The sequence below is a fragment of the Ambystoma mexicanum genome, chromosome 1p, assembly GCF_040938575.1.
Source record: "Ambystoma mexicanum isolate Mex_15411 chromosome 1p, UKY_AmexF1_1, whole genome shotgun sequence".
Lineage (NCBI taxonomy): Eukaryota > Metazoa > Chordata > Amphibia > Caudata > Ambystomatidae > Ambystoma > Ambystoma mexicanum.
This window is the reverse complement of record NC_090921.1, coordinates 198316976-198461154: the sequence shown is the minus strand read 5'-3', so window position 1 is coordinate 198461154 and position 144179 is coordinate 198316976. Positions and strand designations below refer to the sequence as shown.

General features: G+C 44.3%; 1 protein-coding gene across 1 annotated transcript; it reads left to right on the top strand.

The window, feature by feature from the left end:
• The first annotated feature begins 37266 nt into the window (after positions 1-37266).
• Positions 37267-103429, top strand: LOC138467231 (extracellular calcium-sensing receptor-like). Its single transcript, XM_069607269.1, has 6 exons — positions 37267-37418; positions 51436-51733; positions 60737-61567; positions 91650-91874; positions 102284-102407; positions 102498-103429. The coding sequence occupies exons 1-6, from the start codon at positions 37267-37269 to the stop codon at positions 103427-103429; spliced, it is 2562 nt and encodes an 853-aa protein (XP_069463370.1).
• The last annotated feature ends 40750 nt before the right edge of the window (positions 103430-144179 follow it).

The window sequence follows — 144179 nt, the reverse complement described above, 5'->3', positions numbered from 1 at the left end:
TTAAAAAAAAATGTGATCCTTTTGTTTTCGGTCCTTTGGTGTCGATCCTTTGACCATCGACCCTTTGTAGTCGACCCTTTGACCGCACACCATCTATAGATACAACTAAAGATGTGGTGAAGATACCTGACAGCACATGGGCCTGTAGGGCATCAATAAATTACATTCATAAAATCATTGTTGGCTTGAATAACTCTCGAGCAGCAGAACCTGATGGGGTGTGCAATAACCAAATAAAATCTTCACCTGGTAGTTGGACTCAAGCATTACATATTCCTTTCAATAAAATTGGTGTGAGTGGTGAAATACCTCCCACATGGAATATGAGTAACATTTTACCGGTCTACAAGAAAGGAGCATGGGGTAATCCTGTAAATTATCATTTATTAGTCATGTTTAATATACCGGTCAACATTTTTGCAAGAGTCCTTTTAGTTGAACTCAGTAATTGGATTCGCTCACATAAAATCTTGCCTCCCAATCAGAATGGATTTAGGGAAAAATGTAACACTGAACACAATATAATCATTCTAACAACTGCAGTAGAACATTCTTGAAATCAGCGCAACTCTAATACGTATTGTGCATATATTGATTTTAGTGTAGATTTTGACTCAGTGCATAGGAACAAACTATGGGCTAAACTAGTTAAATGGAATATCCCTATGGTTCTGCTTAAAATGATGATGTCTTTGTACTAAGAAGCCTAGATGGCATAGGGAAACATTTGAAATCATTCCCTACATATCAAGGTGTTAAGCAAGGATGTATAGTTGCGGCCACACTCTTTATTCTTTATCTGACAGATATCCAGCACAAAATAACAAGCCCCCACATATGCCCGGCAAAAATAGGATCCATGTCCTTAAATTGGTTAACATACGCAGATGATCTGTTATTACTCGATCACACCCCGAATGGCGTTCAGACTATGCTTAATGCTTTAAGTGATTATGCCACAAGTAATCATCTAGAGAATTATGGTGTTTGTAAAAAATCGAGCTAGCCAAACAAAATATACATGGACAATGGAAGGTGCTCCCCTGGAACAAGTGGAGACATATAAATATCTTGGCCTATATGTCGATGAGAAGCTCCACTGGAAGTTCCATTGGCTAGAACTGAAATGTAAATGTTTAAACGTTGCAAATACTATAAGCTGCTTCATTGGGTTTCTCTGTTAAGACCGTTATTCTCATCTATACAGCAAGAGTTAAACCTATGTTACTATACGGTGTCAAGATCTGTGGACATAACTTTACATGAGAGCTACAAAAGTTTGAAGCTTTTATCCTGCGTAAATTGTTGTGCCTTCCTCATTGTGTTTCCGTTGAGTATATCTTGCTAGAGTTTGATCTGAATAGTATTGCCACTGATGTTAACTACAGAAGCACGATGTGCTATGAAAAATTGACACTATTAGATAATGACATGATAGCTGTCCAATTCATTTGCGCTTTAAGAATATTGAAAATTGTATGAAGATGGGATCTTTTGGCAAAATCATGTCTGGACATAAGAATTGGGAATATATATATGAGCGCATCAATGCTCCCCAGAGTATGCGAAGGTTTAAATCATGGTTGAAAATGAAATGCAAGGAATGCAGTACTGAAGTAAATAATGTGCAATTGGCTAACCTTAGCAATAGTGGAAAATACCTGCAGTTTCGTTTGTATCGTAATTCTACTCCAGTTTACATCCAGGCATATTCTTACCGAAAGATAGTACACCAATATATGTTAATGAAATTGAATTGTTTCGAGACCTTGGAGATCAGAGGTGCAATATTATGTATACCACATGCAGTATAGTGGTGTTTTTTATGTGGCAATTTGAAATTGGAAACTCTAAAACATCTGTTAGTTTGTGAAAACAAAATCAAAATATCGAGGCTGAGTACCCCAAAAGGAAACACACCGAACAAGGGTTACAAAGGAACATACAAAGTACTTTATTTTATACTGAATCCAGTCACTAAGAACAGAGCAAAAATCAGATAGCTATCGTCCCTCAGTACTACACAACGAACTCCAGCGTGGTTCAATGTATTCAGTGAGAGACGCTGTACATTAGAATGCATTGCCTTTTTATACTTTTTGTGAGCACAATGTCCAGCCCCACTTCGGGTTAATATTCCACTAAGACATCACCGATCTAGAGTCTCGCACATCCGCATATAACTGGTTTGCTTTCAATACATATATCAACAAGCCTATACAGCAGCTTTGTATTCTGGGTTTTTCCATGTAGGTCTTCTTAAACATTAATACAATGTAGTTAAATAAGTGTTCTACTTTCACTATTTGAATACAATGTCTTTATCGTATACTCGTGGATTAGTTTCATTGCATGAGTAATCCTTTACACACAGGTCAACGAAGGATAAGGTCTCAGTTCACGACCTCAACGAGTGGCCTGCAGGCAAGTTACATATTAGCTACGTACAGAGGTCAAGACGGCCATGTTGTATTTTGGAATGACATTGTCCACCATTTTAACTCACAGGGTGACTTTACAACGCAAACCTAAAATGGCGGATGGACCTAAAATGGCGGTTTACATTGATTTTAAGGTCAGGACCTTGCACCACGGATTCCTTCGCAAGCGAGTTACGAGCAGCTTGCCGTAGGCCAATATACATATATTTATTGTTTTAAGAGGCATGATATAATTTCTCTTTTGACAAGTTGACGGTGAAATCTTAAATGATATTAGAGAAAGTTATCTGAAATCGTACGATAACCAGTATAATTGCAATTATTTATTGATGTTTTGGAGCCTTCTTAGGGAAGGAAATTATATGATTTTTATATATTTTATTGTCAGGTATTATTTGAAGTGTATTGACATTTTAAATCAGCTTTCAGAAAGTGTTTTTTAATTGCTAAACCCACCAATAAGATTAACAAGACATGCTGCAAGCTCAAATGGAAAATGTAGATTGTTTGAATCAGGTTTTATTTTTATTTTTTAAATGTATAATTGTTGATGTGTTGTATTCACTGTTTTTACTCACTCTTGTTATGTTTTACATTGTATATACAAAACCATGTGCTTATATGTATATTACTTCAAATAATTAAGGGCATACCGTGTCTGGTATATGCCCTTGTCTTTTTCTCGAAAATTGAGTGCTTCTTTATTAGTGGCTACATTGCTCCTTTCTTGTAACTTGATGTGTTCTGCCCCTGTCCCTATAAGTATTCAAACAACATGGGGTCCTGCTGTCCACAAGCTTTTGGGCACCTTTTCCAAACCTTCCTGCAAATATTGTGCTTTCTTTTTTATTATCTGAGACATTTGGGGCCCTGCGCTTTATTTAATGTGTACTGGACAAGGTATGCCCAGCTCAAACAAAACCTCCCCTTCTTCATTGTCTTTAGTTGCAAACAACTCTGTGTCACTTACCGCTGTGAATAACAGCGTGGGATCAAAACATAATATTGAACACCATTCCATGTTGTTCTTATCAGTATCAACCAGTATAATCATGTCTTTCCGTACCACTACTTTCTCCAGGTATACTAGAGTGTATGTGCCTGTACTAACAGAGGAGGAACACTGGGGCCTGAACAAAAATGTGTTGACCAGCTGGAACACCTTCCTGTCAATCCCTGTCAACGATCCCAACAATACGTGTATCCCATAGAGAACCTCTTCTATGTGTGTGGGTATCCCTCTCATTGTGCTGTGAGCATAATATGCCTGAATCAGTACTTTCACCCTGGCTGGATACATTCCGGGTGTGGTGCACACCATTCCTTTCTCTGAAAATAAAATTGTAGCGTTCAAATTACGGAGTTGGTCCCTCCCCACAATATTGATGGGCGTGTCTTTTGAATACATCAATGTTACTACAATATGCTGTGTCCCTATTGTGAGGGGTAAATCTTTTGTCAGAGGAACTTTCAAAATTGTCCCTGAAAAGCCTTGTGTGTCCAAACTTTTGCCCGAAGACATCATGGTGCTAGGGGAGCAAGAGGGATGGCGGCAACCTACAGCTTAAAACAATCGTATTTTCAGAGAGCGGCGGAACAGAAAATGATCGTTCATGGCTCGCAGGGCCAGTGGCAGGTAGTTCCATGCCGTGTGCGAAGTTTGAAGTGACCAGATTTACAAACAGCTGCAACTTGGTCAGCCATAGATAAAGAGGCAGATATTTTTTACCCCCAGATTTTTTACTGAGGTGGACGATAGAGGACAGGGGCCCAGGGAAGAAGGCCAAAACTCGAGTCCAACAGGAAAGAGGGCTAGAAGTTCCAACAATAAGCACCTCTGTCTTACTGTCATTGAGCTTTAGCCAGTTGGCCACCATCCAGGAACCAAGGTCCTCCAGACATAATGGTAACCTTTCTTCCTTGATGCACTATCTGGTTGCTCCAGTATTTATAAAAAAGGAAAATCCCCTCTGTCCTGTCTGAACTGCTTGCTCTGGTTCCTCCTCAGGGTATTTAGTTACTGCTAGAACAGGACACACTTGCACTCCCTGTGGGCAACCCTAGTGAGAAATATGTTTATGGAAGACACAAATGGGTTACCGCCCACACTATCACTAGTGTTTATTAGGGCACGGCATTCTGTCCCAGTATTGTTACCCCTTCTGCCATTAGTGTTTGCACTGGCTCCTGAAGAATGCTCACTGTACCTTGAGTTCCTGACATTTCCCCACCTTGTGCGTGCACTTGTTCCTTGTGTTTGTGTGGGCTGTATCTGTAATTGCTCTTGCTGCAGCGTTACCTGCACCTGTTGATTTGTCTGCTGCATGTATGTCTGCTGTGCAATAAGTGGGCATGTTTGTGCAAAATGTCCACTATTCCCACATATGAAACACTGTACTGCAACATTTGGCATCATTCCCTTGTATCCCATTCCCCTTTGACGTACATAATATCCTCTCCCAGTCTGATACTTTCCCATGTACCCATTTCCTAATCATAGTCTACATTTGTCCAACAATAGCTCATTGGACAGCATGTGCTAATGTTTCACAATACTCTGCTTTTTTGAGGTGATTAGCACAACTAGTCTGAATATTAGCAGATAGATTGTCTGTTTATAGAGCTTGGTAACATTAGAGTTGTTGTAAAAGAAGTCATGTTCAATTAACTGATGCTTCAAATTCCTTCAACTATGGTGCCCTGACCAAAAATACTATAATACTGGGTCTTCACTTGCCCAGGTAAATGAGTTGTTAACAATGCACATAAATCTTTGTTTCCTCTTTTTACCTTATTGTTTCTCAAATAATTTCAAAGTTGTCCTATAAGGAATAACCATAATAATGGTTCTTCACTTGCTCAGTAAAATAAGTTGGTAGTGATGCACAGAAATCTTAGTTTCCTATTTTCCTTATTGGTTCTCAAACAATTTCAAAGTTATCTTATAAGGAACAGCTTTTGGTCACGTTTTTGTATCTGATTACTTATATATGAAAGTTCAGTGCCGCAAGTATATTTCAATATACTCCTGTCTTATACATCTGTTTAGGTGGCTAGCTCTTTGAGTCCATCTTTCAGAACGTCCTAGGTACTGTACCTGCAATATATTGCTGCATTGAACTTTCATATCTAAGCAATCAGATGTAAAAACATTACCAAAAGCCATTCCTTATAGGATAACTTTGAAATTGTTTGAGAACCAATAGGGAAAAGAGGATACACAGATTTCTGTTTATCACTACCAACTCATTTAACTGTGCAAGTGAAGACCCAGGACTATAGTATTTTTGGTTAGAACACCAGAGTTCAAGGAATTTGAAGCATCAGTTAATTGAACGCGACTTCTTTTACAACAACTCTACTGTTATCAAGCCCTAAACACAAATAATTCATTTGCCAATATTCTAAATAGTTGTGCTAGTCACCATGAAAAAGCAGAGTAGGGTGAAACATTGGCAAGTGCTATCGAATGAGTTATTGTTGGACAAATGTAGATTATGATTTAGTTATTATTTTCATTTAGGTATAGGGATAACTGTATTTTACGATTTGTCACTTAATTTTCTTTCTTGGTTTGTAAAACTAATGCAGATTATAATTTGTCTGTCACTCAGGTCTTTCATAAATGTACATTCATATTGACTTTTTTATGAGTTTGCCTATAAACTAAATTTACACAGGATCAACCGTTGTCCTTTTTTCTTTATTCAATTAATCCATAGCGCAATAGTATCTGGTATATTTTGAATACTATAACCACTTTCCACAACACTAAAAAACAAGCTGCTGCTACTCACAAAACATGTGTCCTAAAAATGGCGCAACTATACCAATTGCCTGTACTAGGTGCAACTCTTGTCTAGCAAGGTCTCTAACTTACTACTCAACCCTCTGCACTAGCGCAGATATTCCACTGTCTACGTGCTCCCTATAAGAACGGCAGACCTAACATCTAAGACTACTATGGTAAATCGCCCTCCACCACTATGAGGGTGCATTCTATACACCATAAAAAATTATCCCTCCCGCCCCTTTCACTTTCGTGCATGGGTAAACTGATGTATCCTTTGAGGAGATGCTACATATTCCTCAACCTCTGAGTCTTCCTTTAAAGGCCCGCACTCTGTCAGAGGGAAGACAGCGCCGGACCAGTTGGACCTTCGGGAACTCAGCATAAATGGACTTCCTCGTACTAGAGCTCTTTGTACTGGCCAGCGGACACTGGGCCGCACTCCACCAGATCACGGCTGGAATTCCCATGCCTGGTAGACAGGCTGAGGTATCTCACTGGAGCCTCCAAAAATGTGTCCGGTGTCACCTCTAAACTCACCAAATAATTACAAAAGTAGTCAAAAAGGAGTGTAAGCTGGTGCAAGAAGTAACACAGTTATATTGGGGGCCCAAGATGCAGCCTGGACAGCAAGTTCAAACAGATCACGGAACAGAACTGCATGAAAAGGCGCTGTAAAAGAAACGACCCTAAATCTAAGTCTTTTGTAAAATCAAGCTTAATGACATTAGTAAGTTTGAAACACGAAAAATTCTCCCCACACTGAGTGGATTGGTGGTTGCACATCAGCCCCTTATAAAAAAATATACATTATATTCTGTAATTGGGTCCACAATCCTCCCCACACCGCCCGCAATTACAACATGTGATGTCACAATCCACCCCCAATTCCCACAGCACAAAGTTAATTCATCGAAACATTTCAGACAACCGCTTACCACCATGTCACCGTCAGAGCCTTGAACCACGGACGTACTGCTACACAAATGTTGCATATTGGGGACACTATAACCTTTTTCCCAGAGAAAATACATAACGTGGCAATTTGAAACCACTTTGATTCTTTTTGGGTCCATTATAAAATCATATTTTACAAGTTATTTTTTAATTATAAAATGGTCACACATTCATTACTTGTTTGCGGAACCTGCAAGCTCTAATCTGTGACCTCAAAAAATAACATCCATTGTATATTTCTTTCAGTACTGGCCTGGTATCGCAGACTGTGCACTAAGTCACCAGTCGCAAAAGCTTTTTCCACACATAAAAGGCTAACACACATTTTCTGAAAAAGCAAGCGTTTAAGGCCTAAGGCCTGTTTTTTCCTACCACAAAGTTTGATTATACTTACCTGTGCCCTTGTATTCATGAATTTGTTTTATTATGGATTTTATTTCACAAACATCAGAATGGGCCGCCTTCCCTTTAACTGTGCTACTCTTGTAGCTGATAAGTGCGTTCATTTGTACCACGCTGAACTTGCATCATTATTACACACTTGATAAAGAATTTCATTTCCTCCATTAAGATTCATGGATTTGTCACAGGGCACAGCTGACAACTAACGTGCTCAAGCTCTCCCACTAGTTGTAGCAACCTTATAAGGATTGCAGCTTCTCCCACAATGTGCCACCAGCACCTAAGGTTCTCAGTTGTTTTCTAGGGTGTAGCCAACCACTAAAGACTTCAGGTTTCCTCATAGGGTTCAGCCACCAATTAAGGTTGTTGGGTTCTCCTACAAGGTGAAGCACTTCTTAAGGTTCGGAGGTTTTCTCACATGGTGCAGACACCTACTAAAGTTCTCAGATTTTACCTCAGGGTTCATCCAGCCACTAAAGTTCTAAATCTGTCCAACAGAGCATTCCCTCAATTACTGCAGGTCTCCCACAGACTGCTGCCACTTTTGCAGATGGGGGACTGCCTCATTCCTTATGGTCTGCACAATGCCCTACAGGAGGGAAAGGTGGGAAAGGAAGGAAGCAGTGGCATTGCTTCCCGCCACCACTACATAGTTCAGCTCCCCATCTATAACCAACAGTAAGCAATAAAGGCAGAAGTTCCAGCCCTTAGTGCATGATAGCAAACAGGGGTCCTTTAAAAGATGCATGCTTTCAGTGGTGACCCACCACACCCATCTGCTTTAGGGGTTGCACAAGCAAAAGGGTCCTGCTATTGGCTACAAATGGCAATGCCACTGGTGCCGATTGGCAATGCTTGACATGTTCTGGGGTTTAGCCACAGCATGCTCAATGTTGCTTCCATACAGTACCCTGGCAGTGAGATGGGCCCTCCTACTCGCCACTACTGCAGTGGGTGATGTTGGAATCCTGGACACCAGTCCATTGAGGACACATTTCCCTGGTACACCCTTGTATGCAACTGGCACATGTGGTTCCTAATCAGCATAGTCCAGAGGTGGTTTTCCTGCTAATGCGCAGTGCCCCTGCTTAACCTATTTTCCACAGCCCTACACCATGCAGAACACCTCAGGATCTTCTCCCCAGATGGCTCATCCTGGTTGGCGAGCAAAATAGTCCCACACCCAGGACTTGTGGGACAATTCTGGGGGGTTTTGAGGTGACTCTTCACTGGCGGTCCTTGTAGCTTTTCCTTTTAAAATGGCAGGAATAAACTCTTATTATGCAACAACTTACTGTACTTGCCCCTCCTCCCTGTCCTCAGGAAGGTCCACCACCGACTGCGGTAACTTCTCTCCCTGGCCCTATGCTGACAGTCCACCCCTTACAACTTCAGAAACACTTTCATGTTGCAGTGTGGAGACAACTTCCTTTTCAGTTTCCACCACAGTCAGGACCTAAACAAAACGCCTCCTCCACAGTGCTTGCAGATTTCATCCCCTGCTCTTACATCAGGGACATGCCTGCTTGCCCCACCAATAATTCTGCAGGGACATGCACTGAGGCCCTCCTTCCTTTGCTTATCTAATGATGGTCCCATATCCTTTCCTGATCCTGAGGCCTTCTCCAGTGTCTCCATCTCCAACACAAACTCAGAGGACTGGCAGTGCTCTGTGGGCCAATCCTGTAAACCGGAACCCAAAAAGAGCATGATGTTCACCCCTCCCAAACAATCATAGGCAAATCCTCTTCGACCTATAAGGAGAAATGTAGTTCCTCCTCCTCTGTTTTAGGTCTTTTTCCCTTCTTCCTATTCACCTTCCCATTCCTTTCCAATGTAGCAGGCACGTCATCACTTCCACAAACATCTAGAAATGTCTGCAACACTCAGAACCGAAAGGTGTGTGCAAACTAGCACAACCCAAGTGAACAAAAAGTATACAAAGAAGTGGACACAAAAGAGAACACGCATGCCTCTAAGAATGCAACTGAACTGCAACTGTATCTACAACTACAACTATGATAAACGGCTTGGAATGTATATTTTTTAGTTTTTTATCTTTTTTATGATGATAACAGCATGTGTCAGAAGGTGTTTTTCAATATTTTTCTTTGGGGTATAAAAGGGGAAGTGTACCAGAGGTAAAGAGACACCTTTTGGTGAGACAAACACTATTACACACTGAACAAATACCTAGGCAAAGGGGAGCAGAAAGGTGACTTCAAGGTCACAATAAACAACAATAAACAACAAGAAACCACACAAAAGACCAACAACAATGAGAAAACAATAATTCACACATAAACCATTCACACTTCCTCAAAACTCCTAAACCACTGTGTAAGTGTGAGTCTGCCCTATGTATCGCACCCCTTGAGCCTATCACATCAAGGAACGAAGCAGGAAAGGCAACTTGCCATTATATATTGGGCAAACTTCCTTTAGGACATGTGTGGCCTCTGATTGGCTGCTGGAGCTTGGACAAAGTCGAGGAATTACCCGAGACGGCACTGATTGGCAAGACAAACTGGATGGATAAAGCTAGAAATCATGATAAGATCTTCCACTCCTTTTTGGACAACAAATCATCCTACAAAACGCACAAGCATACTGCGACTTTGTCTGGGATTTGTCATTGTGTCAAAACACATTAAGTATGTGAAAGAGACACATATTCTCCAGTTCATCCACTAGCATTGGTTCATTTTAAGAGAATTTACCCAGACTTACCATTGAGCTTCTTGTGATGTGACCAAAGGAAATGGACAAAAACAATACAATACCTTCATATTTATTCTGATCAACAATGGCGTACAGATAAGGAATGAGCGAGACAGGTTTTCTCAACATTTCACTCAGAGCTCTGCCTCGGCTCAAAATAGGACCTATTGTCACCACAGTTATAAAAAGGACATAAAAAATGTTGATTCAAAACAAGTGCAACCTTTATTTGTATTAGGTGTCTGGGTTCCATATCCTATACTGATGGGCTTGGCATGGCATTGGCTTGGCATGTGTCTGAGTATTTGGGCCACCAAGGTGGACACTACGAGGAACCGTTCCATGAAGTGGAGATAGACAACATACACCTTAAACCAGAGTGTCACACATACACACATTTACAAATACTTCATGCACATACTATAGGGCTCATTATGAGAATCCTTGTAACCCGCTGGTAGTTCTGGCAGTATACTGGGAAACTTCCGTACCGTCTCCGCCACCCGATATCCTGGTATTACCAGGATATTACAGGTGGTGGCGCGCTTGTAATGCCACGTTCCCAAAGGACGCCATTGGATGGGGTCGGCCGAATCACTGGCACTGTTAGTTATGGTGCTGGTAATACAGGCATGTATCTGTCGGTAAGGGCCTGACCTACCAGTAGGTCAGGCCTACCAGTAGATCAGAGCCCCTAGCAGCAGACTTGGAGTTGGTAGGTCCGGAAAGGTGGTGATGTACGTTGTTACTGAACCAGTCATCTCGTAATGAGGCCGAATAGGTCAAGAAGTAATGCAGGATCATTTTCAATACTAATAAAACACTTCAGAATTTAATGACTAGTGATACACTCAAAGTGCTTATCTTAGATAGTTGGCATGCTACATTACGTTATGTTATTAGGAGTTATACCATGCTCCATGCTCATTTGTATGGGCTCCATGTGTTCTGGCTGATCTGAAAGAGAGAGGGTAGAGAGGGGAACATTCAAGATACCTTTCCCGTTGTTTGCCGTTGAGCTCTACACGTGGGTCAGTTTCTAGGTGTTCTGTGTTGAGAGCATAGATGCATTTGTGTTCTTCGATGCATTGGCTAGGGTATGGTATGAAGGTTGGTTGTAGAAATGTAATGGGCTAATGGTTAACGTCTTTTGGGAGGGGTCTTCAACTTCCAGGTGTTGGTAGCTTCGTCACTATGAATATTGTGTATTTGAATGTAGTATTTGAGTGTGTTCAGACACATCTATGGGCAATTAGAGCTGAAACGATATACAGCATATCATAACTGAGCATAGCACAGCTTGTGAAAAGGCATGACCAGTCGTCAGAAAGCATTAGTAGTTGTAGAAACACCTATTTAAATGCCTTATAACCTAGTGTCCTCCTCACGCTCCTACTACTTGCTTCTCACATTGCCACTACCCTGCCCACTTCCTCTCTCCGTCTCTCTTTCTTTCTATCACACTTTTTCTGTTTCTCTCTTTCTCGTTCTTTCTCTCTCTCTCACTCTCTCTCTCCCTTTCTCATAGGTACATTTTACCCTATGTGCTATGATGATCTGGGAATAGGCAGAAGTAAAAAGAGGCAGTCAGAAGAATCCACTCATTACCTTTAGCTGGGTGCTAGAGGCTATGGGACACAAAACTTTAGGTTCAGAGAAACAGCTGCTTAAGAAAGGAAAACCCCGCCAAAATCCTTACTATACAAAATAGCAGACTGAACACTGCCTCAAACCTCACTGTAACTTGGACAAGGGCTGTGCTCACTGACCAGCTGTGGCTTTGCCAATCTTGGAATTAAATAGCATTATTCCTTTTTTTGTCAGATAATTGTAATAAAGATGAAGGTGTTTCAATCACAGGGCAAATGGACAATCGTTTATTTTACACTGGAATATCAACATGACTAGGAAGTCCCACATCTGCCCAGTTTATCAACATCCAGGGTTGCAGGTACTGATAATAAATGTATAGAGTAGTTAGGAAACATATGTTATTATGGGGTGGGGGGTCGAGGAGGGAGTGCTCCACACCATCTTGGATGATCCAATGACTTTAGCTTGCAGATGGGAATGCCCCGATATTTAATTATTTGTATGGCCGTAGGTAATCACCATCATCCACCAGTAATGTCAGAGTTCCCAACATATATCTAATTTATCTGCCGCCACCTCTTTCAGGACACTCCCTTCCATAGTCCATCATACAGTGACGTCTCAAAGACCATTGACATGGCTGCCGTGTCAGGCATGTTAGTACCCGTGCATTGTATTGAGCACCAGACTAGAAGACAGTGACCAAGACGGTGGTGAAGCTTGCCCTCCCCCCATATAAGGAAGGTTAGGATGGTGTTATCATAAGAAGTTTCACATGTTTATTCAGTACAAGCACGAGACAGATCAAGTAATGCTTCACACTTCCAGGGCCTCCAAAAAGGTTGTGGTTTCATATGTCAGGCAAGAAGACATCATTTTGCACTTGGATTTGCATCCATATGAGTCGCAGCCACTTTGCCTAAGTCAGTATGCTAGAGATGTGAGGTGCACTGTTAGATAGCTATTGGAGTATGTGGATTAGAGGGTTTCTTGGACAATTGCACCCACTGGGACTCAGGATTTGGTGAAGATTCCTAGGAAAGCCTCATCTTCCTTCCATACACAAACCTATTTGGAGGCTACTCTGTGTGCATCGTGGGTCAGCCATAATTCTAGGAGGCTTCATTAAGAAATTGTAAAGTAACATGTTAAAAGACCATTCTTGTTAACGACAAACAGGCAAAGCAAAATCATTGTTGATGTCAGTGTAATTAGAACACAAGATTTGGTCTAAGGGGAGACAAGCCATTATCCTCCTATCGTGACTGACCTGGGAACAAGGAGTTGCTGAGCAATACTTCGGTGAAAAACATCTACTTCAATTATGCTAAATTGTTGCAATTATCTCAAAATATCTTCCCTGTGTGACTATTCTGAAGTGTATAAGAGCTTACAAGTTCATTGCTGATCATCAAAGACATGCCAGGTTCAAACAACCGGAAGAGCGAGTGTGGTCGAGTGGAGGAAAGGCAAGTGGCAGGCGGGACAAACGTAGGAAAGCACAAGGGTGTGGCACAACAGCATAGGGTGCCTCGCCCATTGCAACCAAAGACTTTTTCTACAACAATATTCCATGGGCTACTCTGCGGTTATTGTAAAGACCTCAAGTATGCTTGACAAGGGTTTCTCATTATTAAGCAAGATCCAAACTCCACTCCGATGGCACATGTTCTGGTGCCTATTTGTTCCCAGCCTGGTGCCGGGATGTGTTGGATACTTTGTTCAATCTGCATGCCAACTTCCCACCCTCCCGGTGAATGGGCTCTCAAGTGCTGGTGACATCCTGATTGGAGGGGTCTTTCCGCTCCATGTGGAAAGAGTCAGCTCCAAGACCTCCTTCGAAGCAGAACCAGTTTCAGTCACTTGTCAAACGTGAGAATCCTTTTTTGAAATTCTACTGGTTGTTTTCTTTATGTCCCTCTTGTTTGTAAGATATTTGTCATATCCTTAGGGTTGGGTGGTAAGACATTCTTCTTTAGGGATGCCAAGATTTACAGTGCAGTGTCTTCAAGCTCAGGCCCAGCTACCAATGGCCAAACGTTAAATACGGATTTGATGCAAAGAACACTGTGCCTAGAATTAATATAAGAAACCAGAGCAAAGTAAATGTGTGCTAATGCCTGACCAGAGATGGAAACACAGGAGACATAGCATATCTGCTAAACAAGGATGGATATTCTAATTCACCAATGCTGCAAATTGAAATGCAGTACAGTGTTTAGAAGCGTCTCGTGATTTCTGTTTGTTTTTTTCATTTAATAAAATGCCTGTTGACTGCATATGACAAAAGATCAAAATGTAGTAACTAGATTTAGTAGAAACCATTTTGACCAACGGACCAGATGACATTTCCACAGGTGAATGCTTTTGCAAATTAATTTAAACACGACGAATATGTGTCTATTTCAAATTATGAGTTTGCAAAAGTGTATATGGGCGCATGTACCACAAATCTACTTGAAATGGAGGTGTTTAAGAATATAAACTCACCTTGATTTATAGTAGAGTTGGGGTGCATGCACCTCTTGCAGGAGCTGAAGGTGTTTTGGTTCAATTTCAAGGCAAATGTGGTGCAATTATTGAATGATTTGAGGAAGACATCTTTTTGAGGCTCTACAAATTGCGTGAAATAATGTACACCATTATTTTACTGTTGTAAACTTACCTTGCAGTTAACACATTAAGGAGCTCATGTTTAACAAAATCGTAATTTGACGATGGAGCAGTTACATGTTGGCATACATGTGAGCATGACAGGCAGAGTTTAATTGCAATTTTTCATGTTGCCTGGCAGTGGCGTCACTAGGGGAGGGACTGGGGGGGCCGGGCCCCTCCCGGGCGGGCCCCTCCCTGTGAAACCATGTACCACGCCCCCTGTGCCTCCCCTGACTAAGACGAGCAGTGACCATGTTCTCCCCTTACATTTGTCTGTGCTCCCCTAGTTTTGTCTTTTGCCCCCTCTGTGCCCCTCTAAATTTGATTCCTGGCGACGCCACTGTGTGTTCAATGGATCCCTATGGGGTCCGCCTGCTTTATGCTGGTGCATAACGCAGGTGGACTGCATAGGGTTCTCCAGCACTTGCACAAGCCTGAAAATCCACGCCGGCCAAATGCTGGAGCTTTCGTATGGCGGAGAGGAAGCCATATGGCGGTTCCGCCCCTCCTCTCTGTAATACAAATGATTGAAAATGAGTTGGGCCATGAGTGGAAGTTGTTAACACCTTACTTGAGGCCTTTACATTTTCCATTTACGTTACGACTCTTAGGAACATGAGTTCCTATGTGTGCTCTGTCGGTGGAAGTGATATGGGAAATTGCCCCCCACAGAATGTTTACACCACAGCCAACAAATCTTATCAATAAGTACAAAAATGTATCAGAAATACAGTATATGAGATCTTTGGGGGAAGCACTGATTTTTTTTTTTTTTTAAAGACAGAGATCACATGTCACCATCCCTTAGGCTGTTACGGAAAAAACTCCAGGCATGGGCCAAAGGGTGTCAGTCAGGTTTCAAAAAAGGGATGGGGGCTTCTCTGAACAGTTTAGTGTTTGCTATTCTGGTGAAGCAGGAAAAGAATACCGGAACGCTAATCTTTGAGGCTTTCTTGGACATTTCGAAGGCCTTTGACTGGGAACGAAGCTTGCTGTGACCTCCTAATAGGGCGGTTTGTAGCAAAAGATTAACTAAGACGGGTGACCACAACCACTTATTAACATGTTGGAATCTTTACATCTGGGGTCGAAAATAAAAATTAGAATAGACTGTTAGGGAGAATTCTCATTTCTGTGCTAATTCCCTTCAACCATAGAGACCCACAGCTCTTTTGCTGGATTTAGGACTTTTTAATTTTAACCCTGGAGTGAGTGAGAGCTTTTCTCTCACTCATTTTTTTTACTTGATTTGGGTGTCTGTGTTTTCACTGTTTTTGGAGTCTGGCAAACTCCATAGACATCTGTTTTTTATATGGTGACACTCAGCATCTTTACTGCAGTGTAACAGAGAAATCCTTTTAGATTTCTCATACGGTTTAACTAACTTTTCGTGTGTGAACTACAGTTCCCAAGAATAGTAAAGTAAAATTGGCTTTACTTACCTTTTCTATTTGTAGGTCCAGCACACAACATCTTATGTTGGGGGTTACCTAGTGGCCCCTTATCCTACATTCTCATGTAAAAATGGTATGTTACCATCACTACTTTAAATGGCTTCTGTCAGTGGTTTATTGTTTCCTACCATTGTGCTTTTCTACCACAAGCGGAACCCTCAGCTGCAGTACATTACCCATGGGTGACCATTTTGTCAAAATGGCCCCTGTGTTCCTTTTTCACCATTTTATGTTTGTGAAGTCCTTCTTGGGGTTTACTTTGTGCATTAAGACAGGTTTGAGCCCTTTGTTTGTCTTGCCTCTGGCAGGCTTCATCCCCGAAGCCCACCTCTGGCTCCGATGTGTCTGGAAGGACAGGATGTGAGGGAATGTCCCAAAACGCCCTTGTCCTTTGTCTCTAGGAATACCTGAATGCAAATAGTTCAGGACAGCCACCCTGTTGTGTGATTGGCAGGCTAGGCTCTGCATGAATGGTAGAAACCTGTGAGGGTTTTGGGACTAGAGACAGAGTTGACCACTGGGAGAAACACCCGATGAAGAAACTGTGAACAGAGCTTGTTGCAACCTCCTGGACCTTTGAATTACCTGGTTAAGCCCTGCTGCGGTGCTGAACTCCTTTTTCACCTCGAGAGAGAAGCTCTGGACAAAATGTCTTCACTGCTTTGGTTAGTGGGACCAACTAACCCCGAGACGAACACCATCCCCGATTGGCTGTGCTTCTTTGTTGCTGTAATAACCCAATGCCAGGGGTCGAGTGTCCGTAGACAAGTGCAATGTATGCTGGGGAACAAATCCGGCTAGAAGCTCCATGAGACTCCTCAGGACCATCCTGAATCAGGACCTCCAGATCCAGAGTCCCCTCACCAGAGTGCAGGACTGATGGAGCAAAGAGAGTCCAATGGTTATCCAAGATCCACCACAGTGCTGCTTGCTAAGCGCTGAAATTGTGAAGTGCCACTGAACCAAAAAGAGCTCGGAGCTGCTGATGACCTCCCAAGTACCGCCGCAGGAGCGCTCCAGAAGCCTTCACTCTTGTCTCCACAACTGAGGCTCAGGAACAAGGGTCTGCACCGCTCTAGCAACACAGAATCCAGCTGAACCAGTCTTCTTCAAACCAGAGGTACTGTTTAGGCTTGTGGTACTTACCTTATTGCTGTGTTTTGTTGTGCTCTTCTCATTTGGGAAATGCATTGGCTTACATTGTAGAGTTGATCTCAACTCTCTTCTCACAGGCTTAACAGCTTGTGACCATATACGTGATTTTCTAAAAACTCTTTAACTTTGTGCAAGACCTTGATCTAAGAAGTTCAACAGATTCATAGACTGTGTCCCAATTGACTTTGGCTATCCTGGCTCTCTGAAGACTCTTCTAATCCATGGGCTTTGCAACTGTTTGTCCATCATCGGTGGTAGCTTAGTGTAGACTGTTACTGTTGGGAAAGGCTTATCTAGAGTTCATTGGGAGATTTAGTTGTCGTCACATATACTGATAAACTGTCTAACCTTTTTCCTTCCCTAACCTTTCCTTCTGCAACCTCAGAATCTGCAAATTATAACCAGTGTGATATATGAATGCCATTACTGTTCTCAGGGTGTAGGAATTGTGTATGAAGCATATCCAAAGATTACCCACTAACTTGTTTTTATTCTAGAAAGTAATTTTAAAGTATATTTACATTGTTACACCAATTGCCTATTTAAAGAATGTGTATTTAAAAATGTATGTTAATTAAATAAATAAATATTTCTAACAGAAACCTTGAGTGTAAGTGTTACTTGGCTACTTGTATTTAGGGATTTCATGTGTACAGCTCTACAGCTCACATTGTACCCCTCTTGAGATAGGCCTGGCTGCTCAGTCACACTACCAACCTGTGTAGTACAGACCTACATCAAAAGGTGGGTTACCTAATAGCAAGCAGTTACGTGTTGTGTAGTCTCAAACAGTGTGACTGCACCGATTCTTACCTAACATAGACTTGCATGGGGCATCCTCTGTATGGATAGCTACCAATAGAGGTCTTCACCAGGGATGCCTCCTTTCCCCTTTCCATTTAATTTATTACATAATAGAGATATGACGCAATGCTGGAAAAAGGCAAGGACCATTCTGTCTATACTGGGTGGAGTTAAACTTTAATACTTAAACTATGTGGATGACATGTTCATCCTGGATATTACCCTGATAGGCCTTCAGAGGGAAATGCAGAGTATTCTGGCTTTTCTGAGGAACCTTGACCGGTCAATTAATGCAGCCAAATCTAATGTTTTGATATTTAATGAATGCAGCTCTATGATCTGTGCCTCCAATGAGAAGCTGGGCCCCTGTAACGATATGAAAGCAACATTCTTTGCAGCAATGGCACAGCTAAGGCAGTTTGATCATAAGTTTCAGGAGGTTTTCCAAACTCCTCTTGATGAAACTCTATAAGCAAAAAAAAATCATACCTTGCTTGATTTATGGCACAGAAGTACAGGAAAATGGAATCCCCTTGTCTAAATTAGAGGCCCTAATGCTGAGGAAGAGTTATGACCTCCCTAATTCCGTGTCTTTGGTTGGAATATTGCATGAATTGGGACAACTCGCGATCCAAACCTTTATTGAGTGGGGGAAGTTACAACTGTTCGCAAAAACGCTGGTTTCCCCTGCTTCCTCCTTCTTTGTGTACCTGAATGGATGTGGTCTAAAGGCACTTGCAGAGTTTTGGATCAATGTGTTTCACAGTGTTACGAAATGTTTTTAAAAATGTACTCATCATCTGAGGAGTTGATGGGCAATCCAAACAGAACTAAAATGAAATAGTACAGAGAGTCTGGATTGAACTAAGGTCTGAGGTAATGGTGCATCATTGTTTTAATGACCATTTTTGGTAGCCAATCAAACGTTTTGAGTTAGTGTCTGCATTTCTGAAGAGGCATCCATCTAGAGAGTCCTGGGGAAAAATCCTGAGATTAAAACTAAACCTCCTTCCAACAATGGGGGTTTTGGGTAGGAGGAGGAATGTCCCAAGGTGCTCTCGTTTATGGTGATTTTGCCTAAACGAGGGAGAATCTCTAAAACATCTCTGCTTACTGGGCCTAGCCCTTGCTCAATTGTGAAGGAACAAGAAGATTATCATTTATGATCCAGGTTGTGAACAGGAGCTCTGGAGTAGGATTTTAAACACAAATTACATTTCCTTACTGCTAAAGGTTTTAGATTTTTTGAAAACTGCAGGATTTTAAAAAGTGTCAGAACCAGTCTGTGTTTACTGAGACATTTTTTAAGTGTGTTTCATTGATGTAATAATGCTTTTAATCGTGTGTTACTGTGTTGTAATGTGTGAAAGTTGCACATGTTGAACTAAACCACACAATAAATAAATAAATAAATAAATAAATAAATAAATAAATAAATAAATAAATAAATAAATAAAACAGTATAGAAGATATTCTTTCTTCTCAGGTCGATTGCATAGCTTATGAGGAGACCAACTCAAAACCTAACTATCTCAATTTTTACTAATGTTTAATTTGGTGTTTTTTTTGTAGATAGTACTGATGAAAATCAGGGTGTCATGGTCTTGGGGAGATGTGCATATTTCTATCACTGTGAAGAATCAAAAAAATGCTTCACCTTTAACATTATGTTCACACACACACACACACATTCAGTCTCCACACTATTTAGACAAAATTGATATCTGCATATCTTGTCTCCATAAGTAGAAAGAGTCAGCAGCTCCTTTAATTCAACAGGCCCCAGTGGACCCTCAATCGAAAACCCGTCTAAAATGAAAGAGTACATCTTGGGGAATATTATGTTCAATATACATCGGCTTGGCTCAATTCCATGGTGTTGTCCTTTATTGTTGCTCTTTTTGTTTTTCTCTTTGTCAGCTTAGGATCTGAGTTACATACTCAAGCATGTCTGTGTCTGTGTCTGTGTTTGTTACTTTGTGTTAGTAAAATAGTAAGTTAAGCACCCGCTACTGATATGTTTTTCAATCACCTATAGGTGACATATTTGAGACCCAGTAGGGCCAAATGATCCTTTATTTTTTCAGAAGAGCAGCACAATGTTAATTGGGTTTGTAAAGTATCTATTAATTAGAATCCAACCATCAATTCATTTTGTAGGGCGTGCTGTACATTTAAAGCGTCAGTGCCATGGTGCATGCAATTCAAACATATAGGACTAGGTTGAAATACTCTTCTAAATATCCTCTAAGCATTATAACCCCCCCTTCAGAATATTTAACTTTACCAAACTAATGAGGGTGGATGCCGACATTAGATTAACCATCCAGATGACCATGTCATGCTCTAACTGGCTCCCAGTCTCCTACAGAGGCTGCCAATTTTCCATCCTCTCACTGGTCCCTTTTAACCTTTAAATTGAGCATCTGGGCACACTCCTCAAATATCCTGATATTGCCATCGACCAATAAACGGAGACTACTCAGTTGTACATGAGAATTACACGTCGACAGGACAATCGGCAGTTTCTGTAATTACCCAGCTATCATCCAGTCCTGGATATCATTTGCATACTTCAAACCACTAATCCATGGTCAAATTCGTCCACACACATCATTTCCCCACGAAGCAGCAACTTTTCCAAAAATCGCTCAATGATATGAACATGATATGAACAAAGCCAAGAAGGCCAAAAGGCACCCGGTTCTAAATCTGCACCTTTGCAAAATCACACCGTTAATCCCGCTGCGGGACTTCCTGACTGTAGTACTGGCCCTTGTTATCTCCCACATTGATGGAGGAAATACTCTGCTTCTGGATTCTAAGATGGTTGCTAGGCAAACCACAACCAATTAGATCCACTGCTTCGAAGGAATGTGCTTGGTTCTACTACTGCCATTTGGCAACCTATCTATCCTGTGGCTTTTTGTTTTTGTAGTCTATCTGGGTCACTTTTTAATTATTCTTCTACCTGTAACATAATTACTGTTTTGATGTGATATGATTGGTTATTTATAACGTGCTGAATACCCAGAGGTTTCTAAGTGCAGACCCAGGGACCGAACCCGTGTTGCTCCGTGTTGTCTTGCTTCCAAGGCCAGCACGTTGCCCCTGCGCTATCCTCCCGAGAGAGGGGACATATTTATTTGCATTTGCCTAACGGTTCATCCATAAAATATGTATAATTATTGAAGTTTGAACAGACATATTAGATATGCTGTATCAGGTAACGACATAAAGAATCAGGCAGCAGGAGCCAAAACCTGCTCCCAGGCACATGTATGTATTTATTTTTACATTTATAAAGCGTACAAAGCAGCCCTTGGGCATTGTGGTACAATGTGGCAAGCATGAGCCAGTCCCAAGGATCAGGCAGCTAGCACACAGCATGCAGCAATTCCCACTCCCATTGAGGCCCAAACCACAACTCCTCGCCTATTGCACGGCACAACATGCTTCAAATGTCCTTAACAGGTTTATACACACGTATACCCATCTTCATGTACATCTAAATGGCACCTGTTTAAAGAATTAGTGAATTTTCTTCAATTTAACCTTGGTTCTCAATATTTCTGATTAATAGTCATTTTGCACCACACTTTTCTCATAAATAACTGCACATTTGTAGTCATTTTTAGCCAGCTTGAATATTAATATTATTAATATTATTGTTATTATATTATGTTATGTCAATATGACTGTTTTCACGAATTACATTTTTCAATCACCTTAATTATTATTACATGTGATCAATTATATGTTTTTCTCACATGTATTCTTAAAACTATGTAGTCTCAGCCTTGAACCCTCCACCCTGTGGTGCACCCAGGTGATGTCCGACAACAAATCCATCATGAGAGTGCATGAAAAAAGCTGGGGCAATTACAGGAACTCCTCACCCGTGAGACAACATGTGCTGAATGCCAGGCCCACATTACATACTGCTCGACAATAATTGCAGAAGCATCTAACGGGAGCAAATCCCTCTTTGCTGCTGCCAAACACTGGAACCAAACACCTGCCAGGACAATAAATACCAGAGTGCTTGAGAAGTGCAACTAAAGTCAATTTCATACAGTGCTGTCATCTCACTGTATGCCATATTAAAAAAAGATCACAGGACTCACCCTCAATGCTGCCCCTAAAATAGTTTACACCTCGTTCAGTCAGTTCTCCTTCACAAGAGCATAAAACAGGACTCATCTTCCCGCTTCTTTAAATCCCCACACTGAACTCAACGGACCTTGCTAACTACTGGGTAATCACCAGTCTTCCATGTATCGATAATATCGTCAAGAAGGCAGAAGTCAATCAAGCCCCTGAGCAGATGAGCAACCATAGCCTGCTAAGTGATTGCCAATCTGGGTTCAGTGGTATAGCATTGAATGTGGTGGCCCCATGCGAGCCATGCTGAGTGCCCCCCCACCACCCCTGGCTCAGAAACAAATCACGGGTCGCGCCCCACTCTGTGCCAGCCTAGATTACTACATATAGCAGAAATATGCACAAACGTTCTTCTACAAGGGGTACGCCACACATTGCACTGGGAGAAAGATATAAATATGTTTTTAATGCATTATATGAGAAAGAAACAACTAAAAAGCCAGAGCATTTGCAATTTCTTTTTAGGGTAACACCAATCCAAAAATCCAATACATGCAAGTTACCAACAGTGCACAGAAGCATTAATGCTTTCATTAATGTAATGCGTTGCTATTAAAAATCCCATGCCACAATGAAAACATGTCCAACTGGCTGCACAATGTAGACCATGCCACATTTAGACATACCTAGACTGGTTGCGCCAAAATGCCAGTCAAAGAAATAACACTTATCATGGTTATTTTATCACAGATGCCCACAAAAATATACAATGCCACAGTAAGAAATGGCCAGACTGGCAGCACCAACATGCCAGTCTAGCCCGCTAATTACACTTAGCACAACTGCTTTATCAGAGAGGCTCAGTTAAAAATAAAAGTTGAGCCAAACAAAGAAATGACTAGACTGGCTGCACCAAAATGCCTTTCTAGCCACTAATACCACATATCATGCCTGCTTAAGCTGGACATGGATGACAATTACAATTTATCGTGCAATCCCCACCCCATCCCCCTACACATCCCCTCTCTGTCCCACCCCCTTCCCCAACTCCCAAAACCAGCTTCTCTGCCCTGAATTACCTCCCTGTGCCTCTTCCTTGCCCCAGTGCTTATGTATGAGGTACCTTGTCTCCTAGGTAAGTACTGGGATATGGAAGGGTGGGGCAAGGAGTAATGAAGATTGCATGTAACTAAGTCGGGCATTACCTCCATGTCCCTCTACTTCATCCCAGTACTTGTGTTTAAGGCAAAGTGCCTCATACAAAAGTACAGGGACAAGGAAGAAAAGCACTAGGAATAGTGATGACTACCAATAAGTAATCAAGGCATTAAACACAAGCAGTGGTGTAACATAATTGAGCTGACTAAGCTGCAGCTCCCCTCCTCCAGAAAAGTTTGCTATGTTTACTCGACCTGGCTGGACTACAGAGCCGTTGCGGACAGAACAAGACACAGATTCTAAAAGGCATCTGGGTTTCTCTGTTAACAAATGGCCGGCAATTACTAATGTAAAGCATTTCACTATTAGTACCTACATTCAAATGCAATGTGTTTCAAGGAATTGAAATAGAGATGTGGGTTCAGTACTTGCACGCCAGGAGAGTGATTGGAAAGGTAGAGAGGGGACAGGAGACTGCTCATTCTCACAGCAGCTCCTAAATTGGTTATTTTAGACTTAAATAAGAGAGTTAACTGCTTGTAACATTGAAGCTGAACTAGAACAGTATCATTAGAATGCATAAAGAAGTTAGATGCCGCCACTGCCACTGAAATTAGGGCCTCACTCAACATTTGAAGGGTTAGCACCTCCCCAAAATGTAGGTTTTGTTGCGCCGCTGAGCACAAGCACACACACCATTCACCATACACACACACAGACACACACACACACACACGCACACCCAGACACCCATATTTTTTAGTGTGTGCCCTTTCACCAAACACTCACACAGGCACACCCAGGCAGTCACCCATCCTTTTAAGTGTGCACCCGTTCACCATTCACTAACACAAGCAAATCCAGGAAGCCACCCATACATCATGCACTCACTCATTAATGCACATTACATTATATACATATACACATACACTTACATACATGCATGCACACACATTTAAAGAAAATACCTGTTCTTACCTCTTATTGATTGGTGCAGGGAACAAGGACTTCAGCTCCTTGCAGCAGCCAGGAATTCCTGTTCCCGTCTTCTGCAGAGGATCTGGAGGCCTCCATGTCATGGGGTGGAGGAGTGCCCTTTTACTTCAAAAAGAAATGGTTTCTTTTTTAAGTCACTCTGATTTCGGGCGCGGCAGAAACCGGAGAAAATCAAGGCCAACGCTCAAAAGGTAAACAACCAGGTAAACTATGGACCAAACTGATTGAATCAAGAAACCTACACAACCTGCACAAAGCTTTCCCAGATCCAAACCATCCTCCATCATGGGAAAGAAACTAATCTATGGCAACAATAGAATATATCTTTGTCACTCAACCTATCCCGGCAATAACCAAATCCTTCGAAATAACACTAGTAAGAGCTAGTGATCAATGTAACTACAAACACACAGGGAAACCGATTGAAACTGTCAAAAGAGTCCATTGTTGACAAAGAAAATAGATTCAACACTGTCAAAGAAAATGGGTGCAAACAAAACGGATTACATCCCCCTTTTGACGAAGTACAAAAAGACGTCAACTTCAAAAAAGAAAGGTGGAAATCCTCCAAGACATGTGTTTGATAAAACATTGGCGGAGAAACGCTGTGATCTTCGAAAAACCCAGCGCAGAGCGAAACTTACAGGAACACTAGTAGCAGTAAAAGAAGCGGAAGTGGCAACAAGACTCTATAAGTCATGGGTAAAAGGATATAGATTGATTCTTTACCAGCAAGACACCAAAAATATTCTAAAAACCATTAGCGGAAGAAATACAAAAGAATTTTGGAGCACATTGAGATCCACCTACGACGTGCAAGAAAAATCCATAATAAGCGAGATTGGAGAGGCAACATGGACAAAACACTTTACAACCATGTACCTGTCGCCAACAACGCAAACTGGGGCATCAATAGAGCATAACCTGGAGCCATGGGTAAGAGTGGATGACCCAGAGGAAATTTGATTAAAGATATCAGGCTTAAAAAACTCATGGGCCCCAGGACCCGACGGGATTACGAACGTGGATTTAAAAACAAACGTAAAGGAGTGGGCCAGCCTACTGAGTAAAATCTTTGAAAGATGTTCGAACCTGAAAATGATACCGGCCTGTTGGAAATCAGCTACAGTGGTACCTATTTTCAAGAAAGAAGACAAAAAGGACCCAGTAAATTATAGACCAATTGCTCTTCTCGATGTAATGGGGAAAGTGTTTTGTTCAATGCTCCTCGACCGCTTTAAGATCTGGGTGAAAAATTCACCTTGCAACGACCCTTTGCAAATGGGATTCACGAAAAACATGGGCACGGCGGCAAATATCTTGATGTTAAACGTGCTGAAAAACAGAGTATTGGAAGGGGGTACAAGAATCTTTGTCGCTTTCATTGACCTTACTCAGGCATTTGATCGCATAGACAGGTCGAGCCTTTGGTCAAAACTGGAAGCCTGGGACTGTCCATCCGCCTTACTGAATCTGATCAAGGCCCTGTACACCGACACCAACATGCACATCCGACTGGATCAAAGTGGTTTGTTGTCATCACCAATTCCAACAGCACGAGGTGTGAAACAGGGCTGCCCGCTGGCTCCAGCTTTATTCCTGGCATTTATTGGTGACATAAACGAGGAAGACACTGAAACACGATCATTCCCTCAAAAAATGTGTAAAACTCCCATAACGAGACTTCTTTACGCAGACGACCTGGTCTTACTGGACCAGACGCCAATAGGACTTCAGCGTCAACTAACAAAGCTACAAAAATACATGCAAAAAAACAAATTGCAAATAAACATAAAAAAACTGAAATTCCTGATATTAGAAACATCTATCAGGAAAAAAGAAAAACCGAGACTAAATCTGGAAGGAACACCAATTGAAAGAGTATCTGATTTCAAATATCTAGGAGTGATCTTGGACTCTTCAAAACAGGGTAAAGCGCTGTAACTAGCTCTAATGACCAAAGTCAACAAAATGGCAGCCCAAGCCAGGGCCATAGACAAAAAGTTTGGCAGATACTCGCTAATCCCAGTACTAGAATGTTATAAGAAAAAGGTGATGCCAACGCTTACATATAGCCGAGATGCAATGATCAACCTGCCACCAAACATCTGGGCAAAAATGGAGGCAAAATTTTGGAGGAAAGTTCTAACGCTACCAAACTCCACCCCGATCGCATCGATCCGTCAAGAGCTCAGCTTACCGTCCCTCAAAAGTACAGTGACACAATCAACACTAATGTTGTACAGGAAATGCCGGATGGCAGAGCCTTTGTCAATATACAACCTTGTCAATCAGGAAATAGAATGAAACACAAGTAAACGGCTTGTAAATTGGAAAGAAGAAAACTTTAGAGTGTTGGAACAGATACAGGCCGATGAAGATTTACTAATAAAGAACCCTAAGAAAATACTTACAAAAATTAGAGAGCTCGACTGGATATAAACCTTGGAAACAGCAGGAAAGAACAAACTAACTACACACCTGCCACCTAATACAAAGAAAATAAACGAGCTCCAAGAATACATTAAGATTTTTCCATCTAGGAAGGGGAGAGACATGCTGTTACGTGCCCGCTTAAACCTACTGCCGACCAATGAGATCTTGGCCATCAGAGGTAAGTCGGAAACCAACTTTTGCCGTTTCTGCAAAACACAAGAAAAGGAAACAATCTGTCACTTACTCCTAAAATGTGCCGCAAACCAACATATAAGAGAACGATACATAAGGTCAATCTTCTCGGACTTCATCATCTCAGACAAAGAAATGTGTTGGTTGCGTTTGATTGGAGGACAGAAAACGCAATAGCAAATAGCTACATATTGTCAAGGGTTTTGACCCATGTTGAATCAATAGACTGGGTGGATGTGGGGATGAGCTATCGCTGCCCACATTCACGCCAGAATAGGAGAATTGCGGAGTTGGCACACGACCACTCTAAAGATACAACCTTCTTGTGGGGGGTTCCACATCACCACTCTACTGTAAGGATGCCATAAAAACAATGTTAAGCAAGGGTCCTATACTGTCAAGCAAAAGACCATTCTATTGAAATGCAGTAATTCAAGACAACTCAAAAATGGATGCAGTACCGACAAGTTCCCTAAGGTGGCGCTAGCGGTCTAAACTCTGACAGGGAAACTGTATTTAGGAGTTGCAAGAGGGGCAGGGACTTCAAAGCTTGTTGGTTAATTGGAAATCTTAGCCACCTGCTGTTCCCAGAGGCCAAGAGGCTGGGAAACCTTAACACCTCAGAGATTCCACACCAGGAGGCAGGATATCACATGACCCTGTTGATTGATTGAGGAGAGACTTCCAGGCAGCCTGCTGGAGCCCACACAAAAGGCTCTTTCTGTTGAATGGGGTATGTTAATTTTGAGTGTTTCCTGTCAACAGCCCTCTGCCAGCAAAGAGAGACATGTGATCACTGACCCACCCAGACTCCTGGAGGCGGACCCAAACACTGTGGGGAGTTGAATTGCAACAAATATATATTTTATAGAAACAGTGATAATTTATTGTAACCAAATGATAGGAATGTACAACTTTGAGAGTCTTAGTATGGAAAATGCCCTCACGATTTGAGTCCAAACTCCAATTTGAACCATGTTCTGGGGCAAAACCCCGCTAATTATGATTATTGTAGACAATGTGTTTAAGCTAGAGACATGGAAAGTTATTGGGATATATGTGGAAGGGAAATGTACCTTTGTATAATTTTTGATAAAAAACCAATGTTGCAAAACCCACTAAAATCGAAAATAAGTTGCCATTTTTGAATGCAATCTCCTAGAAACGCCTGAGTGGGGACAGGGACTATCTTTAGTAATATATGATGTGTGTATGTGATGTCAAACAACTGTGTACCTGGGAAATATGTATTTGGATCAGGAATAGATTTGTGTGCACATTGACCAGGGGAGTGTCATTTCTGCAGGTCATAAAAATGACATCACTCCGACACAGTATCCCTTCCCAAATCAGGGACCAAAGAATCAATTGACCTATCAAATCAAGAGAGGGGCAGGCTTAGGGATGCTAGCCTCTCCACCCACTTTTTAAAACACATAAAAAGAGACTGCTGGGACAGGTAGGGACATGCAATTCCATTTTCTGTGGGACGCTCTGCCGGGAGACTCCAGACTTCACATCCATCAATCTTCAGAGACCAGAACTTTACTTCAGAACTTAAAGCAAGTGCATAAACCCACAAACCGAGAACTCTTCTCAGCAGGCCTCAGCATCCTTAATATCATTTGCAAACTATTCCACAGCCGGGCGAGCTGTTTGAATTCTTTGCCAAGAACAATTGCCAGAGACCAGACCAGCAGAGCAGAGCTGACCCAGACGCTGTGAGCAGAACCGCCCAGTCCAGTCCAGTTTACCAGATCTGTGACGAGGCCCATTCATTTCAAAATTAGGAGTGAGTATCCGCCAGAACTGTGCAGAAACCAATCTCTTAGTTAAAATAATCTAATCCAAACTATTTTAACTTAATTAGAACAGCCTCCTAGAAATCGTGTCATCTGTCATTTTTAAAGCTGCACAACTGTCACCTGTCAATTTCTGCAGCTGCAAGCTGTCACCTGTCATTTTGAGTTGTACTTTAAATCCGAAAATCTACCTTTATTACATCATCCGTATCTCCGGATCTTTGTGCTAGGAACGAGATTTAACTTTCATCTGAAAGCTTAGAATCTAGGCTTTCCAACGAACCTAGAACCGACTTCCTACACCCTATACTTTTCCCGTAATTGCGAGACACGCACTCACGAAATTTACAGCGATTTGCGATTTGGCCCGATTTCTTCATCTGTAGAAATCAGCAGCTTTTTGCTTCTCTTTGCTAAAATTCGTTTGCAATCTGCTAATCATTCATAGAGTATTGTTAAAGTGAGCCTGAACTAATATAAAGTAGCCATCACCTACCCTGAACCTCTAGAGGGAATAAAAACAATTGTAGCACCTTTTCACTTCCTTGCAAACCACATTAAAGTAATTTGCCTGTGTTTAAAACTCATCTCTGTTTTCCCTAAGCTTGCTGGGAGAGCTGGAACTGTGTATTGCATTATGAAGTGTTATTTGTTGGGATTCTTGAAGACTGTGTGCTCTCCTTCCATTTCTTGTATTGCATAGGGGGGGAGTGAATTGTCAAAAGAAAAAGTGATCATATTACCTTTTGCTAAAATCATAACAAGTTATTTCTGTACTGCATTTTATTCCACCTTGCGTTTCCTTGAACCATATAAAGCATTCTTTCCCACCTTATCCTTCTGTTCCTATTCATAAGTTACCTCTTGCTGACTACTGCTCATATTCACAAGTGTAATATCCATTATCAATTTATTTATAGAAGTGTGATATATGTATATATATATTCTTTACATTTTCAAATAAACCTTTTAATTTGCAAAACAAACCTACTTCTTGGCTCAGTTGGGTCACAGGGATTGTAAGAGGGGGTGTTATACAAGGGTTGTCATCCAGAGTACTGAACTGGATATAAAAATACATCAATAAGGGTTTTCCTTTGCATCCCAGACTAGGCATTGACCTAGCTGTAGTGTTGATTGAATATCGCTTACAAAAGTGGGGGCTCGTCCGGGATATTCTGGGTTAGATTTACCACTTGTGCAGATTAATACAGTGTGCCAACTGACCAGATACACATTTCAGGTTAGACCACCACGCTGTTTTACACTGTGAAAGCATCCCTCAAAGGAACGCTCTAAGGAAACGGTCTGTTTTGCAAAATAAAATACAAACTTCTGTAAGTCAGGAAGGAACTCAAATTCCAGAATGACGACCTTGGTAGATTTGAAAATAGCCAGAGAGCACTTCTTACATAAGCTATTTGTGAGAGGTGAGTGGACTCATCAGGACCAAACGGTCTGGTTGCAGGCAATCGCGCAACAGATCACTGAAACAGGGTCAGATAAATGGAGAGATCAGGGTCCATTACATGTGGCCCTGAGTGAATTATATATGGCTTCTAAGGCCAAAGATGAAAACAATAAGATTGCCAGGATAGCGGCATATTTGTATCTATATATGGGAGCCATGCAGGACAAATGTGCTGAAGGCCAAGACCTGACAAATAGGCAACAGATGGCGTTAGAAAAGGCCCAATCCGACCTGGTCTCTTCTGAGCAGAGGCTGCAGAGGAGCCAGGAGTCAGAAAATTATAGTAGGCAGTATATCATTAAAATAAAAGAGGACAGCATATACTGCAACAGGAAAAGACAGACCAGGATACCAGAATTCTGGCTTTGCAGAAGGAGCACCAAGACAGTTTGGACTCCTTACTGCAGAGCCAGAAAAAGCTGGAGCAACAGATCAATTTCAACAGGGCATGCACAGAGCAGGTAGCCACCCTGCAAATCCAACTAGACAGATAGAAAGAGGAAAGCAATAAATTGATTTTGAAAGACCTGGATAACCAGGCAGAGTTTGATGAAGAACGCCAGAAAGCTGGTGCCTTTCAAAGGCAGAGGGACGACCTGGCGTCACAAATGCAGGCTCTTGGTCAGGAAAGGGATACATTAGGCCAGGAAGTCTGCCATTTAAAAAGAAAAATTGAAACAAATCACGTGGCCCTCCAGGGGCTGGGTGACCTCCAAAAAGAGCATCAGGGCTTGCTAGATCACACCAGGAGGGTGGAGGAGGCTCTGGCAAGAAAGGAGCAGGCCAGTAGGCATGGGACTGAGGAGGTAACCCTCCTGCAGCAGAGACTGGCCCAGTATCCCAGGACCAATCAGGAGGCACAGAGAGAGAATGGAGCTCTCTACAAGCACAATGATAGGCTCCAGCAACAGGTAGCCATGCAAGAGAGACTGATAGAGTCTAGTAAGGCCTTAACTGAGGAACTGAAAGCGCAGGCTCTTGCTTTGCAACAGGAAGCAGGGGCGGATAGAGATGAGGTTCGCTGGGAAAGAGAAACTCCTGAGCATAACCTCAGGAGCCCTAGTCCCAGAGGCCTTCATCTCTCCCAGTCCCTGGACTCTGCCACCCCCATGTCCCCTCACGCACATGAGCCCAGGGCCACGGGGATGGCAGATTACTATCCAGCTAGAAGTATAGGGCTCATAGGCCAGTACCTCCCAGGAATGGATGGGCGGGCATCCGGGTATGGGCACCCAAGCACAGTGCAATTTAGTGGGGAACACCAGGAGAGTAGGCCCATTAAGGGCATCCTGAAAACCTCTGCCCAGTTAGGTCAGTGGGGGGGTACCCATCAAATCCTGGCAGCAAGGAGGGGTCTGAAGACTCCTCTGAGCATTACAGGACACAGGAGACCAGGTCCCTACATTCTGCCAGCCATTCCCAGGCTCGCAGAATCCGGGAAAACCTGGAAGATCAGACGGGCACCTCTGGGAGCAGTGCTTCTGAGTCAGAGGATGAATGGACCAGGGTTACCCAAACCAAAAAGGCCATAAGGCAAAAAGGGCCTTGCTTAAAGACCCATTGAAACAAATAAAGGCAATAAGGAGTGTCATCACGCCTTATCATAAGAACGCCAAGTAATCTGTTTTGGAACACTTGGAGCTCTATGAGTGTTAAAGATTGCGTCTCTTGGATGCTGAGTACCTGGGCTTCCGGTAGTTGTTCTTGGTGAGGTCGCCAGGCTGTCCGACAGGTGATTGAAGAATATGAGACGCGAGAAACCAGCACACCCCTTCCCCTAGAGTCAACAGGGTTAGAGGTGGACCAGCTCCCAACGCCACTAAAGTGCACCTTCCTGGTTCTTGCAGTGTTGGAGCAGTGTAGCAAGATAGAATTGCGGACGGAATGCCGTGGTGTTCCCAGAGGATGCAAATAACTGGAGGAGGCAGGCAAGTCTTGGAAGGCGAGGCAGTAGAGCAAGACTGTAGCGGGCACAACAGTAGAACAAGGCTGGAGCAGGCTGTAGCAGGCAAGGAATGGAGGGCAGGCTGGAGCAGGTGAGGACTGAAGGGCTGGCTGGAGCAGGCAAGGTCTGAAGGGCAGGCTGTAGCAGGTGAGGACTGAAGGGCAGGCTGGAGCAGGCAAGGACAGGAGAGCAGGCTGGAGCTGGCAAGGACTGGAGCTGAAGCAGCGAGGCTTCAGGAGCGAAGACACGATCCGTGAAACAAACCGCATTGAGACGCGGTGAGTTTCAGGATCATGCGCCTTAAATAAGACCGGCAGCACTCGGGAGGCTTGGAACGCAAGCCGTGTTATCCCCGAGTGCTGCCGCGTCCGAAACGAGGCTTGGGAAGCAAGCTTGTGGCTTCCCAAGCGTCTCGAGGACTGCGCATGCGCGAAGACCAAGACGCGGTCTTCCGCGCATGCGCAGGCCCCGGGACACAGAAACCCCGGAAGCGCCGGGTGTCGCGGACAACCGCGAACCCCCCAACCGGTATCGGGGATAACAGCGCCATGATGGGGCGCGTCGGAATCCATAACCGCGCCCCCTCCGACAGGTAAGTGAGGTGGAGGTGGTGACACTATGCCCCCTCCCAGAAGGCCCAGGAGCCCCAGATTTCCACGGAAAGCGGCGATAGAAATCACGGATCAGGCGGGGGGCATGCACATAAATGCGTGGTTCCCAAGTTCTATCACAGGCTGGGTAACCCTTCCAGTCCACCAAATACTGGAGCACTCCTCGCCTGAAGCGAGAATCGCAAATTTCCTGTACCTCGAATTCGGAGACCCCTGGACAACAACAGGTGCGGGACGAGGGGCAGAACGGCCAAACGTGTCCACCACATATGGCTTCAACAGGGAGACGTGAAAAACCGGATGCACCCGCCAAGTTTGAGGCAATTGCAAACGGAAAGCCACAGAAGACAGGCGTTTAGTGATCCTGAAAGGGCCAAAGTATCGGGGAGCCAATTTGGTGGGTAAATTACGAATGGGGAGATGTTTGGAGGACAACCAAACTAGATCCCCAACCTGGAAAGCAGGTTCAGGTGTCCTTCCCTTATCATCCTGTCGCTTCATCCGTGCCTGTACTTCCGCCAAAGTACTGTGAGCCAAGGAGTGTTGATCCTGAATGGAAGTGACGAGCCAATCAGCGGAGGGAACCGTACTAGAAGGTACAGGACAAAAGGGTACCAATTTAGGATGTAAGCCAGACAAACAGAAAAACGGACTCAGGCCCGTAGCTGAATGAACGGTATTGTTATAGGAGACCTCGGCAAAAACCAGATTGGACTTCCAGTTAGATTGAGTGGCATTGGCAAAACAGCGAAGATATTGTTCCAGAGTCTGGTTAGTCCTCTCAGTCTGGCCGTTGGTATGAGGATGATAACCAGAACTGAGTGCACGATGGATGCCGAGATGACTGCACAATTGACTCCAAAAAGATGACAGGAATTGAGACCCTCGGTCGGATATAATCTTTTGCGGCAGTCCGTGTAACCTGTATATCTCCAGAAGAAATGCCGATGCCATCTGAGTAGCGGTTGGTATTTTAAGGAACGGAACAAAATGTGCTGCTTTGGAAAAGCAGTCCACCACAACCATAATGCAGGTATATTCTTCAGACGGAGGGAGTTCTACGATGAAATCAACTGCTATGGTGTGCCAAGGAGGAATCTCGGTGGGATGAAGCAACCCTAGGGGCCTCTTCCTAGGAATCTTCACCTGGGCACACACAGGACAACTCTTTACGTAACGTTCAATATCATGGGCCCAACCTGGCCACCAGAACTGTCTGGATATTAATTCTCGAGTTGCTCCGATACCACGATGGCCACCAACTCGGGAGTCGTGAAACCCCTGAAGCACAAGAGCTCAAAGAGAGGTTGTGGGAACATATAGCCTGTTCCGGAAGAAAAGTAGTCCATTCTCTTCGGTAACCTGAGGATTCCTCATGAGGCCTTCCCGATCAGGATCGGTACTAGTGTCTTGTAGAATCTTCTGGAGATAAGGTGATAAGGTGTATAAGAAATGCTTTGGGGATATAATTGGCTCCTCCCTGTACTGCTTTCTAGCTTCTACCTCCAAGGATCGGGACAAGGCATCGGCCTTTACATTGCGAGCACTGGGGATGTATGTGATATGGAAGTCATAGTGGGAGAAAAAAAAGGCCCATCGGGCTTGGCGAGAGGTGCGGCACTGAAGAGACTTTAAGTACTGTAAATTTCCGTGGTCTGTACGTACTTCCACAGAATGCCGGCCTCCAAGGAGATGATGTCTCCACTCTTCGAATGCAGTTTTTATTGCCAATAGTTCTTTCTCGATTACTGCATAATTATGTTCGCTAGGCGTGAGCTTGCGGGAAAAGTATGCCACAGGGTGTTCCACACCGGTTTCTGGTTCCATTTGCAAAAGGACAGCACCCACGGCAAGATCGGAAGCGTCGGCTTCTACTATGTAAGGCACTTCGTCATTAGGATGACGCAAAATGGGAGCAGTACTGAAGGCTTGTTTCAAGACGTTGAAAGCCTTGGTTGCTTGTGTATTCCAGACAAAAAGCGTCTTACTGCTAGTTAGTCGAGTTAAGGGAGCCGTGAGTTGAGAAAAATGGGGTATAAATTGCCGATAAAAATTAGCAAACCCCAAAAATCGTTGTAGGGACTTTATAGCAGAAGGTTGAGTCCAAACTTGAATGGCTTGTACCTTGGCCGGATCCATGAATATTCCGGTGCCACTGATCACATAGCCCAGGAATTCCATCTTTTTCTGGTGAAAAGAGCACTTCTCAAGCTTAACGTACAGGTGGTTCTGGGACAAACGTCGAAGTACCTCTCGAACGTGTTCTACATGTTGCTTCAGGGAGACAGAAAAAATGAGGATATCATCGAGATACACCCAAACTGATATCCCGATTAGATCACAAAAAACGCTATCCATAAAACGCTGAAAGACAGCCGGGGCATTGCACAAACCGAATGGCATTACCCGGTATTCGTAATGCCCGAAAGGAGTCTTAAAGGCCGTCTTCCATTCATCTCCCTCTTTGATTCGTATTAAGTGATAAGCGCCTCGTAGATCCAACTTAGTGAACACCTGGGCAGTTCGAAGGGACTCCATGATGCTTCGAATCAATGGCAATGGATACCTATCTTTTCTTGTAATGTCATTTAATTGACGGTAGTCAATACAGGGTCGTAAGGTTCCTTCCTTCTTCTTCACAAAGAATAGCGGGAATCCAGCTGGTGATTTCGAGGGAGTGATATAACCCTTCCCAATACAGTCTGACAAGTACTCTTGAAGAACCGCCTTCTCAGTAAGGGACAGGGCGTATACCTTCCCATGAGGTATCACTGAACCAGGTGCTAATTCGATAGTACAGTCAAACGTTCGATGAGGTGGCAGTGGAATGTCTTCGGGTTCAGAAAATACTGGCTGGAATTCGGCATATTCCTGAGGGACAGACAACAGGGCACAAAATTCAGGAGAGCCAGTACCCCTCGTGAGGGGTATGGTTGAGATCTCCCTTCCTAACACACCGGCCGAACAGCAATCCTGGAGACAGAGAGCGGAGGTGAAATCCAAAAGACGAGCTCCCCAATTGATGGTAGGATTATGGTGAAGAAGCCAAGGTTAACCCAAGGCCACGGGATAGGAGGGTGATTTGATGACATCCAAGGCGATCTCTTCCCCATGTTCTTTAATCTGCATATGGAGACACATGGTTTGTTGGCTGATTGGACCGGAAGATAAAGGGGTTCCATCGATGACCTCGACTGGCAAGACACTTCTCCGGGGTAGCAAGGGTATTCCTTGGCTAATTGCAAATGTCTCGTCTATGTAATTCCCAGATGCTCCACAATCCAGTAAGCCCAGCACCTCTGTCTTCTTGTTAAACCATGACAACTTGATCCTCACCACCAGTAAAACAGCCGGTTGCATGGGCTGAAATGAAAAGGCGGAACTGGAAAGGACTGAATACGGATCTAGACCTGTCGTTGCCCTTCCAACTGACGACAGGCCAACTAGTTTTCCGGCTTTCTTTGTGGGCGTAAAGGACAAGTACCCAAGAAATGCCCAGCAGCCCCACAGTACAGGCAAAGTCTTAGATTCCGTCTGCGTTTCCGTTCAGCTTCCGAGAGCGGGCCCCTAAAGGCTCCCAACTGCATGGGTTCGGGGCCGGAATCCGAAAGTCCGGAATTACCAGTTTGAACGTTGGGTGGTCTTGTGAACAGCCGTTCAGCTCGTCGTCTCTCACCCTTCCGTTCCGCCAATCGATGGTCTATTCGCAACACTTGTTCAATTAATTGTTGCAAGGTATCAGGTTCAGGAATGTGGAGCAATTCATCTTTGTACTCCTCTCGTAGACCTCTTCGGAACAAAGTCTTTTGAGTTATCTCAGGCCACTGGGAGTCAGTTGCCAACTGACGGAAACGGCCGATGTAAGCTATAATATCCATAACACCCTGTTTTAGTTCCATCAACTGATTCTGAGCTGCGGAGGCTAGATTAGGTGACTGAAAGACCTCCAGAAATGCCTTTTCAAAAGCTGCAAAGTCATTGAGTATGGGGCTATTGGCAGACACCAATGGAGCGGCCCAGGCCAGGGCGTTTCCCGTCAAATTCCCCAGGATGTATCCTATCTTGGCTTTATCGGAATTGAAATGAGAGGTTCTGAACAGGAAATGTATTCTGCAATGGTTGCAAAACTCTGCCACTCGTCTCGGGTCGCCGTCGAACTTGATGGGCGTAGTCTGGGACATAGCCCCTTCTCCCTGGGACGCTACCCCAGAGGCTTGTGACACCATCTGTCTTAGACCGATGTTCTCTTGACGGAGTGCTGTCATTTCACCCCGAAGAACACGCATCTCTTCCCGGAGATCTTGAGCCTCGTCCATCTCGAAGTCGGAAGGTAGGCGTCTCAATCTGTTAAAGATTGCGTCTCTTGAATGCTGAGTACCTGGGCTTCCGGTAGTTGTTCTTGGTGAGGTCGCCAGGCTGTCCGACAGGTGATTGAAGAATATGAGACGCGAGAAACCAGCACACCCCTTCCCCTAGAGTCAACAGGGTTAGAGGTGGACCAGCTCCCAACGCCACTAAAGTGCACCTTCCTGGTTCTTGCAGTGTTGGAGCAGTGTAGCAAGATAGAATTGCAGACGGAATGCCGTGGTGTTCCCAGAGGATGCAAATAACTGGAAGAGGCAGGCAAGTCTTGGAAGGCGAGGCAGTAGAGCAAGACTGTAGCGGGCACAACAGTAGAACAAGGCTGGAGCAGGCTGTAGCAGGCAAGGAATGGAGGGCAGGCTGGAGCAGGTGAGGACTGAAGGGCTGGCTGGAGCAGGCAAGGTCTGAAGGGCAGGCTGTAGCAGGTGAGGACTGAAGGGCAGGCTGGAGCAGGCAAGGACAGGAGAGCAGGCTGGAGCTGGCAAGGACTGGAGCTGAAGCAGCGAGGCTTCAGGAGCGAAGACACGATCCGTGAAACAAACCGCATTGAGACGCGGTGAGTTTCAGGATCATGCGCCTTAAATAAGACCGGCAGCACTCGGGAGGCTTGGAACGCAAGCCGTGTTATCCCCGAGTGCTGCCGCGTCCGAAACGAGGCTTGGGAAGCAAGCTCGTGGCTTCCCAAGCGTCTCGAGGACTGCGCATGCGCGAAGACCAAGACGCGGTCTTCCGCGCATGCGCAGGCCCCGGGACACAGAAACCCCGGAAGCGCCGGGTGTCGCGGACAACCGCGAACCCCCCAACCGGTATCGGGGATAACAGCGCCAGGATGGGGCGCGTCGGAATCCATAACCGCGCCCCCTCCGACAGGTAAGTGAGGTGGAGGTGGTGACACTGAGCAAATGATGGAGACTTTCCATTTGAAGGACAGCAGTAGCTGCATCCAGTACGTAAAGTGGACCTTCTCACCAGAATACTCCAGTTTCTTTGCGGGGATGGAGGGTCAAAACCATTCAAGGTGGTCCACATACAGGGCGGCCATCTTGAAACATTTTTCTGTGCACAGAAATCCTCAAGAGGCTCGCAAGGCAGCCTACAATTTGCAATGTGGGGAGGATCAGGCCCCACAAGAGTTTGTGCAAGAATTAAAGCGTGCTTTTGCGCAGACCAACAGAAGGGTGCGCACGGATAGCAGATAATTTATCAATACGTTTTTCCATGCCCTACCCAAATACATAATGACCCAGCTCGTGAGAGATTTTCATGAGAAAAGATCTTTAGACTGGGTCATTGAACAGGCTACCCGGATCTATGAGGTGCAGAAGCCCATCGAAAATAAAAATAATGCGCCGAAAAACCCCAAAACCAACAGCACCCCTGCTGCTGCCAAGGTGGCAGAGGTAAAGGCTGCCCCGTTTTAGATTTGGAGATGGGGGGGCCTAAAAACCTGCCTGCACCAAATAATTCACAGCCCAGAAGGCCCTCGAGCCAGTCACAGACAGGGAGTCGAGGAGGTAGTCCCCTGACTATGTAAGTCCCCGCTACAAGGGAAACCGACCAATCCTTGGTTATGTGTGGACTCCTCCAGCCCAAGGGGGGGATCCAGCCAAGCACCTAATCCAGGGAACTTCCCTTCCAACTTCCCACAGGAGGGCAGAAATTCTCCAAATCCTGGGCAGAACTTTTTCCCCAGGTATCCACCCAATTTCCAGCCCCAAAATCATCCATCCTTCTTTCCCCAATTCCCTGAGCCCAGACAACCTAATCCGGGAGAGGGGAGGCCAAGGGTGGAGGGGTACCAAAATCTTCCCAACCAGGGGTATTACCAGAAAAGGGATAGCTACCCTTCCCGGGATCAGCCCAGGGGAGGAAAACAGAGACCTGTATCAGCCTGAGCGGGTTTCACAACTTGAGCGCCAGGTCCAAAATATGGCACGAGATCTGGGTCACATACTGAGGGCTCAACAGAACCCTCAGATGAGCATGCCACCGCAGAATGCCCCAAACTCTCGACCTGGTGCTCCAGAACAATGACGGGGGCAGCACCCCGATAACCCACCGGTTCCCAGGGAGGAGGCACAAGAGGAACGGGGGTGTAAAGCCTTGGAGGAAGCTTTCTTCCCAACTTGTAAACAGCCCCTGGAAAACCAGGAAACGGAAACAAAATCTCCTGCCCCTGAAAGCCTGCCTCCCAAGGAGCAGAGGGGGGTAGGAGAAACAAAGGACCCAAACAGACCCATTTTGTGGAGGAGGTACAGGTCTTCCAATTTGAGGGAGAGGGATCCTCAGAAGATCCTGGGAAAAGGATCTTCTCCTTCAGAAATGGGGGAACTCCTCCCAAGGAAAAATGGGTCCCAAGGGATGCCAATTCAGACTGGGGAAATTTGGATACTGAGCTACCGCCGCCCATCATCTCATCCCAGAACCGACAATACCAAAATCCCCTGGTTCAAACCCATCCTGGTGACTGCCTCCAAAAAGGGGGGGCGGCCCAAAACTGGAACCAGGGGAACCCACAATGGCTCTGATCTCCAGTTGCCAACTTTTTCTTTCAGATTCCCCAGGCTCTCCACAGAATTCTGCCCAAATCTCTTCTCTCGCCATGTCCAAAACCAGAAAATTAGCCCACCAGTTGTCCAAAAATGTGCATTATCTGTGCCCCCTTGAGGAGAAGGAGGGAAGATATTATGCCCCGGTACAAGTACAGGGGCAGGGTACAATTTCGGCACTGGTGGACACTGGATCCCAAGCTATCCTTCTGTCCAAAAGGGCCTTTGATGAACTAAAGGCAGGAAGGGGGGAGAATTACCATATTCCTCTCACCTCTCTTTCTGGACAACTGCAGAACTTTGACGGGAAGGAAATTCCTGTCGAGGGGACTGCAGATTTGGACATCAAACTTGGGCGACACAAGGTGAAACACCCGGTCATAGTAGTGAGTCCAGAGGGCACCCCTTGTCTACTAGGAAATGACCTCCTAGAAGGTTGTCACCCCTAATAGATTGCGTAAACCAGACTAGCCGACCAATCAAATTAAAACAAAGTGTCAACCATGTTAGTTTAAACGGAACCTGCCACATGGTTGAACAAAAATCTGACCAAGTAGAATTTCACTTTCAGAACAACCAAATTCCAGACGTGACAGTAATAGCAGTAGGACAATAGATTGGTGATGGGGTGTCCTCTCTATTTCTGAAAATCAACCTTCCTTCCAGTTTAAGGTGGTATTCCACACTGGAAGGAAACACCCTGAAATTCTTTACTAATCCACAATCAGAAACTCCCACTCCTATAGTCCAGAAAGATGTGAAATCAGCTCAGAGCCTGGCTGATATTCAGCAAATTGGAGAGGAGTTGTTCATCCCTGTTCAGTTAAATGATGGGAAGGACTCTTTTCTCGCTCGAGTGTGTGTGAACAACAGTAAGAGCTTCATCAGCGAAGCCATGTTCCGCCAACTCCCACAAGATCCAGCCATTCCCACATTCAAACTGATAGACACATGGGAAATGGACCTGGAAGCACCTAATTCCAAACATCTCCTGCCAAGCAGGTGTATGCTCAAAATCTCCATTGGCAACAAGAGCATAGTTCATAATTGTTGGGTCGTGCGAGATGTCACTGCCGCCTTTTACTTAGGCAGTGACATTCTCAATCGCTTTGCCATTAGTTTGGACCTAATAAACTTCAAAGCTTGGTCTCAATTAGCAGATAATCCCATGGGCTTTGACGATTCAGAAAAAGCATTTAGGTCAGCTCAATTGCTACCTTATGCAGTTGAAATTCAGATTAAAGAGGAAGTCACCATCCCAGAAAGGACCCGACAATTCTCCCTGGAAGTGAAAGTTAAAAGAGGACACAAATTAAAAAACCCTGGTGCTTACATTCAACTAAATGCTTCTCTCCAACAGCAAGGGTTAGGGGTAAACCCAACACCATTACTCAAAATAGAACATGACACCATTCCAATAGAGGTGGATAACAGCGACTTAAAGAGTATTACTCTAGCCGCAGGCAACATTATTGATGACCGACATTTCTCCATTGATTTAGGAAATTAACTGTTAGGACCGCCCCCCAAGGACTGTTTTGACAGTGACAGTGATGACAATACAACACCAGACAGGATCTTCACCCGGCATGGGGGGAACTTCCTGGTGTTCACTTCCTGCCCTTATGGTAAGGAAGATGTGACTTGTGACTTCAGGAGGGATGAGGTGATTTTCCAGGTCCATGAGGGCTGCCTTTCTCACCTGAAGCCTCCAGTCCAAATCAGCACTCTGACCAGGGACTTCTCCACCCAGCTGGAGGAGGCCGCGGAGATAGCCAAACCAGAAGTCTTTCTAGGCTTCAGGCAGATGGTAGAAGAGAGAGTCAACCTAGCTGATGCCTGCGTGACTCTGGAACAGAAGCTAAAGTTGAAACAAGTTTTCTTGGATTTCCAAGATCTCTTTGCGGTAGACTCATATGACTGTGGCCGCACCGACATCCACACCACAACAATTCCCACGGACCCTGGAATGACTCCAGTGTTTGTGAAGCAATATCGTTTGCCTCTCGCATCCATGGAGTCCCTTACTGAAATAATTAAGAACCTTGAGTCCCGGGGAATAATCCGTCCAGTACACAGCACCTTCAATAAACCGGTGCTTGGAATATTGAAGCCAAACGGCCAGTGGAGACTCTGCGCCGACCTTAGGGAGCTCAAAAAATGGGTCCATACTTCCCGATGGCCTCTGCCCTACATTGACCAAGGGCTGGCCCAGATTCAGGGGTCACAGGTATTCACAGCAATAGACCTGACCAAGGATACTGGACTGTGCCTGTCAGTAGGGAGGACCAATACAAACAGGCTTTTACCTTTGGGGGCCAGCAGTACACATGGACCCGGACTCCCTTCGGATACCTCAACTCCGGCAATGAATTCAACATTTTCCTACATAAGGCCATGCCCGACCTGGGTGCGAGGGGTAACCTGGCTTATGTAGATGATGTCCTCATCAAAAGTTCATCTGTGGAGGAACACATAGCGGAGATCCGTTATGTTCTGACACAGTTGAGGGCCGCCGGAGCAAAACTTTCCTTTCAGAAAGCACAGTGGTGTAGAACCCGTGTTAATTTCTTAGGGCATGAGATTACTCCTCAGGGTCTCTGTCCCGAGGAAAAGAAAGTGGAAGCACTCCAGAAACTGAAGGATCCCACAACTCTGCGGGAACTAAGGAGCCTCCTTGGACTGACTAATTACAGCAGAAAGTTCATTGAAGGCTACGCAGAGATCACTAGACCCCTGATTCATCTCTTGAAGGGGGGGGTCAAGTGGGAATGGGGTCCAGAACAATCCGAGACAGTAAGACAACTCAAGAGAAGCCTCTCACAAGCGCCTTGCCTAGCTTACCCTGTCAGAAACAAGGAGTTCTTCCTCGAGACAGGGTTCTCTAATACGTGCTTGACGGCAGTTTTATACCAAAAGCATGACAAGGTCAATAAAGTAATCTCCTATGCGAGCAAAACTTTATCCTCTGTGGAGGAAAAATTCAACGATTGTGAGAAGGCACTCCTGGCAACGGTGTGGGCATTGAAGAATTTTCCGTAATCGCGAGGGGGAACACATCATAGTGGAGACTCCACACCAGCCTCTGCAATACCTCCAGAGTGACAGAATCCGGGCCGGAAATGTGAGTAATTCCCGAATTACTTCCTGGATTCTGTCAATGCAAGGCTTTCCTGTGGAGGTCAGATATGGCCAAAACAAGAAGAGTCCCCTCGCGCAAGGTCTGGCTGACTTGCATGATTGTGCCAGAGAAAACTGTCTCGAGGACGAAAGTCTAAAAATCAAGGACAACATGGAGGCATACCTTAATTCCCCACACAAAGTCTTTGAAGAAGACAAGTGTGAGGGAATGCCCACTGTCTATGTGGATGGATGCTCTTACCATGTTGACAACAACGGGGAGAAAGAACTGGTGGCCGGCGTAGGGAATGCATGGGTGAGGGAGTTTCCAGAACCCTCCGCTGGATACAAAATTGGTCCCCGAAGTAGTCAGGTGGCAGAATTGATGGCTTTGCATCAGGCCATCCTCACTGCTGTCCAACATCAACTCCACGAACTGGTCATAATCACAGATTCGGATTATGTACGGAACGGGTTAGTGGAGCACCTGGTTAATTGGAAAACCAGAGGCACGTTATGTGCTAATAACAAACCCCTGAAACATGGGAAGTTAATCCAAAACATAGATGATCTGGTCACATCGAATGGGATGACCATCTACTGGAAAAAGATCAAGGGTCATTCCAAAGTAGAGGGACCATACAAAACTGGAAATGACTTAGCTGATCAGCTGGACAAAACCGGGGCCATCCAAGGGGATCTAATAGAAATAGAGTCCCTGTTGGGGGAAATCCAGGTCACTGCCATCACTAGGTCCCAGACCAATGCTCACAATGATCTTTCAACTGCACAATGGAGTAAGGAGACCCCTGATGCTGATTTGATTACAGCTCAGAAGGGGGATCCATTAATTGGTAAGTTTTACCAACACATTGAGGACCCTGAGAACTTTCCCCTGACGGATACCGATTACATTGGGAAAGAGGACCTAAGAGTGTTGATGAAATGTCCAAAAAGGTTCTGAATCCAAGACGGTTTGTTGGTAAGGAAATCCCAAGCTGGCCATGATCAGTGGGTGGTCCCTACCTCATTCCGAAGCCTGATGTTAAGTCACACCCATGACGCAGCCACCGCCGGCATAGGGGGTTTCACACAACACTGGAAATCTTAAGAGAGGTTGCATACTGGCCACACATGGGCAGGACCTCGACCAATACTTGAAGGGGTGTCTTGTGTGTGCACAATTTCAGCCATTATCCCTCACACACCGTGCGCCTCTCCAAAAGAGGTGGATGACACTGCCATGGTCAGATTTGCAAATCGACTTTGTAGGCCCTGTAATTCGCTTGTCTAGAGGAAACAAGTACATGTTGACAGTTACATGCTTGTTTACCAAGTGGGTGGAATGTCTCCCAGCCCCAACTGCAAGGCAGAAACAGCAGCTGCCCTGATGATTAACCACATCTCCCTTTTTCAAAGGATTGAGTCAGACAGAGGTAGCCACTTCACCAGTGAAGTAATGACAAAGATGTGGGAGATACTCGGGGTTAAAAGTAAGCTACACATTGCTTACAGGCCAGCTTCTTCTGGAGCAGTGGAGAGATATAACCGAACCATTGTGAGCATCTTAAAAACGTTTGTGGCAGATTCTGGGCCAAGTTGGGATATCCGATTACCTCTGGTGCTAATGGCCATCAGATCTACCCCTTCATCTGCAACTAAAATGTCACCATTTGAGTTGATGACTGGACGCAAGATGGTGCTTCCCCAGCATTTGCTCTACAGAACCCAAGAGCGAACGTTGATAAATGCCTCCACAACTCATGAGTATTTGGAGAATTTAAGGAAACACCTTCAGCATGCTTTTGCCTATGCTCAGCGGAATCTAGAAAGATCAGCCGAGAGCATGAAGACCCACTATGATTTAAAAACTACCCGAAAGGAATATAAGGTGGGTGATCGGGTCTATCTATACAATTTCCAAAGGAACCAGGCCAAACAGTGAAAATTCTTGCCTACATGGAAGGGACCGTTTGAAACTATAGACAAGATCTCCCCTGTTGCCTACAAGATCCGCATCCCCAAAGGCAGTTCGGCAGAGGGGGAAGACACCTGGGTACATATAAATCAGCTAAAGTGTTGCCATCCCAGGTACACTCTGCAACAACTGGGGGAGTCCTCTGCAATACCAGAGGGGACCGCTCCAGAGTGATTCAATTCCAACCCTAAAATAGCCCACATATAGTCTCTAAAATATTATGATTTGGAAAAAAAAATGTCTTATAATTGTATCTTGTTTTTTGTTAAAATAAGAACGCAAATGTTTTGACTATAAAATGTATATGCCACCCCACTATGTCAATGGTGGGGAAGAAATGTCTACGAATAGGTATTGCCGCTTTCCTTTGTCGTCCTAGGAGAAAGAAAACCTGGAGACTGGCCAAGGGGGACGATCCGGGGACCGGGAGCAGAGACCCGAGGGTCCCAGGGTACCGCCCAATATTCCCATCAGGACCGGCGAGGAGAACCGATCGATCCAACTGGGTGGAGGAAAAGATGCTGAACTGTGCCATCTACAGAATTGGAAGAAGATAATGCGGACATACCAGCGCAAGGGCTGAAAACCTCCTTTGCACCCGACTTCCCCTCGACTAGAATCAAAGCGCAGTCGGGCGGGGGGATTTGTCAAGGGTTTTGACCCATGTTGAATCAATAGACTGGGTAGATGTGGGGATGAGCTGTCGCCGCCCATTATTCTATCCCAGGACAAACTAAATCAATAGACTGGGTGGATGTGGGGATGAGCTATCACCGCCCACATTCACGCCAGAATAGGAGAATTGCGCAGTTGGTACAAGACCACTCTAAAGATACAACCTTCTTGTGGGGGGTTCCACATCACCACTCTACTGTAAGGCTGCCATCAAAACAATGTTAAGCAAGGGTCCTATACTGTCAAGCAAAAGACCATTCTATTGAAATGCAGCAATTCAAGACAACTCAAAAATGGATGCAGTACTAGCGGTCTAAACTCTGACAGGGAAACTGTATTTAGGAGTTGCAAGAGTGGCAGGGACTTCAAAGCTTGTTGGTTAATTGGAATTCTTAGCCACCTGCTGTTCTCAGAGGCCAAGAGGCTGGGAAACCTTAACACCTCAGAGATTCCACACCAGGAGGCAGGATATCACATGACCCTGTTGATTGATTGAGGAGAGACTTCCAGGCAGCTTGCTGGAGCCCACACATAAGGCTCTTTCTGTTGAATGGGGTATGTTAATTTTGAGGGTTTCCTGTCAACAGCCCTCTGCCAGCAAGGAGATACATGTGATCACTGACCCACCCAGACTCCTGGAGGCGGACCCAAACACTGTGGGGAGTTGAATTGCAACAAATATATATTTTATAGAAACAGTGATAATTATTGGAACCAAATGATAGGAATGTACAACTTTGAGAGTCTTAGTATGGAAAATGCCCTCACGATTTGAGTCCAAACTCCAATTTGTACCATGTTCTGGGGCAAAACCCCGCTAATTATGATTATTGTAGACAATGTGTTTAAGCTAGAGACATGGAAAGTTACTGGGATATATGTGGAAGGGAAATGTACCTTTGTATAATTTTTGATGAAAAACCAATGTTGCAAAACCCACTAAAATGGAAAATAAGTTGCCATTTTTGAATGCAAGCTCCTAGAAACACCAGAGTCGGGACAGGAACTATCTTTAGTAATATATGATGTGTGTATGTGATGTCAAACAACTGTGTAGCTGGGAAATATGTATTTGGATCAGGAATAGATTTGTGTGCACATTGACCAAGGGAGTGTCATTTCTGCAGGTCATAAAAATGACATCACTCTGACACACTATCCCTTCCCAAATCAGGGACCAAAGAATCTATTGACCTATCAAATCAAGAGAGGGGCAGGCTTAGGGATGCTAGCCTCGCCACCCACTTTTTAAAACACATAAAAAGAGACTGCTGGGACAGGTAGGGACATGCAATTCCATTTTCTGTGGGACGCTCTGCCGGGAGACTCCAGACTTCACATCCATCAAACTTCAGAGACCAGAACTTTACTTCAGAACTTAAAGCAAGTGCCTAAACCCACAAACTGAGAACTCTTCTCAGCAGGCCTCAGAATCCTTAAAATCATTTGCAAACTATTCCACAGCCGGGCGAGCTGTTTGAATTCTTTGCCAAGAACAATTGCCAGAGACCAGACCAGCAGAGCAGAGCTGACCCAGACGCTGTGAGCAGAACCGCCCAGTCCAGTCCAGTTGACCAGATCTGTGACGAGGCCCATTCATTTCAAAATTAGGAGTGAGTATCGCCAGAACTGTGCAGAACCCAATCTCTTAGTTAAAATAATCTAATCCAAACTATTTTAACCTAATTAGAACAGCCTCCTAGAAATCGTGTCATCTGTCATTTTTAAAGCTGCACAACTGTCACCTGTCAATTCTGCAGCTGCAAGCTGTCACCTGTCATTTTGAGTTTTACTTTAAATCCGAAAATCTACCTTTATTAAATCATCCGTATCTCCGGAACGAGATTTAACGTTCATCTGAAAGCTTAGAATCTAGGCTTTCCAACGAACCTAGAACAGACTTCCTACTCCCTATACTTTTTCCGTAATCGTGAGACACGCACTCGCGAAATTTACCGCGATTCGCGATTTGGCCCGATTTCTTCATCTGTAGAAATCAGCAGCTGTTTGCTTCTCTTTGCTAAAATTCGTTTGCAATCTGCTAATCATTCATAGAGTATTGTTAAAGTGAGCCTGAACTAATATAAAGTAGCCATCACCTACCCTGAACCTCCAGAGGGAATTCAAAGCAATGTTAGCACCTTTTCACTTCCTTGCAAACCACATTAAAGTAATTCGCCTGTGTTTAAAACTCATCCCTGTTCTCCCTAAGCTTGCTGGGAGAGCTGGAACTGTGTATTGCATTATAAAGTGTGATTTGTTGGGATTCTTGAAGACTGTGTGCTCTCCTTCTATTTCTTGTATTGCATAGGGGGAAGTGAATTGTCAAAAGAAAAAGTGATCATATTACCTTTTGCTAAAATCATAACAAGTTATTTCTGTGCTGCATTTTATTCCACCTTGCGTTTCCTTGAACCATATAAAGCATTCTTTCCCACCTTATTCTTCTGTTCCTATTCATGAGTTACCTCTTGCTGACTACTGCTCATATTCACAAGTGTAATATCCATTATAAATTTATTTATAGAAGTGTGATATATATATACAAGGATTGTCATCCAGAGTACTGAACTGGATATAAAAATACATCAAGAAGGGTTTTCCTCAGCATCCAGACTATGCATTGACTTAGCTGTAGTGTTGATTGAATATTGCTTACAATATAAAATACTGGAAGCCGTAAATTTGCTGAGATAGGCACATTTTTAGAGAATCAAGTTCTTTTTCTTCTTCTCTCTCTTCAGCACGACAAGAGCATGACAAAAAGTCTATTTTTGTAAAAATCTTTTGATTAAATACAAATTAAAAAAAAATAATAATAATAATAATTCTGTTAAAGAACTGAAGCGTAATGGAAATAATGTATTTATGAAGGCAGAGAGACTTCAAAAAGAAACTATTTCTGCTTGAAGTCATGTGGCTCCCCTTACCCCATGACATGGATGACTCCAGCCTGGAGGTGTCCATGTCATGGGGTGGGGAGATCCCTCAGAATTCAAAAAGAAATAGCTTAATGTTGAAGTCACTCTTTAACAGAAATCATTTCTTTGTGAAGGCAGAGTGACTTCAAAAAGAAAAAAATACATTTTTAAGTCCGAAGGTACCCCCTCCCACAACATGGGGTATAAAAGTATAGGAACAGTACAACTTTTTTTTTAAATGTAGAGGAGCACCGCTTCCAACTGCTCCCGCGCACTTCGACCACTGTTCTCAATTGGTTTTCCTCTTACCTACCAGACAGGGACCCGGTTGTTCAGATGTCACTGGCGTCCACTTACCCTTGAAGCTCCACAGGGCTCAATATTCTCCCCAGTGATTCCCAACCTGTACATGGAACAACTGAGGACACTCCACTATGATCCAAACATATCTCTCCGGCCAAGGTGCAGGTTCTCATGATTGTGCGCATTGCTGGGATAAATGCCCTTCCTGCTGGCCACCTCTCCGCTCAATGTTATCCATCACACTGAAGAACACTGCATGACAGGTTCCAAGGAAGTCAAGCACATAACCCCCATTTTGTGTGACTTACTCTAGCTACATATCTCCACAAGGATTCACGTCACAATTGCTGGTATCACATATAGTGCAGCCACACTGGAACGCCTGAATACCTTTTTGCCAAACTTACCACCCCTGCTCCTCTAGAAGAGGAAGCATTGCAAGCCTTCAAATAAAACTACTACGCTTGTGGAAGACCAGGAAACGGTCCTTCCTCTGCTAAACCCAACCATATTGATATGATAAGTTATTTATAACGTGCTTATTACCTAAAGGTTTCTATGCGCGGACCCGGGGATTAAACCTGTGTTGCTCTGCGTCGTCTTGTTTCCAAGGCAAGCACATTGCTCCTGAGCTATCCTCCCGAGATTATTGGAATATCATCAAGGTTGGAATCAGCACCACACAAATGCTCCTGCAGTTCAGAAAAGAACATAAGAACCTAATTTGCAGGGAATTTCTTGTACATTTACCCATCTTGTTCTTACATGTACACAGCACTTATTTGCACCTGAGCTAGGTTTGAGCTATTAAGAACATAAATATAAATACTTTAGTATTTTTCATGAACTACTATAGTGTTATTCCAATTGGGGTCTCTTGACCACATCCACAAGTCTGATATAGAGAAGACCGAGCACAGAAGGCTGCATCCCACACGTCTGTCTTTCGGGGGCATGGCATGCAGGGAAGTGGGAAGACTTCCAGGAAGCAGGAGGTAAGTGTAGGAGGCAGGAGGATTGTGGCAGTGAGGCCATGCAGTGCGAGTTGGGGGGGGGGGTAGGAGGTAAAACCTCTCCCTACGAGTGACAGTTGGAGAGGGGCAGCCTTTGTGACTGACTTCAACAAAGACAGTCTTTTGTTTGCAGGGTTTAGACCCCAAACCTTTTATTCATAGTCACATTTATAATTAATGTATTATTGTCAATATGGTAATTCTGAATTAATCTACTACTGCTTGATTTTAAATTGAAAGAAATATGATCGACATTATACTGTGGAATATACCATGTTTTTCTACATGTTCTTCAGTTTTCCTCTAATTTTTTATTTTATTTTTTTATGATTTCCTTCAATGTGGGATGTTTGAAGAATTACTAGAATGTAAACCCTATCACTCTTAAATATGCCACAGATCTTGTGCTGTGCTCTACAACTCTGTAGGTGTCACGTTCTATCAAATGTGCATTGCGTGCAGGGGATCCCCACAGTTTGTACATTCCTAAACACCACGTAGCATGCGCTGCCCTCTACACATTTTAAGGGATTATTTCCTATCAAACCTAAATTCCATGCAGAGGATCACAACGTGTGCACTTATATTTTGTGGTATCCCCTACGTGCAACACCACCTAGAAATGACGCTTTGCAAATGGTATTTACTTATGGATTCATATGGAATCTGTCTGGTCTTAAGTGGATGCAAGACCATGGCAGATTGCCTCGGCATCCATTTGTTTTATGACTGCATAAAAAAATCTCATCCAAGTGTAAAATGAAACGCACTGATATGACAGAGGAGATCAGCATGGCCAAGATCTTATCTCTGTTCTGTGCCCCCTCTGCCGCCTTATTACTGCAGGGTAACGGGGTACAGTGGAAAATAGAGGCATAGAAGCATCACGCCTTGCTTGCACGCATCGATTTCCCACTACGCTCCATTTTAAATGAGGCTGTTAGAATGCTTAGCCCTTAGTAATGAAGGAAGGAAATCCCGAAACGACAAAATATTGCTTTACAAGGCATTTGCCAACACCAACTCAGCAGCTGTGTGATTCCAGATCGGGCTCAATTTCGCCAGGCATGTGAAGATTTCCTTACATGATACATGCATGCAACTAGTGCCGCTCCGATACGCCAGTGGCCAGATCACAAAAAAAGTGTACCGGCATTTGCACTAGGGTAAGGTTTGCCATAGTGCAAACAACCATGGGGCATTTTGCACCGTGACAAATGCAATATTGTATGGTATAACACCTTAGTGCAGGCAATATGCAATGTCAATTCATTTTTGTATAGGACAAAGTTTGCACGTTTGCCCAACTGTTAATAAGTAATGGTAGTCCGACTAGGGCAAACTTTGCCCTGGTGCAAATATGCATTGAACATGCATTTTTAGCAGTAGACCAGTTTTTGGTCTTCAAATTCAAAGTTTGGTCTGTATATTTTTTGCAAAGTTTTGTGCAGATTCATCACACGGCCACAAAGTTATAAGGTGCCCAAAACATGTTCTTCCTATAGGAAAGCCAACTTAACCATAACTACAGTGTTACTATTACCAATCCTGCATATATTACACAATAATTATCACCAAGGCCACTGCTGGGCATTGGCTAACTAGACTGAAGCATCCACTACTATTTGATCCTTTGGTCAAAGGCTAGAACCCTGCCAGGTCCTCTCAGACTTTCATTCATTTGGGGCTGCTAAAATGAGTACTATTGAGTTAATCAGCGCAAAGACGCTCTGATGGGGTCAACATGTGCTCTATAAATATTACTGGTTAAAATAAGAGACAGTAGGTAATCAACTGTGTAATGCACTTTGTTCATGCTTGTTCTAGGTTTGTATTCCAAAATTACCAGTGGCTCCAGGCCATGGTGTTTGCCATTGAGAAGATCAATAGAAACCCTGACCTCCTGCCCAACATCACACTAGGCTTTCAGATCTATGACTCCTGTGCTGTTCTACACTTATCACTGCTGGGCACCCTGTGGATGCTGACTGGACAGGAACAGGGGAAGCATATCTTGAACTATCACTGCCAGAGGACTGGACCCCTCGCCGGAATCATTGGGGACGCTGGCTCTTCGTCGTCAATTCTTATGGCACGAGTGTTGGGCCTGTACAGACAACCACAGGTAAGAATGAGAAATGGCCCACCTATACATAAGCACATGTTTAGAGTTGGGGGGCATGAACATCTGTAGAGATCACAGATTCTTTAATTCTATTCCTAAAGTATAATCCTAACATGATATCAATAGCATTAACCCTTTTTTTCACAGCTCTGATTAACCTGGCCTCTTCATCAAACTTAAACTGCACTGGTTACCTGGCCACCCTCTGATCTCGGGCCTAGGTCCCCTCCCCCGCCGGTCGCTCACCTGCACTGCCTTCCTGGCAAACCCCACACTTAGGGACTGTTTTCTGTATCCCTACAGTTCCACTACCAGCACTTGACACCTGATGTCTGCACTTGCCATCATCTGGCCGTACTTCACTTATTGTTTATTATCCTTTATCCCATGTACTGCTTTTTCCCCCTCCCCCTTTCCATGGACTTGCGCAATCTGAATGACACCTGGCCTAGTAGGATTGTTGTCTGTCCTCCCTTTGTTCTCCCTCCCTTGCCTCGCTGTGCCTTGAAACACTTGTGTATAGGCAGGTTATAAATGCCATATCATATCATATCATAACATGTTTTGTCTCAGTCATTGTTTGCTTTTTGGGGAGAGTCTAGACTATCCCTCCTGGTAGATTTAGATGGGCTTGTTAACTCAGTCATATTGAACTCCCCCCTTAATAATAGCTCCCTTTCAAGAGCTTGCCCTGCCAGGGCAATAGAGGCCAGCCTGATGACTGCCCATTATACAGGTCCACCAATCAGAGAAACATGTGGCTGAGGAGCCTTTTACCCACTGGACAACTTGGCATTGTTCGATGGTAGATGATAAGCCAACATCAGCACGCAGCCTAAGATTGCAGGCATGCCACTAAAATGGTTTAACTTCCTTGTGAACTTACCTTATATGGCCATATTCTCACTATCTCAATCCATGACTCCTATGCCCTTTGCTTTCAAAGGGCCGAATCCATTTACACACATCTTGAAAAGCACTGACACAGGCACATGACGCCATTCTCTCGTATTTCTGGGAAAGGGAACGGGAAGAGTCCGCCAGCTGCATGACCAAGCTGGTTGAGGAGCCGAACCTGAAAAATGTCCAAGCATGTAACACCAAATCTGCACCAGCATGCAGCAGAGTCTGAAAGATAAGAAACATGTAGCACCTCCCCTCTCCATACACACAGTAAGGAATCACAGTGTCTGACCTGACTCTAGGCTGAGGATAAGACACCAAATCACCACCATATAAACAGGATGATTGCCATCACCATGACAAAATGGCAAATTTATCTTAATCCTACCAGGCACAAATGTGGCCTTAATACCTGCTGAAATATGCAGCTGACTAATTCAATGGCTAGTAACCCGGATTCCTGGGACAGTTACAAATATAGCAGCAAGTTCCATAAAACGTTGCTGCTGGAATCATGTGTTTGCCTTGCAACAAAGACCGGTTCACCCAAATCATACATCTCTTTAGAATTCATCAAGCCGAGTTCCCATTTTATGGTACTCAACCGAACCATGTGGGATTGGTCCTACTAACCCCACCAAACAATGCACATGACACAAAAGGTGTAAGGAACCCATGGGGCAACAGTAAAGACAGACACACGTGATCGCAGTTCAAGGGTGTTTATTAAAATGTAAATGCAGGGTGGAAAAACGCCTAATCTAAACCTAAATCTGGGAGCATTTGTCGAACATCAAACGAAAATAAGGCAGTCCTTGTGGCGTTGTGTCAAAAATAAAAAGGCCTATACTAAAATAAAAACTATTGCCAATTCCTTAAAACTAACAGAAAGAGTGTGGGATAGGGCTTTCAATAAAGAAAGAAGTGTTCACAAATAATAAGTCAGGATTGCCAGTGGTCTCATGTCCCCACATTTTGAGCACGGAACAAGGTGGATCTCCTGAGCACAGCACACACTCGAGCTTTCCCAGCATGAGTCAACAGTTCCGTTCCAGCTATCAGGTTCTTCGATGGGTAAGTCTCTTTCCAATAAAAGTCTCTTGCCTTCGAGGGCCTGATGCTTTCAACAAACAAACACAAAGTTCTGTTCACATATACTGTGCATGACGGCTTCATCCCTGGGTCCCCCTCTTCCGGGCGCATACCCCTCTCCAGTTGTACTCAACAAAACAACTAAACAGTTCTTTTCTCAATGTACTTTGGGTGATGAGTTTATATCTGGATCTCCCTCATACGGGCTCGGACCACAATCACAAGGGGGACATGTCACTTTTCCTTGTCTTCCAATGCTACTTGCTTTCAAGAATCTTAATGTCTTTTTAAACAGGTCTTTGGGCTTTGCCCTTGGTTGTCGGCTTGCCTCTGCCGGGTTCCTTCTCTCCAACTTTTACAGACAGTTCACTGTATTTTGGGACCTTAGAGTTCATCCCCTCTCGTTAGCATTCCTCCGCCAGGTTCACTCTTTGCCAACTTTTAGCAGACGTAGTTAATATGCGAGTTTCAACACAAAGGACTCATCTCCCTTTCTTTCACAATCATTGGTCGGTCAATGCCTTTCAATGGTACATAGGATTTTACAAGACCCCTTTGATCTCTCTTCACCTCTTCCAACGGCCTTCTGGTTATGGTAGTGTCTACCCAGAGTTTCTTGTGTGAACACCCACATGGTGCCAGACTGCTCTGTTGCTGGTTTTCCCCTTATCAGTTGTTTGCTACTTTTCATTCAACACAGTTCGGTTTTTTATCGACTCTCCCCTTGACTCACCGACTATGATGAACAGCTTGGCCTTCCTTCTGTTTATAGTCAAGGTTGCTACCTCAGAGACAAGCATCTCTCCCCGACTTGGTAATTAGCGGAGGAGAGTGTCATGTACTGCTGGCACCTGCTGCAACACACGCTGGCTATTGTTCGCAGACCTATGCTTCCATCTGCAGAGGTTTCTTGGGTTTTTGCCTTGCCCGAAAGGGCAACGTCGATTCTCTCCTTGTCACCCTCTTGGCCTGCGGCGTCTTTCTCTTCCACTTGGACTGCCATGCTGAGGTAGCCCTTACATCATGCAGTCTGCCTTGCACGTCCTGTGCTTTCGTATTCCAGCTTTTATCCCTGTGGGGAAAGCAAAAGGCTGTCAGGTGTGTGTAATTCAGGTTAATTGCCTTACTCTGCCTGACCGCTGTGATGGGACATGTCAGGTAAACAGCTCTAGGGTCAGTCCATTGTCTTCCACAGCGTAATCAATGGTTTGTGTGAAAAGGGGGGGGTTGTCATTGTCATTATATTCTTCATCCTAGGGTGGTTTGTACATTCAGAAGGTTGAGATTGTTAGGGTTTGTGAAGCGCTGGGAATGACCAGGATTTTTATCATAAAATTAACAACAGTATGTGTGGGAACTGTAGTGTTTTATCTGAGCTGGTTGGGAATGCAGTAAATAATAATCAGAATGACGGGAAAGAGAATAACTGGGAATATTCGGGTAGGACGTGGAAAAGCAGGAATTCTGAGAGAGGTGGTTTCTGGATGTAGCTGGGTTTGGGATTTTAGGGGATTTGTTATAGTTGGGCAAGAGTGGTTTGATGGGAGAAGGTGGGGTAGATGTATGACAGCCTACAAAGGCCTCAGGTATCTCTGTGCAGGGTCCCCCATAACTGTTTCCAGCGCTCCGACAACATGCTTATGAAAAAACAATCTAAACATGGTTGAAATCTCAAATAATCTGCGTGCAAACGCCCTAACCCCAGATGTCTCCCCGGGATCTGCTAAAAATGACTGCCTTCCTCAAACCTACTTCTTATTTTGACAATATCATCCTGGCCTCCATCATTAGACAATTGACAGGCACAGTGTTCAACATGCTCTTCAGGATCATTATTGCCTCCCTCACAGAAAGGTCATGGTCATTCCAGGGCATCCTCAATACTGGTCCCACACAACCTCTTTTGATGAAACCAAATTTAAATCCAGATGACCTGGCCAACTACTGGGCTATTACAAACCTGCAGATTTTGGAAAAAGTTGCCACAACCCAACTACCAAAATTTAACAACTCCACCTCCTAAATGACTATCAGTGAGGGTTCCGCCCTAAGTGTAGCATCAAGACAGCCACCATCAGGTTGTGGATGATGCCCTCAAAATCATGAATAAGGGTGACTTATGCCTCCTCTTTCTCCTTGACCTCTCGACTGCAACACCATCGAACACCACATCCTTATATCCCTCCTTGGCAACAGGATTGGATTCTCTGGCACTGTCCTGAATTGGATTACCTCCTACCTCTTAGACAGACACTAAGCCGTCCAGATGAACTTGTTGCATTCTAACCCACTCTTGGTATTCTGCGGGGTCCCCAAGGGTCCATCCACTAACCAATCCTTTTTAACTTTTACATGGAGCCTCTGGGCACTCTCCTCAAAGATATCGCAATATAGCCATCCACCAATTTGCAGACAATACTCAGTTGTACATGAGAGTAACTAGCGCACAGGACATCACTAAACACATCCAAGACAGAATTTGTACTCTTTGGTCTGCCTGCTAAAAAAACAACTTCAACAATAGCTCAATGATATGCTCCTAGATGCATTCAGTAAAATCCTTAGTCTTCACCATTGACACCAGTCTGTCTTTCCAGAAACAAATATCCAAGAAAGCCCACACAGCCTGGCTCTGAATCGCCACTCTTCACAAAATCAAACAATTAATCCAGCGACATGACTTCCATGCCATAATGCAGGCCCTTGTGGTCTTGAACATCGATGGGGGAAATTACCTTCTGACAGGGCTCACAGCTGTCCACTTGGCTCCCCTAAAAGCAGTCTACCACTCTGCAATACGTGGTGTTATGGGTGCGTAGAAATTTGACCGAATCAACCCCATCCTGCGCAAATTACATTGTCTTTCATTCCAGACCAGGATACTGTTCAAGACTGCATGCATCATTAACTAAGCAGTCATGAGCAGCACACCAACATGCCTGGCAGCTAAGCTCCACAAATGGGGTGGCAAACAGTCCTCATGCAGAAAATGTACCAACCCGCTTGAATCACAATCCGCAAAGAGAGGATCTGCAAACAATCCTTCTCTTGTCTCATACCTAACCTCTGGAACTTGATCCCGGTGTCGGCTCGGAATGCCCCCACAATTCTCAATTTTTGCAAATCTCTCAATTAATGTTTTCTTTAACAACATCTGATCAAGGACTAATTCCAAATGACACACATACCAATGCAGAGACCTCAACTCACATTACTGCCCAAATGCTCCCACACTCTGTACAGTGCTCCACTGCTCTCGAGGTCCACTCTTTAAACAATAAAATAAAATAAAATTTAAATTAAAAAGCCTATGCGGGAGAAGGTGAGAAGTGGTGTTTGACCCAATGCAGGCACCATGAGGGAGAACATTCCCGGGTGTTGGCATCAGCCCTCCCCAACTGATAAGGAATACCTGGCATTGTGCTTATGGCAGAGCATGTGTAGGTGGTACCCACCTTGGGAATGGGATCCACATGCAGGATAGTATGATCCCAAGTTGCAGAGTGAGGTGGGCAGACTGTCTAGGGTACACCGGATAATCAACAATACTCAAGCAATGGAAGCTGTTAGGAAATGTATACAGTTGCAATATGTTTATTTATTTATTTATTACCCATTAAGGTGTCTTGTGTTTTATTAGCCATTAAAGGTGGGAAAAGGAATTCAGGTGGTACCTCATCTCCTGTTATTTTATCATTATTTACAGTTTGTCAAACATATATGCATACTTTAAAGCTGGTTTAGGAGATAGGTTGGTATTTAGTGTTTATTCCCTGGCTTGGGGATAAGCACATATGCAGCCAAGCCAGGGCAACCACCCCAGAATTACATTGGAAGAACTGCTGCGATAGTCACGCCCCTAGAGACCTCACAGAATGACGGCATGCCAACACCTATAGGCGTATTTGGCCCTGACATCCTCAGTGACGAGGATGTTACTGAAGAGGAGAATTAATGTAACCAATGGTCCAAATGGGGCCACTTTACATGTGACTTGCCTACATGACAACTGCAGGGAAGAAGATGGCCCTTGCAAGAAAGAAGTAAAAAAAAAACAGTCGGCCTGATTGAAATACTATTTATTTAAAGCGAGTCTGTGCTTTGCTCCAAGTTAACTGTTATTTCTTCAGCAAAGCAAAAAGGTTCTGTTTGAGGAAAACCTATTAGAATGCACTATTGAGGGAGTGGAATGAAGTTTGCGATGCAGACGGCGCATATGTTGTTTTAGCCAGGTTTGACACATATATAGATCCGCGCATATTGGAAAACAGAAAGAGCAGCAAAAGTAATAATCCTGTGGTTGCATAGGTCATAGATAGGGTAGGTAGTATTACAGGCCTAGTGTTTAGTTATTGTTTGATTAAGTAATTTTAGTGTAGTGCGATGTGTGGAAAGATTCAAAATAGGCGAAAGATAGAGTCAGCAAGGTATTGTGGTAGATGTGACGTCAGTGTGCTAATATGGCAGGAGTGACAAAGTTTTTGATGTTAAGCCCGAGCACACGTTGAATAAAATAAAACACAGGCCTCTATTAGCTCAGCTCCAAAATAAATGCCCTTTGCCGTCCACCAGGATCGCAGCCGAGGTAAGAGGCAATCATGGTATACAGATAGGCGTTAATTGTATGCAGATTCAGGGTCTGAATGAAGTGGGAATGGAAAGTTTTTCGAAGGCAGGGCAGAAAGGGATGTGCCTGTTGAAAGACAAATTCATGAGAATAGGTGTGAGTTTGTGTTATGCCAATGGGCAAGGAGGAGATTTAGAGCACGACTGCCATCACCTATGAGTGGTCAACTCATTTGAAATACAAGTCCACGTACAACCAAACACAAATAAATCTCTGAAATTCAGACTCAAGTGTGGTGCCCTGGTCACATCATTACAGGGCACCTGGGGAGGAAGGAGATAAAGGGGAACCAATTATGGAACGTCCTGTGATTTGGGATAGGAGGAGCAGAGGTGATGCCAATAAATATAGTTGCCTATTGTCCTATCAAAGCCGAGTTTGCCTCACCAGTTTACTTTGATTGCGCCGTGATTGGAGGGGTGCACATCACGTAAGGGTCTCAGCGCCTAGATGCCTCAGGGCTTGGGTGCGCTCTATAATTATATAAATAAATAAATACATTTATGAATATATCAATAATGGTAAGCCACACAAGCATGTACCTGGATTTGAAAGTGATGATGTAGCGGACCATGTGTTTAGGGAAGGGGTTCAGATTAGATGTGGCCAATCGGTCCAGGGACTATAGTGGGTATTAGCACGTTCTATAGGTAATAGCCAATAAGGGTGGTGAAATTACGATGTACTCATTATTATGCATAGCATTGATAATCTGCAGTGTTTCTGCTATAAAAGCTGTAACTTCTTTAAATGAGAAGAGCTCTCTGTCAGTTTGTTTCTATGGGACTGTCTGAGACCTTTTAGCATCTGATAAAACTGACTTTCCTTGCAAAGAGCTGCAGTTACTATTTTGACATCTGGATTGTTTTTGCCTTCGGGGTTTTGGGTTACTTTACTTTTAGTTATTTTGTTATCAAAAGAGCATTGTCCCTCCTGCACATCGTTTTATGTATCATGAAATAAAGGTCCCGAAAGAATTATTACATTCGTAGGATTATTTTCATAAGAAAGAATCACAGATGTTTCCAATTTTGGGTGCCTACAATCTGACACTGACTCTCAGGACAGATCTGTATGCCGTCACCTAATATTGACCCACACCATCCTATTACACACCATATCTAGAATGAATGTTTAATGGACCTGAAAGAAAGATTCTACTGTGCAAATCACTAGCTTCTGTCCTCCTTGTTCAGAATCATTATTAGATGTTTTATGGGTTCAGGACGTTAAACCTGGAAATAAATCCATCCAAGAGTTGTATGATTACGCGGTGCAGCATTGTGAGATATTCTTTAAGGCAGAATGCTGGAAATGCTGTATCAGCAAGCTGTAGCTTTTGTTCTTATTTTCTGCCTTCAAGACTTCATTATGGCCCATAGTTCAAAGAGGATATGCGAGAAATAGGCAAATGTAGCATCAATGGTAGGGAGAAAGTGCTGTCGTTTGACATTAGCTTCAGGGAGTTTAATTGTGTTCATGTTCAACAGTGTCCATGTAGTGTGGATGCAAAGTGCAACGATGCTATTGAACTAATTCCTGGTCTGTGGTACCATAGATGAATGTGTTGGACTCTCTGTTTGCTTGGTGTCATGAAAAGGTATCAATCACTGAAAGTGATTTACATCGTACACATGTGATTTAATTCTGTATTGACGCTTCAGGTGGCGTGTTACTCTTTTTACGTGGTCTAGTTCTATTCGGTATTGCTTGGTGGTTGCTTGAATATCCATGAGAATATTCTTTATGTTTACAGTTGTTGATGATGTTTAAGTATATGGCCTACTACATATACTCTGCGTGTTTTAAGTATTGAGGTATTGGAGAGTCTATCTTCTGAGTGTTTTGAAAGTGTCTCTTGTTTATGTTTTTTGATGGGTATGATCTATATTGAGGCCAGACGAGACATGCAAACCGGGTATGGACAGCCTTCCGGGCCATTGACTAATCAATGTTGTACGTGCATATGTTCTTACCACCAATTGCTGCACTCTTAGATATGAAGACTAGAGCTAGGGGGTTACTCTCCCTCATTAACCAAAATGTGTGGGTCATCTTTTATAATTGTCGAGCTAGAGTGATGAACTCTTCACGCAATGTGTTTTTCTACTGTGGAGTGCAGTATATGAGTGCTGTGATAAGTGTGATGGACACCTGCGAAGTAGAGTACCTCCTCTCTTGCTGCTTGTATTCTCTATACAAACTCCAGTGCACATCACATTTCCTAGCATTGTCATTGAGAGTCACAGGCACTTCTTCATTGTCTCTTGGCTGTAAAATGTTATGATGTAATGCTTATGTGATCTTATCTGAGCAGGCACATTTCCTCTAAATTCAATTACGACACTGATAACAATCAAAACCATCTATTCCTTTTACAGATCAGCTATTTCTCAACAAATCCACTTCTGAGTGACCGGGACCAGTTCCCTTCATTTTTCCGGACAATCCCAAGTGATGATTATCAATTTCGTGGTCTTGCTCAGTTGGTCATACACTTTGATTGGACCTGGGTGGGTCTCCTAGCTGAGGACAACGACTATGGCCAACATGGCATCCAAATAATGCAGATTGAGCTTCAGAAAGCTGGAGCTTGTGTGGCCTTTTCCGAGAGTATCATCCTCAGCCAGGCAGACAGGAACGCAAATCATATTGTCCAGGTGATCAAAAACTCAACAGTGAATGCCATTGTCGTGTTTGGCCTTGATTCACGCATAGAGCCTCTTTTGCACGAGATGTTAAGGCAAGACATGTCTGGAAAGGTCTTCATTGCCAGTGAAGCTTGGTCAACGTCTGCTCTCCTATCTGTGCCACAGTATTTCAAAATTCTATCCGGCACCATAGGTTTTGCTGTTTACAGTGGGGAGATGCAAGGCTTTAAAGAATATATCAGCAGTGTCCAACCTTCGAACATCCAAAAAGATATTTTCATGAAGGATTTCTGGGAAACAGCTTTTCATTGTAAGTGGCATGATCACGAAATATTGCTGGGTTCATGGGACAACCAAACAAAAATGTGCACTGGTTTCGAGAGCCTGGACAGTGTCAGTGGCATATACAATGATGTTACCAGCCCGAGAGTCACCTACAGTGTCTACAGGGCAGTTTATGCAATTGTGATGGCTTTACAAGAACTAAACTCCTGCTGGCCAAAGAGAGGACCCTTCCATCAGGGAACCTGTGCCAATGCTTTGGATTTCCACCCTTGGCAAGTAAGAACTGAATGTTTGGGTATGCAGAGCATATCTTAGGTGTGGAAGACTTATTTTTGTTCTCGTCGACTTAATTGTTATTAGCAGCCATTGTGGCATAGTGGAATCCTGGAGCCAATCAGGATGCAAGCCTTCAGCTAAATAATCACTCATATGGCCATAGATTCTGATGTCTGACAAGACTCCATTCCCCACACTGGTTGCCTCATGCTAAGCCCACACTATTTCCCTGCTTCCCTTTTACTATAGGCACTTTATTTGCGTATGTGCTCATACTTGCAACCACCACTGCTTCCTAACACTTTTTCCACTGTCCCTGTGGCTGTCACGGAAACAGTGGCAAGACGTTTCCATCCAGGTCACTGAGAGTCCATGCTTTATGGCCTTTTTGCATAATTTTGTGAAAATTAGGGGCACAGGCTAGCACCCGGCTTTGTGGTAGGTGTGCATATCTTTACTGTTCATCTCCTCTGGCTAGAATAGTAGTTATGTCTCCTGAACCTCCTTTAAGTGCCCTTGCTTTTAACTGAGGCCCAAAAGTCAGTCTTTCAGGCACTTCGCTGACCGTAATGGCCACGGGGCTGGGCAACAACTCCCAAATGATTGATGATATAGCACCCCTCCTTTAAATTCCTAACCTGTAGTCTGGCACTCACTTGATTAGAGGGTTGGCAACTTTTACAGTAATACATGATGATGGCATGAATACAGATAAAAAGCTCGCTTTCCCATGGTCAATCTATTCCTCTGGGGCAGGCTATCATGAGGATGTAGACTATTCAGGCATGTTGATCAATAACTTACACAGCTGTCAAATTCAGGCTCACAATGCTACTAACACGTATGAGTAGTGCTTGTGTCAACATGGCATGCCTTGTGAATACTCCCTTTGTATCTAACACTGACATTTCAGCCTTGGCATGAATACGATTCTTGACTGGTACTGTTGTAAAACGTTTCGATAAAGACAGGTAGTGCATACATATTTACAAAGCAAAAGGCATGTCCTATTTTATTTACTTTAACAGTGCTTCTACTAACTTATTTGTGGGTCTGGATACACATGAGAAGGACCAGTAAATAAATAAAACACTTCACATTTAAATGGTTTTGTTTATAACAGCATACCAAAAAAGGACTCAGATAGCGAGTGTTAACATGTTCCATGGGATATTACCGTTAAAAAATTGACAATATGCTGTTTCATAAATAAATAATAATTTAAGAAATCTCTCCGAAGATGAGCACATAAATAGGTTCATTGTTTAAAATATGTTCCTCCATGAACAATCATCCTTGGCCCGGTAAAAGATTTATCTCTTTTTCTAAGTGGGAACGACATAGCATGCTATGCAAGACCATTCCCATCTGAAGTAAAGTATCTCTCTTTTTCAGCAAGTGTATTCAGTTTGGTCATTGACCTTATGTTTTGTTTTGGGCAATATAATAAGGGGAACATCAAACATCACTACTGACACTCCCAAGACGCTGCTAACCCCTCGTACTCCTTGCTGATTCTCCTTTGCTGGTTATTCGCCAGCCTCCTTACCCCCCTTCCCTTTTGTCTTAAATGGCCTGGTCCACTTGCAATAGCAATCACTGCATAGTACTTCCTTACATGAAGGATGACTTCCAACTTCCCTATTTTATCTGTGGTGCCAACACAACAGCACTAAATTACTGCTGCACAACTACAAAAATATGATACCTCACCATTGGCTCTAAAAGAGCGCTGCTACACCCCACTCCCTTCCATCCACATCCAGGCTCTCAGAACCGCCAGCATCCTCCCTGCTCTTCTATTCCTTCTCCTTTATGTACCGCCAAAATTTCAAAATCTACTAGCTAGCAGCCATTCCTCAGTATCTCTGCCTGCCCTCCTTCTCTTCTAAAAGAAATCTTCTCCTAAATTTGCCCAGGCAGTATCACAAGATCAATCATTAATACGTCACTAACATGAGGCACTTACCCAGAGGACTTCAAGACTTCCCACATCAAACAACTGCTAAGAAAACACTCTTGAGCCCCCTTCTACTTGGCAACCAAAGACCTATCTCAAACAACTGTTTTAGAGCCAAACTTATTGACCAAACAGCCTACACCCAGATATGCTTTATCACAGAAACTAACCTCCTCCTCTGTGAAAACAGAAATAAAATATCGAGACTGAGTACCCCAAAAGGAAATACACCAAACACGGGTTACAAAGGAACATACAAAGTACTTTATTCTCTACTGAATTCAATTACAAAAACAGTGGAAAGTTAGATAGCGATCGGCCCTCAGTACAACACAACAACCTCCAGCGTGGTTCAGTTTGTTCAGTGAGAGACTGTACATTAGAATGCATTCGCTTTTTATACATTTTGTGGGCAGTATGTCCAGCCCCACTTCGGGTTAATATTCTACTTTATACATCACCAATTCTAGGGTTCGTGCCAAGTCTCAAATAACCGCATATAACTGGTTTGCCTTTAATACATGTATCAACAAGCGTATGCATTAACTGTGTATTCTAAAGTTTTGCATGCAGGCCTTCTTAAACATAAATACAATGTAGTAAGACAGATGTTCTTCGTTCAGTATGCAAACACATTATCTTCAATATATGTTTGTGGATTAGTTTAATCGCACAAGTGATCCTTTTACACATAGATCAACGAAGGACGAGGTCTCAGTTCATGACCTCAAAAAGTGGCCTGCAGGCAGATTACACATTAGCTATGTACAGAGGTTAAGACGGCCATGTTGTATTTTGCAATGACATTGTCCACCATTTTAGCTCACAGGGTGACTTTTCCACAACGAATCCTAAAATGGCGGTTTGACCTAAAATGGCGGCCTACATAGATTAAAGGTCAGGACCTTGTAACACAGATCTCACAAGTGACTTTCGAGTAGCTTGGCGTAGGCCAAGATAAATATATTCATTACAATAGGAGGCACGATATACTTTCTATTCCTACAAACCCTCCTTTCGGCCTATGCCAAGTGCCAAAAATTACTTTGGGTCTCCTTGCAAATAACTCCATGCATCATTATCCATGTACCCTGAATCACTATTTGAAATATCTATTGCCATCAGGTCTTTTGCTAAAATATCCTTCAATACGTATTCTTTGGCAGTCTTATCTGGGGCATACATTTTATGTCCTATCGAACCTATCGCTTGCGTACAACATCCCCCTAGCATCGGACACATACCAAGCAGACACTGAATACAGCAACAAAGAAACAACAGAATTCCCAAAATAATTAATAAGACCGAAAGTACCTTCCAACCCCAAGATCGCAAGAAGTCCCAGAACCAAGCGCTTACATCCCAGTTTCCCTCGGGAACATGCACTTCAGAACTAAGGACGTGCAGATTTTGTATTGCCTTGAAAATAGTTGGGGAGGAATCTGGTACGAAAACACAGCAAGCAGACCCCAATAATGTGCATACTCCACCACGCTCAGCTAGAATGACATCTAATGCCATTCGATTTTGGAGTGCTACTAATCTTATTGCCTTCTGCTCTAATGTCATATTGTAGAGTATATCCGTGGTCCGGTTGATGGTTCTCTCCAGTACTCTCGCTAGTTTTCTAATATCTTCTGAATTCGCTATCTGCCCCCAAAATGGCACAACTGATTTTGCTATGTCTCCCAATACTTGTTTCGGGGTATCACCATTCTCATCCTGTCGTGGACGAGTCTTCGAAACTTCTTTTGTACTAGCTATAAACACCCCAGGTAACAGGATCTCTGCCAATCCCTGGGCAACCATGGAACTGCTACATTACCGCAAACAAAATAGACAGGTTCGCCTACATACAAAGGTCTGTCTTCCCCAGTCAAATTTGCAACATTGGCACAACCTTTAAAATCTACCATTGACTGAGTGCCATTCCTCTGTATGCAGAAAGAAACTGAATCGGGGCTATGGTTAACAGTGTAGGAAGGAGGCATGGCATCCTTATTGCCTATCAGAGCCATTTTAAAGGAAATCAAAGATTGGAAAGGACGAGACAGTTTATCAGAAGGCCTAATAGAAGCAACATTCGGTTTACTCCTATTTGCAAAAACGGAGCATCCCAGGGGAGTTAAAACACGTTTCTCAAAACCATTCAAATTGGTGCTATCAAAGTTCCCTGAGAAGCTATCATTCCATCGGCCAAAGAACAGTGCTCTAAGAGAAGCATAGCAAGCAGTTGTCAACGGTAAAGGACGAATATACCAACCTAGCCCCTTATCCCCGTGTTGCAGTAAATGCAAACTGACCCAGCAATTGGATTTATTAAAAATGGCATGTGTAGCATTCATGATTAGTAATAGGGTGTTATTATGGTACCTTTGTCTGTGCTGGGAATCTCGCGGGGATAAAGTGTGCAAATGTACAAAGGGAGTAGGAACAATGGGTGCGTTTTCAGTAGGCAACAAAAGTTCTAAGGAATGAGTTTCCTCAAGGTACCATAATCCAAAGGCAGTGACTATAAGAAACCCAAATATTATTACAAAAATACAGCAATACGTTTTCGGGGCCCAGGCATTTTGTCCATTGTCCCGGTTGGTCACCCCATTATTTACAATTCCAATACGAGCGACGGTGGTAGCGGGCATTGCAGTTCTTCAGATGGAAACCCCAATGTTCGTTGCTGGCGACCCCCCGGTCACGCGATTTCTTAGCCCTTCCACAACCCTAGCCAACAGATTCCCCTTTCTCAAATTTGGGCAAAAGCAAGCCATCGATGACTCCTTCCTTGAATGCACAGCCGAACCGTGCCGTATGTCTATTTTCTCGAATGTAGGTGGTACCTGGCTGTTCCTGGTACTGATTGATCTGGAAACAATGTGTCGTCACTTCCCGTTGGAAGCAACATGTCAGAGACAAGTGTGGAGGCTGAATTTGAAACAGCCGTTTCCGGGTGCAAAATTTGCGGAGAGTGTGGAGACAAAATGGCAGCTTCCCCAAGCCTCCTGGACTTAGAGATATTCTCGGACACACTCTCAGTGCTGCTTACTGCTTTGGGATCATCAGTTGTCTGGGTGACCAACAGGACCTGGAATGGCCCACGCCAGCGAGGCGTGAGGCAGGAGGTGCGCTCAAAGGATTTGACGAGCACCCAGCTCCCTAGTCGTATGCCGTGGCCCAGGCCTTCGTATCGCACAGGTAAGGCATCTCGTACCTGGTGGTAAATCAAATACAGGTTTTTAGTCAATTGGCTACAATAATCTGAAAGTAGTACATTTTCAACGTTCTTCAAATTTCGACATTTTGGAAGATTCCAGATGTTGGCAGGTCTCCCCATTACCACCTCAAATGGAGAGAGCCCAGTCTTAGTTTGAGGGGTTGTACGCATGGCTAGTAACACAATCGGTAAGGCGTCTGGCCATTTTAATTTGGTGCCAGCACACGTCTTAGCGAGCTTGTTCTTGATGATACCGTTGTGTCTTTCTACTAGTCCGGCGCTCTGAGGATGTCTGGCCGAATGGAACCGTTTGTCGATTCGTAACGCTGCACATATCTGTAGGATTACAGCAGCGACAAAATGTGGACCATTGTCCGACCAGATAACTCTCGGCAGAGCGAACTGGGGAAAGTACTCCTTTAACATGGTTTTCGCAGTGGTCATGGCTGTAGCATCTTTAACAGGGAAAGCCTCAACCCACTTACTAAAGGCACAAATGACCACAAGGACATATTTTAGATTGTTGCATCGTTCCATTTCAATAAAATCAAAGTGGATTACTTCGAATGGGAGAGAGGGTGGCCCAAAACTTCCCCTTGGGGTTGCTGTCCCCTTTCCCACATTATGTTCTAGGCAAATCATACAGTTCTGGATGTAATGCTGAGCAATGTTTGACATTTTGTCATTCACCCAAACCTTTTCTAACATTTTAATCATCTGTTGGGCACACACATGTGTAGGACCGTGTGCCATTACAACCATCATCATCACATAAGCATCAGGAAGTAGCCATTTTCCATCAACCGTGTCCACCCAACACCCATCATCATCAAGTTTTCCCAAGCCTTCAGCCCACCTCTTGGATTCTTCTAATGTGGCATCGGCTTGAATATCCCGTACAGACCCAACGCCCACATCCATTACATAGTCATTTTCAGTCTCCCTTGAAACATACATCTCCATAAAGAGGTCAGTGGTAGTTTGTCTAGCTATTTGATCAGTGAAAGCATTCCCTTTTCCAATATTATCTACAATCTTTCGATGTGCTGCACATTTTACAACTGCTAACTGAGTAGGGAGCGCAAGCGCTGAGAGTAGTTGCACTATTATGGAGCCGTGTTGAATCTTAGTGCCATGCGAGGTTAGAAACCCTCTTTCCGAGCAAAGTCTCCCAAAGTTGTGAACCACCCCAAAGGCATACTGACTATCCGTATATATATTTACTACAAGCCCTTTGGAAAGTTCACAAGCTTGGGTTAATGCTATAATCTCTGCGGCCAGCGCAGAATTATGCGTAATTCTCTTAGTTTCCACAACCGTGCCCAATGTAGTGATTGCATAAGCGGCTGTGGATGTACCATCCGGAAGTTTAAAGCAGGAGCCGTCACAAAACAGCTCTCCTTGCGGATTATCCAAAGCGGTATCTTTCAAATCAATTCTGCCCTTTGGTTCTTGTTCAGTCGTATACAAACAATCATGTGATTCTCCATCGCCGTAAGTAGTATCTTGCGGAAAAGGTAGGAGTTCAGCTGGAATAAGGACACAACACCTCCTAATTTGAATGTGAGGGGTAAACAAGATCAATTCGTATCTCATCAATTGTGCGGAAGTGAGGTGTTGCGTTTGAGTTTGGTTCAATAGAACATCTACAGAGTGAGGCACCATCAGGATCAGATCATGGCCTCACTCTGTTTTACAGACGCGGCAGCAACAGCGACAGCGCGCAAACATCTTGGCAAAGCGCATGCTACAGGATCAAGGGCGGAGAAATAGTAACCGCACGGCCTATTCTTCCCTCCATGCTCCTGCGTTAATATACCCATAGCACATCCATCACATTCATGCACAAACAATACAAAGGCCTTTTCATAGTTTGGCGTGCCCAAAACTGGTGCAGAGCATAATGCAGTCTTAAGCAAGTCAAACGATTGCTGGTGTTCCGAGGTCCATGGCAACGGCGAAGAAATGCCCTTCTTCGTCAAGGCCAGCATCGGTTTTATCACTAGTGAAAAATTTGGGATCCACAACCTACAGTAAGAAGACATACCTATCAAGGCCCTAACTTCCTTCTGCGTATTTGGGACAGACATGCCAGAAATGTGTTTTATTCTTTCAGGTGTCAATCTTCTCCCCTCCTTTGACAGGAGATATTCTAAATAGGCGACCTCCTGATAACAATATTGACATTTTTTAAGCGAAGCTTTGTGACCATGCTTAGCTAGATGAATAAGTAATACACAGTGCCCTCCTTACAGGCACTCTCAGAGTCAGCAGCCAGAAGCAAATCGTCAACGTACTGAAGCAAAGCACAAGTAGAGGGTAATTCAAGGGTATCAAGTTATTCTTTCAAAGCCCTACTATAAATACTAGGACTCTCTGTGTACCCTTGAGGTGCAAGAGTAAATGTAAATGAGCATCCCCCTAAGGAGAACGCGAACAAATATCTACTATCCTTGTGTATAGGAATACTAAAGAACGCATTCTTTAAGTCCACAACACTAAAGTAAGTAGCTGTAGCTGGAATCATGGTTAGGATTGTCATCACGTCAGGCACAATTGGAAATTGCGGTGCCACAACTTTATTAATGGCACGTAAATCAATTACAAAACGGAATGGGATTACATTATCGCCTTTCTTGTACACGGGTAAAATCGGGCTATTACGCAAACTCCCTGAAATTTCTTCAATCACACCGCGATGCACAAAATCGGAAACAATACATTTTAAAGCTTGCTAGCCCTCAACCAAAATCTTATATTGGGGAATGCGTGGCAGCTCAATTCCATGTTTCAAAACTATCTTAACAGGTTCAATCTGTAAAACACCGACATCATTGTCGTCGACAGCCCACAAGCTCTCTGGTACATCAATGAATTCTGGAGGCAAAGGTCTAGTCAAAAATTGCGAGGCAGAAGATTGCTATGGTGAAATCGTCAAGCGCACTCCATCAGAAGAACAATACATCACTGCATTTAATTCTTTTAACAAATTCAACCCCAGCAAGTTCTCCCCGCAATCCGAGGTCAACAGAAAAGGACACTGGTCCTTAGAGGGACCCAAAGAAATAGGTACCGGCATAGAAACCGGACAAACAACTGGTGTACCGGAAAACCCTACAGAAACATTGGTTTGCCCTGACAGTGGAACGTTTGGAACCCGTGAGCGATCAATGGAACACTTGTGTGCTCCAGTGTCTATCAAAAACTGATGTTTCCTATTTCCCACCATCATTTCAACGTAGGGACCTTTCTGATTGATGGGAATAGGTGTAGGTTCCAAACCCTGCTTAGCAATCCTAACGAAATAGAATATTATCAAAAGGAAGCTCTTCAGATAAATATGCAGCAGAAGGCTGATCAAATATATTCCTAGTGTCCGCACTCAGAGTCTGATTATCCTGCGAAAAAGGTTGTTGAGGGTCCTGTGAAAACTGACCTCTACCAGGGCCCCCTACACCCCGGCGACCTCTGGATCGCCTACCCATATTACCAAATGTATTATTTGACCTTTGTTGAAGGACGGTGCATTGTGCTCGCCAATGACCCTCTCGATGACAATAAGCACATTGATTAATATTCACAGGCCCAAAGGGCACATTCCCCTGTGGGACATACTGACCTCTAACCTGAGAGTTACCCCCTCTGGGGCCCCTAACAATTTGCTGCAATAGCACCTTAGTTTTTAAATCACCTTTCCGTTTTTCAATCCTATCTTTTTCATTATTGACACGGTTCTCATAGTACTGAGCCATGTGCAGTACTTCCGATTGCGACTTCGCCTGCCAAGCGCTCTCAGAAGACATAATCTGTGACTGGATGTCAGGCAGTTATCCACGTACAAATTTGCCCACAAATAATCTTTTCCTAGACTCTGTGCCTAAGTCTTGTCCACTGAAATCTGAGAATACCTGTTCGAATTAAAGAACTCGGTAGCACCTTCAGATTTTCCTTGGACACAGGCCGTAGGTTTGTCCCAAATAATTATTTTCTCTGGAATTATGGTTTTTAATTTAGCAATGATTCTATCAGGCAGAGTTAATATCACCTGTTGTGGTCTTTTGCCAGCTGACCTCTCCCCATCAAGTCTAGTTATATTCGCCCATGTATCTCCCAACCCGGGTACATCGCCAATAGTTCTAACTTGTTTCCATAAATCTACGGGCAGGAGTACAGGAAACAACAAATCAATGTCACCTAAGGTGAACACTGAGGATTGCAAAACAGATTCCATCTCTTTATAAAATCCTGTCGGGTTTTTCCTAATATCAGGAATTGACAGTCTAATGGTGTTCACTTTCTGTCGTGAAAACGGGATGTGAACAAAATGTGATGCATAATGTGCAGGAATGTTCACAGCGACTATACCCTGTGCAGCATCGGCAGCAACCTCAACTTTTGGGACAAATGTCGGAGGAACCTCTCTCATAGGTAACTTAGATGTAGGCAACTCCGAACGCTTGCTAAGCAACAGAGCCAAGTCGAGCGCTAAAGCAGTCGAAGAAGTGTCAAGTGAAAAAGCTCTCTTATAAATGTTCGATAACTCTGTGGGACAACTAATCTTCCTTTGTACACATTCATCCTGCAGGTACTCTACCATTACCTGTATCACTTTCCTCTGCATTTCCAAAGTATATTGACTATATGTGTCATACACCTCAACTGGAGTTATCGATGTGTCTGAAATCCATCTAATCGCATCTCTCTTACAAATTCACATTTCCTCCGATATCGATTTACGACACGGAAGGAACCATTTCTGTACATACATATTTCCCTCTTCATCATCCTCATTCTGTATCCTTTCTAACTCCTTCCTATACTCAAATAACCTCTCGACATGCTCATTTACCTTCTCCACAGTGTCTAAAGTATTTAGATCCCTTAACCCTTGCGGAACATCCGCATTATTTAATCTTCACCACATTATACATAACTGAATCCCTAAACTTTCAATAAAAAAAATATCCGTATTAAAAAGTGTGGAAAAAACGCAAGCTTGATCATCCTTCTCCATACAATGCTTAGCCCATGCAATTAACTCACGTTTCTTCTCCGGTGGTACAGTACTGTGACTGACAACCTTTGAGCCTGCATCACGGTCGATTACAAGCAGCTCAGAACCACTTGGAAGAGAGGGAGCAGGCAAATTCGATGGAGGGGCTATAACTGGTGTGATAAAAAGAGGCAGAGGAGCAGGTGGAGGGACAAAAACCGGAGGTGGTGCAGAGGTACCAGGCCTTCGTTCATTTAATATTTTATCAATAAACTCATCAGAAACATGAAGGTCTTTGGAAGGATAGATTTTCTGAATACCAAGTGAAAAAGCCCTTTCCATATTTTTAGCCGACTCAGACTGTTTATCCTGGTCATATAACAATGCCTTTTCAGCATTCGTTTTATGACGGCGCACATGTTTCTTTCTACTCTTAAGTTGTTGTAACGCTTCTTTTTTCCGATTCTGCAAAACATCAAATGCTGCAGGTCTAGCCTTTTTCTTTAATAAGACTGACTCCAGATATTCAATGCGGGGGATCTCAAACTACCATTGATTGGCCACTGAAGCTCGGAGGCATGTCTGGTTTGTCTGTGCCAAATATCATTAAATACTATACATCCAATGCCATGCTTACAGTACATAGTACATGCCGGCGACCCTTCCTGTGGTGCGGGATGACTAAATTCCAATGATTGTCTATCACTGCGGAATAATGCCCTAAAGCAGATAGACAATTTCCCAGGCATATCTCAAATTCTTGGTGTTACCTGGTCAATAATTGTGTCTGCAGATACAATGCGCCAAAATTCAAATTGTCAGGGTTGAATTAAGAATCGGGTCACGACTCACCTGACTAAACCTAAGGAGGACTGATCGGTACTTCTAAGAATCTTACCTTACTAACCTCGTGTATGGTGATTTCGACAAATCTGCCCGCCTCGATAAGTGGACCCTCGTCAAGATGCCGTCTCAGACCAGAGGCTAATCGTCCAGGGATCGGGTCATGCAGCGCTGCTGAGGTGTTGCGTCTCATCCAGGGGCCCCTTTTTAGTCACACCGTCCAATCCCGGTCCGATAGCATGTGTCAACCTTCAACAATCCAGCATCAATCTTGAGGGTCCCTATTCGGTCGCCAATTGTGAAAACAGAAATAAAATATCGAGGCTGAGTACCCCAAAAGGAAATACACCAAATACAATTACAAAAACAGTGCAAAGTTAGATAGCTATCGGCCCTCAGTACAACACTACGATCTCCAGCGTGGTTCAGTGTGTTCAGTGAGACACTGTACATTAGAATGCATTCGCTTTTAATACATTTTGTGGGCACTATGTCCAGCCCCACTTCAGGTTAATATTCTACTTTATACATCACCAATTCTAGGGTTCGTGCCAAGTCTCAAATAACCGCATATAACTGGTTTGCCTTTAATACATGTATCAACAAGCGTATGCACTAACTGTGTATTCTAAAGTTTTGCATGCAGGCCTTCTTAAACATAAATACAATGGCCCTCATTACGACCCTGGCGGAAAGTAACTGACCTGACCGCCATAGCGTAAATAGCGTTTCCGCCATTGCACGACGGAGTAAAGTGCGGCTAATTCTGACCCATCGGGCACGAGCACTACGCCATGGCGGAAGTGCAAAGTCCGCGATGGCGGAAATGTCCCCAAAACGCCCCTCACCGCCGTCGTACGGCGCCCTAGGTGCAATTCCGCCACCCATCATAGCGGTCACCGTAATGAGCGGTAATCGCAAAATACGGTGACCGTAAATATACGGAAACGGAAGTAAAAACATGGGCCCGGAACGGGAAACAGCACGCCGTACACCTATAAAATCAGAATCCCAACACAACCATTAAAAATCCGACCCTGAGACACATCCCAACCCGTTAGCCACCCTAGTGAAAACAATAAAAATGGGAAAAGTTGCGAAAAAAGCGTGCGACCGCAAGCGGCAGGTCCTCTTCTCCCATGAGGAACTCACCGTGCTCACAGAGACCCTCCAGGAGAATGCTGCCGTCGTCTTCTCGACGCAAATGACCAGGACGGCACTTGCGAACAAGAAGGCCATATGGGCCCTGGTGGCACAGCGGGTAAGTGCGGTGGGGACCGCACCCCGCAACCCACAGCAATGCAGAAAGTGATGGGACGACTTGCGGATACGCGTACGGAGCATACTATCAGCCAACCGTAACATTGCCACAGCTACCGGGGGAGGATCGGAATCACCCATCAAGTTGACCCCCTGGGAAGAAATCTGTGCCTCCACCATTGGAATGGAGAGTATAGAGGGAGTCGGAGGGATGGAGAAAGGAGTGCAGACATCCGAAGAATCAGGTAGGTGGGCCAAATAAAACAATGCTAAATCCACAATGTCCAATCATGTGAAGTACCATGTGTCCACATAGTGCAACAGAAACACATGTCCAGGAGAACGTCCACATACATTGGCCTGATAGCGCACTTTAAAAGTCACTTTAAATACATAAATAATTAAAAATCCTAAAAACACCCTCTACACGTGCAGCATGCACACCCTAACTGCAGGCTGCAAAACAACTGCATCCTCAATCCACACAAAAATGAAACCACCTCCAAGGCCCTGACCCAAATCACCCTCAGGTACCACCCCGATGCATGTGATACATTGCCATTCCAATTTCCACAGACCCATAAATAACGCTCGCCCTCCTTTACTCCAACACAGGGTCCGATTCAAACGACGAGCTTCAGGACACCCCTACCAGCACACCTGCAAAGAGGGCCAAGACCAACGGCCAAAGACCCTCCACCTCAGCTGCACGGATCAAGACACGGCAGCAGCACAAATCAAGTGGCAGCACACAGGAGGGCACTTCAACAGGCACCCCAGCAGCCAGCATGCCCACAACAGCAGCACCACAGGTCCCCCCAATGGATGCCACAGAAGGCACTGCTTCTGGTGGCAGCAGCACCATAGGTGACACTGCATTAATGGCAGCATGCTCCGACACAGAAAACGGTGCTGTCGATGTAGGATCCATCCATGACCTGTCTCAATCCCCCTGTTTGTTTCATCCCGTACACCATGAGGATACCACGCAGGGACAAGACGACGACTGGCCATCCCCCACAAGCCCTGTGGCAAGGCAACATGAGGTGATCAGCCCCTCTGTGACACCACCGCAAATGGGCATGGCCCAGCAGAGGCAACAGTCCCTCGACCAGGTGATCGTGCAACAGCAGCAACTGGCCACGCTCCTCAAGGAGCATGCTGATGAATGTGGGGGTACTAAGGCAGCCATAGAAACATCTACTGAGACACTTAGGGCAGAAATGGAGAGAAGTACAGAGACACTAAGGGCACAAATGGAGAGAAGCACCGAGAGCCTGAGGGTACAAATGGAGAGAAGCACCGAGAGCCTGAGGGGGGAACTGCATGCGACGTCCAAAGACGTATGTGCTGAACTTGCCGCTGTGCGCCGTGTGCTCACTGAGCTCTCACAAACCCTTAGGGACATGCATGGACGTGAGCAGGCAGAGACATCATCCGTTGCAAGTTCCGTCCAGGGCAGCCCCCAACGTAGATCTGGGAGGAACCTGCGCTCCACAGGCAGGGGTGCCCCTGATACCCGGAGAGGCGGCTTGCAATAGCGTCTGCCCACTGACAATGAGCATCTTTGGACACTGGTGTTCGGGGGGGAGGTAGGAGGGTGGAGGGGGTGTGTTGGGCTTTTTTGGGTGGCGGGTCGATGGGGTGTGTAACATAATTTCACATATGCTATAAACATTTCACAATCATCCAATGAGACGTGTGGACATTGATCTTTGTGTACGAGGCCTTCATAGGCGTACAGTCCATATTGTGCATGTTCCAGACACACACAGTGCCACAAGTCCCATGTCCATGTATCAGCCACCAGGCGTGAGTGCTAGAAGCAGGAATCTATGATAATCTGACGAATTTCACGGCCCTCCTGTGCCTCGCGGACTCCTTGAGGTGCTGCCACATCCTCACCCTCATCATGACCATCTTCAGGTGCTTGCAGTTCTGCGTCAGGGGGCATGGGCACATTTCTACGTACGCACATGTTGTGTAGCATGACACATGCCATGACCATCTTTGCAACCTTCTCATGGCGGTACAGGAGTGCCCCGCCAGACCTGCTGAGGCAGCGGAAACGAGCCTTCAGTAGGCCGAATGCCTGTTCTATGACTACACGGGTACGTGAGTGGGCATGGTTGTAGTCCTCCTCATGCTGGTTCTGTGGGTTCCGGAGTGGTGTAAGGAGCCATCTCTTCAGTGGATACCCGGCATCACCTGTATGTGGACAATAAAGGATGTTTATGGAATGACATTGCTACGTACGCACCCCCCCCCCCTTCCTGCCAGGTCATTGCCGCATCACATACCCCACATTATCATGCATGAAATGAGACTCACCGAGTAGCCAGGATCTGTTCCCTGCGTGTCGCTCCATGTAGCGTGGTATTGTAGAGTTCCTCAAGACCATAGAATCATGGGTTGATCCAGGAAATCGGGCACAACAATGTGTAATGATCCTGTTGGAGTCACACACCATTTGTACATTAAGAGAATGATATTGTTTTCGGTTGCGGTACTGGGCCTCCATGGCATGTGGGACAACCAATTCCACATGGGTGCAGTCGATGGCACCAATGCAACCCGGTATGCTGGCAAGTGCATGGAATCCCACTTTTGTGTTCGTAATTTCCTGCTCCGAGCGTGGTAGAGAGATGTAGTCGTCTGCGTGCTTCAGGAGGGCATCGAGCACTTGCAATAGTGTCCGTGACAACAGTGGCTGTGAAATGCCATGCAACTGTCCGACTGTGTGCTGGTAGGTGCCTGTGACCAGGAAGTGTAGTACAGACACCACCTTCAGTAGGGGTGGGATGGCGGTTGGGCTATCTATCATGCTGGCAAGGTCAGCGTGTGTCATGTCCACAATGGCGGTTATGGTGTCCCGGTCCAAACGGTAGAGGGTGTGGATCTGCTCATCAGTGAGGTTGAACGGATGAGCTCGGAGGCGTGGGATTGCGGGCTGCCTGCGTGGTGGTAGTGGCTGTGCTGGTGGGCCTTGCTGGCCCTCCTTGCCCTCCTCCTCCTCCTGCGTCTCCTCTGTGCGGCCGGTTGTTGTAGTAGTTGGTGTTCGTCTTCTTCTTGAAGTTGGAGTACTTGCAGTGCTATCAGGTCCCCCAGGGCCAACATCGCTAGTCCTGCCGGTAGCATTTTGGAGTGGGTGTGGTTGTGGGAGGGGGTTGGGTATGCAATTTATGTGTTTTCAGGCAGTATGGCCTCCACCTGTGGTGATTCATTCCACCTGTGCAAGCTGCAATCCCCTTTGGGCGAGCACGTCCCGCACACAACGCTGCAATTCGACGCATGGCATCTTGCTATTACAATCATGTATTTAATCCCGATGGCAGTGGAACATTGGTTCATATGTTCATTCTGCTATGGTCCCATTGTTTCACATACTATCTTTACAGTCGCGAACAAACTTGTGAAGGGTCAGTGGAATGTAGTACTCGATTAACGGTGGACCCTCATGCAGCACTGTACCAAGGTTCACCGACGGGCGGGGCGTCCCATTTGTGAGTGAAGGCAGTTGCCATTTGCACAAACTGCCGCACTACATGGATGAATTTGTGATTTCAAGCGGTCACAGATGCCTTTTCGACGTGATGTTGCAAATGAGGAATTCGAAGGACAGCGCTTTCGGTTTTCAGCTAGCGGCGAGGAGACGCCCACAGGTCTGACTGCAGATATAAAGTTCTATTGTTTAATGTCCTTCGGACAGGGGCCAGGGCGAGAATGCAATGATTGATATGAATAGTATGGGATGCGCAATAGCGTAGTGGACGATGAGGCAGGACGTTCCCAAATACATGTTACTTCACAACACTAGAATTCCGGGCTGGAGCACAGTGGATTTTGCAGACTGCATTACGCACAGACTCAATGGAAATTTCACATGTTATGTGAGTAAATAATCAGGCGTTTTCATACCGGGATGAGGGAATGATGTATGGATGCATGGACAGAGGATTTAATTGAGAGTTTACCATGTACATGGCTTTTTGGAATCTATCCAATTCCTCTGCGCTATGTGATGCAGAGCTGCCATAGTGGGACCATCGTCTATCTGCCCTTGTTGAACCCTCCCTGTCTCGACGCGCCTTCAAACACTTGTGTCTATGCACGTTACTAATCCCATCTAATGGATTCTGTTTTAACAGACGCATGCACACAAAGACTCGTTTGTAATAGTGTTTTCACCTCGATTTATATAGTTATGATTCGCAAGTGATTTTTGGGTGGGAATAATCCTTTTGAGTGGGCTAACATGCATATGGCTGTAGATTTAGTGTGATCATTGAAGTGAGTAATTCAAATTGAGTTCTGATGCCCATACCATTCTTTTTCATTTCATTTGGGTGACAGGTATCTCCTCCCCTTTTGCCGCTGCCATCTGTATGCCACTCCTGCAGATGGCTTTTACTCCCGACACCTGCTGCTTCGTGTTAATCAGTGGAGCACCATTACGATCTTATGGGACGATCGCCAATGGGCCACATGCCCTTACGCAGTACTAGTGGCTAGGAGCAACATATCGACCTTTCAGCTGGACTAGTGCCTACCTAATGGGACGGCCCTGCGGTTCTAGGCGCTTCCATGTTGCCTTTTTGAACGTGAATGTAGCCCCTGTGTACCATGAAGGAACAGGGCGTCACACAAGAAGTAGCTGGTCATTTATTGCGGATGCAGCCCACAATAATGAAATATATTTTGGAGTTCATGACCTAACAGCTGTATGGGCTTGGTGATTTTGTTGTGCATTAAATTTCTATTATGATATTAACCGTGTAGCGTTATTCTTTGCAAGTAATGTAGCATATTCCTATTTGTGGAGCGATGTATTGTGAGAAGATCTGCATTGGGTTCCGGCTTCTGAGTATAGTTGCGTGGTACTGTACTTGGCGCGTTTGCCTACGAAGCCCAGTGAGGTCAGGGATAGGGGCTGCCATTATGACTGTTTTAATGATGTCATGCTCAGGGGCGGGGGATTAGCTTTTGTGTAACAGATGCCGGTCAGCCAGGTGGATTGGTGGAATGATGTGATTATCAGAATATGGCTGGTCACAGGTGCCTGTGTTTGCGTGCGTTTCTTGGAGGGAGACTGAGGTCATGTCCATTGGAATAGCTTCTGTATTCGTGCCATCTGTGCCCTGCAGCTCCCATTGGCCCCTCTAGAGATGAGCCTGGCTGCTCAGTCACTCTGCCAACTTGTGTGGTACATGCTTATGCTGATGGTTGGTTTGTTTACTGGCAAGAGTACAGGGCTGGTGCAGTCTCCCTCAGGTTACTGCTTTGAATGTTGCCTTACACTGGTGTCAAGCGATGGGGGCCTGTTGTTGTTTTGTCTCATATTTCAGTTCATATTGCTGTACTTGAACCTTCACATGCCTGTGCTGCATCAGTACGGCAATGGTGACATGGCAAATATGGATGGCCACTCACAAGGCACTTGGAGCCCCTACATTCATTTGTTCGTTGGCATGCATGGGTGACTTGTACATTTCACTGGTTGCATTGTGTGACTTCATTGCACCTACGAGGAGTTGTGCAATGTGGCCAGGGAGTGGTGTACAGGCACTCAGTAGGGCCATTTACGGTTGGTTCGCGTTGCCGTACTTCTCACCATGGCGGAATGGTACTTTCCGCCATGCTTGATGGCGTTAGGTAAATGTCCGCTAGGGTCAGAATTCGCGTACCGTTGCGCCATGGTGGTAATTACGGTTTTGCATGGCGCGCGTGCGCGTACTTGGTGCAGTTAGCGTTGGCGTTCACTACGGTGTCGCTAATGGCATCGTACTTTACGGTGACGGGTCATAATCGCACCGAGCGCTATTCGATGGCGGTATTGCATTTCCGCCATCGTTTTTCGATTTCCGCCAGGGTCGTAATGAGGGCCAATGTAGTAAGACAGATGTTCTTTGTTCAGTATGCAAACACATTATCTTCAATATATGCTCGTGGATTAGTTTAATCGCGCAGGTGATCCTTTTACACATAGGTCAACGAAGGACGAGGTCTCAGTTCATGACCTCAACAAGTGGCCTGCAGGCAGATTACACATTAGCTATGTACAGAGGTCAAGACGGCCATGTTGTATTTTGCAATGACATTGTCCACCATTTTAGCTCAGAGGTTGACTTTTCCACAACGAATCCTAAAATGGTGGTTTGACCTAAAATGGCGGCCTACGTAGATTAAAGGTCAGGACCTTGTAACACAGATCTCGCAAGTGACTTTCCAGCAGCTTGGCGTAGGCCAATATAAATATATTTATTACAATAGGAAGCACGATATACTTTCTATTCCGACACCTCGACTTAACCCAATCCGGCTTCAGACCCCTACAAGGTACGAATCATGCCTAGTCTCCATCTGGGATAAACTCAATCGAACCTCAGACTCGGAAGGTTGTGCTGCATTAATCCTTCTCAACCTCTCGACGGCCTTCGGCACAATTAACCACCGCAAACTTGGAAAACTCCCCTCACTCGGCATCAGGGATGCAGCATTGAAGTGGATGTCCACCTTCCTCTCCAACAGATCTCAAATAATACCCATGCCTCGCTTTTCCTCGTCTCTGTGCCCTGTACCCAACGGCCTAGCATAGGGTGCCTCTCTCTCACCCTGCTCTTTAACCTCTGCGTGAGCCCACACCCTGCTATCATTTGCACACAAGGCCAGTCTTGCTAAAACCATGCAGAAGACACCTATGTCATCTTCAGGAACCCAAATGACCCCTCCAACACCCCCCCACTGGATGATGGCTAACCACCTCCTTCGCAACCCCAGAAAATCTGAAATCATGATCTGCGGAAAGACTGCCCTCTTCCCCCAACCCACCCCTTGGCTGTACTCCATAGGCCCTCCCTACCTTCAACACAATTAAGGACCTTGGATGCAGCATGGACACAGATCTGAGACTATCACATCACATCAACTGTGTCAAAATCCTGCTATACATGTGCATCCTCGGGCACATCTTCAACTATCTGACCTTCCCACACAGAGTCACTGCAATCATGGCCATCACCCTCTCTTGCCTAGACTATGCTAACACTCCACACATGGGGGCCCCTGCATCTCAACTTAGAAAACTCCAACGGGTCGAAAACACTGCTGCAAGGCACCTTCTTTCCCTAGGCCCCAGCGAACACATCACACCCGCCCTCCATGTCCCTAACTGGCTACCGATCGGGCACCAGTCCACCTTCAAGGCTATGTGCATCTCACAAAGTGCTCTTCAAGACACAGGGCCAGAATATCTACAACACAAACTTACCCCTACAAGCCCCACAGAAACCTGAGATCAGGCACAGCTCTCCTCTTTGTCATCCCTTTTGCCAAATCGACCAGAATAGTAGGTTGCATCTGCATCGACAGACCTTGTCCACTCCATGGGGGAACTATCAACGCCCGACCGATAGGTGGGGGGTTTCGAAGAATCATACAAAGAGACAACAAGTCAGTACCGAGCAAGCACAGAAACAATTCCAGTTGATCTGCATGATATGATATGCTTGACACATATCGCATTCCATCTCAATGGAAGATAGCCACATCTCTCTCGGATCACGGCCAGCCTCCTGAATTCATATGGACCAATCCACACTCAAAGTCATATCGCTCATCACCTCTGCCACTAGAATGCAGCTGAGACCCACAAAATATTCAGTTTAGTCAGTCTCATTGATTTACATTATCTCCCGACAGCCCATTACAGCACCCATCCACTAGCCAGATCTAGCCAGATCACCATGGGTCGCTAACAGGACCTTAGCCTCTGCTACCGACCTTTGTACTGGCTAAAATGCACACACAGATTCTAAATTCATCCTATCAATTCTCATACCCTGGACTTCGGTCCTCTAAGGGAGATTCACCCACAGCACTTTGAGGCCATGCCAATGGCATTAGGCACTATACAAATGTCATATAACTTAACATCCAATATAGCAATATTCAATAAGAACGTTGTTTGAATTAAAAGTGATTTTCGGAACGCATGTTCTACTAACCATGTTTGCCGAATAGCAATATCAATGGCTACCCTTTTTAGTTCAACATTAGGGTTTCTTGAAATGTGCTTTCTGATACATAATGCATCCATAAGTGATCAATTTGTTCAAGATTTTGCCTAATCTAAGAGTGACTTCAAGGCGTGCAAAACATGAGGGTTAACACATATTGGGCATATTGATTTTCTTTCTGTTACTGTCATCTGTCACTGCTTTAAATGTCTCACAGTGGGAATCACTAGTCATAAACCTAGGTAGACCCATGTTCTCTCCACTCAACAATAGAACTCCATAATCCTTTGTGCAACAACTTACACTGAGGAAGATATTAAAGCTTAATATCTGTATTTTTTGTAAGCATTAATTATATATGTTTCTTTCCATAGTCCACACATTAGCGAGCTGAGATTTCTCTCACAATGGTGGGTCTGCAAACATAAATGGCTGCATGTTTTGCACGCTTAAACTGCATTGTACCTTTCAGAGGGACTGCCACATACATTGCTCTTTTCAACATGCAAAACAGGTCTCCTTTCATCATGAACATGGCAGCGCCCATTTATATTGAAAGAGCATCCACTGGAGCCTGCTAGTTTGTACATCACTACCCAGATGCCTACAGGACCAGCACACTATACAAACCTGTCCCACTTTATGTAAGCCCTCTTCAAGTTACCACATTACCCCATTGAAGAGACACATTAATCACGGGCAGAACCCTAAAGGTTCTTCACTACATACACCCAAGCAACCAAGACAATCCCCGCCATCTCAACAGACCACATCCTGAGATGGACAGAATTCATGACCATGACACTGCAACATTCTCATAGCCACATAGACTACCTCCTACAAGGACAATGTCCATGCAGCTTCCACCTAGAAACATATCAGAGTTAACACAAGCATTCCCCTGTACCACATTTTCAGCATGTCTCGGATCCTCCATCTGCTAATGAAGTCCATCCACGACTCTGGCATTCTAGCATACCACACTCCCATTTCCCAAGATCCAACTACATTAGACAAATGATTGAGAAGACCACCTTCCTTCAAATGGACAAAAGGATTCTTCATAAAAACTCCTTAAAAAAACTCCTTCAATACTACTTATTCAATTCCTGAGCCAGGTGAAGAACCTAGTCTACTCTCAAATACACCCCTCATCATTGATCAAGGGGAGTTCTGCTCCTGCTTGACTTCTCCACTGCATTCAAAATGTTTTACAACTAAACATATAACAACACCATGCCCTCCTGCATGGGATTCATTAATTCACTCTTTCAGTGTCATCAACATCATCTCAAACAGATAGGAACTAATATATATGCAAGTATATTTGCATGTATGCATGTTATGTGAAGCAGGTATGGTATAACAATTAAGGACACAGACACAGAGGTACAAGTTTTGACACCTTCATTAAGTTTGACTGGGGTGGGAGACTTCCTATCTGGCCCTAATTCTATAGTGGGAGTAGTCTCAACCATCAACGTAAAATGGTCCAAATCAGTAAGTCAAACAAAGGAAAAGTATATGCTATAAACCTATATTTGCCCTCATTTTTCACATTTACGAATTGTGGGAAAATGAATGAAAATAAAGAGTGTATCAAAGGAATGTAAGAATGGCAATGAAAACGCTTCCCTCGCTTCCCCAAGTCCTGTTCATAGGGGTTCTTACAAAGTTCTTTCAAGGTTGGTAGTATGTACAGTTCAAAGATTTCCCATACATCTGTCAGGCTTCCATCGCCTACATCAATGTCAGTTCAATATGCATCACAGTTCTCTTCAGTGGATTCTTTCGGGCTTCCCTCAACTAGCTTCACAGTTCTCAAACAAGCAGATATTCACAAAGTTTCTTCTTAGTTACTTTCCTTCAAACACTTAAACATGACTGAAACACTTTACATCCAAACAGCAGCCCCTTCACTGAGCTCGGGGAGAATACCCTCCCCCAATCTTTGTGCTTCTCTTTAACAATGTTCCCCAGCAGAGAATGTTGCAACCACATAGTATTATCACCCAAATGCGTGACCACTCTGATAATCGGGATGATTTCTCAATGTCCATTCCTCTTGCACTTGGTTATGCAGAATGGGCCCTTGCCACTGTGTTCCTTATTTCATAAACATATCAGTTCACTTTCACATACGCCTTTTAGGATTTCAGCACGCTCTCTTTCCCTCGTGCCTTTTCCTTCAATGGCTTTCAATACATTTTGCTTTAATTTTTCACTGTTCTGTTATTTTTCAAGAAGCATTTAACAATGTGCCTTAACACAAAGCACTGCTCCGTTACTTTGTTTCTCATTGACTCCATCACCGGCTAAATACATTCAAGCTTTCACTTCAATGTCTTTATCTTTCAATGCATAGCCTTGCGTGTAACACTGTAGGTTTCCACAATTGCCGGTATCACAAACCAGGCTCTCCCTTTCTTTGAACCCACCAGCTGTGATTGTTTTTGCGTGTCCTTCATTTTTCAGCTCGTCGAGGTCAGGGTCTAGTCCACCTGGCTCACAGAAACTCCTGAACGGCTTCGCATCCCTGGGGAGAACACAAGTGGTTTGCTGGCTCATTTAGGAAACGGAGTAGCCAGCCACTTGGCTCCCTACTCTGAACTCTTCTGGCTTTATGGAGACATGGCTCCCTCACCACGTGTTCTCCTGACTCAACCCTCAGCCTGTCAGCATCTCAGCATCCCGTTCTCCCTTGCCTGGTTCTCGGTACCTCTCTCTCAGCTGCTCCTCTGTCTTGCCATCCAGCTTGCCTTCTTTCTTTGCCCCAGTCTCTCCCCCGTGTCTTTCTGTGCTCCACATTTTATAGTTTGGAAAATGGTTCATTAGTTTCAGGTGTCTGTGAATGTGACTGTGTGCCTGACCCTGCCTGGCCTTATTAGTGTGACAAGGACAGAACATGTTACTAGTGGTAATCTTCTTAGTCTCAGTCATCCTCTTCCTAGTCTCAGAAGTTGGGCTGATAACGAAAGGAGGGGAGTTATAGAAGTTGTAGTATGCCATAAAGGTAGAGGGAATATGGGGTAAATAACTGTCAGGAAATGGGGGATATAATGTCTCACCTACCGGTGTCTCCTTCCCACTCCACGAGGACCCCCTACCCAGATGATCTTCGAGTGTTTGTCCACGCCCAGGGTTGGGATCCAATAGTGATGGCCCTTCCAGGCAACCTGCATAATGTATCCCCCGGGACTGAGTTCTGAAACATCATCAGGTTTTTCACAGTATTCATGTATGCATAGATGTTATCTAACACACACCTTACTACAAAAGAATGATGCAGAGTACAACAAAGATGAGGAGAGCAGGCTGTGGGGATGTAGTTGGAGGGAGGAGACATGCTATCAGGGTGTCAATGAGCAATATGATGTTTCTTGTAGTGAAGGATTTTCATCCGGCAAAAATTTGAAAGTCTTTTATTTATTTGTATTCATAATATACAATATGCAGGTAATTAAATCTCAGAAAGGGTGGTCCGCTAAGAAGACCCCATTTCATCAGACTTCATGCCAAAAGCATAGCATACACCTGTGTCCTGCTGCATCAGTATCCTGATCAGCAGTGCCTGCTCACTGGTGACTCCCAGCAGGCTCAGATGTCCTAGGTGCCTTGTCTGACAGTCGGGGGGACAACTAAGTCACTTCAGCAGAGGCTGCATTTATAATCAGCACCAACTCCAGCTGTTCTGAGATACAGGATTCACAGGGCACACCTTAAACAGAGGAAGAAGCCTAACGCCAGGTGGTTGCATACCAAAAGCCATTTGATGCTATGGGTCTTAGAAGGGGGCAAGGTGTGTGTAGCCAGAGGGAGCCGGATTCCCACATCTTGCTTTTCTCTGTACCTCTTCTTGCTTCCTCTCTCCTACACTTCCTTTAGCAGAAAGCATTTTGGACATGATTCAACTGAAAGTGCCCAAAGACCACGTGTTACAAGCAAATGGATTGGAGCCCTTAGGCAGGTTTACTTTCCTCCAATCATGGGGCCCTTTTCCATATGAAAAACAAGGGACAACATGGTTTTCCGAAAACACCCTAGGTTTCACCCTTATTAGTGATAATCAGTTCAATGTGGTCTGACAGATGTGTGATTGAATCTTGATGGCCTGTTTACAACACACCCAGCAAAGTTATGGTGGGTTTACAAAGGATTGAAAAGAACGTTTCACCTGAAATATAAAAAAAGCCATACATGCCACAGCGCCACCCAGTAGCCATGACTAGAAGTTCACCTCCATTGCAGAGCCACACGAGCAATGGCTTGTGGATATGCAAACAGATTTGCCATGACCAGGATATCAAATTCTTTCTGAAAGTCATATAGTCGGTGGTCACACGAAGATACTTAAGCATAGCGTTCCAAGCTGACACTGCGGCTCCTGAGAATGTGCTCTTCATGGAGAAGGTTCAATTGAATTGTGCAACTTCCATAGAGATACTCAATTCTTGAGACCTCTTGAGCCTCCTGAAAGGTATAATTTTCAACTCAGGTAACTAGGAGTTGATCAATGAATTACCCTGTATAAAATGCATAGGTAATTCTTGTCTCCAACTGTAGCCACTGTAAACTGAATTGTATCTATTTTATATGATCAAAGTCAGGCAGCAGTGTTTAAAAATGCTTTCAACTGAGCAAAAGAGAAATGGGGACACTTGTCACAGTAGCGTTACTGTGATCTATACAAAATACAACAAGGGAGTACAGAAATGGCTAACTCAGACAAAAAGGTTTTAGAGCCGGCAAATCAAAGAGATGGAAGTTTGATGATTGATATGTGGTGGCAAAGTAAGTTCAGAGTCCAGCAAAAATCGAGTTTATTTCGCGAACTGGACATAAGAAGAACCTGTGACTTAGATCGATTAATGTTTAGGAAATGTGCCACAATCCACATTTCTTGCTCAGCTACGCATTATCCAATACAAGACATATATCTTTCTCCAATGCGATTCTAAGATATAATTGAGTATCATCGGTGTACTGATGCACGTACATAGCACATTTCACAATCAATTTGCCCATATGCTCCATATAGAGGTTAAATAGCAAAGGTGCAATGATTTCGCCCTGCAGAACTCCATAAGGGGTGCTGCGAGGTTCAGAGTCATTTAGACCCAGTACCATCATCTGCTGTCTGGCATTCAGAAAGGATCTGAACCATTGCAACACCAGACCTCTGATTCCCATCCACTGCTCTAAAGTGTCAAGTAGGATGTTATGATCAATATTATAAAATGCAGCACACAGGTCCAATAGGAGAATCATACAAGAACCACTGACGTCCAAGATCTTGTACACATCATCCCGAATGTCTAGGGTTGCAGTTTCTTTAGTGCATTCTAAACGAAAGTACGACTGGAGCGCGGCTAAGAGGTTCTGATTGCAAATCTACTAGGTTAGTTGATCCACTAGTATTTTCCTAATGAATTTGCCTTAAAACCGGAAGGAGGAAACAGGTCATCGCTCCAACAATCAGATTTACTTTTTAACAAAGGAGTCACATGGCTGACTTTCAGAGAATCTGGGAAGTAGCCCGACTCATGAGACAGATGATCCAGGTGTTTATGGTACAGAATAAAGATCGAGAAATATTCTTTGATCTCAGATGCTGGGCATATGTCATCATGGAAAATTGTGTCTCTGGTTTTGACATCAGAGTCTTGAGTTTGACATCATCTTGAATTATAAAAAATATCCCAGCAACAATTTGCTTTACAGCTAACGCCACATGGTTTCGAGGATAGTTTGGGAATTTCATTCTTAATAATTTGAATGTTCTCTGAAATGAACGAAGCACCCTTTTCACAATCTTCAATGGGGGTACTAGATTGTATCATTGGAAGGCGATATTACATTACTTTCTCCGGGGCTAATTATGCTTTTGGTTGATTTTCTGCTGATTCAATAGCCAGATTGTAATAAGAATCTTTGCGATCAACGTCTCATACGTGCATATTCTCATCGGAACACATTTAACTGATTTAGGTTCTCAGCAGAGTGGGTGACTAGCCACCTCCATTCAACAAGACGGAGTGATTGCTTTTTTGCATTTGAAGTCTCTGAGAGCCAGGGGACCGAAGGTCTTGTCCACAAACCGTTCTGCTGGATTGGAGTAATCTCATCAAAACAGCTCTTCAGATCATCATTAAACCTCTTGAGCACATCATCAATCGAAGTCCATCAATCCTGACATAAAGAATCTTTATCTCCTGCTGGATGATAATGCACATACACATGTAAAGGCGTCAAAGCACTGAGAGATAGTTTCAATGCAATGCACTCGAACGAGGGCGTTGTCTCAATATTCATTTGGGAACATTTTAGGGAATGTCGAACAATCATGGCAACTGCACCGCCAAGATCTCTCTCTCTATCTTTGCGGAGTAGCCTATATGCGTGTGGGACTAAAACATCCAAAATGTGTTGTGAATGTCCCTGGAGCCAAGATTCAGTAATGCATGTACAGTCAGCTTGATGCTTTGCGATGGGCTCTACAATTAATTGCAACAGCATTTGCCAACATTAGTAGGCATTTAAATTGGTATGCATTGGTGACGTGTTAAAGTCCATTTAAGGGCAGCAAGGACACTTTTCTAAAATTAGGGAGATTTCGCGCAAAAACATAGCTATGAATTGCAAGGCGAGAGGGAAAAATGTGTACCGGAATAAGTTGTGACTTAATCTGGGTGTTACATAACACATCCATTCTATCAGCCATCGAAGTTGTGAACCCTTCAACTACTAGGGCTAACTCCCAAGTATCCGTTTCTAGGACCATAACAATCAAGCCAAGGGGGTGAGCAGGATTAAGTTCAGTCGGTGAAACGTAAAGAGCAACAGGATTTACCGCAGTAGAGCTCCCTGCTCGCAAACACCGCAAGAACACAAATAAACATTCTTGAGGGGTGTATTGCGTATGTGCGGCTGTTCTATGCACCGGTGCAAGAGATGACGGGTCAGGAGTACCATGGGAAATGTTGCAGAGAAAACCGGCAGAACAGTTTATACATCAAGTACAAGGGCAGTTTTAACTAAGTTAGTCAGCAGTTCATTTGCTCCTAACAAACTTAAAACAGTTCCAACGGAATTCAGTGGGAAACAATTAAAACAATGGAAGATGCGGAGGGCGGTAAACAATTGAATCAAGCAATCCTATACCAGAAAAAGGTTTCACTCCACAGAGATGAACACATAATGAATGTACAATCTGGTGGCACTACAAGCAATGCTTTGTAATTGTACATGTTAATGTTGCTTCTGTGGCCAATGTGGCGATGCCCTGAGGCCGGTTGACGATTGACTGGATCCATTGAAGCTGCTTCCTCATTTGTTGTCTCTGTAACAAATTATTAGACAGGACAAACAAGGACTTTATTTTACAGTTTTCCTCTGCTTGATGCCAGGTCTGGCCCTCAACCTGAGGAAAGGCGCTTTTGATGAATGTGTGATCTTTCAGGTGATCGAGTTGGGGGAAAAGCCCATGTTCCCAAAACCTCAAAGTGCTGCAAGAGGCCGGCTTCATCTTATCCAACATCATTACTGATCCAGCATCCCACCTGGAGCCAAGGGAACTGCACCAGGACTGAAACCCCCTGGTGCTCAGAACTAACTTCTGCTTCAGTCGGAACCTACTGCCGGACACCAACCTTGAAGAACATTCTTAAAATGGAGGTGCCCTCGTGCTGATGCACCCATTGTGGTAGCTTGCCCCACAAGTGACTGAGGAGAATGCAAGCTTCCTGAGAAATATCCTGACTGGAGTCAGCTTTAACCTTTCACTGTACCAAGACATTCGAGAATGTTAGAGAAACCACCTGCCCGACTATCATATATGTTTTTGGGACACTCAAGTCAGCCAAACAGATTGTATTCGCTTTGCACTGTTAAAATCACTCATAGTACAAATATTACATACAATAATTATAACACAGTAGCCTATCAATAAATGCAAATGCTTCATACAAATACTTTAAAAAGGTAAAAATAATTGGGTTTAAACCAAGTACCATAACAGTTCCCCTGCTATCAGAAACTACACATAGTGCCACCCCAAGGTTTGTTCACAAATAATACAATATCAAACATAAAATTCTCATCTTCTGAGCACATAATTAAAAACATGGCCTCCACACAAGTCCTAATGTCATATTTTAGGAAGTGTGGCCTTAACCGTCTGCTTCTTGGCCCTATATTAAATGCGCATACCATTGAAAAATGTATATGGTTTCCAGTTCTTCCCAGCCCACACGCGCACCTTTTCTCCAAATCTAACCATTGTGTTCTGGCGTGCGCTGGTAGCCCATTTAGCCTGATCATTAGGATAGTTCTTCTGCACTCATGAGAGTTAAGCTTTATAACAGAATGTTGCGGGGTCAGCACCGCAGAACATTCCCGATACATGTTCAAAGAGGAACATTTTGAGATTCGCTTCTGGGTGTTAATCCATTCATCCTGGTGCAGACGCTTCCAAATTAACCTTCTCCGTTGCCCTTTGGTCATTGTGCTCAAATACTCCATGTTGCTCATCCCCCATTTGTCCAATAGGTTTGCTCCCACCGAGAGCCATTGGAATGTACCCTGCACCGGGCAGTTTAGCATTTCCGCTAGCATTCCAATGAGGAACACGCAACACAACCCCATGCCTGTACCAGCACCGTTTTAAGGATGTGGTTCCAGAATGCACAGGTGGGGAGTGGGCATTTTTCACAGGGAAGGAGACCTGCAAAGAGTTCATGAAGAAGTCAACAAACAGAAAAGTGTTTTAGTTTCTAAGAGAGAAGTGGGACAAATGTGACCTACTTCCACTATAAACAAAGTACAATCAAATGTACGTGTGGGCATATCTGGGACTTATAAAGCAGATACCTATCTGCCAAGCCATTGGGCGCTGTACATAAGGGACAACACAGGTTTATAGGTAGGATAGGAACAAACAACATCTGCTTGCCATCTATGTATTCATGTATTCACATTTGTAAAGCGCTCAGCAGCCCTTAGGCATTGTGGCACTGATTCAGAACATTGGAGCTTGGTTACATAGTACATACATGGGGAAATGAATGCAGTACATACTTAGTTACAGATACGTGGAAATTAGAGAATATTATAGAAGACAGAGAGGAGGCAGGAACAGGTGGGAGGTTAGTTGAATAGGGTGGTTTTTTTTTAAAGCTTTCCTGAATGCTGAGAGTGAGGGTTCCGCTCTGAGTGAGTTAGGTAGTGTGTTCCATAGTTCAGGTGCAATATGGGGGAAACCAATGCCCCCGGCTTTGGCCCTTTTTCTGGAAGGGATGCAAAGTTTGTTGGCATGCCAGGTTCTTTTCGGGCGAGTGGAAACATCTCTAGAAATAGTGTTGGAGAGGTAGGGTGGAGCATTGAGTGTAAGACACTTGTGTGTGAGTGTGAGGGTCTTGAACGTGATCCGATCTTTCACGTGATCCGATCTTTCACGTGATCCGATCTTTCACGTGATCCAATCTTTCAGTTATGAGGCAGAATGAAGCACAGCAATGTCTGGCAGAGAACAGAAGCAGTCATGGTGCAAAGGGAATACAATAAAAGAATGCATCACACATTCCCTGTTTTACACTTTCCCTGTTGTGCTTACAAATATGTTGCATTATTTGCTGTCCCATCCACACCTACGAAAATCATTATTGCTGATACCAGACGCAGGCACGAGAGTGGCCTTTGATGGGAGCCAGGCCAAAAACACGTATAACTTGCAAGCACAAATGGCATTGATAGTGTATTTCTCGGGGCATCCGTGTCATCACTCCCTCGTTTGTCTTCTCCAGCTGCTGCACTACATCAAGGGCATTCACTTTCAGGATGAAGTTGAATCGCGTCCCTATTTTGATGATGTTGGTAATCCCGTGGCTCGGTACGACATCGTACAGTGGCAGCTGGGGGCAAATGGAGCGATTGAGCATAAGACCGTGGGCCACTATGAATCCAGCCCCCCTGCAGGAAACAGCCTCCACATCAACAGCTCTGCTCTCCAGTGGACAGGGCATATGAAGGTAAGCGAGGCCCTCAGCGCATCAAACAAGATATCACACATAGGTCTTTCCCAGCGATCTTCTCATATATGTATCCTCAATACTCCACTAATATATCAGTACACTCTCACAAGCTACAATACAGGTCCATATGCATACCTCATTTTGAATCAGTACTTGACATACCAGGAAGAGGTAAGGTAGAAGATGGCTTCTCTCCACATGTTCCACAAACAGGCTGCCTGGCGAATCTGTGTTTCTATTGTCGCAGACTGTTGGGCTCTTTATTAGCTTGAAGGCTGTCTTAATGGCATTGCTCATTTCCCCTTTATGAACCAGCTACATGCATGATGGTGGCGTCTCGTTTTGCTTGAAAAGCTCATGTATTCAAAGGCTACTCTGGAAGTGAGTCCCAGTGGTTCTAGGTTAAAAGTTTGAAAACAAAAGGCTCGAATGCCTTTTGTTTGACAGTAAAATGACCGAAAAAAAGGGTCATTTTTAATTTGGTTATGGGAGGGTTCCCCCCACAACCGCCCGTTTTCTTTTTATAAAAAAAGTGTTTTAGATATGCTAAACTTAAAAATATTAAAAATAAATACATTTTAAAAAATGTCGATCCTTTTTTTCGGTCATTTTACCTTCGATCAAAAGGTCATTCGACCCTTTGCATTCGGACATCTGACCGGACACCAGTCCCCAGTACATGTTCATGTAGGTAAATGAAGAACATCTGCTCTACTCTACCTACCACTTTTACATGTGTGAAGCTATCCTCCTTTTTCTGCTCCGGCCTGCCCCTGCCTCTTGGAATGCTACGAGAGGCTGCCTATAAGACCGTCTCATGGCCTCCTATGAACTGCACAGAGTCAGGAATCAAGAAGGAAAGTGTCAATCAATTCCCTCCCTGATTTCTGTTTTCAGGTATGGTGCTAGAGGAGAGGTGCAGACCAGATCCAAGGGACCGGCCTGAAGGAGAGTATGTCTGAATATGATTATGCATGGATACGAATATGCATGTGTGTGTGTGCATGCATGTGTGTGTGTGTGTATATCCGCACAGAGGAGGGATGTCGGGTAATGGGGGTTATGAAAGGGCAACAGGACTGTGGTTGGGGCACTGAGAGTCCCTTTGTGGAAGCACTTGAGCACATTTATCGATATTGGGTCAGAACTATGACACTGAGTACCACACATTGCAGAACATATGCACTGAGACCAGTGAGTGTCAGCAATGGTGGCTTTGAGAGTGACACTGGACCAGAACCTGAACGCAAAGTGTGATATTTCAGCAGAATATAGGCAATGAGAGCCCTAATGAGGAACAACAGTAGAACAGAGAGCAACATTGGGGTGGAATTGTGTTAATGTTGGGCACATGTGGCATGACAACGGAACTGAGTGCAACATGGGGCAGAGCGGCGTGCAACATTGTTGCAGATACCGACACTGGCAGACTGGCACAGAGCTGTGAAATTGACGGGACACATAAGCACAACATAGGCACAGAGAACAATGTAAGGCAGAGTGGGGGCATAAAGAACAATGTAAGGCAGAGCTGAGGCACGGAGAACAATGTAAGGCAGAGCTGAAGCACAGAGAACAATGTAAGGCAGAGCTGAGGCACAGAGAACAATGTAAGGCAGAGCTGAGGCACAGAAAACAATGTAAGGCAGTGCTGAGGCACAGAGAACAATGTAAGGCAGAGCTGAGGCACAGAGAACAGTGTAAGGCAGAGCTGAGGCACAGAAAACAATGTAAGGCAGAGCTGAGGCACAGAGAACAGTGTAAGGCAGAGCTGAGGCACGGAGAACAATGTAAGGCAGAGCTGAGGCACAGAGAATTTAATTTGGGCAGTGATAGTCAAAACAAATAAATTATTTGGAAGAAGAATCATTTCCAGTTATTAGGTTGATCAATGCAATAAGATTATATTTGATAAAAGTGTTTCAGTTGCTCTGATCTGCAATGTTTGCTTAAATGCCGTCACAACCCCTCATATGATAGTGCACAAGAGAAAAGAATGAAGTGCTTATCAAGCTGCGCACATATAAAAAACTAGAAAATACCCAACTGACTACGTTTACAAGTAATGCCCTGTCTGCACATCCACAGTTCTCTCTCATTTACTATAGCAAGAAATGCCCTCACGTGCTAGAGTTTCAGCATGCCTTCCTTTAAGAGGTTTTAGGAATCCGAAAAGTTCTTGGAATTCACATTTCTTCTCATGTAAGCTTGATGTACGTATTACAAGTGCACACTCAGCAGACAGTGCAGTATGTTTAGCCTGAGCAATGCTAGATACATAAGAGGTGCTGGAACCTGGTTCCCCCCTCAGATCTGTATAGGATTGACCTCATTCATTTTTTAGCAGCATTCTAACACAGCGCACAGTGTCTCTGAAATTAAATATACCTCCAAATGTGCTAAGCATAACGGCAGCAGATTTGCAATCTTTTTAATAAAGATGGCATATTGTCCGTGCTTGACCATGCATGCCCGATATACTTCTTTTTGTTGTTGTATTTTGCATTATAAGATGTGACTCTTCACATGTATTAAAATACACACGCATATATACATTGATTTACATCATTAGTACATCGATCATAACTACAGATAACCAAATATAAAGCCATACCTAAATACTATACACACAATGATATGTTCTTTAAAAGACCAGCACGAGGCCACAGATATTGTTCATTAACTGCGTTCATTGTAAGCAGACGATCATTTTGAGCAGAGCGTTTTCACAACTCAGTGTCTTCTGTGTCATTATTCCAGAAAAGAATACATGTCCCGCCCTTTTTCCTCTCTAGCACTAACCCTTGCTACTCTCAAAATGAACTTCGACCTTAATCTCTCCTCTCTTTTCCTAGGCAACCCTACACACCCTCTTCCATTAGCTCCAGCGATGTCCTTGCTCTTTCCCAATGGAATACAGTCCCCTTCTATATCAAACCTCCACTGCCATCCACTTTGCAATACTACACTGAAGCTCCACCTCCAAAGACTAGAAAAAACACCTTCCCAACCACCCCCCCTTCGCCCCTTCCATGTCCACCTTGTATTTAGGACCTTGCACATATCCAGTTTCCAAGGTCCACTGTCTGTCATGCATCTTGTCCTGCTCGTAGTTTATTTATCTTGTGTTCCCTAACATAAACTGGTTGGTTACTCATTATTATTCCTTCTATTGTAGGTTTACAGAATTACTCCGAAAACTGTTTCTGTCATTCAAGCACCTTGATACTTTGGAAAATCCAAAACAATACAATACTATTTCTTTACTAAATCTTCTATGTTTTATAATTGCAGCATCAGTCGAGTTAGGGCACCCATGCAAATATCCCAAGTTGGTCAGATGTCGCCAATGTTCCTTTAGAAAATAAAATAATGTTCAAGCTGAGATTAGACATCATTATTTCCTAATATGAATGGTTAGATGGGGGAGAGGGGGTGATTAGTCTTCTGGCCTGCTGACATTTGAAATATAGCCCATGATACTTTCTACACTTTGGGTCAATTGTGTGGAAACGTGTTTCCCTGTTGTGTAGGAGTGAGGGATCAAAACAACCTCATATGCTTGCGTCATATATAGCAGTTGAAACATATGGTGCCTTGTTTATACAATTAAAGAACTTGAGTGGTAGGACCCCTATTCTTTAACAATGCATCATTTTCCTGGGCTGACAAGCTCTCGGGTTATATAATGTTCACATTCCATTTTAGGCTATCAGAGAATGTGACTCCTAGGTAATAATGACTGTTAAGTCATTCTCACCTTAGCCTCCACTGCGGGCAGCGGTGCAAATGGCCCCTGCAGGCCCGCTGATGAAACACTCTGCCAGACACCTCCCCTGATTCCAATACAAAAAGTGTCAGGTCTGATTACCGATTCTGTGAAGGTTCAATCAAATCTGTACACTAAGGATGAACTTCTCACCCTGGCGCCCGACGGCACCGCCCTACCTTTAAACCTAAGTGTATCACGGAACACAGCCTCTTCGGGGGTGCTTGGGAGAGTCGGGTTACAACCTGGATGGGGCTGCTGATAAACGGGTGCTCCACTGTTCCACATCGAGAACATATTTTGATGTTCTATCTGACACAAGCCCGACCTGTTGTGCCTCACTGAAACCTGGTTCAATGACTACTCTAAAGCATCTGGACTGCCCTCACTCTATAGTTGTGGGTGGGGTTGAGCTTATCTATGTGGCAGGCCTCGAGTTCACTGTCATCCCTGTTACTCAGGTCTCTCCCTACGAACATTTACTTGCACGCGTACAGGTTTCATCTAACTGGAATGTTTTTGTCCTACTTGCATAGCGACCCCCTTCTATCCTTTCTCAAGAGTACTTGCACAGTCTTCTTCAGGTGATTGCTGACCTCACACTGTCCACTAAAAACCTTGTGGTGTTAGGTGATTTTAATGTGCATGTGATTGACAGGGATGACCCGCAGGCACTTAATTTTACTTCAGCCCTTGGCGGCCTGCATCTACTGGTACATGACCACCTGCCTACACACGAAAGGCAACACGCTTGACCTTATCTTCTCAGCAGAAGAGTTATGGCGCACATTTAAACCTATCCCGGTTTTCTGGTCTGATCACTATGTGCTTCCTTTCGTGTTCTGCTCTCCCTCGCTGCATATGCTTGCATGCCAAGTTCAAGCTTGTCAGCGCTTCTGGGCAAAAATCACCCCAGCGCAAGTTGCTGTCTGTCTCAAAGTCAACATATATAATCTCATAGGCCTAAATGGTGTTTCTATGGACCCTTAAACTGCTCTCATTACTGTAATGACCATTACGGCTGATAAACTGGTTGGCCCCTATGAAATTGGGTCTCTGCTGCTCACAGCCCTCAGCTTTGTGGTTTATTCCCAAACTCTGGCTCCTCGAGCAGACTTCCTGAAGGGCTGAACGTAAGTGGCATATTACCCTGATGACTAGTGCTGACTTTAGACAAGTTCTTCATGAATATCAGAAAGCCATTAAACTGGCCCAATCCCTTTACTTTGCCAATCGCATCACCTCAGCAACCTGCTCTTCGCAGGAACTGTTCAAAATAGCTAACAAATTGTCCTTGCCTCCAGGTCATAGGATTGATCCTGCCTGCTTGCAAGCAGTGTGTGATCAAGTTAGTGTTTTTTTCCATAAGATCATTAATATTAGGTATTCCATTGGAGAGACCAGTACGGACAGTCTTTCGACTGTGTCCCCTGTTATCTGTGGCTCTGAGTGCTTCCTCCAATAACCACCTTTCTTTTTGAACCTGTTACAGATGAGATTGTGATTAAAGCCATGAACTAACTAAAATCGGTGTCCTCTGGAGACCCATGGCCTCTCCACCTGGTTTAAGCTGTGGCTGTAGAATGTGCCCCCCTGTTCACGGCTGCCTTAGAGAATTCCTTTACAAAGTGTACTTTTCTGGGTCCACATAAACATGCCATCGTTTCTCCCAGATTGAAAAGCCTCTATTTAACCCGGCACTTACGGACAACTACCACCCTATTTCTTTGTTGCCTGTACTTTTGTAGCTTATGGAAATCATTGTCGCCCGCAGCTTTCTCAATTCCAGGAAACTGTCACCTTCACTCCTTCCAAGCAGGTCTTAGGCCACAAATGGGAACTGAGTCAGTTATGACCTCGGTTCTCGATAACCTGGCATTGATGCAAGACCGAGCGGGAGGACGAAGTGCTTATTCTCCTTGACCTCTCAACGGCTTTTGATACATTCAACCATTCCATCTTGGTCGAACGACTGGAACAGATTGGGGTGTCAGGTGCTCCTTTGGCCTGGTTCATCTCCTTCTATCAGAACGCCAGCAGACAGTCTCTCTATTACCATTCGTCTCCCCTGCCACCTTGGTCTCTTGTGGTGTCCCTCATGGGTCTTCTCTTTCTCCTCTTCTTTTTAATCCTTATCTTGCACCCCCTTGCTGATCTTGTCTCCTACGGTATTCGCTTCTATACTATAGCTGATTTTCCACCTGCAACCCCAGCCTTGGATTCTCCCTCTTAGTTTAGGGAGTGCTTTGCGAGGATAGTGACCTGGATGGTGGAAAACTGGCTAAAACTGTATGGCGGGAAGACTGAGGGCTGTGGGCTGGCACAACTGACCCCCTGCACCTCTGGAACTCTGACTTCTGGCTAGATTCTTTTGGCCCTCTCCTGATCACCAGTGCTTCCCTCAGGATCGTTAAGGCACAGATTGCATTGGTTTGTAATGTTGGATTCTTGAGGTTAAAAATATTGAGAAACGTTTGCCCTTTCTTCCTCAGGCATACCCACCGAGGCTTACCCACCAAATGTAGACCCTCCTCTACACCCCACACCCCACCTCGCAAATTGGACCTCACTTATCATCCCTCCACTACCATTCTCTGCCATCTAACACACACAATGCAGCTAATCTGCATGCATTCCATTCATACACCATGCTTCCCTTCATCTTCTTTCCTTCCTCTTGCACCTCCCTACAATCACCTCTGACTGCATACCAGTCTTTTGTAATGCCTCCCTGCTCCACTCACCACTCTAAACTCTCACTGTAGTATATTGTTTTTGTGCTCATGGGGCACAATGAACCTATTTGAGAAAGTGAGTGTCAGCCTGAGAAAGAAACATTGGACCTGTCTGCAAGAGGCCAGTGGTGGGAGTGCAGGATTGGATGTCATTTTGCCTTGTAAGGACTCCTCTCGCCTCGCCCTGACTAACTGACTCCCACTGATATCTCGTAACATCTTATACTACACACATTCATCTGCTGCGCATGGACACCACAGACCGAGCCGTTAGCACATCAACACTAACCGACCCATTATTAACCTCTCCTCTTTAGCCCTATCACACTCTCCCACATCAGCACCAGCATTGTAATGTGTCAGATCTTGGGCTCTATCTTTCAGTTTACGTGCTTATCAAGTGTACCCGCCAAACCCATAAAAAGCAAATCGCCACACAAGAATCCAGCTCCTAAGACCTGCACACATCAATACCACAGGTTTCACACCTGTCTCTCCTACTATCCCACTAATGATCCCTCTTACAGGGTCGTGAGCAGTAAGGCTCACAAAAGTGACAAAATCACAATACAGGGCGACTTTATATTTCACCCCTGTCCTCTCTGCCATCTCTGAAAGCAATGTTTTACATAGAACTCAAACTTTCCCATCTCCAGGGCTACCATGTCATCCTACTTTTTCCTAAATACCCATTGTACCCAGCGCACCCTATTATCTCCCCACCATCAAACCTTGCACCTTATCTTTGATCACGCTTGCCTACTCAATCAGGCCCCCGCCCATTCTCTACCTCACCCTTCCATCCCCTGCCTACCATCCAACCTGCATTGTTCACATCCCATACCCCACATCTCACCTTCCCTGAATATATCCCTGTTCCCCAACTCTACCAGTGCCTTCACCTCCTCACAAACCCCTTACCTGCGTTCTAATCTCTGCCACCACTCATGCCACTTTAACCTTTCATCCACCTCTACCACTACATCCACTCTGTCCGCCCTCACTACTTCCCCCACTCTTCTGCAGACCGACCCACTCTATATTGTCCCCACACCATTATCTCTCTAATCTCCCCCCTGCGATTTAGCATCCACCATACCCACGCATCTCTCACTCGTCTATCCCTCTCACCCATCTGCCACAGTCCCAAATACTTGACCAATTCTAGAATGTCTCACCCAGTTTCCAATGCCACTTCCTAGGAAGGCTCAAATCATCCAGACCCTGCACCTACTAAAATCCATTACAAACATTAAATGAACTAAAATGAGGGTTATTCACCGTCTGAAAATGCCCATAGTATACCCTAGCTCACTCTACCGATGAACTTGAGAACCAAGTAGCATTGTTCTACCCCCAGGTTTTGGCAGCTGTGATAATGTACACAGCGCTTAAAGGGACAGGTCTACTGTTCTACTGGTGCAAACAAAGTATATTGACAGAGCTGCACACCATTATATTGTTACACCACTTAGCAACATCCATCAAACAACCATCCCACTCGGCCCACACCAAAATACGTTAACACTTGTAGCTTCTTCCCTCCTTATCCTTTGAATAGTGCACTCAAGGACAGATGCAGATCTGCCACCCATGGTTCAATAATCACAACATCCTTCCCCTCTGCCTGTATTGCACTTAAGTGCTGAATGATAAAGTGCTCATAAATGTTGTTAACTTTTTAATATACTGATGGCTGAACATGGCATGAGCCCCCCGATGACCAGCTTTCCATGAATAGCACAGCGCACATTTAAAGCCTCATTACAAGTTTGGCGGTAGATCAGTGGTACCAAACTACCGTCAAAATCAATTACGTCTATGCTATTTGGTCTTAGGGACATACTGCTGAAATGCAAATGATGGCATGGTGGTCCCCATTAAAATAAAATAAGTCCCCATTTTTGGAGTCCATTTGACTCCATGAGGATTTTGGCGGAACTACCACCAGGCAATGGTAAATCTATTGAAATTTGATGGAAGGGTGGCGGATTCGCCTCCAGCTTTTTGCTGGAGGTAAATCCTACACCCCATCACCAAACCTGTAGTATGGTGGTTCAGGAATGCAGCAGTAATGCGTCGGTAATGGAAATACTGGCCCATTACCACCATTTATTCTCACACAGCCGTACTTGTAATGCGGCCCTTAGTATTGTCCTTTATTCAAGTACCAGATTCTTCTCGTCACTCATCAATGGGTTTTCAATGTTTGTCTGCTCATCTATTGGTTTAACTGTTTCTCTGCTGCAGTGTCGTTGCCTCTTGCCTGCATGTGGATGGTTATACCACCAATCTATCCCTTATGTAATCCTGCTTTTTACTATATATATCTGATCCTGTCCTTTCCAACATTTGATTGATGACTTCCGAGTCCAGAAAAATGTCATCAATGTTACATTGAGAGGCAGACTTCTCGGCCCTGTTGGGACTTGAAAGAAGAACCTTGCCAAGCTAAGGGAAAGGCTGTAAGACCTTGATAGACAATCTACTCTGCACTATTTGGGTCTAATGATTGTTTGTGCCCTCCCTGATTCACACATGTGAAATGAATAAAAACAGACACTCCCTGGGCAGGGAATAAGGCACAAAAGAGCAGGCTGTGAGAGTTCAAGGAAAAGTTTATCTAGATTTCTGAGAGCGCTCTGACCACATCAAGGTTACAACAAATTTATATAGTAAATCTACATCTTTAACATATGATGCTACGTTGGACCTGGATTGGTCAGCCGTGGCGGTGTCTTAGGTGTGGGCATCATCTCTTCCTCCGGGTTGATTTCTTGGTTGGCAGGAGGATTGACGTCAGACATTTGTGCTCCGGATGGGTGAAGTACAGGTCGCTGTGAAACACGGTGGTCACTATCTAAGCTAAGAAAATACATTTTGAGTAATACATGCACTAAATAATAGTTGATCAAAAGACTCTCAGTAGAGTATCATGTCGTTATACAAATCACTCAAGAGGTTATGTCATCTACACATTTGGGTTATACAGGTCACAGGTTTATGGGCCTTGCCCACTATAATACTGTCATTGAACTATAGGGTTAGTCTCACAAGAATTTCAGGTATGTGGCACTTGTTAGTATTGGGCACGATATACTGCACAGGGGTCTAATGTTAGTTGGGGGTCTGTTGGGTGGGCTTCATTGCATGGTTGGCAGTCTGGCACATGAAAGGGATGTCTTGCAAGGACACAGGGTTAGAATGGCAATAAGTTTCAATTGGCAAGGGTAAGAGGGCAATGGCACATTTGTGGAGATGGACGAGTTCTGTACTTGGCTCATATTGGTTCACATGCAGGACAGTGATCTCAGAGGAAAAGGGATGTGTTACATTTATTATTTGTTGCCAGCAGCTCCGGCCTCAGCATGAGAATGGAGCTGCAGAGTTTTCCAGTTGGAGTGGGCACGAGGGTTGGGGCCATGTGCTCCGAGCTACTGCAGCAGGCAAAAGGGAGAGATGCATTTTGTACTATCGCAGTGAGGCCTGGTTACCAAGATGGAGTCGAAAGGGGGTACGCAAAATGGATGCCCTGTGTCCTGCTCAGTGGTCCCATCTACGCGTATTTAACCAAAAGTTAGCATTGCATAAGGGCGAGGGGCGTACCCACCACTATAGGCACTTGGTCCATGTTTTGTACTGAGAAGTGATGGTGGAGAGGGGCCCATTGGCCCCACGCTCCCACACATGATACAAAGGAAAGATTAGAAAATGCCTTATTCTCTTACAGTGACATCATGTCCAAGGACTGTCTTCTATATTCAACTGGCGTGAAATCATAATAGTACGATGCCACTTTCAGAAGAAACATTTATGTTTTTCTATGACAGCCATGCACAGCAAGATGCTCAAATGGATCGACTTAATTGATTTCTTAAATCTACTATTGGGTTTCTTTGCAGATTCCGGTCTCTGTGTGCAACCCGAGCTGTTCCCCTGGATTTAGAAAAGCTGCTAAAGAGGGACAGCCCACCTGCTGCTTCATGTGTATCCCATGTCCTCAGGGGGAGATAACCAATCAAACAGGTAAATGGATCAGCTGCCTCGAAATATGTCTGACATGACAACTTACATCATTCAGATTGCTGTAACGTGGTGTTTGGTCTCTTCCTTCAGACTCTGTGCAGTGCTCCAAGTGCCCGTGGGATTACTGGTCTAATTGGAAACATAACAAATGTATTCTGAAGCCTCTTGAATTCCTTTCATATGAAGATCCTTTAGGTGCCATCTTGGCAGGCATCAGCATCTTCCTATCCTCAGTGCCAGCTGCCATCTTGGGACTCTTCATCCATTCAAAAGGAACACCCATTGTCAAAGCCAACAACCGCTCTCTTAGCTACCTGCTGCTTCTCTCCCTGAACTTGTGCTTTCTTTGCTCATTGGCTTTCATTGGTTATCCTACTCCAGAGAAATGCCTTCTGCGCCAGGCGTCCTTTGGAATTACGTTTTCTCTTTGCATTTCTTGCATTTTGGCTAAAACCATTATGGTGGTCTTAGCCTTCAATGCCACCAAACCCAATAGTGCCATAAGGAGATGGATTGGACCTAAATTGTCCTACGTGGTAATCGGTGTCTGCACTCTCAAACAGGTTGTTTTGTGTGGCTCATGGTTGATTATCTCTCCCCCTTTCTTAGAATATAACATTAATACTCAACCAGGAATCATAATAGTTCAATGTAACGAGGGTTCCTCTGTTGCGTTCTGGTGTATGTTGGGATATCTTGGACTTTTGGCTTCCATCTGTTTCCTTGTGGCCTTCATGGCAAGGAGACTGCCTGACAGCTTCAACGAGGCCAAGTTCATCACATTCAGCATGCTCGCCTTCCTCAGCGTATGGCTCGCCTTTTTTCCAGCCTATCTGAGCACTAAAGGAAAGTACATGGTGGCCATGGAGATTTTCGCAATGCTGTCTTCTAGTGCTGCCTTGGTTTCATGTATCTTTTTCCCAAAGTGTTTCATCATCCTGCTGAGACCGGAAATTAACTCAAAGGATTATCTCATGGGGAGGAATTCAGGTCAGCAAAGCAAGAGTATAGAAAATAGATAGACGTCCTTTCTTTCTTATACAACATTACTTTCTGGATACGTTTTAAAAATATAGATCATATGACCAAGGTTATTTGGAATGGATTCTCATCTTGAAGGCAGCAAACACATCTAATAGTAACATGATCAGAGATGTGCGCACTGTCCCAAATGAAATGTTTCATATCTGCTTTTTTCCCTCATTTATATTCATTGGATCATTTTGTAAACTTTAGCAGAATTTGACACAATATTGTTTCAAAATGAACAGCCCTAGTTACCTGGGCAACATAACAACTCATTTAATTAGGCTGGAACCTCTTTGGACACCATGTAGCATAACGCCATGTACCATATTTGTTCTTGTAACATTGGAAAAGGTTTCAGCTCATATCCTATGTTTCAGTTTTATAAACATTGTCAAAATAACCTTTTGTAAACACTGATTCAGAAGCAAGATTTTATGACTGCTAATAACCCATAATTTACACAGGGCTCATTTTGCATGGGTTGTTAATCTCATGGGAAAAGACCATGACCAGCCCGGGGTCTACTCTGTGGGCTTCTATGAAAGGAATCCAGGGAGTTACAGGGTTCCCAAGCCTTTTCCACATATATCAATGAACAAGTGATAATGCTGCCTGGCATATTTCTGCATTGTCGCCAGCAGTACCATGCCTCTTTATGGCTTCCTGCCTGCTTTTGACCAGGGCCCACATCAACATGAGATACAGGCTCGGATGGGACGTGGGAGAGGGGGTTCTGCATGGAGGGCATAACCACGTAGGGTGAAGTCTATGCTTCATGCCCTCACTCCATGAGAGCAAACGGTTACACAATGGCACGCAGGGAAACACACATCTGAAGAGCTTGTCTCTACTTGTTTCTTTTTTTAATTTCTTTTTTTTTTACCATTCATAACATTTTGTACATCATATAAAATGAGATTCAAATTAGTGACCACATGATTTGATTTTGCAGGGTTACAAGCGACTCCATTTTAGAATGAGCCACAGTTTAAGAATCCAGTACAGCACCAAAATGAAACTATATGTACTCATTGGACAGGAGAGAAAACGTCAGAATCCTACGATTCGTTTATACTCATGTACATCTTCATGCAGGTCATTTCTTTTTCTTTCAAAAACACACTGCCTTGTAACTGTGATTTCAATCTCCAGGACACTGCAGGCAAATACCTGCCCTCAATAGTGATTTTATTTCGACACATTTGATTAGTCCGTAGAAAGATAAAGAGGTCATACATCGAATGTATAGTGAAATTATTGATGTAAAATATTTAGACAACGTGAATAAGTTTTAATTATTTGAAAATATGTGTGTTATTCCTATTTCTGATATCTCGTGTTAAAAGCATATGATGAAAACCTTATAAAGAAATGTTATATAACAGAAAAACGAACAATGACAATTTTAAATTAAATGACATTTTTACATTTCATTTTTCTTTTGAAATTTTCAATGCTTTTAATCTACATTTTCATATTGGGAATATGGTGATACAATCCCATTACGGACTGTGCTTTTGAGTTACAACACTCTATCAAGGTGCACAATTGTGAAGACTTACAATGAGATCTGTTTAGGTTTTGGTACAGAACATGTGACGTGTTTTCCTCCACACTAGTCTTCCTGTGTGAAGGAACCCATCATACCTGGTAATTGTGTTAACACGGTCCCAAAAAGTCCCGAACAGACCCAGAAGAACGGGAGCCCATCCAAACCAGACTTGAATGAAGGGATGGACAAAGTGTGCAGAAAAATATAGCTTTATAGTCATCCAAATAAAGCAGGGGCAGCAAACATTAAAATGTTATGACTCTCGAAATACCAATTAAAACAAAAACAGCCTACATACTACAGATGTGTCAACAGTGATATCATAACTTAATATCAATTTACAAAAACCTACAGGGGACTGGGGGAAGGTTAGTGAGATTGGACACATATGGCTTCTATAGGGGTTACACATTTTCATTGGGTTACACATATTTGATGGTTCCACCTGGATCCACCCCTGTATTGATAAAGGTTAAACTACATCTTCACACCAAGGGGCTGGTCGGCATACTTCTTGATGGGTGGCATGATATTTAGGAGTCTGATAGGTTGGCTCTATGCTATCCAACCTTGGACATGTGGCTGGTTGTCAGCATATGAGCCAGACATAAAGGCCCATGAAACATTCTTCCTTCAATTAAAAGTTACCATCCATCATTCTGTAGCCATGAGGTCAGGCAATCCCTTTTCACTTGGCCTTGTATGGCATCTTCTTTCTATGTGCAGGTGTATTATCTATGTTGGCTTCTAATGAATATTGAGGTTCCTCAATTATGGGTCATGTGCTACGAGACTGTGTGTGAAATGGAATTACCTCCTATTTATTGAGATTCTAGCTCTTATTAATGTGTCTGTCATGCTCTCTATTACCACTGGGGACACTCTTGAGTTATTCTTCATGGAGTCTTTTGCCTTACTGTTGTATTGCACCTGGATAACAAAGACTGGTTGAATTCTTATAAAACCTGAATTAACCTGGGAGTATCCTGCTTGTGTCTTGGGAACTCATGCCTTCATTCTGCCATGCCTATCCTCCTTATTTCATTCTAATCTTGGCACTAATTGCCAGCTACTGCCTGAGCTCTGCATGGATTTGTATTTATGTGGATTCAGCCGTTTAGATTTTCCTGAAGGCTTTGAGACCTGTGCTCATTCAGAGACGTGCTGTGGGTTCATTTTAAAGAAGATGGCTGCTTTACTACAATCTTGTTTCTATGTTAGCGAGCTATATATGTGCATCATTCAAGTTCTATTCAATGCACAAATTGGTCATGTTAGTATTCTTCATGTCTGTGGATGCTTTGTTAATTTTCTTCTTGACTAAATGCATATATTACCTATTCTTCATGCTCTTTCTTCATGTGAAGTACATATGTGCTTTGCGTCTAATGCATGAGCTTGTTACTGCTACAGCGTTCATTCGACTGCTTTTGCCGTCTTCAGCTTAAATTGTCTCTATGTCCTGTTGTACCTGACTGGGATAAGGGTGGTATGGTTGCCTTAGTGAGTAACATTTCTCACATGTCTGGTATTGGGCCAGGGGAAGGGCAGAAGTCTTAGATGATGTATTCATCTGTTTCCCAACATTCCCCCCTTCAGTTGAGTTCTCAGCCACACACTTCCTTTTGCTCTCACCTATATAGGCCTCCTTGTGTCTAGAAAGCTAGTAGTACTTGTACCAGTATGGTAACTAGTATTTTTAATATGTTAGCCAATCAGCTGTGTATACATGAGAACAGCCAACATCTTGAATGTCTTCAATCTCTTCCACCATTTTTGTGTGCAGTTCTCTCAATGTGGTTATTGCCTCTGTGAGGGTCCCATTTTCTGCCTCGTGGGTGACCTTATATGTCAAGTAAAAAGACGCAATGTTTGAAAAAAAACCTCCATTGCCGTTATCAGATCAAGGACGTATCTGCTCTGGAGGGTCATGAGCATTATTGTTCTCTGCTCTTGCCTAATGGTGTTAAAGCCTTTTACAGTCTTATTTATGGTCTGCAACAATGCCCATCAGGTTATTTGCAGCCATTTGGCATTTGTATTGGCCTGTAACATTTGTATTGGCCTGTAACATGGCGGTAAAGAGGGATGTAAAGAATATCTATGTGCTAGTGAACAGTGTATGCTCATCTGGTATGTTGTCATTGTTGCCACTTTATTATTATCCCTTCTTGTGCATTCAAGAGTGCGGGCCTTATTATGTCTTATGTGTCTGTTCATCCTGGAGAAATCGCCAATCTGCACCTCACTTTGGGACACTATTAAAGCTGGTGCACTTATCATCACCAGGGAGCAAACAAGTCCCTAATTCAGAGGGAGCTGCATGTAGGCTTTTTAACTACAGGCCCAATAGTGATCCATTTATAGAGGTGTGCTTACTGTCATGCCAGGCACATCAAAAATACTTGTTTACCCTTTATTACTCCCTACTTTTACTGTTTCCATATTTCTGAAGCACAAGGTGGCATTCTTCATGGGTACAATGGGTAGGGGGGCTGCTTCATCCTCTACCTAATGATCAATTTAGAATATTCAGTCCATTCCTTTAGGCATATACCGTTTGCCTTCTGCACCACCTCTTCTAGCTCTGATAGAAGTGTGTGTGCCTTACAATCCATCACCCCTACGACCCAGCCTTATGAGGTGCATACCTCTACAATTATATGTATCTGGGGTCTTTCCCACCCCTACGACCCAGCCTTATGAGGTGCATACCTCTACAATTATATGTATCTGGGGTCTTTCCCAGCAACCAGGTATTTCATTCCCTGTTTCATTAATGCATTGGACCAACGGTTCAACAGGAAAAGAGCGGGAGAGGCAAGCTTTTTAGCCCGTGCTCCATCCCTCTGGTACGAGCTCTCTCCACATCTGTGAAATGATCCCTCGTACCACGCCTTCTGTAAACACAGAAAAACCTTCCTCTTCAAACTAAGTTTCCCACTTCTCCCCTGTACCGTTCCACCCCCTTTCTCTTTTCCCTTTTCTGTAACCAGCGCATAGATGTCTATGGGCTTTGTGTGCTTCCTATAAATGTACAAATAAATAAAATAAATAAACGGTTCTTGTATGTAAAAATTCAATGCATTTTTTATTTTTCTTGTTGCTGATTGGTACTTGTCATTAATCTTGTCTGGGTCGCCAAACTTCTTCGTCACCTTCAGGCTCACTATTTGCAGACAGGGTAGGGGGTCTCTTTGAGTTTGATTCACTGAGGTAGATCAACGTATGCCTTCCCCCAACTGTGATTGCTGATGGAATAAGAACTTCCACTTGGAAGCATGACTTGTGCCACTTCTTAATAACAATTTGGCACAGCGCTCTGTCACCAGGCTTTAACAATGTGTCCATGTCGCCTTCTTCATGGTTTTTATCTGCATTTCGAACCCCCATGCCGCCTCTGCTCCTGTTAAGACATACATTTAAGAGATTGCATCATAGCTACCAAATAATTGTGCAATTCCTTCCCTAACACAACAGCAAAACTTTCAGAGTAAGTGTGAGCCCCTGTGTGAACTGCAATGGGAGTATGCATCCTGTGTCTCTTCACCAGCTCATGTGGAGTCAGGAAATGGTCAGAACCTGGTTTCTTATGTAAGTCAAATAGGGCTAGAACAAGTCAATGTAACCAATTATTTTCCAAAGTTTATTTTAGTTAGGCAATTCACTGCTTTAAGAGACCATTGACGTGTTCACAAAAGCCATTTGCTTGTTGGTGATAGGTGGATGAGAATTTGTGCCTTATCCCCAAGAGGACAGTGATGTGCTCATATATTTCATTTACCAAATGCGATCCATTGTCGGAACTTACCACATCAAACAATCCCCACCTTGGAAATTCCTCACATTTGAGGAACTTTGCCCCACACGTGGCATATGGAAGAGTGCGTGGACCAGCTTTGATCCATCAGGAACATGGGCATACAGCTATTACCAGATACCTTTAGCCATTACAAATTTGGAGAATAGCCACATAGTCGATATGCAAATGCTGAAATGGTCCTGTGGTACAGGGTATTGCTCCCATCACCATTCTTAGGGTGTGGCCAGTAGTTAATTCCAGACAGATCAAACAATTAATAACACATTTTGGGACATGCTCACTCAAGTTAGGGACAAACCATTTCTCTGAAATCAGTACCGCAAGACATTTCCTTGTTTTATGGGATGGATAGTGTAACTGCTCTTACCATACTATAAACAGTGCAAGGGGTATTACTGGTTTCCCGGTTCTGTCCTGCTGCCACAATGAATCTGTGGGGGAAAATGAGCACCCCCTTCCTTTCTACAACTCCTGCTCTTCTGGTGGTGCACATCCCTGTAACTCGATAATTTGTATTACTGGTAGCTTATTAAAGTTTCCTTCATCACCATATTGCGTGCACGTATATGTTTGTTTGGTGCAGACACAATGTCAGATACATCTGGAAAATATGCTACTCTTTTTGCTTCTAGGTCAGAAGCCTCATTGCTGTGAGAAATCAAGTCTGCACCTCTGATGTGCACTGCACACTTCAACATGGAAGAGTAAGAGGAGACAGAGGCATGGGATGAATTGAACAGAGAGATGGGAAAGTAAGAGACAGTGCTAACCAACCTTTCAGACTGATAGATTTGTGGAATGTTATGGAGGAGGAAGATGAAGGAAAGCAGCTGTAGAAGAACAGGATTATTGAGGAGGAACAAAAGATGTCATTGAATCAACATCTCATTAGCAATGAAAGGATTGTGATACATTAAGGAGGCAGACAGAGAGGTAGAGCTGAGAGAAAGTTCCAGCACTCTGTGAGAGCAAAGTTGTGAGAGAGCTCAGCAGGGAAGACCTGCCTCTTTGAAAACCCTGTGAATTTGGTAAGAAGCCTTAATCCCAACATCCTTTCCCAGACCAGGCAAGTTGCTGCTTGGTGAATCAGAAAGCAGACAGAGGAGTTTGATAATCAAGTGTCAAGAAGGATGTTTGGGAATACTTAAAAGCCTAAGAATGAAAAGTAACTATTTGTGCATCGCGGCAGGAGGGAGAATTGACAGGGTACTACAGGTGGATCTATGGCTTCATGCCCTTAGAGGAGAAGCTATATTTGTGTTGTGTTTTGCATTTGCTTTAACTAAAACATTTTCCCCAAACTTGCAAATACAGAAATAAACTCTGTTTAACTTTTGCAATACAATATAGCTCCAATAGTTTTCATTGCAGTACATAGTCCCAATTATGTTGGTGGTATTCACAGGTAACACATCCAGTTGTTTGCATTGTTACTTAGATTGATATCCCAACAGGAAAGTAATCTGACAGAGTCCAACGGCACAGATAATAGTTAACTGAAAAGAATCAATTGGCAACACAAGGGCTAGCAAGCAAAAGTTGAACAAGGGGTAAAAAGTAAACCTATAAGGTTGCAAAATCCAACCAATAGCCCCGCAAAATTGAACTAAGGGGCAACAAAACAACGACCATTCGATTAGATTCAGGTTTTTCCTCGGTGTGGAACTTGCAAACCTAGTCATTACATGTTGCTAACCAGTTTTAAATGACATTTAAGATGTTCTTTGTCATCTCGGTGGCCCCAGATAAAGTATAATCATTGTGCACAATAGAACAAAGCAGTCATACCCAGCTGTTTACATCAGAATAGATTACACTCTGTGTAGACATCACATTATTATGATGTGCAAGCAGGCCAATAATTTAGCTCAACATATGCACTGCTCCCAAAGTACACACAATAACCCATACACATTACAATTCAGTTCCCTATGATATACTGCATGTCTCAAATTTCAGTGTGCCAAATTGACTGCAGACAACACAATGTTAGGGCAAATGGAAAACTAAAAACCACTACACAACTTGTGAAGTGGTGAGAATATCAAAGCCGATAGCTCAGGGGCAATGCGTGCCCACTTTAACAAGACAAAGCCTTGCAACATGAGTTTTAACACATGAGAGAGTGTATTATGATGCAAATTCTCCACTTCAAAGCAGAGATTGTATTCTGCTACAGAGTCACCCCTTCAATGGGGAGGCAATATTATACTATGGAGTGTCCAATTCAAAGGGGAGAGTGTATTCTGCAATGGAGTCGCCCATTTGAAGGGGAGAGTTTATTCTGCTACAGTTCTTTGCTTTCGAAGGGGAGAGTTTATTCTGCTACAGAGTCTATCCCATCAAGGGTGAGAGTTTATTCTGATACAGAGTCTCCCCCCTTCAAGGGGGAGAGTTTATTCTGCTACAGAGCTTTGCCTTCAAGGGGAAGACTATATTCTAATACAGGTTCTCCACTCAAGGGGGGGAATGTATTCTGATACAGAGTCTCCCCCTTTAAGGGGGAGAGTCTATTCTCCTACAGACTCTCCCCTTCAAGGGAGAGGGGTTATTCTGGTAAAGAGTCTCCCCCATCAAGGAGGATAATTCATTCTGATACAGAGTCTCTCTGTCAAGGAGGAACGTTTATTCTGATATGGAATCTGCACCAAAAATGGTGGGGAGGGGTTATTCTGCTACAAATTTTTATTTTCAAGGGGGAGTATTTATTCTACTACAAATTCCCGCTCAATGGGGAGTGGTTATTCTGCTGAGTCTCTCCCATAAATGGGTCAAGTTAAATCTGTTATAGATTCTCCTCTTCAAGAGGCAGAGTTTATTCTGATACAGTGCCTCCCACATCAATGGAGATGTTTTATTCTGTTATGGAGGGAGAGTTTATTCTGATAAAGAGTCTCCCCTATCAAGGGGGTGAATTTAGTGTGATACAGAGTCTCCCCTTTCAATGGGGAGAGTTCATTCTGATACAGAGTCTGCTCCTTTAATGGTGAAATTGTATTCTGATACAGGGTCTACCCTTCAAGGGGAGAGTAAATTCTAATACAGAGACCCCCCTTCAAGGGAAAAGCTTATTTTGATACAGTGTCTACCCCATCAACAGAGAGGTTTCATGCTGCTACAAAGTTTAACTTTCAAGTGGGCGAGTTTATTTTGCTACAAAGTCTTCCATTCAAGGGGAGAGTTTATTTTGCTACAAAGTCTTCCTCATCAAGGGGGAGAGTTTATTCTGATGCTGAGTCTCCACCTTCAATGGGTAGAGTATATTCTGCTACTGAGTCTACACTTCAAGGGGGAGAGTTTATTCTAATACATATTCCCCCTCAAAGGGGAGAGTTTATTCTGCGGAGTCTCCCCCATCAAGGGGGAGAGTTTATTCTGTTATAGGTTCTCCTCTTTAAGAAGAGTGATTTATTCTGATACAGTGTCTATTCTTTAAGGGAGAGAGCTTATTCTGATACAGTGTCTCCTCCATTAAGGGAGAGGTTTGAAAGCGGATATCTTATTCTAATAAAGAGTCTCTCCCTTAAAGGGGGAAAGCTTATTTGGATACTGCTTTTACCCCAGAAACTGAGAGGTTTGATTCTGCTACAGAGTTTAACTATCAAGCAGGAGAGATTATTCTGATACAGAGTCTCCCCCTTAAAGCGGGAGAGTTTATTCTAACACAGAGTCTCCCCTATCAAGGGGTGAGTGTATTCTGCTACAGAGTATCCCATTCAATGGTGAGAATGTATTCTGATACATAGTCTCCTTAATTGAGGGAGATGCTTCTGATACAGAGTCTCCCCTTCAACGTGGAGAGTTTGTTCTGATAGAGAGTGTCCCCCTCAGGGGGAGAGAGTTTTTTTCTGCTGAGACTTCCCCATCAAGGCGGAGAGTTTATTCTGTTACGGATTCTCCTTTTCACAAGTCAGAGTTTATTCAGATACAGTGACTCCTCTTCATGGGGAAGAGCTTATTCTGATACAGTGTCTTCTCCATCAAGGGAGAGGTTTTATTCTGTTACAAAGTTTACCTTTCAAGGGGGAAAGTGTATTCTAATACAGAGTCTCCCCCCTAAGGGGGAGAGTGTATTCAGCTATAGAGTCACCCCTACAAGGCTGGGAGTTTATTTTGATACAGTCTTCCATTCAAGGGGGGCAGTGTATTCTGCTACAGAGTCTCCCATTCAAGAGTAAGAGTTTATTCTGCTGCAAAGTCTCCCTCATCATTAGTGAGAACTAATTCTGATACAGATTCTCCCCTTCAAGGGGGAGAGTTTATTCTGATACAATGTCTCCCAAATTCAAGGGGAGAGTTTATTATGATACAGTGTCTCCCCCATCAAGTGAGAGGTTTTATTGTGCAACAGGGTTTCCTTTTCAAGTAGGAGAGTTTATTTTGATATATAGTTTACCCCTTCAAGGGAGAGGGTTTATTCTGACACATAATCTCCCCTGTGAAGGAGGAGAGTTGATTGTGCTACAGAGTTTTCCATTCAAGGGGGCGAGTGTATTCTGCTAGAGAGTCTCACCTTAATAGCAATGCTGCAAATTCACACCCTTGTGGCTACACACATTGACAATATCAGCCTGCAGTCATCTCACTGACCTATTCAGTTGCTGCTCTACCCTTTGTTTACATATGACGTTGCTACGCCCGCCTGGATGCACCGAATGTCATGTGCATGAGCTAACACTCAGGTTGGTGCAATTGATGCTTCTACTTGTGACAGACACAGACGCTGCAGACACACGCTACCTCTTGCAAGGTAAGCATCTCTAGACTTATTGTATACATGCAGGGACGGAGTGAATCAGACATGCACCATCTGCATTGCATTGCTTGCAGCCTCCATTTTTGGATTTTAGGTGTGTATAGTTTATACATCTCGGTACCACTTATCAAATGTAATTCTATTACATCTGGGTTTAACTTAGTCCCTCTGACTTAATCTACTAGGCCTCCTAGTGAGTTTAGCCAAACCTGTGCGGTGCTGCCACTCCTCCTTGGCTAAACCTCTGCCTTCCTATGGCTTTCTCCATCGCTCCTATATTCTCTAACTGCTACGCTATCACCTATCCCCCATCTCTCTCCAAGTCTGGCAGGAAATAGTTAAAAAAAAGTCATCCTGAGTGCAAACCCTGGACTTCCCATGGAAGACATCTATGTCAGTGCTTCCTCTAGAGTGGTTTTCAGTGATATCCTTTTCTCTGTCCTCTCTCCTGATCTTTGGACCGCATCTCATCTCCACTCTCTCTCCTGCAACACACTCCTCTATTAATGGTGACACCAAGTGGAAGTCCTCTTGGCCGGTTTCGCATCCTCACGTTTCTTCTTTAATGTCTATCACACTGGGACATTCTGGTTCAGGATCCACAACCCAACCCCCTTCTCTTTGACCACATCCTGCCTTCTCCCATTAAGTTCCTTCCTTCACCTGCATCACCCCCTTCTACTCTATCTGTACCTCCTCTGAATGGTGTACCACGCCCTTGTACCCACCTCAGAAAACCTTCAAAAATCACTGACCACCTCCACATGGCGACTCTTAACGCCCACTCAGCCAACAAACACTGCTCTGACATCTGTCTCCTTCTTGAAGACATTGAACTCGACATTCTGGCTCTTACTGAGTCTTGGTTCAATGCCAGCTCAATCTTTGCCTTTGACTCCCTCCTCCCTGACAGTTTCAAGATCATCTCCAAGCCTCGACCTCACCACACTGGCGTGAGGTTACCTTAATCTTCCCTGAGTGGGTTCCTGCTTCCATCTTACTTACCTAGCCCTAATGCTCTTTTGAAAGCCTGGTTTGCCAGTTGGTCACATTCTCCCACCTCCACCCTGACCATTGCTACCATCTACAGGCCTCCAGGCACCACCTCCCTATTCCTCTCTGAATGGGATTACTTCTGCACTTCTTTATTTTCATTCACCTCTAAACTTCTCCTCCTGGGTGATTTCAACATTCAACTGGACTCCCCTGGCTCTGCATCCACTCTTTTCACTTGTTACAGCGTACCTTATTTGGATGGCAGCACAGACCGGGTATAGAAAGGTCTTCTAGCTTCTTTCTTTAACCCCTAATGGGGTCTCCTGATTACAGGGTGACCTTTTTGTCTGTACACCCCCTATTCACTAAATATACAGACAGGACAGCAATTAGAGAAAAAGAGCAGGGAACCATCCGGTGAACACCAAGCTGTAAGGTAAAGGAGGATGGTAAGTAAAAGTACAAACAATGAACTATGTCCTTTATCCTATGAGATGTAAACCTGCTCTACCTTCAGTGCTCCTGCAGGAAGAGGAATGGTGTTTTTCTCAGTAGAGTATATCAATCCAGTAATGGAAATAATCCAGGAGGCCGAAAGGAGAAAATAAAAAAAGAGGAGGTTAGTATGGAACTACTCGATAGGAAAGAGGGCGCTCTAACAGTTCATCAAAGCCAAGTCACAGCAAAGCGTCTTATCTGAGACTGTCGGAAGCGGCTGCAGACCTTACGCTCGGCTCGGCAATTGCGTAATTTTCTGTAGTGACGGTTTGATGGTCACGTGTGTGTTGGTTGCTGGGTCCGCTACTCGAAACGCTCGAGTTCACAGCGGACCAAAGGAGCTGCGAGTGGCGCGAGTGGCGCGAGTGGTGCGCGGCAAGCTGTGTGACTCCTTAGAGTCGGATTACTGGAGTTGTGTGACTGTCCCTCGTGCGCCTGTTCGATCCTCCTGGATCCTGTTCGACCCTGGGGCCGGAAGACTGCCTGCTACTACCCCTGTTATTACCCCTGCCTCGTCTGCCACACTTGAAGACAGGAGGCTGGGGCTGCTGCTCTCCACCGCCTAAGGTCTTATCCATACGGGCCAAACACTATCAACTTGAAAAGGAGGTGCTAGCGGTGGCTGTGCGGTGGTTGTGCGGCATAGACAGGTATCGGGTTGGGGAGTGATTCCTTGCCCAAGGCGGGTGGTGTGATCAGACAGCGCTTGGGGAAACTAACTTGTTGGTTTTTGATACTAAGCAGGCTGTGTATAAGGTGGCCTTTGTGAAGGTGTCTGATTTTGCTACATGCTGCGCACTGTGCGAGTATGTGGACAATTGGAGTATTACCCGATTGTTTACATATTAAGTGCAGCATGCGGCTGAGTTCCCCATTATTCGTAAACCAGCTTATTGGTGGGGTCTGTTGGTGGTGCCTTTGACCCACACAGCTGTGAGCTGAGCTTCCGCTACTTTGTTCTATCCTTCACCCTACTGTGGGTGTATAGCTGAGAAGTCTCTGAGTGTGTGGGCATTAATTGCAGGATATAGTCAACCCAAGAGCGTGAGTGTGAGTGCGCCACTCTCTGAAGCTGCCAAGTTGTGGGGACTGTGGGCAGTGCCTTTGACCCACACAGGAGTGTGAGCGTACCACTGGATCTTTGTGGGGGGGACCTGGTACCCAACCCGTGCGGTGACCCATTCTCAGCCTGTGGTGTTTACTGTTAGTTACCTACTGAGCCCTCCTTGGTCGCACCTGCACTGTATGCATAGTACGCAGATGTACTGAGTGAATACGTGACTCCAATAACAGGGGAATTCACTATACTTACCCGGAGACTGTGGGCTTTAGCCTCTGAGCCGGATTTGGCAGCCCCCTGGATGACTGGATAAGGGGAGAGTAAAGATCAAGGAGGTAATCTGCCTCTGCTGGTCAGTGTAACATCGGGGGAATTATTCCTCCTCCCAATTTGTAGTCCCCTTGTATAACACTAGTGGAGACTAATTGACATCCCTGGGACTCTGAAAATCTAGTGATCCGCTACATAGCTATGCAGCGGGGTAAAAGAGCCACCTATTCGATCTACAATCTACGTAAATCTAAGTGCCCCCCTACTAAGGAAATTAAAGAATGCCTGAAAAAAGGGGGTAAGATCAATAAGAATGCCAAATTCTCCCTACCAGTGACGCAAGGGGCCATCACTGAGTATTTTCCGAAGAACCCTTCCCCTCCCATCAATTCAACAGCAATTGAGGAAATGGTAACATCAAATCCTAAGGGGGATAACTCTTTAAACACCTCTAACTTCGATGATATTGACAACAATTCCCTCCTGGAACTATGTTTATCCATACAGAGAGGAATGCGGGCTCCAACTCCATTAAGACCTACAAGTAATATAATGACCCCCAAAGATATCAGTATGACCAAGGCCATAGGGGAGTTAGACACTGTGGGAAGGAGTGAACGTCTGTCTGCCTCGCCTAATTTAGCAATGGCGTCGATGGAGGATGAACCTGACAACGAGATAGAAGCCAACATTGATGAGCACTCTAGCTCTTCCAAGATAATTGAGCTGCAATCTTCGGTGGCGGCTTTACAATTCGCCATCAAGATACTCTTACAGATGTCTGGACGCATCTTGGCTAATACGAATGCCATTACCATAGCGCTAGATCAGAAAGATCTACCACGAGAAGAGGCAGAGATTAACCTATCGGAGGCATTATGTATAGGAATCGAGACTAATGATCAAGAATTGGCGATGGAGGAAAATGAAGATCTGGAGGTATTTGACAATAATAATATACCTGAGTTACCCCAAGATGAAGTGGACGAACAGGAGCGGGAGTACAGTCCCCGGTTTCCCCTCACTCGCAAACAACGCAGATTGGCAAAAAAGGCACAGAAGAACAAAGTAGCTGCATTGGAAGTTCAGCACCCTCCATCTAGCCCTAAACCAGCGGGTGAGTCACGATCAAAAAAAGCTAGAAAGAGAATGGTAAGAGCCGCCCAAAGGGCCGCTAGGACTAAGGGCCCCTTGACAGATTGGCTGATAGCCGAGGAAAAGACAATTGTAGTGGATGACAATGAAGCTCCCGTGACATATGAAGAACCTGACCTTGAATCCAGTATACAAACACAGGTGTAATACGTACCTGAGATACAGGCGTCAAAAGATCCCGATGAACCAATAGTAATGGACCAGAAAAAAGTTGGGGACGAGATAACTACCCAGCGTATATGTTTCATTAAGAACTTATCCCCAAGTGGCAAAAACCCCTGGTTAGCACGTTCGGAGTTGTTAGCAAGATTGTATCATATACCTCAATTGCGTGTGTTAAAATCGGAGGATTTTTTGTTTATTGAACCACTGGGATGTCCGAATCCCAATGTATCAGCTATACACTGTATTTTTCCGACCACGGCACAATTGATCAGGAAATATAAAGAAGAGTTGATAGTAGTGGACATTGAGATTGACGTGGACCCCCTGGAGAAGGATTCTACACAGGAACCCGAGGTTTTTACACCAGTAACTGTGGTAGACACTGTGTCTAAAATAAAGGGAGGGGAAAACCCGGCTTTGATGGAAATACAGCAAGTTCTGGAGTCCCTACTAGAAGCAATCCCGCAATTGATTAAGAACCATTGATGTTTATCATTACTCTCCTGGAATTGCAGAGGTTTTTCTCACCTGTTGAGGTCGGAGGGCTCTGCACATATGATAGCCCAATATAGCTGTATTTGTCTACAAGAGACGTGGTCTCTTGACCCGTTATTACTTGACGGCTATGTGATGCATCAAGCACCCGCTAAACGGGGTAGTAAGGGGTGTCCCTTTGGAGGGCTATTAATTGGGATTGTGAATTTAATTATGTCTCGCAAACTACAGTGTAAAGCTGAGGATCAGCTATTGGCAGTTGAGTTTGAATTAAATGGGGAGAGAGGCCTGGAAAGGTACTTATTAAAGCGTCTTATCCTGTGAAGAGTCTCAAGCTCTTGTAAGAGACTTTGATCCTGATGTTACTGCAGGCAGTAAAATCCAAATCCAGTTTGAGAATGCAGTCCACAGTCTGAGTAGAAGTCTGTATAAGCAGTAATATAGTTATTCCAATAAGAAGGTAAGTGTCTACAGTAACTGTGGGTGATGGCAAAGAGGAAAACAATGGTGTTGATGATCAGGAATCAAAGCCACAAGGCGGCAAGTAATGGAGCCGAGGTGCGGTGAAGAAATGCTGCTGTTGAGCTGAGTAAATATGCCAAGGAGAGGTGAAAACATGTGCCGAGGATCAGTGAGGAAGTGTGCCAAGGAGCGGCGAGGGATTAAGCCGAGGAGCGGTGAGGAAATGGGCTGAAGAGCAGCGAGGAAATGCTGCTGCTGGGCTGAGCAAATATGCCAAGGAGCAGCAGAGAAATGCGCAGAGGACCGGCGAAGAAATACGCGGAGGTGCAGTGAGGAATTAAGCAGAGGAGCGGCGAGTATAGAGGAAGAGAGGTAGCGGGAAATCAATGCTGCTATATGGTGTAAAGCAGAGAAGTGGCAAGGAAGTCCAATAAGGAAACAAGGTGAAGTTAACACAAAAGGAAATAGCTGCACGAAATTTAACAGCTAAGGGTATCGGTGTAACTTCCATCAGAAGCACCAATACCAGAAGTCCACCAGGTTGCGTAGGGCTCCTTGTGTCAGGCAACCATGGTAACAGCCCGGCGTGAGGGAGTGGAACACGCAGTAGTTATAAAAGAACGTTCCCTTAAACACCATGGGAACCACCAGCGGTGCCATAGGGATGTGAGATGTCTGAGCCTTTTATCGGCTATGGTAAACTTATAGTCAGATGTGCCATCACTGACCTCTGCACCTCGCGTTTCCTCTCCATTTCCCCTTCTGGGCTAACCCACACAGCTGGACACATTCTGGATGCCCTCATACACTCTCTGTATGCCCTCTCTCTCTCTCACCACATTAGTCACCCTCTCTTCTGGTCAGACCACTCTCTCCTCTCTTCCCATCTGGGTCCCTTTGGCTCCTGACCGCCCCCCCCAAAATTCTGACAAACCTTGTACACTAGCCGGTCAAGTGGCACAGCGAGTAGAGTGCTCGCTTTGACATCTGTGCAGAGCCTGCTAATGCAGGTTTGAATGCCGGCAGGGCCAAACTCAGCCTGTCATCCTTCCGAGGTCGATAAATGAGCACCACACACCATGGGTAATAATAAGCAGTGCTCAGGTACCTGAGGGTTTGTAGCGCTATATAAATGCGAAATTATTATTATTATTTTTATTATTAACATCCGTCCAATGAAATGAGTAACTGCGGCTGCCTTTGCCTCCACCTTCACCCACCCTCACCCTCCCTCCTCTGACTCTACATCTGCCCTCAGCAACCTCCATCTTTCCATCACCAACACTCTTGACATTCTTGCCCCATTCATGAGGATCCGTCTGAAACCTGCCTCAAAGCGTAACACTTGGTACGACACCGAACTCGCAGGCCTGAAATGAAAGTGCACGGCAGCAGAACGGAAGTGGCTAACATCAGGGTCATCGTCTGACATTCGAGCCTGCCGCCTGCTCCAAAGGCAACACAGGCTCACCATCCGTGCAAAGAAAAGAGCCCACATTCAGGCACAGTTCTCTGGTGCACCCAATAACTCGGCTGAACTTTTGAAAATCTCTGGGGAACTAGCCAACCCCTCCACAGTTTCCTCCTCCCATTCTCCTTCCCAGGCCCTCTGCAATGCACTGGCCTCAAATGTTTCCACCAAAGTTCAGATAATTCTGACCACCCTTTCAACACTCACTCACAATCCACCCACCACCCACAACCAGATCCCCCTCCCTCCTCCTTCCTCCTTCTCCTCCTTCTCTCATGTCACACCTGAAGAAGTTACCAGAGTTGTCCGCTCCATGTAGGTCTCTACTAAACAGGTCTCCCCTTGCTCATCCAGGACCTTCAAGGATAACATTGGCTCTCTTTCCCCTGTTCTCGCAGATTCCTGCAATCATTCTTTTGTCACTGGATCTTTCCCCCGCCCCCTTAAGCACTCCCTTGTGTGCCCACTCCTGAAAAAAATATCATCTGGCCCAACCTGCCCTGCCAGCTATTGCCCTCTCTCCATCTCCCACTCCCTGGGTAAGCTGCTTGAGAAGATGGCCTTGCCCCAATTCAACTCTCACACTGAACTTGTTGAAGGCCTCCACGACCCTCAATCTGGATTACAAGCACCCGGAGGCACAGAAACTACTCTTCTGAACACCGGTGAAGAACTGCTTGCTTTGACACAATTAAGCATTCCATCCTCATACAAAGGCTCCACGATATACTTGGTATCTTGGAACAGGCACTGTATTGGCTGTCCTCTTTCCTCACTAACCGCTCTTCCCAAGTCATCCTGGAACCCTTTCTCCTCTCATACTTCCATCTATACCTGTGGTGTCCCACAATGCTCTATCCTCTCCTGCTGGCTCTTCAACAGCTACCTTGCTCTCCTTGCATGACTCATCTCATCTTTCTCCTCCAACTTCCAGTGTTACGCAGATGACTCACAGCTCTTCTTCAGACTCCCTGCTGAACTTCCTGCATCCTCCATCACCCCTGACTGCCTATCTGCTATCCAGTCCTGGTGCACCTCCAATGATCTCTGCCTCAACGCCTGTAAAACTGAGATCCTTCCCATCGGGACACCTGCTCTCTCTTTCTTACCCTCACTCTGGCCTTCCACCTTGGGCATTTCCACTGTAACTTCAACTAAAGCCAGAAACCTTGGAGTAATCTCTGACTCCTCTTTCTCCTTTCTCCCTTACACTCAGGACATTGCCAAGAAGTCCAACTATCAGCTCTTCCTTCTCAAAGGAATTTGACCTTTTCTCACTTTCCCTTCAGAGGCTCAATGTGACTCAAGCCTTGGCTATCTCTAGACTAGACTACTGTAACAGCCTCCTCCTGAATCTCCCTTCTTCCACTCTTCGTCCCCTCCAGCTGATCCAGAATAGGGCAGCAAGACTTATCCTTGGCCTTAATCCCAGGGAATGCATCTCTCCTGCACTAAAAAGTCTTCACTGGCTCCCTGTTGCTGCACGGATTAAATACAAATCCCTCTGCATCATCCACAAGGCTGTCTGGACCCGGGGACTACACTGTCTTCAACTTTATCGCACTAAATACTCTCCTTCTAGACCACTTTGTTCCTCTGGCACCAACTCTTTGTGTGTAAAGCATTTTGCCAAACACAGGGCAGAGGATCACTCACGTTCCTCTGCAGGCTCCCTCCTATGGAGTAGCCTCACACTCCCCCTGCGCCTTGAACAGGATCTCCTCAAATTCCTCAAATTCCAGAAGCTCCTTAAGACTTTCCTCTTTTCCTCCTCCTTGCCTTCTTCTCTCCACTGATAATTCTGCAGTTGCTGAATCGGTGTCCTTGGTTCTTATGCATGCTCGGGGCCTTAACCTTCCATACCAATTTTTACCAGCTCCTTTCTATCCACAGCACTTTGCATCTGCACACCCTTTGCTCTGGAGGCTCGCACCTACACTTACTTTGTCTATGTCTGAGCCACTAACATGGACTCCCCAGCATTTACCCCCTCTTCCCTCTTACTTTCTGCAGTTGCACGTTCTGAATACTCACAAGGCATAGTCGGATCTTCCCTCTGCCTCTTCCCCCTCTGCTCTTAATTATTGTGCTGTAATGTATTTCCCACCCTGGCTCCCTTCCTGCCCTGTGGGCGCATTGAAACAGTATTTTCTTATTGGATAAGCGCCTAACAAGCAAACAATAAAATAAAATTAAAAAAATTACGTTTAACCTATCAAATTAAAACATTTCTCTTGACAGCGCGTGTGTCTTTTACATACGGGACTCCGCATATCTGAATTGTGATCACCTGTAATCTTCTCTGCATTCGGCAACCGCATTTAAATGATGACAAACAGGCAGACGGTAAGTGTTGATGGCGACACGTTTTTTGATCTTTTAATTTTCGCTTTATTGTAATCCCTTTGAAGACTCCTCCATCCTCATGTTTTTTTGACAGAAGACTTCGGGCCACATTACACGGTAGGCGGTAAGGGTTTACCGGTACCGGTAAGGGCACCTGTACCGGTAAACCCTTACCGCCCTACTACGAGTTCCCCTTGCGGGACCTGACCTTAACGGCTGGTTTAACCAGCCGTTAAAGTGGGGTGCTGCAAATGGACCTCAGTGCTAATTACGGTACCGCAATTTGCGGTACCGTAATTACCACCTTCCCCATTCCCCTAAGGGCCTTGATGAATGGGGAATTACCGGCCCTGCTCACCTTGGAGTAGGCCGGTAATTCCGCCATCCACCAAGGCGGACACGTTAAAATACCGGCGGCAACCATGGCGCTAATAGCGCCATGGTTACCACACAACGTGTAATGAGGCCCTTCGTAACATTTCACCATGTAGATTCTGAAGTTGGATGATGAGACGCACTCCCTCTACACACTGTTCTGTAAGCGGGTAAGACCAGCTCCTCATTTCTGTACTACTGAAATGACATACTCTCCAGTATAATATGAGACCTTTGAACATGTTACTTATTGAAGTATTCATACCTCACAGGTTCGTGTGTTTATTTACTGAAGCGACTCATGTGAGCAGAGACAGTGCTATACCCAGAGCAGTGGCAGCACTCCAGTTGCACTATTATGAGCACAGTTAGGAATGTATCTATTCCACGTAAATACCAATTCAGTTATACTTATCCCGGAGTCTGCCCACACTCTCCAATTGTTTTAACTTGACAGACCACACTTGATCCTTCGTCTCAACCAGACAAGAAATTCTTATGACCGCAGTACATCCCAACATGGAGCCTATTACCATCTGAGGCCTCTCTCTTCATCTACAGCTAGAATATCGCTGTTAACAGATGACTGCTAGAATTCTAAATAGACATTGAATAATCGTATGCTGACACTAGTCCTTGAATTGTTTTTGTAGACTGAGACTGGAAATTGAAGCATTTTTGCTCCTGATGAAGGAAACTGTGTTCCCGAAACGCGTTGGGCTCTTTCATGTTTTATATTTTTTTTTTACTTATTGTGAAATGTATTATACATATTGGAACTATATGTCCTGCTACTAACTCTGATTAAATTACAATATCAGATAAGTTTCATTGAATACATGTGTACTTAAAGAGTAACTTCACCTGTTAGTGCTTGTTATTACCTGTAACAACTTATTAGATATTCTGACACATTTTGACTGGTAACATTACCAGCTTTGAGTGTGTGCAGGTGATGGGAGTGTCCACCAATTGCAGACACTATATTCTTTTGGAGAGATTATTCTGATAAAGAGTCCCCTCTCCCCAATCAAGGAGGAGAGTTTATTCTGATACAGAGTCTCGTCTATCAAGGGGGAAAGAGTATTCTGAACAGACACTCCCCCATTAAGGGGAAGAGTTTATTCTGCTATAGAGTCTCCCCTTGAAGGGGGAGAGTTTATTCTGAAACATAATCTCCCCCATCAAGGGGGAGAGTTTATTCTGCAAGGGGAGAGTTTAAAGTGATATAGTCTCCCCTTTCTGCTACAGAGTCTCTCCCCATCAAGGTGAAGGCTCAACAATATTTCAAAACAGAGACTTCGCTCTCCTGACTGGATTTTCCAAATGCCCTTCCTAGAAGTGGAGGGACTCCATTTAAACAAGACGGTGGAGGGTTCAAAATGAGAGGAAATTGATTTCCTGTCATGTGGGGAGAATTATTTACACAGGGGCAGATTCCATTTTCAGAATAATCTCTCCCCGGAAGACTTTATTTCAGAATAAAGTCTCCCAGGGAGACTGTTACGGGGGAGGATTTATTTTGTGACACTGGCAATCATCACAAGATGTATGTAAGTCATGAACCAGAGCATTCCGATCCATCCATGCAATGGTCATCTGGTCAACTCCTGAACACAGGCCTAGGTCCCAGCCTGTCGAGCTGCAATCCTGCACTGCCCCATGGCTCCCATGCACTTGTGGTCTGTTTCTGTAACCCTACAGTCCCCTCCCTTGCACTTATTGCCACCCGTGGCTGCACTAATCAATATTCGCACTTGCCACTGGCGGGCTGCACTCTTTTTTTTTCTCCTTTGTCCCACACTTCTCATCCCCCTTTTCCCTGCTCTTGTGAGATCTGAATGACACAAGACCTAGTAATGTCATTGTTTTGTCCTTTTTTGTTTCCCCTTCCTTGTCTTGTTGCATCTAAAAACATTTGTGTACAGGCCCGTTATAAATGCTACATCATATCATATCATGTGCACCATGAAAATGCCAGCGATCATATCAGTATAATTTCTACATCCAACAGGTACGAGGTGCTGCCCACTCAGGTAACTTAAAGCGGGCAAGAGTGTGCAGGGAATATAACTAACAATCCGCCAGCCATATGTATTGAGGCGGGTAACAACAGTATCCTTTTGGAGGGTGCTCACACTGATAACAGCACTGGGGTTGAAGCATTCACCATGCCTGAAAATCATGCTGGAAATGGGCCAATATCATCTCCAAGGGATACAATGACCCCACCTGTGCATGTCCCTATGACTGGCCTTGGAGCAAATATGCACTGAACTTAAAAGTACGGAGGAGATTAGTGACCTAAAGATATTTCAGATGTGTAAGGCAGTGAGTCCCTAGAGGGCTTCCTTAGCATGCAGTCATTAACAGCTGGCACGCACAGGAGCCCAGCTGTGCATTATTAATCGATATTAGATGTTAACATGATAAACACCTTACTCTCGAGTCAATCAGTTGCTTGCTCCACCTAGTACTTAGACTTAGTACCCCAATGTTAGTGACACATTCACACCTGTGCCACCCTGATGCAGCTGCTGCCTTAGAACTACAGAATTCAGTTTGGGGATTCAGTTGTGGACATGCCTGACATCATTGTATGATCAACTGTACGGCTGTGTATAGTCAGATGTAGCTGCTCGCCTTGCTCAGCTGTCAGCAGCTCTCTCGAACTTACCTGAGACTGTCAGTCTTGGTGAAGGATCATTGGACAGATGTACAGATTAGTGGATGGATGGATGAATTGATGGACAGATGGATCAATATAGAAGGATGGATGGATTGGTTGGATTAATAGATGATAGATGGATGGATCAGTGAATGGACAGCATAATAGATGGATGGACAGATCAGGGGATGTATGGAGTGACTAATGGACCAGTGGAAGGAGGGATAGAGAGATGGATAGATCAATGGATGGATGGACGGAGGGACAAATCAGTGGATGGACAGATGGACAAATCAGTGGATGGGCGGACGGATCGCTGGATGGATGGTTGGATGGATGGACTAATGTCTTGATCAGTGAATGGATGTACGGACGACCAATCAGTGGATGGATGGACTCATAGATGGACAGACGGATGGATCAGTGGATAGATAGACGGACAGATGCATCAATTGATGGATGAGTGTTTAGATGGACACATGGATGGATGAATTGGTGGGTGAGCAGAAAGCTGGATGGATGGATGGACAGATGGATAAGTGGATAAACAGATGTACGGATGGATCAGTGGATAGATGGAATGATGGATGAACAGATGGGCGAATCAGTGGGTGGATTGGTTGACTAATGAAGGGATGGATCAGCGAGGGACAAATGGATGGATCAGTGGATGGACGGGTGGATGGATCAGTGGATGTATAAGCAGATGGGTGAAAGGAGAAATGTATGAATGGATTTAAGGATAGATCAATAGATGGATAGAAGGAAGGATGAATGGAACAATTAGTGGATGGATGGACTCATGGATGGACAGACAGTGGACAGACAAACAGATGGATGGATCAGTGTTTAGATGGACAGTCGAATGGATTGATCGGTGGAAGGACAAAAGCTAGATGGATGGGCAGATGGAGCAGTGGATAGACGGACAGATGCATGATGGATCAGTGGATAGACGGACAGGTGGACGGATGGATGAATGGATGGATGGATCAGTAGATGTATAGACAGATGGAAAAATGGAGGAATGGATTCATGGTTTTATGGATAGATGGAAGGAAGGAAGGAGTGACAATCAGTGGATGGATGGACTCATGGCTGGACAGACAGATGGATGGATCAGTAGGTGGACAAATGGATGGATGCATTGATGAACAAATGGATTGATCAGTGGATGGATCAGTGGATGGACAGACAGCTGGATGGATGGACAGATAGATCAGTGGATAGATAGACAGATGCATTGATGGATCAGTGGATAGATGGACAGGTGGATGGATGGATGGATGGATGGATGGATGGATGGATGGATGGATGGATGGATGGATGGATGGATGGATGGATGGATGGATGGATGGAGGCAGGGAGGGAGGGAGAGAGGGATGGATGGATGGATGGATGGATGGATGGATGGATGGATGGATGGATGGATGGATCAGTGGATGGACATACAGACAGATGGATGAACAGACGGACCAGTGGATGGATGGACTGATGGCTAAACAGATGGATCTGTGAGGAACAAATGGATACATCAGTAGATGGATGCACGGATGGCTGGGTGGATGGATCAGTGGATGGATAGACAAAAGGACCAATGGAGGAATTGATTGATGGATTGATGGTTTGATGGATGGATTGATGGACAGAATTATGCAACAGTGGATGGACTGATGTACAGACAGATGGATTAGTGGATGGATGAATGGATGGGTGGATAGATGGATCAGTGGATGGAAGGATGAATGGATGAGCACAGGTGGACAGACAAAGGGCAGGATCAATGGATGAACATACAGAGGACTGGATGGATCAGTGGATGGATGGATAGATGGAATGTTAGATCAGTGGATGCATGGAAAAAGATGGATCAATGAATGCATAGATGGATGTGTGTGTGATTGGATGGATCAGTGGATGCATGTATGGATGAACATATCAGTGGATGCATGGATAGATTGGTGGGTGTTGTGATGGATCAGTGGATGCATAGATGGAGGGTGCATGGATTATTGGACCCATGGGTGGATGTTGAGATGGATGAGATCAGTGGATGGATGGATCAGTGGATGAATGGATGGATGCATGGATGATATGATATGTCATGTGTAACACGCCTGTACACAAGTGTTTCTTGGTGCAACAAGACAAGGGAGGGAAGACACACAGAGGACAAGAGAATCAATCTTACTAGGCCTTGTGTCATTCAGATTGTGCAAGTGCTAGAACGAGAAGTGCATGGGGAAAGGGAGGAGAGAGAGTGAAAGGGAGAGGGGAGGAGGAAACAGGGCAGCAATGCTCTGAGTAAGTACAGCCAGGGCAGCACAGCTCTGGGTAGTGCAAGGAGAACAAGGGACTAGATGGTAACAGTTACAGCCCCTACGTGCCTGATAGGACCGGAGGCAGTTCAAGTGTGACTGAATAAGAAAAAGACTGCTACTCAGTGAGACTCTGAGCATAGTCAAGCGACCAGTCTGTACAGCAGACAGGTAGGTCAGCTTGGTCAGGAGGGGAGGGGGAGAGAGAAAGCAGAGGGAGCCACATAAAGAGGAGAGAGAGATCTACACCCACTCTCTGTCTGGAGAAGCAGATAACCCTTAGAGGGGCATGTTTGTATGAATGGACAAACTAGTGGGGGAGCATGGTTACGTGAAAGGAACAGTGGATGTTGGTTGGATCAGTGGATGCATATAGATATATGAATAAATGAGTGGATGTCTGGATGTATAGCATGAGTCAGTAGATGGACGGATAGATGGATGGATCAGTGGATGGATGGACCGGGGAATAGTTGGATGGACATACAGTGTACAGGCAGATGGACTGGTGAATGGATGCATGGATCAGTGAATTGACAGCTGGATGGATGTACAAATGGATGGACAGATCAGTGGATGGTTGGAATAACAGATTGATAAATGGATCAGTGGATGGATGGACAGATGGAGGGATGGGCGTATTGATCAGTGGATGGATGGATATACAGATGTATAAGTGGACAGAGGGATGGATGGATAAATCAGTGAATGGGCAGACTGATGGTTGGAATGATCAGTGGATGGATGGACTGATGGATGGAGGTATGGATGAATGATCAGTAGATGGATGGATGCATGGATTGATGGACGGATGAATCTGCATTTTCGATGGACAAATGGATGAACAGATGGATGGACAGATGTGTGGATCAGTGGATGGACTGACAGATACATGGATCGACAGGTGGATCAATGGATAGACAGACAGATGGACAGATGGATGGATCAGTGGATAAACAGAAAGTTGGACAGATGGATGGATGGATCAGTGGGTGGACAGACATATGGATCGATGGATGAATGGATGGGCAGATTAGTGGATGGTTTGACTGACAAATGAATAGATGGATTAGCCAAGGGACAAATGGAAGGATATGTGGATCTGTGGATGGATGGAGAGATGAATTAGTGGATGGACAGACAGTTGGGCAAATGGAGAGATGAATTGATTGATGAATGAATGGAAAGATTGATGGATGCGTCAGTGAATGATGGAAGGTTGAATTGATCAGTGGATTGACTACTTGATGGTTGGATCAGTGGATGCATGGATGGTTGGATGGTTGGATGGACCAGTGGATGCAAGGGCAGATGGATCAATGGATGCATGGATGGATGGGTCAATGGGTGAATGGATGGATGGGTTGATGCACGGATAGATGGGCAAATGTATGGATACATGGATAGCTGGATGAGTAGATGGATTCGTTTATGGCTAGATGAGTAGATGGATGGATGGATGGATGGATGGATGGATGGATGGATGGAACTTTGGATGCATGGTCAGACGGATAGATGGTTGGATGGATGTATGGATTAGTGGATGGATAGATGGTCGATATTTGCATGGATGCTTTGATGAGTATGGTTGCATGAATCAGTGAATGAGTATGGATGCATGAATCAGTGGATGAGTATAATTGTATGGATGGATGTATGGATGGATAATGAATGGATGAGTAGGTGAATAAGTGGTTGCATTATTGAGTGAACTTGTTTGGATGTAAAAGATGGATGGATGGCTGGGAGGGTAGGGTGGGAATGACAGATGGATAAATGAATGGATTTAAGGATTGATGTGTGGATGGATGGGTATATGAATGGATTGATCAGTGAAAGTGTATGGTTGCATGAATGGATGGGTTGATGTTTGGCTGGATCAACGAGTAGGTGCATGCGGTTGGATGAGTGGATTGATTAATGGGTGTTTTTTGGTGCTCAAAGTAGGACTGATTATCTTCTAGGCAGCACCGGATGGGAAGTGGACGTTGGGCTGATGTTGTCGCCCCACACTTTACCCCCTAAATGCTCCAAAATATTTGACCATGATCTCAGGCATTATAACACTTTTAAGCCACAAGATAGCTTTCTACTTGGACCCCACTTCAGTTTTATAAATATTTGCCCAACGTTCGATTAAGAAGAGCTTTGCACTGGTACTTACATGCTCGATGCTACTGGAAGCAATTAACAAGGAATTCCCTCTAAAGTAGAAAGTACAACAATATCTTTTTTGTCTGTGATGGCTTAATTTGCACAGTTAAATGGCAAAAAGTAAAGCAATCATTTCCATTTTTACACTGCATCACCCTGTTTTTTTTGTTTTTTTTTACTTTGTACTTTATTTGATCATGTTCAAACATAATTTGTTATTTTCAGACTCCTGCATAAGTTTGGTCTGGTTGTCATTTGCTTATTGTGTGGCGTATTGTACTATCGCTAACACACACGTAAAAGATGTATAAAGCTGTAGCTCACAGTCTAATAGCACTTTCACAAGGACATTCATTTAAAAGAAAAACTCCATAAGCCTGCACAAAATGTTCTGTTGACAGCTATTGCTATGGTGAATGGCTGCAGTATAAAGGATTTGAAAATGAAAATGTTCTACAACCTACGACTACCATGAACAGCCTACAAACACCATTAAATAAGTCTTCCTGCTAGCTGCGCCTTTAACATGGGTACCACCCCAAGTCAAATAGACTGCAATAAAGTGATCAAAGTGATGACCATCCATTTCACAGCTAAGGAAAATCAACTCTGGGATTGGGAAATTGTGGCGATGGCTATAATGTGATCTCATTCTGGCAGAACATTGTGTCAGGAATGCTGCTATACAATACTTTCTTAAATGGTACTGCTGCATGAGTGATGGAGAAAATAAATTATTATAATATGGCCATAATTCCAGTATGTACTTACAATATCTAAAAACACAGCGTACTACCTAATGACCAAGATTTATAATCTTGATGGCACCTAGAATGCTTTAATCTGAAAAGACCAATGTTAAAGAATTGTATGTTTGTTGGGTCTTGACTATGGAGTTTTGCGAATAATTCTCCATGCATACTGTATTTGAGGGAAATATGTAGTTTCTTTGACATAGCCATTTCATGGCTATCAATCAAGGGTAGTTTCAGTGATGGCCAATACGCAAACACAGGTGAGACTACTCCCACGAACTAGAGGTGCTAGTTGATGAGCGAGTGTATAGCCATGAACACAAATTATGTATATGGTTTAAGATCTGATGAGCCATGCCTTGGGTTTGACTACTGTCATTGGTGCAAGCAGGGATGTACAAGGAGGTAGCAGAATACACATCACGTTACCCCACTTTCGCCAGGTCTTTGTCCGTGTACAGTTATGTTTACTGGGCACAATACATTCTGCCACAGAGGGTGTGAAGTATTCAGAAGTACATCCCAAACAGAAAGGTCCACCTCCATCTTTAAGAATAAGCAAATAGTGAGCAATGGTCCTTTTGCTAGGAATGCTGCACCCAATCAGTCCCATAGAAAGGATTGGGCTCTATCCAACTTTTTCTTTATTGATGATGCCGCTACTTACATATAAGCTACGTCAGCACTCCAGAAGAAAATTGCAGCACCTTGGCACAAGCACATTGTCAAAATTGAATATTTGTTAACTGGATGGGCAGCAATTACCTACAGATGGACCCACAGTGGGAGACCTCTACACGGAACAGTCATTTTACCTTTTCTTTGCATCGTAGGGGCGAGTAAATCAGAAAACCTTACACATGCAGGAAGGCAATTCTGTATTTCTTGAAAGCAAATAAACTTTAAAAACACAATTCTTTATGCTATCCTTCCATCTCCAACAAATTGAATCGTCTACATACTTGCATGACAGTTGTGTCAGCTATTGCTTAGCCTCCCCTGACTCTCACATTTGCTCATCTGCTGTCCTGCCCATCTACTAGGGGGGATAATGAACCCTATTCTGTCTAGCATATGATCATGACTTCTGATAAGAGGATAATCAAAACCGATGGGTTTTCCATTGGGACAAGAACAATTATCCGTCTCCGGGCACACCGCCACTGGAATGGGTCGCTGACATTGCCTAGACAGCTCGCACTGACATTGTTCACTCCATGTAAAAATGTTGTAATTATCTTAATCACATTCCCCGCAGGAGGTGTTTGCTTAATATAAGCGGTCTACAACTGCATACTGCTCATAAGTGCTCCAGAAACCTACAGAATTACTTCATCCAGCAGGAGGACGAGAAGAAGATCAAACAGTCAGCATTGGCACAAGGCAGGGAACCAGAATCTGATTATAAGATATAGTCAGGCCTCTCCAATTAAGCAAAAGGCAAGCCAATCCCAGCCCACAGCTACAAGCCAATATGGTCTTCTGTGCATGGTTCACAAGGATCCTTCTGCTGGCTGGCAAAGGTATCTTAATAACAAACTACATCAAACCACCTTTTCAATGGCACTTGGTCTGGTACCTCCTGGTGCCCTGCCTGATGACAGAGTGTGTGGGACGACGTGCCATGTCTGGGTGCCAGCTTCACATCCCAGAGGTGACCGGTGTCTCCAGAGCTGGAGATGTCCTGATTGGAGCCATCTTCCCACTACATGTTGACAGGGTCACCTCCGAAACCTCTTTCCAAGCCGAGCCAGCACCCATCACCTGTCGAACGTAAGAAACTTTTATAATAGTGTCCTTGTTGTATACTTGATGTACCTCTTCTTTTTGACTTCTATGACATCTGAACATAGGTGGGCACAAACCATCATGTGTGTCACCTGTTATAGGCCTAGTCTTGCAAGGTTTGGGACAGGCTTCCATTATATGACCAATAAAGTAAGCAATTTCACAGGTGAATGATACAAAAAAGACTAAGATACTTTGCTCCAATGTTTAATTAGGAAACAAAAACAAAGGGGAAAGTTTAAGCAAGGTAAACAGCAGTATATGACGAGATAGGGCCTATCACAAATAGTGTATTAGCCTAGGGATAATTAAATCCCTTTCAGCAAGTTCCGGACAAACCCTCTTCATTTTAGCAGGAATTCCATTGAAGGGCAGCTACACCTGGCTTCTCCTTCAGTACTCCTGGTATTGCTTGTGTTACCTCTGACTCTGGGGGTGACAGAAGACAGGGACAATTCACATGTGTTGTGCTGTATTATGAATTATGAGTCTGTCATTTATTTTCTTTTTTTTTAAAACATCTTTTTATTGAATGTTTAAAAAAACAAGAAACAAAAGAAAGAAGAATCATTCGCTGCTTGACACGTTACCATGAGAGCCTCTGAAACAATATGCACCCCAAAACTCCCCCTTCATCACCTTCTGTACCCTTCCCACACCCTGCTATGTGGACGGGCAAAGGTTAAAGGTAACGCTAACCCCCCACATCCCCCACGTCCTTATGCAGTCCACGATTATTATAATGACTGTAGCATAAACACAGATCGATTATCGTTCGGATCTGGCTTCGGTGCACAGGAGGTCAAAACCTCGTTTGATGTGTGTACCCAGGAGTTTCTCGATTTGATCTGCTAACGATTGTCTAATTCACCTCCTCATCCCTGCACATTCTAGTGCGCACATCTTAAAAAACAGGCCCAGGTACGCCTGTTTCCTAGGGGTTTTAGTCACCTTCCAGTGCATAATTAATCATTTGCATGCCGAGAACAGAAGTATGCGTGCCAAGTGTTTCGCGTTGGGGGTCAGTGTGCCATGCCGTGTCATCTGTTCTGAATATCATGGCTCCAGGGGTAAACTCTATGGAAGTATCGGGAACCCGGGAAAACAAAATGTATGTATTTGCTTCTGTAGCGCCTTGAAAATAACGGGCCGAGCCCGAGGGTAAGTTCAAGGTCTTTATTCACTTGAACGACCCAGCGCTTCCCCCACATCCACCCTCTCTCTCAACCATCTTCCTCACTCATGCACAAACCTTTCATTCCACATTCTACCCACACATGTCCAACTTCCATACACATGCATCCCGGAGGAAGCGCTGGTATAAACAAGAACATGACACACACCCAGTGGTCAAAGTGGCCAAAGGATGCAGTGGAACTATGGTGCCTACTGGCCTACCCCTGCTCCCCACAAATGCCATGGGCACGCCCCTCCCACGAAAAATACAAACCCCAAAATACATGCACCTGCTGTTTGAGGGAACGTTCAGTGCAATGCACTGAAAGTGCACGTTTTAACTTCTTCCTACGGTTTTATTTTAAAACGAAACCATTCAGGAACGGTTTCTTTTTCAAATAAAAGTATAAGAACAGTAAAACTAAATTAAAAAAAAGTAGAGGAGCGCCGCTCCCAACAGCTCCCGTCCACTTCGACCACTGAAAACACCCCTTTCCCAACCTAACAACACAAAGGAATGAGAAAGACACAACTTTAAAGACTAAGAATAGCTGAATATTTACAGTAAAACTGACAACCAAAAATGATGTAGAGAATGATCTTTTGAGAAGTTTGATTCTATAACCATCAGTTCATGATGTAGTCTCTTGACCATGCTGGGGGTTTCCTGACCCTACTCCTCGTCGTCTTGTTCACTTTATTCTCCCCCACTCTTCTGGAATCACTGCCATGCTCTCCTCTCCTCCAACTTCCTTCCATTCCACACTCTTCCTCAAACAACTCAATGCCATTACACCTTCCCCTTCCTCAACACCCATGGTCGCTCATTGCCAGTTCCATCTACTCACTCGGTCTAGATTCCATATGGGACCATCTTGAATCCTAATGGCATTTTCGAAACCCTACTTTACTCTCACAGGCTTGGTGCACTTCAATTCCCCTTTTCTCACCATTCTCCCCTTTCTTATTCTAACAAGATCACCACGTGCCACTTCTGCTCTGAATGAACACTCAGTACTCTTATAATTCAAACCCCTACCACCAACAACCTTTGATCTCCTTCAATTCACCCATACCGGATTCAACACAGTATTGGGATCCCTGCTGCTCATCAACTCGAACTGCGATTTACCTGTATCAGCCCTAATAGATGTCCTGCACCTCCACAACTTCTCCTCTAGAGCCTTCTCAACCAACATATTATTGGTCAAGGCTTGCTCCACTGCTTCCACAATCACCCTGATGCATCTCTCCACTAGCCCATTGGTCTGGGGATGATAGTTGGCAGAACATCTCCAGTCAACACCTACCAACCTGGCAAATTCCATCATCTCTTTGCTTATGAACTGCACGCCATTGTTGCTAATAATCCCCTTGGCATATCCCTCCCTTCTAAACACATGCATGAATCTAATTACCTCATGTGCGTCAACTCTATTTACCATTTTAATCACCATCCACCTAGAATAATAATCTAGCATGAATATTAAAAATGTCCTTTCATTCACAAGATTATCATAAGGACATACCATGTCAATACCAATCTGCTCACATGGCTGTTCTGGCTTATGCGTAGTAATGGGCACCGTTTTCAACTCCTTGCCACTTTTGTCAGAATTCTGGCAAGGCCAACAACACCTCAAAAATCTCTCTACCATGAGATCAACTCCAGGCCCCCAATATTTGGAACGAGCATTGCTTTTGGTGCCAAAGGAACCCGGATGCCCCAGATGAGCTCTCTCTATTAACCCTTCCCTAATTCTCCAGGGCAGTATCAATTTGTCTCACCTCAGTAATAAATCATCTTCCATAGAGCAATCATCCTTAACTTCCCAAAACTGAAGACAATTTTCACCTACTAGCCTCTTATCCGGCCAACCTTTTCTACTATATTCCATAAATTTGCATAAGACTTCATCCTCTTGAATCTCCTGAATCCACTTTTCCCTAGAAATGGCTTCCAAAACCGAAGCAACACCTCCCACATCTTCAACCTGTTCTGCCTCCTCCGCATTGAGAGGTAATCCTGAAAGAAAATCTACCACCTGATTCTTCTTTACAGGCACATATTCCACTTCAAAGTGATAATCTTTCAATTTCAAACTTAACCTAGCTATTCTGGGGGGATGCCCTACACATTCCATGCACCGACAACATTTCCACCAGAGGTTTATGATCCGTACACACGATAAACTTCCTTCCCCCCACATATTTCCTGAAATAGTTCACCGCCCACACACAAGCCAGCATCTCTCTCAAATATGTATATTGCTGTATGCCCTGAACACACATCCTGTAAATATGTATATTGCTGTACACCCTGAATACTGTGCACTGTTTAATGTTTTGAATAGATGTATGCTTATATAACCATGTCTAAGTTGCGCCCTGATGCCTCCGAACCTGAAGGTGCATGTTACAAATAAAACAAATACAAAATACAAATACAAATAACAGAGTACTTACTCTCTATCTCTGTTATTGCTCTTGACGCATGGCATATGACTTTTTCACTTCCACTCTCCGAAACTTGTGAAAGGACTGCTCCCAAACCAACCCCAGTAGCATCAACAGTAATCTTGGTTTGGTTAAGAAACACAAATCCACCCAGATCTAATGACTCACATATCCTTTTCCTGATGCACTCTGCTGACTTCTCACACTCAGTAACAAACTTGACTTCCTTTCTAAGTAACCTTCTCGTGGGTTCTGGTATGCTGGCAGAATTATGTACACATTTGTTATAAAATTTGCAAAGTTCTTCCTTACTCTTGGGATCACGTGCCTCTTTGATTGCTTTCATGGCCTCCAATTTTGGTGTATAACCTTTCCCACTAACCACATGTCCTAAATATTGAACCTCAACCTCTTTAAACTTACATTTGCTCTTCTCCAGTTTCAATCCCTTTTGATTCAATCTTGACAACATACTCTGTAACCTCTGATCATGTTCATGCTCCCCTCTTCGAAACACAATAATATCATCTTGGTAAACTAATGTCCAATTTAATCCTTTAAGTAATTGGGTCATGACCCTTTGAAACACTGCAGCAGCAGAGGTCAATCCAAACAGCATCATCCTTTTGTACCGGAACAACCTAAACAGTGTAAAAAATGCAGTCAGATCTCTGCAGTCTTCAGTAAGACTAATTTGATGACATGCATTGGATAAATCCAGAGTGGTAAATGTATCAGCTCCTTCGATGCATTTCACATATCCGAAATGATTGGCATGGGATATTTGTCCACCAATATCTTTTTATTCACATCCCTGAGTCCACACAAATCCTCAACTTCCTGTTCTTCTTAACTGCAATTACAATGAGACTCACCCATTGAAATGACTCAATTTACTCTATAACATTCTCCTTCTCAAGTCTTTTTAATCCTTGTTCAACCCCATCCACTAAAGCAAATGGTATTGGCATGGCTTTGCTGTGCGCAACAGTTCTTGCTCCCGGTTTCAACACTATCTTGTGGGCATTGTTTTTCAATAATCCCAACCGCTTCTGAAAAACATAACTGGTGTCCTCTCTTGAGTTCCATTCCACACAAGGACTGCAACTCTTCACTAATAACACTGATTCTTCTTCGCATGGATCTAGTCATATTTTCAATGCCACTTGTTCCCTCCACCCAAGTACATTTACACCCTTCTTAGCTATATAAACTTTGATATATGTTTGGCGAACTGCACTCTTGAACCAGCCTCTGATGTGAATTCCCAAACCCTTGAATGCTCCAGGATTCTTAATATCCGGTGAACACACCTTTGCTTTCAATCCTTCATACACCAATCTCTCCAATGTCTTGCTCGTAATTTTGCTGTACAGGGAAGAACTGTCCATCATCATGGAGAGCTTCCAATTCTCCAACAAAATGACACATCTTTAATTCCTTGCCAGTTGGTTCAAGAAACACTACTACTCTCTCCTCCTCGGGTTCCGCATCTTGTTGTATCACCAACACCCTTTTCTCATTACTTCAGACCGCTGCAAAATGTCCCCTCATCCTACAATTCGCAGAGGTCCGATTAATCGCTGGACAGTTCCTTGAATTGGCATAATGTCCCACTCTGCCACACTTAAAGCACATGTCCTTGTCTCTGCCTTCATTCCTGAACCAAAGCTTTCTCATGTTTCCTTTGGTTTCTTTACGATCTTGGCATTTAGGCTTATTACTACTCCCATTTCATTCATCTGTTTCTTCTTTTTCTCTTCTTCCTCTGACCACACTCACAGAGGAGTGCTATCCAGACTATTGAGCTGTCTTAGCTTGACTGTGCCCAACACTTTGAGCTTGAATTGCTTCCATCTTCTCCGCTTGAATTGCTTCCATCGTCTTGCACTTCTTCTCTTTCGAACAGGGATGTGTGTGTTCCACTCTTTTAGCTATAGCTACAGTTCCTGCAATTTGGTGTTACCCACCATCCACGGTCTGTCTTGTATCAACGGGTCTCTGGTGTGTATAATAATCTGCTCTCTAATAAGCTCATCCAGCATGATGCCTCTTCCGAAACAGCAAGTCTGAGATAATTTCCTTATGGCCGACACATACTCTTCAATTGTTTCATCCTCCTTTTGTGCTCTCTTGTAAAAGTTGTACCTATTTATTGCAACATTTACCTCTGGGGCATAGTACTGGCTCCTTCATACTCATCCACATCACCAGCTTCATCTCCCGACAGTTGTGGTAATTCTCTATATTTACACTATCCTTCAAGCCCTAAAGCATGTAATAACAGTCACTTTTTCTTCTGTGGGGACAACCCATCTTGTTTCACTGTCTTCATATAGTTTTTCCAATACTCCCTCCTTTCTACCCCCACCAAACTTTCTGGAGGATGTACTGTTCCTTGCATCCTTTCTCTAATTTAATTTCTATGTTTATTCTTCTGCAATGTTCAATTCTTGTATTTATTCTGTATGACACATGTTTGTAAGAGAATAGGAAAGAAAGAAAACACTGTTTTTGTTGTACTGTGAGGAGGATGAACTGAAGGCTGATTTCTGCCTGACTTTTATTTTAATTTTTGCAAGATGGTGGCATGTTTTCATGATACTTGTAGGTTCTTTCCTCTAGTGTTCATACACAATGTCTTCTTAATTGATTCACTTGCTGCGCTCGCACTCAAAATAATTACCTGGAGAAAGTTATTTATATTTCACTTCTGGTTGCTGCAGTTAGAGCGTTAGCATTGCGCACCTCACTTGTTAGATTAATGACTCTTGGCCTTTATGTGGATTCAATCTGGAGGAAGCATCTGCTTGTCCGTGGCTGCAGTGCCCGGTACGTGGTTTCCGTGGGTCGTTGGCCTTGTCACCAAAATGTAGCACCTTGCAAATAACGGGCCCAAACCCAAATGTAAGTTCAAGGTCTTTATTCACTTCAACGAACCAGCACTTCCTCCACAACCACCCTCTCTCTCAAACGTATTCCTCTCTCATGTACAAGCCTTTGATTCCACATTCTACCTGCACCACTCCAAACTCCATACACACGCATACTGGAAGAAGCGCTGTTATAAACAAGAACGTAACAGCTTCCAATAGTTTAGTATAGTCGGACATGACCATATAACATAGCCCAATGCGCCCATCCCGCCACAATGGCACCAGCACGTGAGGGAGCATACCAGGCCGATGCGGTATAGTTTGCTAGGGATGTAGTTCAGTCATTGGATTAATTGATATTGGATTTCCCTGGTTCAAATATTGCAAGACATGAAGATATGTTCTCAAAATAGTCGTAGATGTCACCTGCATTGATTGGGGTGTTTAAATCGCTAGACCATTGTGTTGATAGAATTATATTGTGTCTGGTGTTGTTAGTGGTGCAGATAGTGTAAAATGAGTCCAGCCTTGGGTGTTCAGTAGGGCTTCAGCCATTTCTTGTTCACCTGCTTTAGGGATTTCTTATAGTGTCTGCTTGGTAGTGTTTGTTCTGATCACTTCTCTTATGATGTGGTAATATAGCAATTCCGTACATTGGAGTCTGAGTACGCTACTGGCCTCTGGGAATCCCAATGGCTCCTCACCATCATAGAGGTCTGCTACGCTGATTTCTGTCCAAAGGGATTTCTGATGTTTTTGAAGAGCCTGATGAGGCCAATTGAGAGGATTGCGCGCACACTGATCCTGCCACGTTCCCTTTCTTATTCGTGTTGATCATTGTGCAACCTTGCTTCAAACTCCTGGCTGTTTGTTCTATTAAAAACCACTGCTGTGTTATCTGTGCGCCCTTCTTTTTTCTTTTGGCTCTGTGCCTGTAATATCAGCGCACTTTGTGTTTTGTCTTTCTTCGCGGTTGTGCAGAGCTGTTCTAACTCTTTTCCTAGTCATGTGCCCTTGCAAGCCGGCTTTGCTTTGCACCTGACTTGTGTTGCCATTGCACAGTCCTCTTGCTGGAACACTTGCGGCTTCTGCGCCCTGCGGCAGGTAGTTTCTTTAAAAAAAACGGACTTTGCGAGTAAGCTGCGTCCTCCGCATTGGCTGGGGTGGTTGCCTAGGAAAGCTAGCTGGGATTATAGAAGGTTCTCTCTGTGCGCTCACCGCTTGTTAATAGATCAGCTTTTCAGACGCTCCCGCCGCGTTCAGATGTGCTGCGCCGTCTTGTCCGTGTGCTGGTAAGTGGGGATCTTTCTGCAAAGCTTTTCCTCGATGTTCGTTGGATCATGGCACCGCGCCCTGCTGTCTGCTGAGATGCACCGAAGCAAGGTGAAGCTCCTGGCTGAAACCAGTGTGAGGCATGGTCTTCCTTCTCTTCCCCCGATGTACCAGAGCAGGGGGAAGCTCAAGGGTGCAAGAGTAGAAAAGTACTGTTGTTGAGCAGGACAATGCTCAAAGTGGAGAGTCTTCTGCGCAGGCAGACCGACTGGACTGCTGGTGCTCCGTTCGGAGTACCAGAGTGGACTGACGTTCTAGGGTCAGTTCTCCCGTTATATATATTTTTTTGTCATGCCCTCAGCCATGACTACTTCTTAGGGGCTTCCTGCCCCATGGCCGGCTGACGCCGACGGCCATTCACACCCGGGTGTGGCCTGCTATCTCCCCTCCTGCATCTCACCTTGGCCCTGATGGCTCACCTATTGTTGCACCCCCTTTCTCTGCCGTATGTTGGGAGGGGGTGTGACAGGAGAAAAGGTGCCAGGCTGCCCCCTCCTGTTTGTTTCTCATGGAAGGATCCTTGGCCGCCCTCCCATGCTGTTACATTGCCCTTGTCCTGGCCCCCCAATTACTTGCATGCGCCCCTCGAGCCCCCTTGGTGCCCAAGTCTGCAGCACTTGCCCTGTAACGTCAGCGTTGGGCAATATAGGAGGTGCACGTGTCTCAAATTTCACTTTACAGTCGGGGCATGTTGCAAGTGCAGGATGACACTAGACTTGTCCATGACACGTATTCAAACATATATAATAAAAAAAAGTTAACACATCAGCAACAGCACTGTTGTGTATTAAACATGATTGTATCATCACACACAAAAAAGTGAAATGAGTATTAATACCATGGTTTTGAAATACGGTTTTCAGAGAACTGAAACTTTTTTTTCCAGATATGTGTTAATCAATGTTTGATTGTCCCTGCTTTGCAACCAACAAAGCTTCACAATGTCGAGAGAAAGACAAACAGCAGCACAGGCGCAGAGGTCGGGTTCACAATGATAACTGCACCCCAGCCAGGGCTGGAAACGAAGGTGGAGGTGGGCAGAAAATGTACTAATTTATTAGCAAAACTTCCATGTTACTCTAGAGTGCAGATGACTGTAGAGTGCACCCAATACCCTCTCTGAGAAAGTTGAATTTAGGACTGTTCCCACCTGCATTTAGAAGTATATCCAACTACAGTTGAAGTTGCGCCCATTAGCCTCTCTGAAAGTTGCTCAACTCAGTAGTATACCCAACTGCATTAAGAAAGTGTACCCAATTGCATTTAGAACCGTACCAAGTTGCACTTAGAAGTATATCCAATTGCTTAGAAGCACCAATTAGTCCTTGACTAGTTGAGCCCAGAAGTGTACCTATAAGTGTGAGTCACCGACCCTAGAACTACAATCAGAAAACCCTCCCAAATCAACCTCACACCAATCATGAGCGCACCAACTCCACCAGTGCCCATCAGAAACCCAAGACCACTCATCTCCTGAACCCCACTGCCGACCCACCAGCACTGCCCGTGCCCGCTCCCCCCACTACCACACCCCACCCCGCAATCACCCACCCCCCGCCTTGCCATCATACCCCTGCCACCTCCCCCCCGACCGCACCCTTTCCCCTCCCTAAAAACTGCGCGCCTAGCCCTAGCGAGAACCAAAGCTGCCTCTGTCTCCCCCTCTAACCCCCCTACCCTCTCTCACACCAATCGCAGCAAAGAAAGCGTGCGGACTGAACGAGTGTGACCAGGGTGTGAACTAGACGATGATAATGACTAGACGAATGTGTGGAGCGGACGAGTATGAGGAACGGACGAATATGTGCAACGGACGATACTTAATATGCTTTGGAATGAAGGAAACACTTGAAAACTTACATCATACCACACCCCACGCTTACTCTCCCCCTTACACCACCACTCATCTAGAACACAGAGATACTATGACACCATTCGGTATAACTGTTCTCATATCTACATTCTCCCGCTTACTCCACATCACTCTAAGTAATCATTGCTGGTTTCACACCCCCCAGCCAGGCGTTCTCCTCAGGCCTAACGCAGCCACACTCGTTCTGGGTAAAACCGACCAGAGCGAACACATACTCCTGACCGCTCAATCACCACACCTACAGCTAAGAAGCAGCTACCACTCGATTTCCGCACCAGCTGCACACATACCTGGTGCGCACACGCACTTTTGGACTCCCTCTACTCTCTCTACTGACCTGAACTTCGGTTCCCAAGGGCGTTCAACCTACCAGCGCCTTCAGACCATACCAATGGTATATAAGGCGCTATATAAATGCAAAATAACAATAACAATAACAATAAGTAAGCAACCACATTGACACTTAGGATATGAAATGGTGGAAGCACAGCCCTCTGGAAACAATTTAAGGCCCTGCCATTGCTTCCGCCATTTCATGCCGGAAGTGTGTTGGTTGCCATGCCAACTGGAGAGACTGCTACGGAACTCCCCCTTCTCTCGAATACCTTCAGTACCAATGTGTTGGCATTAGGTGGTGCTAGTGCACTACCAAATACACCAAAACACAAAAAATACGTGAATGTGTGAATCACTGTGTGTGTGATGAATGAGTGTATGTTTGGTAGCGGGCATTAATGAAAGCGTGTATGCTGTGTGGGTGTGCCCGAGAGAGTGAATATGTATGGGTGCTTGTTGGAAGTGTTTACATGTGTGATGTGATAACACTTATCATGATGTTTGCTTTATCACAGATATTCTGTGAAAAAGCAAGAATGATAAATGTTATTGGTGGCTATACTAGCATTGTGTTGCCACCTTTTAAGCCTTGTTTTTATTGGGCATTTTTGATAAAGCAAGCATGATAAGTGTTACTAATTTGCTAGACTGCCATAATATTGCAGCCAGTCTAGCCATTTCTTACTGTGGCATTGCAGTTTTACTGGCCATTTATTATTAAGCAAACATCAGCGTTATTAGTTGTCAGACGTGTTTTCTTATTGTGGCATGGTTTTAATGGCAAAGCCAACATGAGAATGTTTTCATATTCGGGTACTGGCATGTGCTGGCAGCACGAGCTTGGGTATACTTTCTAATGGTATCATTATTGCTATTATGCACGAATCATACATGAGTATGTTCTTGTATGGGAGTACTGGCATGTATAAGTGCAACCAGAATTGAAATACATGGTCTGAGTCACCACAAAAATGTTCTATTTATCTTGGCATATATTGCAGAGAATGGAGTAATGGAAATGCTCCTGTGCACTATTGGTGACTTCCATCTATTGGATTTTCTATGCGTTACACTACAAAACCAATTTAAACTATCTGGCTTTTTACCCAATTTTTCACAGAATGTGTGTTGTATAATGCACCTCTTTAACCCATTTTTTTAAAAAATGTCCTCTGGAGAGAACCCCCAGAACTCACTTTGGTTGGCTTGGGCTCCCACAGTCACTCATGCATATTTTAGGCAATTATTTAGGGCACACAAGTTAAAAGAGATCACCAGATGCCCCTGTGAGGGGATCTCGGGGCTTCTTCACAACGGAGGGGGGCGTTTTACCCAACCAGAGGCATAATGTGTACAGAGAAATCCCTCTTGCACGGAAGGCTCAGTTTAAGAAATGTTCAGTTTAGATGAGGTTTAGATGAGGTGAAAGTTATTTTTTTTGTTTTTCACTTTTTCGACTGTGGTCTCCCCTGTAGCATATTTCCTCAGTTTCCTAAGAGCCTCGACACTCACCCACATATGCTTTGTAAGATGACTTCCGTCCATGCTACGCCAGGAACCTTCATTTACATCCTGTTGTAGGCTCA

What these genes read in the sequence shown, in the direction of transcription:
- LOC138467231 (XM_069607269.1), top strand. Translation starts at nt 37,267, where the DNA reads ATGCCGTGGTGTTCCCAGAGGATGCAAATAACTGGAAGAGGCAGGCAA. An exon ending in GCCTGTACAGACAACCACAG is followed by an intron (nt 51,734 to 60,736) that starts GTAAGAATGAGA and finishes TTCCTTTTACAG; the next exon opens with ATCAGCTATTTCTCAACAAA. An exon ending in TGGATTTCCACCCTTGGCAA is followed by an intron (nt 61,568 to 91,649) that starts GTAAGAACTGAA and finishes TGTCTTCTCCAG; the next exon opens with CTGCTGCACTACATCAAGGG.